Source organism: Lampetra fluviatilis, chromosome 18 (genome assembly GCF_964198595.1).
Source record: "Lampetra fluviatilis chromosome 18, kcLamFluv1.1, whole genome shotgun sequence".
In the NCBI taxonomy this organism is placed as follows: Eukaryota; Metazoa; Chordata; class Hyperoartia; order Petromyzontiformes; family Petromyzontidae; genus Lampetra; species Lampetra fluviatilis.
In genome coordinates, this window is record NC_136292.1 from 10,838,505 (window position 1) to 10,952,648 (window position 114,144).

Below are 114,144 nucleotides of genomic sequence, written 5' to 3' on the forward strand. Positions count from 1 at the left end.
TACGCCCTTGTAAGGGCGAGGTCCGAGGAAGCCAGTGGTCTAGACCCGCACCTTGGCTGGGTCGGGTCAGATAGCCTCCCCTAGGGTAACCATAGCCGGAGGACCTGGGAACGGAGACGAGGCTAGGCACGCTACGTAGATAGGCAAAGCACAAAGACCTCGGGGAGTAGGCTAGGGTAACTGTATAAGAAGTGTCAGGAAGCACGTGGTGTGTGGAAATAAAGACGTACCCTCTACAAGTGTCTCTAGAACCCATGACAACTGCATGGTCCAGAGTGGACATGGCCACAACTGCACTGCGGCTTGCGCCTTGAACATCACATTCGTGGGGGCTGACAATCGTTCGAGTCGTCTTCGAGGAATCACGTCAAAGTCAGGGTCTCGAACCACGTGCTCATTCACGGACTTTCACTTTTACGGACCTCTAGAACAATCTGCAAACGATTTTGAACATTTTTTTGTTCTTACAATCCAACTTGGGAGGTTATATTGCAATTTGGAATGAAATAAGAAACTTGTGCTCCGGGGGCAATCCCACAAGATCCTCCCACTTGGCAAAATCACCTCCGCTTTTGATGTCGACCATCAAATGATAATAATGTTCACGACTCCGAGATCGACATCACCATCGACACACAATAACCCAACCTCCTCGCTGTCCACTTTCTTTCTGCCCTGATGTGGTATCATCTTGGATTGGATGTTATATTCGTGAGGTTTTTTTTGGATTAGATCGCGTAAATATGTCGTTAAACCCGCCACATTTAACCAAAAAACCCTCTATTATGGATATTGGTCGCGAAAGCCTACGACGTGTTAAACTGGGTCTTATAATATTCTTTGGGTCTTTCTGTAAAGTCACGTAGGTAAGAACAATAAAATAATACAATGAAAATAAAGTGAATAAAAAATAATAAGAAAATATCACGACGTTTCGATCACTTTATTATTTTTATTTTATTGTTCTATCTACGTGACTTTACCAAAAGACCCAAAGAATATAAATAATATACGTAGTTTTAGTTTTTATACATCGTCATTAATGCAAATCGCATCTCACAATTGCTGATAATTCACAAGCTGGAAGACAGCCGAGCAGTGAGGCAGCGCCAACAATTGTCTAAGCTCTGCACTCCTCTATATATTAGGATGTTTTCTGCAAATTATTGCTTAAGTGGAAGCCAGAGCACCCAGAGAAAATCCACGCACACGAGCAAAGCTATCCAATACAGAAGGTATTGGATAGCAGATAGTTAAGTCTTCATAATGAAGGTTTTTGGGTTAATCGCGATTGTGTCGTAACCCTCCACCACCCGACACAGCAAGTAAGGGTTGTCATGTAAACAACGCACCAATTAGTTACTTCAGCCCACCGGTGTGTTGGAGAGTAATTCCACAACAGTCCAGGGGTCCATATTCTTTGGTTCTTTCTGTAAAGTCACGTAGATAGAAAAATAGTAAAAATGAAAGTGAATAAAAAAGTTTTAATGAAAAAACTAAAAAACTATTGTACACTGTAGCCTGGTTCTTAATCGGAGTGTACTGCCAGTCTATAATGTAGAATGCAGCCTGGTTTTTAAGCTGGTGTGCGTATTTGCAGTCTATGATGTAGACTGTAGCAATGGTTATTAAACTGAGTGAGCGTACTGGCAGTCTATAATGTAGACTGTAGTGTGGTTATTAACCTGAGTGAGCGTACTGGCAGTCTATCATGCAGGCTTATTCTTGAAAAAATAATAACCACGTCGGCTCGTATTCACATTGCGGCTCTTGAAAGTTTTTTTCAAACCAAATTTGAAAAAAATGGCTCGTTATTTTGGTTGCCGACCCCAGGTGTGAGCAGTATTTTTGCTGTATTGTAGAGCCTTCTCCTGGCAAGCGAGGGTATGGCACCTCGACACCTCGGGGGGTTTCACAACATCCGTGCGATCCGCCAACCCTCGCCTCCATAGTGCTGGATAACAGGCGAGCGTCCTGTTACCAAAACAGAAGTACCCGTACTCCTCATTGGCAAGTCCATTCTCGGCAAACTCCGTGCACCCTGTGAAAGCTTGAAGTGTTATTGCTCCTCTCTTCACATTTCTCAATTCAACAGGTGCTCATGCCTCCTTCTACACAACATCTCCCAAACCCAGTGGCCCGGACGTTCATCAATGTCTTAATTGCATCACTATTCAACAAACTGCAAAAGCTCTCCTCTACAGCACGATCCAAAATGCAACTTCTAGTCCATGCCTGTGCATTATACATCACCCGAATACAATACTCTGAACCCTCTCTTGGCTCCCGATCCAATTACGTACCATATTTAAGATAATCGATAGATTCACACCCTGCTCATCTCACTCTACTCCCCTCCACACACTCGTCTCAATTAACTACGGTTGTAAATGGCTTCGCTCATTCTCCTCTGCTGCCCCCATGGTCTGAAAGGTCCCTTTCTCCGAGGCACCCGTGCTCTTGACTCTCTCTCCGTAACTGTTCAAGGCTCCATATCTTCATTTTCCTCTCTGCCGGTATAAAACAAACGTGCTGTATAGAAACACGCCCATATTCGATACAGCGTTTTGATATTTGGTCGCGTTGACACGCTATATAATTCCAACTCTATTGAATTGTACCACTTCTTTGGGAGACATGTAACTTACAAAGTACTCAATGATAGTGAATGGTAATTGCCGCGAGAGTTCAATTAAAGTGAACAAATTGGTTAACTCCCAAAATTTGTGTTCGTCTTTCCAATGATGTCATGTGTTTGGTTGGTTAGTTGGTGCATCCCACAAACCAAAAAAAGGCACAACGAGCAATCGCATCCATCAAGAATTAAATCTTATTTCATAGTACAGCATAAATAAAAAAGTCATTTTTATTACAAAAACATGTCTTCTCATAAATACTGGTCTCAGTAAAAATGTGTACAAAACATGTTTGATCTGCCCAGAGAAGTGAACGGTCACAAGTAATGTTACAAACATATAGATTAACCCTCTGTAGAACTATAATGAGACGCTTCGCATATGAACAATTTAAAACACAGACACAACAAAAGGCCTCAAAAATGAAAGCTATCACCAGGCAGACCTGCTATGTACAAGCAGGCTCTAAGTCAACCTAGTTATGTACAGCATTGCCACAGGCTTGACAGTTCAGACGCAACGACACACACTTTTAGCTGATGGCTTAAAACACGCACGAAAAGCGCGCTTTTTTATTTTTCTTTTCTATTTTTCTATTTTCCTGCCGCCCCTCGGACGTTCAACGGAAAATGGGCTCAGTAGCCAGCATTTTAAGAGAACGGTGAAACAAACATTTTTTTTTAGTGTTTCGTAGCTACGACAATCAAGTACAATCTAACCGGAGAAAATAAAGAGTTTACACAGCGCTTGCCTGTACACGCTCGTCAAGTAGGCCAGAAAAACCGTACCGTCTCAATGAACCTACACCTCAACGCCTCAAGTCGCGTCACTTCCACGAGGTCATCCGCTGTCGTCGCTAACCATCACCATCATCATGGGTGCAAGATTTAGAACACAAGTACAGTTAATGTCACTCTTTAAGCCCACCCCATTGCTTGTTTGTTCATTTGTGTTTTCAGCAATGTTTCAGCTTACTCTTTTATGTTAATTTATCGATGAGGACTGTGGTTGGGTGGTGGGATAAGCACTAGGCTCCTGTGAGAACGACTATATTTATGAATGATCTGTGAATTGAAGCAGGTGTAATGATGAGAACAGCTGATATTACTGCACATTAGTATCAAACTCTGGCAAATTAAATTAAGGTAACAAAAAAAGCATTGCTAAAAAAACATCGGGTAAAACGAAACAAAAACATTCAAAGACAAAAAGATACAAATATGGCACAATTCAGCCAAAATAAAAGTGAATGCTCACAATGTGCATTGGGGGCCAGTTAAACCAGATTCATAAATGAAGCCATTCGGTGAGATTCTCCCGAGACAATAGTGAAGATGCCCAAGAGACTGGAGTGAGGGGCACAACCATAGCCCCATAAAGTCGGCTCTATGTAGATTCCACAGAATGCAGCACATTCTGGAAACTACAACCAAATGCACGGCTTCTCAAGACAATCCAATTAAGCAATTTTACGTAAAACAATTACAATGTTTGCAATCGATCAATGCTAATGATAGTTGACCACAACTTGAATCCTTAAACGTATTTGAATCTTATTTCTTTAAAAATATATATACACATCAGGACGTTAAATGTTATAATCCGATTTGGCATTCACTATGGCGGAATAACGGTTAGTGACTGAATTTTTTTTGCGAACCTAAGTTATTTTAAACAAGAGCAAAAGTGGTCACGCAAATATATTACCATATACATCTTTTTTGGGGGGCTAAAAATAACTAAATATGAGGACTATGTCCCAACAGCCCCTTCCGTTCCCTTGAACATCCAGTTTTCATAATTCTATGACCAACAAAAATGGCTTTTCACGTTAATTGTATATCGACCAAATTTACGTGAGAATGAGTCTCCCACCATCACTTGTGCTTCTGCACTGAGGTTGTCTCGAAAAAGGAACTGGTCAAAACACCGATTGGTGGCGTAGGCAGTCTTAACTCTCGGATAAAGGTTATACATAACTGAGCTTTCAATATCATTGTCTGAAGGCCAGGCAGCCAAAACATTGATGTGTTTTTCCTCCCAGTTGCAAATGTTTTATTATTTTAACTAACCCGTTATTCATTGTACAAGTTCAATGAAGCCACTTGACAATATAAGCTTTAACTCTCGTGGAAACAGCAGCTACACAGACTAAAAGTGGATTATTTAATGTTACGTCAGCTGTAGTGAGAAGCTAATCCTATTAATTTTTACAGGTGTAATGAGCACAATTCAACAGTGATGTGCAACCCCAATATTTCAGGGTTACAGTGGTGGCTTCTTGATTGAATTAACTGTTAACGTGCACAAGAGATAATGGAGTCTAGGTGAAAAATCAAACGATGAGACATCGGGGGCTACGACTGTTTACCTTAGTCACACCTTGCCACAGCCACAGTCATAGCGTTTCCTGTTCTGAGGCATGAAGTAGGATAATTTTGGTCACAATTCAATCCAACAATTTTGATAGGTAAAGTCCATTTTTTTACATTCATCCATTAAAGAATACATTTCTGTTCTTTGCTCCGAAGGGTAGGGATTAGAGATTGAAGAGTTACATATATATTTGAGATTAGGACTTGGGATTTGTGGTTTAGATTACATCAGATGCAGGCTTCTTCTAAAGGGACCAAAATTATTACAATGCATGCCTATATTTCTGCAATTTGGAGTTGAGGATTGGTGGATCACATAGAATTGTAAGATTCTTAATCCTGCTGTGCTAAAAGGCCATAAGATGGCAGTTAAACTAGATTTTGTTAACCATCTGTAAGATACTTTGCTTTCTCCTCGTATTTGATTAATTTCTCTGGGAACTCCAGTTTCCTTACACATTCAAAATACTCAAAAAAATTGAACTGGCCAAATAGCCCAATGTAGAAACCTATTGTGGGGGGGGGGACTAACTTAAAATTCAGTGAGGAATTTCTTGAAATAATATTACTTAACATAGCTTCCAATTATCCAACCTCCCATTGTGGCAGCAATACATAGATTTCCTATATATTCTGCATATACAGCTGATATAACTAAACAGGACAATTCAGGATGTCACAATAACAAAGGCCCAAATGTATGAATTTGCTACGGGGGAGAGGGGGGTAAGCAAGGCTGTGATGGGCATGCAGCACAGGATTAAACAAATGCTGGCCTCAGTTTGCAAGCCAAGTTTATGAAGACGACTTCATGACCATCAATTTCCCATTTACAGAACATCTCGGCACTGGAGGACGCCACGCTGTAACAAATGTGGTTAAACAGACCATTGGTGAGTTGTCCTTTGACGTCTTTTTCACATTACACTTTTGCTTATTCAACGTCTCTTAATAGCTTCTGTAAATATTGAGATTATTTAGCATGAAATTGATATATAAATTTGAACTGTAATCGTCAATTAACTTTTTCTGTGGCATCACCGCCGAGGTTTGCCAAAATCTGCCAAAATCCTTGCAAGTGTCAACAAATATTTTAACTTATGCATTTTTTTAAAGCAAGACACAGTTAATTGGCAAATATTATTAATCTGTCATACAATATAGTATATTTAATTGTTGCTTGTTTTATGCAGCTTCTAAAAAAGTGTTTATGTAAACTTTTCCACCAACACAAGACACTACCAGGTAAATATATTTTCAGCTGCAGACATTTCACTTCAGGAAAACCTTCAAGTTATTCTTCAACAGCCACTAACGTAGGCTTTCGAGCCCAAATTGTAAATGACGGAGACAAGAGGCGCCCAAACTTTTTGAGGATGACGATTGATAGGGGTAGGGACTTACATCGGTCATCTTCGAGTCACTCACTCGACAACCTACACCAAAGCATACACCGATCCGATACTGTCCATAAGTTACGCTAACAGCGACACTTTCGTTACACTCCACGCTCATTCACAATCAATGCTCTTGGCAATACTTCATAGCTCCTACATTTCTAAGTTGCTTTAAAGAAGCACATTTGAGGGAGCTGATCATTTGAAACCATTTCACCAATATATTTCTCTGATGATGTGGAATCCCCGACAGTCCAAGAAAGTGAAGTACCCATGTGGAGCCGTGCAAAAACAACCACCAGAAACAGATACACATACACTCAAGAGCACAGTGAAGAGATACCCAGTGGGGCAGGCGCATAACAAAATACAAACATTTTCTCGTAAATTTTGGCCAATACACATTGCTTCAGATCTGCTTCAAAAGCACGAGCAGATGTTGTATACGAGATATTATGGTCAATGCACTGGCAAATTTTCCGTTCAAAGCCAGTTCTCGTCTGGGAAGACGGTATTTTCTGCCCCGTGCTTTATTGTCCACAAGCATGCGAGGGCTACCACCCAAGATCGTCCAGCGCGTTCAGCAACGGTTGGAGCACATTGCAAATAAAACAAGATGCAGGCGGTACTGGAACCCCCCCCACTGGCGAGTGATGAACAAAAAACCCAACCCTACGTGGACGTCCATGAGGAAAGTGTTCGGCTCCACCACGCGGTCAGCAAACAGAAATGTAATTTTAAAACGAATGTCTAGCTTTTGGTATTATACCTGATTACTGCATTACATTGTAAGTAACAATGTAAGATTACACTGTATTTATACATTAATCTTATTCATAACCATTTTAGCCATATGTATACTCTGGTAGTGCCTCAACAACACTTAAATTGTAAGATACTATAAGTTAATTCGAAAGAAACAATTTTATTTGTACGTGTCATTGCTAAATGATACGTACAATTAACCAAAATAGAGCATCACCTAGTTGCTTGTGGTCGTAATAATCTCACACAGGTGCCATATAAAAGGCTTTTTGGGGGGTTGGAGTCAAAGCTACCACCTTAAAATATCTGCACTAGGTCATTAATTTGCAAAAGGTGTTTCGTCTGGTTTACAATCTCATTAACCTCCATCTTATCTGCACAATTGCACTTATAACAAGTGCATTTAATTTTCATGAATCGAAAAAATCCATGCTTACCAAGGTGAACATAAGCTATTTCCATAAATTCTTACATGCCCAGTCTGTCCCTTCAGCAAAGGAAATTAAACCATACATGCTATCTGGTGCTCTTGAACAATTATGCCTGCTTAAATTAAAACCTCTCAATTTTTACAGTGACACATGTTTATACGAATCAACTGCACACTCCATGGCCTCCTCAACAAAATGCTGCAGGCATCTGAGAAACTACAGATCACATAGTAAATCTTCAAATCTAGAATTAGATCACATACTAGTGTTAGAATTACTTGATGCTCCTCAGATAAGTGCACAGGCACGCAAGAGTGTATCACACGTGAGAGTAAGCTGCAGAATTATTCACCTACTGGTATTGTAGCAAAACGATTACCTTTTAAGCTACTAAAATTTGCCTTTTTCTATATTAATACGCATGTTTCTACATTTTAGTTTTTAAACTTGTTTGGTTTGTTGGTGGTAAATGGGACACTTTTTAACCTGGGAGAGTGTATTAGTGAATTTAGAAATTGTGATGTCATGGTACTTTTACACACCATGTGGTTGGAAAAAAAAATCAGTACATTCTGAAGAGCCATATTATAGATTACGTAAGTTATCACATGGTACTCTATGGTTTTCGGTAAATTCACGTAGAAAGAAAATAAATGAAATAGAATACGACGTTTCGATTGCAACACAAGCAGTCATCATCAGGTAGAACTAAATTTGAGAGAGAGACAAAACACAGACACGGAGACACACAAGCAAAGAGAGACAACACAGAGACTCTGAGAGACACATAACATAGACTGTCTGTGTGTCTCCGTGTCTGTGTTTTGTCTCTCTCTCAAATTTAGTTGTACCTGATGACGCGACTGCTTGTGTTGCAATCGAAACGTCATATTATATTATTTAATTTATTTTCCTTCTACGTGACTTTACCGAAAGGACCAAAGAGTAATTCCTGCAGTCACAAAAGCTTCAAATAAAGTTTTTATCACATGGTACTTTTACAAACACCATGTGGTTGGAAAAAAGTCAGTACATTCTGAAGAGCCATATTATAGATTACGTTAAATGTCATTTCTATTTCTGTAAAAGGAAGCTTGTGCACACAATACTGTGTAAGGCACAAATGTGTGCGCACACAGGAATAAATGTTAATTTGCTTAAACCAAATGTCTTGCCAATGCGTTTAGTTTTGTGGTCAAGATGTGTAATGTTCCAGGAAGCCTAGAGATTGTATGCATCACATGGGCAAAAAATGCTAGCAGGCAAAAAAATCGCAACAGAGGCTAATTCACAACCTTCTCGTAATCTCTCATCAAATGGGATGTTTACATTGTTTCATAACCGGACCTGCTTTTGTTACATAAATATTTTTGCATGATGTTTTAAACATGGGAATTTGGAATGTGCAATGAGAAATAAGAACATTGAAAACACGCAAAAAACAGACAATTCCTAATTATATTGGCATCATGGAAATGTACTACGTGCCAAACCCGTGCCGCCACCTTGGCATGATTTGCTGTGAATAAAACTGAAAAATAAATGCAACTTTATTAAGAAATAAAACTTACAGCTTTTATGATACTTGACATTCATAAGAAAATGTATGGATAAGCTGACTTAAGGTCAGATCTGTTTTCTTTAAAAGACACTTTCCTATTGCCTAGACTCCCATAGTTTATAAACATCCAAATGAGCACTCATGCACACTCACGTACCATTGCGCACACAAAAGAAGTAGAGTAAAAGTGGCTCATGGCAAATCGTCTGCTCAAGTTCTACTCTATTTATCTTGCAACCGCATTACACGTTACAACAAATCATCATTGGGCACCACGACAAGTAACTCAACGACCTCGCGACGCTGCTGCACCTCCCGCCTTCCCATCTCTCGGTTGACCATTGCAAGGGCCCAGCCCCTCACCACCACCACCTCCCGAAGAAAAACTCGCAGGCTGGTTTTTACGTGATTGCGAAGAGAGAACGAGACCGACGGACACGAGTGTTGAAATTTGACCACGTGTGCCACCCCCTACTGCCTGTATGCCGCGCATTCCGCCCTATTTCTCGACGGGCTCTGCGGCACCGGGCGGACGGCGGTGGCTGCACAAAACATTTCTCACCAACCTCGGTTGGTGGGATTCGTCAGCTGTCCAGAATGCTGTTAACAGCCTCTTCCAGTGCCGAGTCCAAGGGTCCACCGGGTGCGGGGCCTGGCGAGAATTGTGGGAAGTCCACGGGGAAAGGTTTGTGGGGCAGCCCGTGCGGCGGTTTGGGCACGATGGCTGGCAGTGGCCGTAAGTGCGGGGGCGGCCTGGGCACACCACCCCCGCCGCTTACGCCACCACCAACACTGGTGGGCCCACCTCCGCCTCGGTCCTGTGGCCTCTGCAGGTCGAGGATGCTGTTGATTGCACTCTGCAGGTGCTCTGTCAGTCCATCGTCCTGCGAGCTGTCGCTCGAAAAGCTGGCGTCGCCATCGTCCTCGTCGCCCAGGCTAGGTGCAACGGCCGCCACGGCCGCCATCTTCACGGCCTCGTCCGCCACTTTAAGGCGGAGGCGTGCTGGCAACTCCCATGGGAGCTGCAGCACTGTGCGCTCCAAAGAGCGTTCAGGTACCGTGTCCGGCTTGGGTTTGGCCACCGCGGGCGGCGTGTGGTCAGTGTTCATGCCATTGCCGGGCTTGAATGTCAGCATACTGCTTGCACTGCTGCCACTTCCGAGGGTTGGTTTGGAGGTGTCGACGGTCGCTGGCAAAGCGTGAAACACTCCGACGGGTTTGACGATGGCCAGGCCGTCCTTGGCGCCGCCCATAGCAGAGTTGAAGGCGCCAGCAGGCAGACTGGCAATGCTACCCTTGGCCGTCTCGGAGGAGGAAGTGAACGTTGAGTTAATGACGCCTCCCCTCTGCCCGCTCGCCACCTTCAGCAGCGTGTCGGTCTGGCCAAGGCGGCCGCGCCCCTCCTCGGACGGCAACGACAGGCGAGCCAGCTTATGCCCGCTTGCGCCCCTCGCCCCTAGCCGTACCTCAGGCAACAACAGTGGGGAGAGGTCTGCCGAGCCGTTAACCTGCCCACTACTTGCTATGGGCAGAATCGGTTCGGACGGCCTCTTTGCGGGTGGTGTTGGTTGAAGAGAGGGCAGGGCTGGGGCTGCCATCGACTGCTGTTGTTGTGGCGGCGGCGGAGGCAGTGGTGGTTGTGCCGTGGCTGTTGTCTCTGTTTTTATTGCGGTGTTTTTGATCACCACCCCATATCCGTCGCCTTGTTTTATCTTCAGCTTGAGGCCGCCGCTACTGCTGGCTACGTACGTCCGGTTGGCTGCTGGCACGGATGTGGAGGCTCGATCGGCTGCACCGGCGACAGCCCGATCAGGCGAGCCCACCATGCGCTCTTGCTTGATGACAATGCGAATGGGTGTCACTTGAGTGGAGCTTCGCTCCGTAACAGCACTCGCTGAGGTGACGGCGCTGGCCACGCTGGGGGCCTGCGCCGGGGCCTGCGCCGGGGCCTGCGACGGGGCTTGCGACGGGGTTGATGGGGTTGATGGGGTCGTCGTCGTCGTCGTGGTCGAACTCGTCGCGCGTGAGAGAGAGGCCAGGTATGCAGCTGTGGAGACAACAGTTCGACGTGTCCAAATAATCAGCGAGGAGTCTTGTACAGACTTACATGGAGGATTTGAACAAGCATACATACAACTAACATTCAAAATATACACACCGATATATACATAACATTCAAACCACCATACTAAACACACACCACACAAAATTTACAATACATGTAGAGACTAAAAAAACCTCTGTTCCCAACATGAAAATCTTACCAAAAACTTTCCAAATCCCGTTTGGCTACCATGATGCAAACACGATCTGGGCTATATGTACGTACGTATGTAGAACTTCTTTCGCACCGTACATAGACAACCACGCTAATCGGAGGTGCGGGAAGCTATCCCTCCTCTCCTCTACTACCGTACATACCAGGGTTATCCAGGGCCAGCCGCTTGTCGCTCATGAGCTCGGCCTTCTCCTCCTGGATGAACATTCGGTCCATCATGACCATCTCTGCAGACGGGCTCTCTCTCTGTCAGGGCAACACAAGAACTCGATGAGACGCGATGCATTCTATAGCATGCTAAAATGTGAACAACCGTTGTACCGAGGGGCAGCTTCCTCAGTGTATTCTACTCTACTAGTGAGGAAAACACAGAGAGGCAAAGTTACTTCAAAATATTTTTTTTTCACGCACGCATTCTTTTGCAAGGAAATTGTTGGCAACTGTCGACAAGCCAAGATTACAAAGCGAGTATTAAGTTTGTAAAATAATAATTTGCTTGCAGTTCTTTTTTTTCCGAATTGGGATGTAGGCCATGGCACCAGCATGCAATTCATTATTAATTCATAAATGACGTAAAAAAAAATCTTGGCAAAGCATTAAAGCATTCTAAACCATGGATGTAGTGCAGAAGCTCAAAGGAAAGTAAGACAAACAGGATGATAACCAACCACCAACCTAGCCGACACCAAATACGATTGTGCGAGACAGGATTTTCAATATTTTTGCTATCTGCAGCATGCTTTAATATAGGTTTTGTGTGTAGACACTTCCAGCGATGTACTGCAATGTGATGACTAACACATTCCTCCTGCGGAGGGAGCTGGTAGGAATGTTGGGTTGCTCGGTCAATGGTCAGGGTCACCGGCGGCGTGGTGTATTCCGCAAATATGCCCGACTGTGAGGGCGGGCACAAGCCGGCGTGAGTAGGTTAAACGTTGAGTTTTATAAGGGCACCACGGGGTGACCAGCCCTTCCCCACCCAGCCCCTCCCCACTCTCCCCTCCCCACCCAGCCCCACCATCCCACCCAGCCCCTCCCCACCCTCCCCTCCCCACCCAGCCCCTCCCTGCACGACGGACACAATAATCCCCTGTGGGTTGGTGTAACCAGGAGGTTCCTACCAGTATTATCATTAATGCAAGACTAGTGGACAACTAGAGTGGTGCCATCATGCCAATATGTCATGCACAGATGCAGGATTTTTCCACCGAAACTCTTCTGTGTAAATTTCACAACCATTCACCGAAGAGCCTGCAAACCCCTAATTAAGAAGCCCTCATTTGAGAAACAGATCCTAGCTACACACTGGGTCCTTGTTAATCCCAAAGCTTTCTTACCCGTGCTTCCTCGAACAGCAGCAGCCGGTACTTGTTGAGCATGGTCTGTGTACGATGCAGCAGTTCAGTGGAGACCGTCTCAAATTCCTCGTCCACTGCGGTTCGAACATTGACAGTCAATAATTACACAAAGCAAAATTAAATGTACAAACATGAACACAAATATCCCCGTTGTCAGCTTGATGGACTACTGAAGGCGGTTTTGTGAGAAATTATTTAGGTTAACAAGGCACAAGAGGGGATTCCAAATATTAAATATTCTTGGCAATCTGTCTCCCCAATACTTATGTTGATCATATCCTTTAAGGCCAAATAAACCGAAGGCAAGAACAGACGAGGTTCTGATACCACTTACCACCCAATATTTTGTGACCGAGAGATGAATTAAGATTCAAAGTACAATGCGTGAAGCACAGCAAGACCAAGTCCCCACTACCCTTCAGCTGTGTGTGTGTTAGTATAACCTACCCATAAATACACAGACCACGCCCGTGTACAGCCTATACAGACTATTTAGGAAGGTGCTGTTCGTGAAGACAGCACACAAGGGTATCGTGTAACCAGCACCATATCTAGCCGCCTTTGTCTCGTCAGTGCCAATGCAATAGACAAATATCTCCCGTACAGGCATATCAGACAGTTAGGGCAAGTGCTGTTTGCGACATGGTACACCAGGGGTGGGTGGCCAGCACCACGGCCTCAAAGGTATTCCTTTAAGGCTGATTCGATCTAGGGGAGGCCCAGGACCGATTCAGACAATCGTCACTGGTGTTGGCCTTGAATGGGAATCGAACTCGGGTCGCCAGGTTTATAGCGCAGCGCGCTAACCGCTACACTACCGCTCCCCAGTGCCAATGCGCACACACACACACAAAACTCGTGCCTCACCTTTGCTGAACTCATGCATGGAGGGCATGGTGCCACGGTACAGGTGGTAGGGCAGCAGGCGGCGCACGGCGTCGTGGTACGAGCCGAATGGCCGCCGGTACTCGGGTTGCAGCACAGCCTCCTGGTCTTTACGCAGCTGCTCCAGGAAGCTGTGGGAAAGCGTGCCCAGCAATGTCAGTCAACGAGCCGTGAAGAGACAGAGAGCCAGGAAAACGTTACAACGTTGTGCCACCTGCTTTCCCATCTCTTCTTGATTTACTCTCCTTCCTGTGCCCTCTGCTCCGGCAATATTTTTTTGTTATAGTGGGGCCAGACCAGATATATCACTTGTCGTTACCACCTGAGGTAGTAACATTTTATTCGGTACTAAACTCTCTTTATACGGCCAATAAAAGTAGTTCGAAGATAACCTTTTCAAAATAGTGGGTTATATAAAGCACATTTATAGATCACAAAAACATTGTCCAGCAATAATCAATTTCTGTTGTGACATCAAATAAAATTATCCATACACTGTTAAACGTTAGAACTGTCGACTCCCTTAAGTTCAAATCCAAAATGTAGTCTTTATTTTCGTCTACAATTATGACTTTGTGTCTCTGTGGTACATTTCGCTATTTAGTTTCATACTTTTTTTGTTCTCTAAAAAAATCAAAGAAAAAAAACACTCCTCTTTCTTTGTCACTCCCTCCCTCGTAATTAAGTCTTTCCCCCAAGTATTGTTACCCCATAATATTTAGATGCTTCAACAAGCAAAATTGTATAATATTCTAGATTTGAAGTTTTCGTTACTGCAAGGATTCATACTCTGGTTTTTTCGGTAAAGTCACGTAGGTAAAAAATGTAAATACATTAAATTAAATCACGACGTTTCGGAAGCAACAAAAGCAACCGTCATCAGGTGTTGACTGCTCCAGCAAAATGACTGAGGCGTCTGAAGAGAGTTATTACGAGACAACGTGTTTATATAGGGTGTTAGGGGGGCCTGTGGCAAGCACCAAAGCAGTGTGGACGTGCACGGGATTAGTATGAGTTAAGCCGATAGATAACCATCTGTATTCTCTTTGTGATGTATAACATTCTGCCGTATAAGTGCAAGACGTGTATATTGACGTGGCGTATATTGAGCCTGAAAGTGAATACGTACAGGCTCTCTTTGGTGAGCTGCACAGGGGCTGTCCGCTTCACTCCTCCCATGTGACCCTCCTGCCGCAGACAGACACGATTCATTACATGACGATGACAACCAACAAGTGGGTCTCAACCGATCGAGCTACAAACGACCTTCTTATTTACAACTAGCAGATCTTTCCAAGGTGGAGGGAAATGGAGCACAATGCGCAAGTCCACCGACTGCTTTAAAGGTGTTCCAGGATTCATGAGCTGTGCAAAGGGTGGCAGAAGCACTGAACGGAGCCACACCTTGCTCAACATGTGGATCTGTATGTGTCCCTTCCTCAGCCCTAGGGGCAGCCGGGCAATAGTGCCAGATTTCACCTGTCCATCGTGTCAACACCAGAGTCAGCTTTCACAAGTGGCCTGGCCAGATCTCACACCCAAGTTGAAATGCTCAGCTGGGAATATGCCCAACAAACGTGAGCAATTTGTAGTTTATTGGAAGGATACTACTTCTTGAGTAACAGAATAATGCAACATAGCATATTGCATAATCATAAGTGTAGCAGTAAAATCGAGAAGAAACAGTAACTCAAGGTGTTTAATGTAATTCAGGTGTTGATTTTGTGCAATACGTATTGCAATGCAGTTTGTAATAAATTACAACAAAGCACTTAAACCATGCACTCTAACAGTGAAGTGCACCACATTAGATAGCAACAATAACATTTTGCTTTTGGCGTTTAGTTTGCCGTCCTTCACCCGCACCGCTGATTAGCACAGTTGGCTACTTACGGTGCGAAAGAAATACAACGTACATACATTTTATTCTGGATACTGAATTTCACAAAGCATGGTGCCATGTTGGCCCATTCTGGCAAATCAAATATACACTCAAGTTAGGAAGCCACTGGAGCGATGCACTTTTAAATCTAAATTGAAAACTAATTTCTTTACAACTATTTGTTGTGTTTAGTTTGTCGTTCTTCCCCCGCACCTCCGATTATCACGTTTGGCTACATACAGTGCGAAAGGACAACATTTATATATAACAAATACACTTTTAGGTCAAAAACAAGGGTCCTAATTAATTGTATCGGCAAAAAACAGTTTCTACAAATGGCAAAATGCTAAACTATGCTGCTCTTTAACAAAATGGCAGTACATAAAATAAAGTGATCTAAAATCATGGGTGGATAGAACACGTGCATTTTTTTAAACTCTCAAACATACGAGGCCGAAAAGTAGGGCAGCTGATAGCAATAAAGTCAGTTACTCTCTATATGCATGGATTTTATCTGGGTACCACCTAAGCTCTCCCACAAGCAAAATACTTTTTGAAAGAAAATTACAGGATCCTTATAGAAATCTCCGGACTAAGTCATTGCTATAAAGACAGATGAATGAATGACATTACATCAACGAGTAATTATTGTGCAAAAAAAAATAAGAAAAGTTAAATCCCTTATGCAAATACGCTACTTTACCATTAAGTACTGATCACAGGTGCTTTGTCTGAGCACAAGTTGAATGCAGCTAAGTATGGCTCACATCCTGAGATGTCTGCTGTGGAGCCAGAGGCTTGAGCAGCATGGGCTGGCCCTTTCCCGACTGGCTCGTCCCCAAAGTCCCCAGCAGCATCGTTTTGCCATCCATGGACATCTGGCCAGGCTGGGTTGCTGTACACAAGGCAACGCACAGCACCATCACGCTGCTGTATCACATTCAATGACTGAAACATCATGTTTAAAACATGCAAGTACACATTCTGAAGCAGTGGTTCTTTCGGCACTTGGGTTACATTAGGAAAAAAAGTATTCGTATTGTTTGAAGGCACACAGCTGAAGCTGTAGGGTATTTTCCAGTGTGCCAGAGTATGCAAGACAAATTGTTTGTTTGCTTAGTAGAGCACTCTTTCGTCTAATATGGTCAGATTGCTTTTCTTATCCGATTCCATTCTCTCACACTGGATGATTCACTGCTCAATGAGCTGTGAATTTAAGTGTATTTGTCGGATTAAATTATACCAGTAACACACATGGAATACATTTTCAGGTAAAAAAAAAAACACGTAAAAATTATAATTCCTTCCCCCCTCCACCACATGAGTATCTTACCCATGATAACAGTTTTGCCGATTTGTGTTCCCTGCTGCATCTCTGGCCTGACAGCCAGCCCAGGCGCAGTGGGGGCCTGTGCGATCGCCTGCATCTGACCACCCGACATGATGGTAGGCGCCTGCTGATGCTGATGTGCCATTGGGCTGCTGAGGATGATAGTCTGTTGGTGGGGCTGTGCGTTGGTCTGGGCAGCCATGCCTGGGTTCATCATCCCCGGCGTAGGCTGCAGCAGGGCCTGTTGCCGCCCCTGAAGAATTATCTTTTGTTGTTCCTGGAGTATCAGAGGGGAGGGGAAGATTAGGTGGAAAGATGTCTCATTATGCTGCTACAGGAGGGGTGACATGAAAGTGGATTTGTGAAATCTCCAAGGGATTCACAAACATACTTGGGCAAAACTGCATAAATAACAAATTTAGTTTTTCTTAAACCTGGTTTGTGTAGGTGCCCAATAGCAGTTCCTCAAAGTCTTGAACACCATCCCGTAACCAGCATGCCATAGTAACCAAACAAAATGTTCTCATCGTTCCAAAAGATGGCCCTTTCTGGGCCCTGTGCTCTACTATAATGGGGTCCCCCCAGCATCACATCTATTCATGTTACCCACTAGTCAAGAGCACCTCAGTATTTTATGTACTCGAGATTTTTTGTGACAGAACAATTGCTGCCTCAGAGGTTGTCACGTAAAATAACCCCATCGGGAAAGGTAGTTCCCCCCAAGAGCACCACCACAGCTCCCTTGAAGTAACTACATTCCTTGGGCCCAGGACACAAGCAGCGTGAAGAAACCACCACCATGCCCTAGTATGATAAAGTACCGAGAAACTCAGGGCTGCGGGTGACGTGCATAGACATGATGCCAGGGCCCCAGTGTGGTAGAGTAAAGGGCCTCGAAGTAAATTTCTTGGTGCTCTCGTTTTAATTCAAATGCTCTATGGTGTGCTGGTTACGGCATGGTATTCAAGACTGTGAGAAACATGCCGACAGCCATCGTAAGAAAAGCAATGGTTGCGCCACAATCTTGTGAAAAGCATTGCAAAAATAACTTTTAACTACATAGCTTAAATAAAAAAAATACTTTTAATGCCGACGTAAATATATATAAACCACAAGGCCACATAACACAAAAGCATGACCCCATAAGTGGACAGTGTGAATCAATGGCAAGAGCCAGGATTTTCAGGTAGGGGGAGTAACCCCTCCAGCAATGAAAAATGATAGGAGTTGTTAGTAAGGACTTGTCCCTTGCTTTTTATTCGACGCGTGTGCTGCGATGGCGCAGCCATCGATCGAGGGTCGAATTCGAACCACGTTGTGTGATCAGCATCGCGCTCGCTGAAGGTGAATACCTTCAGGGAAGTCGTTTACTGTATACGCAACTGCGCAAAATTCTGTGAGTCACTTAAAACTGCTTTGCCATTACTTATTGCCATTTATGAACTCAGGACTATTGTCCTATCATCTCATAGAGTCCCTGGCACATGATAATATGCTACACAGTGGCAGTGGGGGTCGCAAAATGCGGATTAATTACTAATAAACCCCAATGATCATTGGGGGGGCACGTGTCACCCCCCCCCCCATTGTCTCCGGCAGTGGTGTGAATGCAGTCCTACTAAGGTTAGGCACACTAGACCAAATCAATGCAGTCGGAAAAACTCCCAAATTTTCAAGCTTTATATAATTTTTCCACATTTAATTCCTTGATACATTCACTTGTCACACAATAACATAATGGACACTAATCAAGAGAGCAACATTCGGGAATACAAAGTAGTATACATTTTCAACTGGAAGCAGCTTTATGTAATTTTAAGGCCACCTTCCAGCTTTAAAGCCACATTTTTGTATATTCCCGAAATGATATTATTTTCCAAGACAAGTATTGTTTAACATCTATGCTTCAGTTGCAGGCAGGAAGTAGCCTCAATCCCAATCAGCCCAATACTATATAGACTATCTCCTATTAGCCAATGGGTAGCTTCCTGCAAGCTCTCGTCTCATTACTGTGCATAACCAGAAAAAAACCGTGCTACAAGCCACTTAAATGTGGACCTCGTGCCTCCAAGTGATGCCACATACTGACCTGCTGAATGTGCTGCATGAGCATCTTCTGCTGTTGGTTCGGGTTGGGCACGCCACTCAAGTTCTTCAGCTGCAGTATCAAGTTTTGCAGTCTCTGCTGCTGCTCTGGCGTCAACCTTAGCTGCAGCGTGGCTTGCGCCTGCGGCGGATGACTTATCACCTGCTGCTGTGCTATTACGTGCTGCTGGCCCATCACATGCGATTGTCCCAAGATTTGTTGCTGCTGCTGCTGCACCTGTTGTTGCTGTCCCAACACTTGAGATTGACTCAGAACCTGCTGCTGTTGGGCCATCACCTGAGATTGCTGTCCCATCACTTGCTGCTGCTGTTGTTGTTGCACCATCAACTGAGGCTGCCCACCAGCCACTTGTGCCACCATCGTGTGTGATTGTACCATCATGTGCTGCTGCTGTTGCTGCTGCTGTTGCAACTGCAGCTGCTGGGCAATGGCAGCTTGAGCGTGCAGGCTCTGCTCGGTGGCCGACTGGAGGCCTGGCTGGCACAACACTCCCTGCGACGGCGGCTGGCCTCCCATCATTGGGGCGGCAGAAGCTGGGCCCATCATGGCCTGCGTCACCACGGCCTGGGGCTGGCAGAGTGTCTGGCCGGAGACCGGTTGCGGTGGTGCCAGAGGTTGCCCCCCCTGTTGAGGTAGAGATGAACCCTGCGATGTCACAATCACCGGCTTCTGCTGGCTGGTCACAGTCTGTGGAAACGCATCGAAATGAAAACGCAATGTGACCACCTCGTTATGTATGCACGAGCGAGTAAATTGTTCTAACTAATATAAGCGTATTGACACACATGGTCTTGGTAAAACCCAGAATAACCATCCCAAAGTGAACTGACAAGTTTGGTTGACCTTGAGACTTTTGAGGAACAAAAATCTCAGTAAACACAGATTTGACCAATTTCAGATATGACAAGAAAGCTCTTTGTGACCACTTATGACACAATTTTAAAAGACAATGATACCGAAAAACAAACCTCATATTTTAGAAATAAGTACATAGGACGTTTTCCCAGCACTGTCTCACAAGTTTTAAGCTTCGTTTATACCAAAATCCTTTAAAACTACACTCACATGCTCAAGGATGGTGCTAGTAATATCACCGGAATTATGTTTTATTAACATGCGTGGGAGTTACGTTAGTGACATCAGCACTGCCACGATGACACTCATAATGATGATATTAAGGTTGGTTGTTCAACAACAAATATCCATGCTGCATTCATCGTTGCATTGTGTGTAGGTCGACTTCAGGGCTATTTTTACACAATAAAAAAGGGCAACAATATATAAAATAGATTTTTGTTTGGGATAGTGTAAGTTAACCCACACATGCATCAATTTTTATATGATCGCTTTTATCCAGTTGCAGATAAAATGGAGAAAGGGAAGGGAGGGTGAGCCCACATATATCAGCTCATCCCCCTTCGCAAACAATGTTAGACCAATCCAGGCAAGTGAAAATAGTTTTTCTAATCTGAGGCAGCCATCTGCATGTTCTGTACATCATGATGCTGTCCCTCCCCCTCCAGTTGCTCCTGTACCTCTCTGTGTCTCGAAAACCTCCTGCACCCACTTCCAGGTATAGAACCTTTTGCAATTCCATTAGTGAATGTGGAATAAGAGACAGAACTCATCCAAGACTACAGCAAGGGCCTCCCAAACAAGAGGACCTGAACCCAGCTTCTCTCGAGTATGCTGGTCACCCTTCAGGCAGTCTCAAATAACATTATGCGCCCCCTCCTACCTTTATTTCAGCCCTGCACAGTGGAAGGGACGTGGAGGGAGCAGGTCACACCTATATTCAGTCTGTGAAGTGGGAATCACTCTTGGAAGGACACTCTCGTCTCATGAATTGAGATTATTTTATTTTATTGTGCTTCTATAAATTTCCACAAGGCACTTTATTGAGCTATCATTTGTGGCCAGGTCACTTCTGAATTAATACCTCAGCAGGCTTTGCCTGGTCGAATGGGGATGGTTTAGTTTCATGTGAATGTTTTTGGGTGATTTGTTTACCTTACTTGTACTTTGTACAACTATCGTGTTATTGTATTGTGTTGTTGTAACATTCTTATCAGCCACCACCGGACATCTGTGAAAAAGAGCGTTATAGCTCATCGGATTCCTCCAGTTTAAATTAATATTTTGATTCTGTCCCTACCCGCCAGGTCTGTCCCAGAAAGGTTTGCTCCTCACGACAGCATTGCCTGCTCAAGAAAGGCTGTTCGATGCTCGTGGATCCTTGCCCTCTAAAGCAGCTGTCCCCAACCTTTTTGGCACCAGGGACCGGTTTCGTGGAAGACAATTTTTTCACAGACCGGGGGGGGGGGGGGGGAGTTCATCATTGGGTCTTTTCCCCTTTTCAAATAAGTAACTCCAGCAACGTTTGTTTTTACTCATCTTGGCTAGGGGTTAGCTTGCGGGCTTACCAAAACTGTGACAACTGCGGAAGTGCGGGAAAGAGGCGTGGACGGAAGTGGTAAATAAAATAATGGGCGGGCCACGTGCGGACTAACCACTCACCTCCTGCTGTGCGGCCCGATTCCTAACAGGCCGGTACCGGTCCGCGGCCCGGTGGTTGGGGATCCCTGCTCTAAAGGGCCAACATGGGGCTACCAAGAGGTGCCTGCCAGTTCACACTTATCTTAGGCTTCTTTTGGAGTAATCACCTGATACTTTACAGTCTCTATGGCTCCATATTTTAATTAAATATTCAAAACGTAACAGAATAACCTCATGAGCTGTACTCTTTTGAAACAAACATGAAAGGGCTTCAGATCCTGTATAAATGCTAAGAGGGGCTACTATACCAAATTCAGACTCATTCATGCACAGGTCGGGCTAAAAATAAGCGCAGTTTTGAGTTCAGGTGCCACTGCTGTCATGTACACGACACAGAACTCATTCATAACGACAATTCCCACAAGTATTTAGCAACACCTTACTCATATTTAATTAAAGCCAACATACATTTTCCACATTAAAATGGTAACCACATTAAAACCACACAAGCCCCTGAAAAAAGGGGACCCTAAAGTGTATCACCTTCAGACAGAACAATTCATGATGTCAATACCCACCAAGATTTGAGTTTGCAAGAATGCTTTCCTGCATACGTGTAGGATGATCCCTTACCTGTTCGTATCGATGCTGGACAGAGTCTGGGCTTGGAGCCGGGGGAACGGACCCAGCTAAGGAGCCGCCCTGAGGGGTCATCCTCTCCTGTGCTGGAGTCATTCGATCCGACACAGGAGTAATCCGGCCCGAGCTCTGGGACATCCCCACCGGGGACATGGAGACTTGCCTCAAGCCCACCGATGCCACCGGTGTTAGTCCTGGATGCTGTTGCTGAGATAACGATGCAGGCGATCCCAACATCCCGTCACTGCCAACAGGTCCAGTTGTAGCCATAGAAACAGGAGCCTGATTAGCTATGGGCACTGACAGTTGCTGCTGCTGTGGCGAAACCAATGCTTGCGTTTGTGACGACGCTACAGTGGGCACGGTTATTTGGGGGCCTCCAGTGGCAAGGTTGCCACCGCCCAGCAAAGTCAGCTGCCCAGGCACGCTCGTACACCCACCACCGATGCCCGAAACCACCGTTTGCTGCGCTGAAAACGTAGGCAGTGTGGCGAACTGGGACACAGCACCCACCATGCCAGGCTGATGAGCGGGGATCTGGAAGGCCACCTGGCCATGCTGCAGCTGTATCGAGCTGGTAGCCAGCAACTGCGCCGCCCCCTGCTGCGTCAAGATGTGCCCACCAAGCACCTGACCAAGACCGCCGTGCGCCGAGATGAGTTGCCCGGCCGCCATCGGTGCCCCCGACAGCGCTGCTGGGTTGGAGAGTAACTGCGAAACGGTGGGGTTGCCGAGTAACTGGCTCACAGTGGTCTGGCTGAGCAGCTGGTTCATGGCTTGCGTGTTGAACAGCTGCCCGTTAACACCAAGTGTCTGCCCCGCAGCTGACACGGGCATGAGGAATTGGCCCTGGGTACCACCAGGCTGCTGGATGACAAAACTGCCTGCCTGGTTCACAATCTGAAGACTAATGGGGGGACGGATGGCTGATGCTTGCTGCTGCTGCTGTTGCTGCTGCTGCTGTTGTTGCTGTTGAGTGGTACTCTGGTGATTTTGCAGCACAGTACTCTGCCCGGCCTTTGTTTGCAAGAACTGCTGCTGTTGTTGTTGATGTTGATGCTGCTGTTGTTGCTGCTGCTGAACAGTCACATCCTTCTGACCCTTGCCGGGCATCTGTAGCGCAGGGCTGCCTGGCACCGGTGGTCTCTTGGGACTGATCTGCACCAGCTTTGGTTGGATGGTGACGGGGCCCGGCTTGGGCTGGATGGGCGTCTGCGGCCTTTGCAAAACCACAGCCTGGGGTGCCGCAGAAGTGGGCACCACCGCGACGTGCCCGCCGAATGCTGGGCGCACAGCCCCCGCAGCCGCCGCCGTGGCAGCAGCCTGGTGGCCACCGGGGGCGCCCACCGGGCCGGGGCTGGTTCCAAACAACGCTGGGCTGCCATTCACGGTGGGGATCTGCACCGACAGGCCCTTCTGAATCACCAGGCCCCCCTGCACACAGGATACACGGAGACAAAGGTCCCTCTTTTGGCATGCAGAGAAACCATAAGGGTGAGCGCATAATCACCTCTTGAAACCAACATGGTAAATGAGGTGGTTGAACCTGGAACCCCACTTGGCTGCCTTCAACCAGTACGTTTGAGGCAAGGGTCAGTGGCTCAACATTTAGTGATACTCCCAGACGTGATGACCTGCGACATAGCCAAACTGAAATTCAGAAGCCAGGTTCAAGAACCTGTCTGTGTTTGGACTATTAGAGTGTTATCCCATACTTAGGTTTTTTTCCGCTGAACACTATTTTTCTCCAACATTCAAAACTCTGCTTAACAGGAATTCGCCAAACATTCAAATAAAGAAAGATTAGTCTTGAGATTAAGGCTTTCCTGAATTTAAATATAGTTGCATATGTAATCAGTATTATTCGGCATCTGAAGCAGAGATGGATTATAAGATGAGTCACCTATGGGAGGCCCAAGCTAAGTCATGAGGTCACACAGAAATTATATATTTTCATTTGCTTCATCGCATAAGGGGTATTTCTCTCATATGCCCGGTTATAAAGGTGTTAATCATTAATCACATAGCAATAAAACAAAAAAATGTGAAATGCTCATGCCAAAATTGAGTAGAAACGTAATTTAACATTAGGCAAGTCCACATCATTAGCAACCCCCCCCCATGTAAAAAACACAGGATATATCATGGGCATAAGAGTACAGTATCTCATAATAGTGGAATGAGAGCTACATGTAAATGCATTGTCTTGAGTGGGGCATTATTTTATAATTGGCAAAAACCAGGACTATTCATGTCTAGGGAAGACTTAAAGATGTCCAAAGACAAAAGCCCCTAAATTATGAAAATCCTGTGAAAACCAGGACAGGTGGAAACCCTAAGCACTGGCGAGTTTGTGTCTGTGACTGAAGAGCAAAGCTCCGCCTGACAAGCCGATGTCAATGCAATAACACAGCAAGAAGGGCAGGTTCGCAAACTCATTTTATGAACCGATATCGTCCAGCCAGCTCACAGCCAAACGAGTTCATGAGTTTCCCAAATCGACACGATTCATGAACCAGTGACTCCAAATCGCGAATCCGATTAACACGTACGGTGCGATAGAAGTTCAACATACATACATACAGGCATGTGCTACGACGAACAGATTCTAGTGGGAAATTCCTACCCACCCCCCTCCAAATTCTTTGACAGGGAGACCCACCTGTTGCTGTGCTTGCTGGGGGCTGGCACAGGGTGGCGGTACAGGTGGGACAGCCGCTTGGCCCAGCGCCACCACAGAGGGACCCAGCACCTGGATGGGCGCAGCGGGCGAGGCACCAGCCTGCAGGGCCACATTGCCTATGCCCAGCTGATGGATGAACTGAGGTACACCACCTGGAAAAGGCAGGGTCAGACAAGGCAATGTACAGGTGAAGCACAGGCAGACAAGTAGCAGAAATACGCAGAAACAAGTGAACAGGTGAAAGCTGTGACGATGTATAGATGAATGCACAGGAGACTCCAAATGAGTCATCACATTGTCCATGATTCATCACATTGTCAATGTTCCATGAAGATCACTGTATGGATGAATTATATTAGAAGCGTTTTCTTTGAACATTCATCAATAATATTTTGTCTCAATTAATTAAGTGTTCTTGCTTGAGTTTCATAATTGACAGATTTAAGGTAACCCCACAGGACAAAGAAAAATAGATATTAATAATAGATAAAACATTCACTTAAACAACAAATAATTAAATTGTGTAATGCCAGTGTTAAAATAATGAAATAACCCTGAACACTGACTGTTGGGACACCCTGTATCTTGTGTCCTTGAAATGTGGGCAAATATCATGGGGTGGGGGGATGCTTTTGGCTAGGACAACTAAAAATGTCAGAAAAAATTCAAGCATTTTGAAAACTGCACTCGCAAAGCTCAACAGTGGAAAGCAATGTCGACTTGCTATTTGCATCTCCACGCTGCGCAACAATGTTGCTTTGTAAGCCAGTCCCAGTTTAGTAGCGTACTACATATCAACTACTGTTGATCAGATATCGATTGCACCTTCGAGAATTGGATTATGATTTTTAGCAGTTGATGGTTTTTCACCTTTATCGCCTTTTTTATATTTCTGTTGTATAAAAAAAACACACGCAATATAAGCTCCAAATGGAGCTTCAACGAGTCTCATGGAAATAACGTTTGATTTTGTATAGAAAACGGATCACCTGGGAAGCCCCCCCCACCACCGCTGAGTTAGCCTGATATTTTGAGGACACACTTAGTTTATCACTGGAGAAGTAAACCAATTCTAACTGCTCTTCTTTTATAGCTAAAAGTAACTATCAACACATATTTATTTCCCCACGTGTCATTTTACAGCAAAAGTTGGCGGTGCATCTTGTAAATTCGGCGAGTGTGTGACCAGATTTGTATAACTTTATTGACACCATGGACAAGTTTTACTCTCCGGAGAAATGTATAAATAATACGAGGAATTCAGTAGGGTAATTGTGTTGCACCTGTGAACGCGCCGGGCTGGGGTTGTTGCTGCTGCACCAGGCTGATGGTCGCCTGCTGTCCGAGCCCGCCCAGGTCAACAGCTGCACCCGGAGCAAAGATCTGAGCGCCGTCAGCAGGAGGGTGCGCCGTGGCAACAAACGGCTGCACGGGTGGCACGGCAGCAGCGGCGGCAGCGGCTGCGGGCGTGTGTGGTGCCATCCCTGCTGGGTCCCCGCCGCCGGCCACAACCCCATCGCCCTGGCTCTCCAACGAAGCGGACGGCGCCAGCGTTGCTTCCTGAGCGGGGCAGGAAAGCAAAGTTTTAACTCAAAAGCACAACGACTTGGAAATGTGGCTGGCTTTGAAGGGCGCGTATTTTTTCAGGCATGTCAAGCAAATGAACTGCAGTCGTGTAAATGCTGCAAACTCAAAGAGAATGGCGAGTGGGTGTGAAGGGTATTGAAACAGTGAGTCATATTTTAGGCAATTTGCAGGTTATTTTTCTGATAAAAAATAATGCCTTGGTACTGACACTTCAGAAACACATTGTATCCTCTTTTTATTTTTTATTTTATCTTCTGGACATTTAGTACGATCCTTTCAAGATTTTTGTGTTTAATTTGTTGTCCTTCCCCCCGCACCTCCGATTAGCATGGATGGCGACGTACGGTGCGAAAGAAGTTCAACATACATACATTAAAAGGCTGATGGTTTAGTCCCAGATAGAATTTTCCTCAGACGTTTGTTCTTATGGAGGCTACAAAATTAGTATCACCTTGTGGGAAAGTCACCAGTAGTTATCCTATGGAAAGGCTCTTCCCTACCATATATGGACTCTCCACCACCATCTCAGAAACACCAAGAGAAGCAAGCACTACCCACTGCTTGTGTGAGCAAGGGGAGATGGATTATTTATTTGTAGCGTAATGGGCTGCTGAATGATATGTAACACCTCAGCAGGCCTATTACATTAATTGCAGTGGGAGTTAATCCATTTCCCTTAACTCGTGTTTCCACTGAAAACTTAACTTTTAAATGTTACTCAAAATGACGTGTATATACGTCACAGAAAATTAAATGAGCATAATTGTGAGAATTTTTTTCAGTTATCAAAGGGTGGTATATTTAACGATGTGCATGTTTATGTTGCACCAAGGCCAGTGATGTGTAACGTTGTCAATTTAGACCCAACCAGCGACCCATGAGCCCTTTCCAACAAAGAGCTGTCGTAAGTGGTAATGGATATCTGTATGGCCACACTATGAATTATTCAAAAAGGAAGCCATCCAAGCCTGTTTATTAAATATATGCCCCTTTGGGCATATGTTGCTGAAACAGAAATAGCAAAAAATACTGCACATGCAATAAAGGCACAAATAAATTTCAACACGGCAGAATCCCAGATGTGATAAAAGCATGCGACCAAGTAAGGTCTGTGTAATACAAATGCTTTACATGCGTGTTAAAATGTTTATATATATTTAGAGGCATGTAACGATTCATTCAGAAGACCAGGAAAGATATTTACTGGCCATAATTGTGAATAAACATGTCCCAAAGAAATATTTTGTTTATGTCAAAAGATTCACCAGTAGACTTTCACATATTGGCCAATGAAATTCCACAACTTAGCCAGATACAATGTAATTTTCAAAACAGTGTGGGTTCATCGTGTCCAAATGCGATCATACCACCGTCTTGTCAGCCAAGCTGTCAAAAGAAAATGGCGTCTGCAGCATGATATAGACAATAAACACTGCATGGGCTTCATAAATAGCGAGACAGCCCGAGTTGATTACAGATTATCATTTGTTAACTATCAGCGCAAGTAAATATGTGTGGCTTTGTAGCAAGCCCAAAGTAGTTGTCCCATGAAGAGACCAGCCCCTGCCACGAAAATGTGCAATTTCTACACCTGGTTCAAGGCAGCCTAAGGGTATGAGTACAACTCCCCACTACTCATCTGAGCAGCAAGAAGCTTTCATTTTTTTACTATTCTTTATTAGTAACTCGTAAATTTTTATAATAATTTCAAGACAGGTGCATGCAAATATAGGTTTCTCTCTACAAGAATGAACCAACTTTAAGGTGAACTATAAGGATATGATTCGCTCATGAAAATGCTTATGCGGAGGATACAGACTTCAATGAAGAGCTGCAACTATTGACTACCTAATTCATTATTCTATTATAGCTCAAAACATTCGGGCACAAGATGGATATCATTTGCATAATAAACATGTTTCACACACAAGGCTCAAAATGGGTTTTTAGCATAGAGTTTAATGAAAATTTGTACCACTGGTAATTTTACCAACTGACACATTAACTACGAGTACATTACCCGAAATGTTGTTGACCTTGTAAAATACCGAAAGATTGTTGAAATAATGCACTCTGAAACTAACAACAATTTTCTACCTTTTGTTCGAGTTGATAGGTCGGTTACAACTATTTCTTTAAGGCTGATGTAAATTGGCTATTAGAAGCACAATACAACAGAACCAGACCCAAGGTCAATGTGGGCAAGCCTTGACAGTGCCACCGTTGTCACTATCGTGTCACGCTGGCCATGCACTGTGCTGACATTTCCACGTCGGGGAGACGATTTCCAGCGTCTTCCAGTTTAAAATGGGTGCCGATCAATAGATGTTTTTTTATTCATTTCAGCACCAATTCAATTATATTGAAGAATGGATTATTTCCAATTCATGCGGGATTTGCTTCATGGAAACCTTTGCAGATACTACAAGAGTCGACATGCATCACAAGGCCAAACAACAAATATAAATTTGTTAATTAATTTGGAAATTTCATCAGAATTCATCAAATCGTTACATTTTTAGTGAAGTGGGACAGTCAACCAAAGTACAAAGTCCGTTCACATCAACACAACCAAACTGGCGAGCCACACAGTGCAAGAGTCGGCACGCTTGTGTGCACCTGCAGCGTCTGCTGGGTGATGTTGGCCTCCTGCAGGGATTGCTGCAGGATGTCGCACGGCTGGCCGGACGTGTGCTGCGCCAGCGGCACGGAGCTGGGGTCAAAGTCGTCATCGGAATCCTCGAGGAAGCGCAGGGTGCTGGCGAAGGGGTCCTCTCCCCCGCCTCCCGCCGCCTCCCCCAGCCCATTGTTCACGTGGTTCCCAGGGGAGCCCGACGTCTATGTTTGACGAAACAGAAAAAGAGAGAAAAAAACATCACGGTAGAGTCTGTGTATATGGTGCGCAGCCGCAGAGGTGAGTGGAGGATACTGGTTTGATCTACGGTCAGCGATGGTTTTTTGTACGTAGTCACTTTAACCTCTCTCGCAGTGGCCACATTTGCTAGACATTACACAACAACAGCAGTGATATCGCACCTCTAATAAGCACGGTTGGGTATGTACGGTGTGACAGAAGTTCAACATGCATACGTATATTTCATCTGGTAGTCACACCCATATTTTCAACAAGATGTGAGGGAGGTTCTTTCAGTTTCTTTAGTTACAGTATATGAATTTTACAATATTTCAATTGTTACCATTGTGGTAAACGTCTTCCCATTGCGAATGTTTTCTATGTTCCTTGCTGCTGGAGCACTGCTAATGACTACAAGCACCACATTTGCATTTTTTGTCTCGATTGAAGGCATATACCTAAATTTGAAAATACCCAAGACAATGAGCGTGGGATTCTATAAAAAAAAATCAAGTTGATCCGAAAAGCCGCCAGAATCGATGTAAAGGAAGGCACAACAAACACCTCCATAGAATAAAGCACCTCAACCTATAAATTACGGTTTAGACAGACACTGCCCCTATCACTCAGTCCCATAATTGCGACAACAAGACTTTAACTCAATGAGCACTAAGAGAATCATTCGGCTAAAATGAAAAAGGTACAAAAAACTAACTATTTGAATAGTACAGCGTACACTGAGCAACGCATCTCCTTGATGGGGCCGCATTAGCTTTGTGAGGCGAGGAACAAGACTGCGTGAAACGCGATGCTAACAGCCTGCAAAATGTATAAATGCACAAGCGCAAGTGTTTGTGTCATTTAAACGGTCGTCAGGTCAGAATAGGAAAAATCATTAATGGGGTTACAGGGGACAAAAGCGCTCTCCGCGCGCGCGCGAGGCAATCCACCTAATGTGCTAAATGGAGTAAACGAGGCCGGGCGCACTCACGAGTTCGGCGAAAAGACCGGCCCCGTCGCCCCCTAGCAGATCATCATGGTCCAGCTCCTGCCGAAACACAGCAGCAATGTTGTCCGTTACACACGCCGCTTACTCCGCTCTACCGTACGTGCGTAACGTCGCGGGGCGCGCGGTGCCACCCATTGTGCTGTGGCGTTGTCTGTCAAATGAGCACACGCTGGGATGCAGAGTGAACTGTCAATACTAAAGGCATTGCCCATTAAGGTCGTTTTAGACAAGTGTATTCGGAAACAAAGCACTACCTGTTGCAGCAGCAGAGCAGCAGTAGATTGCTGTAGAGTTGTAATGCTACATAAATTCCTAGGCTACCAGTACGCACACTTATAAAGCGAATGTAAGAATTGGTTATTTCCAAATCATGTCGATAATATTTATACCACTATAGGTACATACTGTTCTATATATGACATCCACAAGGGGGTTAAAATCATTTTATTTATGAGAAACGAATCTCGTCCACAAATCGCAAAATCCAGAATGGAAAAAATTGTCAATTTATTTAACTGCGGCATTGCTTGTTACACAAAAGTACACAAAGGGACACAACACTACCTGCTACAACTTGACAATTCTCATGAATGTAGGGTGGAGCAATGATTAGCGCCCTACGCAAATGAACAAACGACCCGAGCTTGATTCTCGGCCACAGCTAACATCATTGGCTAATAATATCTGAACTAGTCCTGCCGCCCACCCCCCAAAGAAACCTTCGGGACTACACGTGGTACAGCCTGTCCAGCGGAAACTCTTTCTACAAATAATGTAACGAGGTGGCCTTATAGGTGGCTGTCACAGGATGCATTCTCATTGATAGGTTGTCCATCATTCTCCAGAGGGAACTTCTATTCTACGTGGGAAGATAGATACAATCCCATACCTTTACAAAAATTGGGTGGCATACATCCTCAAAGGTAAAAAGGCAGACTTTAAAAGAACATGGGACCCATTCTTAAATAACCATTTTAAGCACCCCTCACGTCTGAGCCCATCGGGCCCAGGGTCACTAGGACAGGTACCTTGTTAATTGTGAGATCCCCCTCAACCACCACCCGAGCCAACATGCTCAGCTCCTTGCCTTCCCATATTAGCTACTCCTCACACCGCTCCAACACCCCTTTTTCCCCACCCATGTTTATTTTGAGAAAAGAACGGCCAACCCTGTCAAATCCCAACAATGAGGCTTTGTTAATAAGGATGCGTACGACCTGTAACGCCGGACAATGTGTTTATTACTTGAATGTACCATGCATCGTAAATGTAAATAAAGGAAATCTTCAAAAAAACATAACTTGGGTATTTTCCCCACCTTTTGGAATGGAGACATTAAAAAAATCTAACAAATGGGTATTTGCTGACACTTGAATCAAAGTGTGGTTTATAATATGCACATTAACACTCATACTTTCATATACGGAGTTAATATCCCATTTGAGGTCAACAGAACATATGTCCTAGCCAAATATAACCACATCTGCGATTTGCATGACGCAATTTATAGCCGAGTCAATCATATATCAAACGTCAAAAGAACAAGTGAAATACACGTGCGAGATCATGGGATTGCGATTTCCATTGTAAACTGCTTCGCTATGACTTCAACTGCTTCCAGTTGGATCCCCCACTCATGGGTGGTGGGTAGTTCTCCATATTCTCACCAGACAGCTAGCTTCAAATTAAAAAATCAAAGTCAATTCTGCTAAGTTCATGCAAATGTCACACCAACGCCAGTGCACAGGCGAATGCAAATTGCAATGAACGTGACAAATGTAGAAAATTGTTTGGAAATGTGGTTATCAAGCTGACGACTACAGAAACTAGGCTTTACAGTATCAACTTGACTGTGTTTGCCATTTCCCCAGATTCCATGATTCACTACACTGCCAAGCGCACTACACTCCTGTTTAAGGTGTAAGAAGTGCAGAGTTGGCGATCCTTTAACAGGGCAATGCGAGTTAAAGACGCTCCTGCTGAGCAAAGTACTGAAACTCACCGGGTGTTCAGAGCCGTGCAAAAAGTCATTCAGGGCCTGTGGATCCCTGCAAGAGAAATCAAAGGAACAAAAATTAATCAGGTAAGGTGAAATGTGCTGGTACCAAAGTTTAAGTGGAAAAAAAAGTAAAGTGTAAGTAATGTCCATAGGCCTCAGTTATGTGTTGTCACTGAACATCCTCAGTGGCTTTTGGCTAACCATCGAACAAAGACAGTCACTGCATCGCATGCTTTCAGATGCGCTTCTGCGGCCATCTGGAACGCACTTCCTTCTGATATTAGAAAGCCACTGGAGATATGCACTTTTAAACCATCCTGTTTGAAAACTAATTTCTTTAGAACTGATTTTTATGTTTAGTTTGTTGTCCTTCCCCCGCACGTTCAATTAGCACAGTTGACTACGTACGGTGCAAACAAGTTCAACATATATCCATATGAGTGACATGTAAAACAACATAGCATTTTTATATGCACAATTTTGTAGGTGGTTGCGTATATGGTAGAAGTAGCAGATAAAGCCTAGCAATGTATTACTTCTGTCAAACTACAAAAAAACTGCAATGTGAAACCTGCCTTGTTTACAAATCTATAACCATAGGAACACAGTGCAATCTAAACTGCACTTTGACATTGTTGGATGTTGTCACACTAGTTACATGCAGAGATGGGTACCACGTAAAGGCTTTAGAACATTTGTAATGGAGAAAGTGACACACTGGGAAAACTGCATGCTGTTGTATCAAAACACATTTCCAAAGAGATATCACCACATGCACTATATTAGCAATCAACTTTAACAAGTCATGACTTCGGATTAGTAACGATACAATTAGCACTCAGTGTCGATTGCAGTGATGTATTACACTAAAAAAAGTTTGAACAGAAAGAGGATTTTTTTTCTCTAAATGATGGCGAATAAAATGGTAGAAATGGCCAACAAGATGGTGGAAACAATACTCTTACTTAGGTTATGCAATGTTCAAAATCTGGGGCGATCTCCTAGCCACCAGGAACGTTTGAGCCTGATCATTAGGTTACGTCTCTTTGATCTATCCAGGCAAAACGAGATTTAAATTTGTAACTCGACTTCAGGCCTGGACTACGATTTATACTTGAAAACTATTTTTATTTCAATTAGCAGGTCGTGTTTAATTATTTTATCACACACAACAGCTGTTGTCACCGGCCAATGAAAAAAAATATTCCTTTGTGTTAATATAATTATACATATGGGATACTGTAAAGAAAAAAATATGCCAATGTGCAGTTTTAGACCAAACACTATCAAATACGAGTTGAAAAACAGACCCAATATGTTATATATGTTATATGCATACATGAATGCAATGTTCCATTCAGATATTTTATTTCATACAGTACATGAAAATACAAGGCTTCCAGACTGAAACAATACATTACAGTAATCATCTACCAAGCATAACTTTGACGGTAAATCATTGTGCACATTAATAAGGTGTTTTGTGTTGTTATATGACGAAATGCTATGATAACATTTTCACGAGCCGTCTAGTTTCAAGCTGTATGGTTAATTTATAAAATACGGGCAGACTTGTATCGTGTACTGTATGTGACCCGGAAGCAATAGGCACAGTAGTGAGCAGACTCCACTCTAAACACAATGTCCAATGTTAGAACTTCTGGCTGTGCCAAATAATCAGTGACGAAGTGACATCAGAACCAGTCCTGGGCCTTCCCTAGGTTGACTCGGCCTCAAATGATTAGCTGGTGCGGTGTATAAACATTAGTACTGGGGAGACAAAGGGGGTACTTTTGTTATTGGCCACACCACCCCCTCTATACCCTATGCCAGTCTTAATAGGTAATCACTAACAGCATTTACCCCAACACAAGAGACCCTAAATGCAGACATTATTATGAAATGATGAACAATATTGATTGTGTGTCAATCAGGAAAAAAATATTTTAAATAAAAAGCTGTAAATCCAGGCTGGGGAAGTCCAGATAAAAAAGCACATGTTAAAGTTCCACTCTGCCTTGTTAGAATGCCGTATACGTAGCTTGTAATGGGGGTTCTTACAAGGGCCATTATAGCACTGCACTGTATGTACCATGAGGACCGTTTAAGCCAGGCAAGAGCTTTCTTGTGCCCTCTAAACACTGCACGACACATTCCTCGCGTAACCAAAATCCAGGCACCGGGCCACAAACAGAACCGAATGTATCCAGATTTGAAAAAAAATTGAAATAAAAAAAACAGGAAGTGGGAGGGAGTGTGGGGCGGCAGAAAAGAGGTAAAAATCAGCCGAGGCCAACGCAAACGCAGCCTGGGTGCGGATCTGGCTTGGCAAGCCTCCAGGCCTCGCCGTGGACTGTACGCCTCGATGACGTCACACCACCTCATGTCACTGCGCACACTGCAGCCCCACACGGCACCGCCATTCGCAGCAGCAGCATGAATAAAAAGAATCCTCGGCCAAACGCACTTTGCCTCATTCGGGTCAAGCGAATTAATGCTCACCGAGCCCACAACTCTTCCATCCCCTCCCCCCCCGCGACGTCGCCGCCACCTCGGCACACACCACCCCCCGCGCCTACGCCAAGCCCGCGTCGTGACGCTGGGGGTCATCATTGTGCGAGGTTCGAGAGGGTCCAACCGCGGTGGGAATAAGAGGCACGGGGTCTGGACGTTGCCGACTGACATTTTCTCACTCCGCACTGGAAGAGGCAAAATGCGTTTCTTTTCCCCGTAACCACTCGCTCAACACCTCCCCCCCACCCCCCACGTTAAACCTCAAGCGGTTAAAGTTCATAAATAAATCCCCCCCCCCCCCCCATGTGCTGTGCCGAGTAGACAACAATGTATACGGATGTTTGCGCGTGAGCAGCAATAAAAAAAACAAGAGCTTACAAATGGCCAAACAAGAGGGTCAAGGCAAGCTCAAGTTACGGTACAGTACTTAAAAAAAACCCGAAAAGACGGCCGATGCAGCTGCCTCGCACGCTGCATGTCGCAATACATCACGCAAAGTGCGCAACCCCGTAACACTAAACATAGGCACAGTCGCAGAGTCGTTTTATTTCTGGTTACTTACCCGATCACGTCGAGCAGACACCGCCCATCGTCATCATCCATGACAACTGCGAAAGGGAAGAGGGAGGGGTCAGGTGGAGACGTCACAATCCGTGCGGGTGGGAGGGGGATGGGGAGAGGGTAAAGGAGGTGGGGTGGGTGACTGGTTCGGTATGGTGGTGATGGTGGAGTGGGGGGGGTCGTGGGGGATGGGCTTAGAGGGGAGGGAGGGGGAACAACGAGGAGGGGGAGGGGTGGAGGGCGGTCGCTGCGTGATCGTGACTTGGCCTGAGCCACAGCACGGCGTGGGACGACACAGCGAGCAAGCCCCGAAGCTTGCGCCGAATAAAAATCCTGCGGCGGCCATTAACCCGTTTGCTTGCAAGGGGGGTCCTCTCTCTTTGACAAAGTCGGTCGTGGGAATTTTTTTTGACTCGTTTTGCGTGCAAAGATGAAGATTGCTACGAACGCTCACAATTTTTCCGTTCACTTTTAGCGACGGCTTAAAGGTCCGCTGGAGTGAATGAGCTTACTGTACTGTTGTTAAATGCATTGGCATGGGTTAGAGTAAAAAAAAGCGATATGGCCCAATAGAAAAATGGCAAAACTTCTAAAGTCCAGTCGGGAAAAAAATCTCTGATTTTAAAATCATCAAGCTCTTACCCTGCAAAACAAGACCTCGCTGTTTCATTAACAACTCATGTTCATGATAACTCAAATAAAAAATCTAATGAAATGCCATTGTCAGTCCAAAAATGTCAATATTTTGCCACACAGCTGAAAACTCACTTGGCAATGTACATTTACATTACTGTATTATTTATACACTCAGGCATTAATACAAAATATCACTTTCATGACAAAATTATGACTTGTTTGACTACCATCTTTTAATTTTAAAAGACGTGTTCATGAACAGACAAGGGATTTTTTTAAATTGTCTTTCTAAAATCAACCGATAACAAAGCTAACTTTCCGTGACGTATGAGCAGAATAGCCAGACTTTACAAAAATGCAGTTTATCCAGTTAATAGACTGCATTCCTAGTTCTAGATTTGAAGCTTTCGTGACTGCAGAATATGCATTCCTAGTTTTGTTAAGTCTTAGACCTTGCTCATTCATGAAAATTTAAGGCTCAAAATCAGGATATATGACAGGATCAACAATGTGGCTTTTGCATGTTTAGCATGCCCAACAATGTTTTACAGTTACCATATCCCAAGCCAACATCATGTTAGGGGCCTCATCCATTACATTGGTGCTACAGCCAGGATACAAGTTCCAGTTTGGTGAAGCTCACTTGGCGTATAGATGCACCAAGAGAGAGAATGTAACACTCCAAATACACTTGTGAATTCTGTGGCTCATTCACTACCTGCCAACGCTTACATTGTGACTTTGTAACCATTACAATTCAATTGTGCTTGGTGCTTATAAAGCATGAAGAAACAACACAAAACTGTCAAGGGCCTCAAAGTTGAGTAAAAAAAAAGGATCACACACACCACGTATATTTAGCAAGTGCATGTTGAAAGTAAGTCAACAGATCGTGCAATATTTAAAGGATGCTACCAGAGAAATAGGTGATGAGGTACATTAACATGCGCACAACAATAAACTGTCCTAATGGGAGAGACAAACAGCTTGTCTAGCTTTAGACAAAAAAGCTGATTGCATAATGGTTTCGACAAACAATTTTCATGAAGTGCATCAAAGGGCCAATGAAAACTCTATAGCGGAACATGAGACGGCATGCATATCCAAGAAATATTGCCCAACACATTTTAAGAATTGTCCATGCTCGTTAAGCTACCCATATTGCCAAGGCCAGCGAAAAGGCGTATTGAAAAATGTCAAGCAGATGAGAGAGGTTTCAGTCTTCACGTTGCCACTCTGTCTTAATTAACCTATTACTCATTTTGCCTGAGACACTACTCTCTCAATCTAGGACTGTCACATCTCACGAAAGTGTTAGTCATAATATCTTACTTTCAAACACTACTGCACAGAAAATCGAAAATTGCTCAAACTTGAGCAGTTTTGTAAAATTACTGGTTCTAGATATGTCCACAGATTACATTTCTTGCCATGCCCTCAATAGACTACCAAACCTCTAAATATCTGCAAATTATATTAAACACAAACGTTAATATTGTGAAATTCTATTTACTATTGGGGCTTTAGCATCCATGTATGGCTTGCAATTTCAAACAACTAGAAAATTGTTTCTTTTCAAAATGTGCAGTGTACGCAAATTATGTCTCGTCGAGTTTCCCAAAAATCCATCAATGTCTACCATAAGCCATATGGAATGCATTACACGTTAACATGTTGCGGGTGTGATGTTTTAAAACCCAATTTCGAAAATGCACACCATTTAAGATATCATACCCACAGGGATGCCAACTTTTTTTTAATATAGGCTGAGGGGCAGCAGCATTCAGTACCTCCATAAAAAAAATCCTGCCCATGGGAATCCATCAATTAAAAACAACTTTTAACAAAGATAAAGGTTGATTTGAATTCAGCAAGCTTTTCACTTACAAGGCTTAATTACTGTTGCTATTCCAACATGAGACGTAATTAGATGTGGAGTACTTTTATGGATTTGATGAGGTATTGGTCTTTATGCATAATTTTATCATGCTTGCTGAATAAACACAATTTAATCTTGACAATGTTATATTTTTAAATCCATCTGTAGATCCAAATTGAAAGTTTCTCTCAAAACACATTAAGTTGCTCATGAAAATAATGGGAAATAAGTTGGTCAAAATGTTCTTCGGAAAATACACAAGATGTAAACAAGTCTATCCTGTTCCGAGGTTGGTTGTTTTCCCTCTATCTATAACAGTTTTTCATGTCATTCAGTCATATGCAATTAGAAGTAGACTTTTGTTGAAAAGTGCATTATGCTTGAGAGGCCTGTATTACAAGGAAAAATATTAACTGGGCCAATATTAGGCAAATTGCTTGATATACTAAAAGTGGCAATCTTAGCCCTCACAATGGCACCAAAAGGAACTGCTGCTAGTTGCCAAATTAATAGATGACTTCAATAATAATTAGACATCTAAAGAACGTGCTGTCTTTCAAAACACCTCTCAACTCTCCAGTACCGCAATGTACATTTAAAATATAGTCACCATCACCTAGCCTTTATTTATAACCATACATTTAAACAGAGGATATTTAATAATAAACAGCAATAGTTTTCATTGTGTTATTTGTCAGAGTATTCATATCATGGTTATTGAGCAAAAGACCCAAAGGCCCTAAATGCCAAACAGCCAAGAACATCCCTATTGATTCATAATTACTGCGTTAGGCCACAAGCTGATGTGGCCAGATTTGTGCCAAAAGACCCTTCACCACCCGACATAGCGAAAAACATTAATTTGTCAGATGTATAAGCAATTAAAGTGCCAATTATTATTGTTTCGGTTCACCGGTTTAGAAATTAGATATGACCTTGAGCTTGAAACTATGCCAAGCATTTGGAAAAATCCATCAAGGACAGCATAAAATCCAGTCAGAATAATCGTGTCACCTGACCCACCTTCTTAATTAATATGCCAAATGGTGACAACTTTACAATGTACTTTTAAGAGCCAATTTGCATCGTTGAGTATACTTTAAATTTAATGTGTAGCAAAATAAATGTTTCAAGCTTGATAAGAGGAGTTCATGTTTTCAAAAAAAGAGCTTCCAGGGTTTAAATTTTGAAAACCACACTCGTGGTGCTCAAGACATCACAGGTATTAAATAGGGAACTGACTACCTGACCCTGCAGATGGGGGAGAAAAAAAAGAAGTCTCTGGAACTACTGTTTCTGCTTATTCGTATCCCATCATAGATCAAGTGGTTTTCGTTAAAATCTCATCTTCCTGAGATTTCAGTTTATAAAATATTTAGACACTTCTTTGATTTTTGTGTAGGATTCAGGGCATTAGCTTATAGGTTATGGTTAGGATTTAGAGTTAGCAGTCATCGTTCGGTTTACGGGGTTAGGGTTGATAAAAAAAAAGGTTATTGCTTTGGGGTTAAGAGGTTCGGGAAAATGGTTAGGACAGCAGTTCTCAACCCACGCATCATGCCCACCCAGGACACAAACGTCTCTCAGGAAAGGGGTGAGCATACTGCAGAGTGGATGCCGTGCGAGAGAATATAATAATCAAGGGCACGGCGTAGCCTTCTTTAGGTTAATGGTGTGTCACGAGATTACAGCTACACTAGATCAAAAGTGAGCAGCATGTGGAGTTTATCAGAGGGACATCTCAACACTTGTAGTTCTGTATACAGCCTGCGTCACTATTGTAATATAATGTATGGACTTTAAGAATAATACCTACAGTATAAGTTTTCATATATGATAGTTGGCTCTTGGTAAATACTGCCTCAAAGCAATAAATGGCAGAGGTGCCTCGTTCCAAAAGTTAACTTCTTTAAAAAAATTGTTTGGTATCTTAAGCTAGTATAGTGGACATAAAGGGATGTTAATATTGAACGATAATAATAAAAAAGTGGGGTTGAGTAGGTCACATTGCCAGCAATCGAGACAAATTTTAGAGTTGTAGCCAGAGGAAGAAAAACTCAAATAATGTCCACTGTAGTTTGATCAATATGCTCGTGAAACATATGCAAGTCATAAAGCGGCTTGGAGGTCAGGTGGCAAGGTTGTTGCCATACCGAAAAGTTTGACAACCACTGGGTTAGGGTGTTTAAGGTTATGGTTTGAGGTTTAGGATTAGAGGCAAAGGTTTAGAGGTTAGGATTATGTAAAATATTACGCAATAATTATTTTCTTGCCACAAATTTATGCGGACTGTAATCTCAGCTTTAAAATAAAAAAGATGAAGTTATTTTGCTATTAAAATCAAGTATATTCATGAGTTAGAAAGCTAAAGAACAAAGTCGTATTCTTACACATTTAAGAGAAAGTGCTTCATAAGTGAGCTTTCTAAAATGAACATGATAAGAACTGTATGGCCTTGTCAAAAAAATTCTAGTAGCATAAGCTCAGCACTGAAAATGACCCAATGAAAACTATCTCTGCAGCAAGTGCACTGCAGTGTGCCATTCAGCCACCAAATTACCATTTTTAAAGAACATTCACCGACAACTTTTTCGTTAGTGAAACACAGGTCACACTTGGGAAGCCAGTGCTATAAATTTCAGTTTGTAACCCGGACCACATTCACACAATGTTTTAAAAATGCAACTTTGTGCGCCCATCAAGGTGGATAGCTCACACAGCGGGATAATGACCTCATTATGAGTGTTGAGCAAGCTCCCTTGAGATCATGGGTTTGAAACCAAGGCATCAAAATTTTATGAATCCACGTTACCACGTATGTTGTGTAGTTTTAATCAGCTCACCTATAACTGGCCTAACCAATTTTTACTTAAATTAAGATAAATACAATACTAAATACTGTATACACGATAGAATGAGATATGCTAATACGCATTTGCTATCTTGTGGTTGTTGAGGGCCTAACACAAATACTTTATTAGGTTTTGTATGGTCACTTCTCAATGACAATGGGAGCTTTGTGGACTTAAAATGTTTTATTGGTGGTTAAATAAAACAAAAATTAGATACATTTTTCTACATCAGGATTGGGAAACCCATTGCTGAGGGGCAAATATGGCAGGTAACACAATTACACACCTTGATATCCAAAAACAACAGTCGCCATTAGTGAGTGTGCTAAAATTAGAAGCACATTAGCAGGCTGAAAATATCCACGAGTCCAGTACCTGAAATGTGCTGCTAAAATGCTTGCAGTGCCAGATACGTAGGGTATTCCATCGTGCATCGTGGTATGTCGCAAGTGGCAGCAGGAAGCCGTGGGCCATTCTACATCTAAAATGGGCTCATACCACATACAGTAATGTGAATACTGTACATGCACCTAGCAGCACACTCTTTCCAAAGGAGTCATACTTTACAAAAAGTTGGACATGACCTTAAAATTAAAGAAAACTGCCGGATGATTTTTCCACTATGCAATATATGCTTATGTGGAAGTCTGAGGAATCCATAGGTCCTCTCCTATCAGAGCATCTACTAACAGGTGAAATTGCAACCAAACTCCAAACATTCCCATCCCGAGAACCATACTGTTAAAACCGGCTACAATTTCACGTATCCTCATATCATGCATAAATGTAAAAATCAGGCCTATCCATTTTGGCAGATTGAAGAGCCAATAACCACAATCACAAAATTCACTCTGTTGCACCAAAACATTTTGACTATATTGGATATGACCAAAATAACTAACACTTAACAGGATTTCTTCAGCAAATGTTAGGGTGCTTTAATGCAGGTCTGGACCCTCAGTACAGTCGCTGCATTTTATGTTCAACGTTCCATTCCTAACAACTTGAAAGTCACCTACATTTTTTTAAACATTGATGCGTTTCACATAAATTCATGCACCACACACAAAATAAATGGGATTTCCCCTTAACACATTTGCAAAATATTGTTTGGCCATGAGCTCACAGCACCAAAGAAACATCCTGCATGAAATGGACAGCGTTATCTCCCTAAAAGGAAAGATCCCCTCGCTGTTGAATGGCTTTAATCACACGCAAAGTCAAACAGAACAACACAAGGCTTTAATAAGAGTTAAGAGGAACGCAGACAAAGGCCCTCTCGATATTCACTGCCACAGCAGCCAAAGATGGCCTCCACCCACAACCGCATTCGCTGCTTAACAACCAAAAACTTAGACGCATTTACAAGCGCAACTTTATCGTTTCAAAACATTAAACAAGTCAACTCTTCCTCTCTTATCTTTATTTAAAACCATGGGACGGACCCGACTGTTTAGGTATTTCTTCACAAGCACGCACCAAAAAAACGCGTTTTTAGCTCAATAACGTTGGACTTGAGAGCTTGCGGCAGCTCGGTTACATAACGCGCCTTAAATGCGATTACAGCTCACGAGACGTTACGGCTCGTGTCATCGTGGTAACGAATTGTTAAAAGGTGAATGTTTACGTGTCGTGTTTCACGTCTTGTGCGTTTGTCGCCTGCCTCGTCGTTCGCAGCCGACATTTAATGGAGGCGATCACGACCACGACGATCACGACGCGTTGTGGACGCGACCTTTGTTGGTTCTGCTAAACACGAAACGATTTATAAAACTACATTCTCGTACGTTTGTCACGGCTAATGACGTGCATCAAAAGCCTTTTGTCGATTTAAACAAACAAGGAAACGAACCCGAGCAGTCGGCGAGACTCCATAAGACAAGGAGGCCCTCGTTGCGTTTTTAAAACGATTTTTTTTAAACACCGTGAAAATTACACAAAACGTACACTTTTGCTCAACATCACACACTAACACACACGTCATGTAAAAACATTTAAACAGCGTTGAAGAAAAATTCACGTTACAATTCGCCTCGTAGGCGACGCTTTATTTAATTAACTCCACGATAATTCTTAACGTGTATATACGGTGAGAGGGGGGGGGTCGTTTAAAGTGTGTTCTGCGTGGGAAGCCTTCCCTTTAAGTTTATTTTTATTTGCCGTCATCTGCCCGCCCCTCTCGCTACCTCGTCTACACCACACCGCTATTATAATTATTTTAAACAGAAGCCGTCTATGGGGCTCTCTTCACGACCACCACCACCGCCTCCTCCCCCCCACACCAACCACACCACGGCCAGCAGCCTCCCCCATCGTTTATATAATTATATTATTTTTTGTTGTTGTTAAAACGCCGCTTCTCTTCGTCAGTCCTCATCGTTCCTCTCCTCCTCCTCCCGCCGCTTCTCCCTCGTACGTGTGCAACACATAAGAGAGAGAGAGAACCCAGCCCTTTTTTTCCCCTCCTCCTCCTCCTTGAAAATTTTATCACAAAATTATAATCGGGCCGCTGTGAGGGACTCACCGTCGTCATGTAGTTCGCGTGCCTCGTCCAAGGGGTTTCCTCGCCATCGCGGCAGGGGCCGAGGGGCGGGGCCTCCTCGTCTTTCTCACCCCCCCCCACACCGCCCTCGCACCCACCCTTCTCCCTCCCCCCCTCCCCTCGTCCTCCTCCTCCTCCTCTCTCGCTCGCTTTGGCCACGCGCGCGCCGCCGCAACCGTCGTCGTCGCCGCTCTCAGATTTTTCGCCCCCCCCCCGCTGTGCTCCCACCTCCACCCCTACCCCCTCCTCCACCCCTCCCCCCTCAGCAACCACCCTCCTCTACCCCTCCCCTCTTCCACCCCTCCCCCTTCAGCAACCACCCTCTTCCCCCTCCTCAGCAACCACCCTCTTCCCCCTCCTCACCAACCACCCTCCCCCTTCTCACCAACCACCCCTCCCCCCTCACCCTCCCCCCTTCTCACCAACCACCCTCCCCCTTGCGCGCCGTAGCGGTCCGCCCGCTTACTGTCGTATGGGGGAGGGGGTGGTGCGAGGGGAGGGGGTGATGGGGGAGGGGCTTCTTCTGGTGAGCCGCGTCACGTCACGCGCGTCGCTCGCTCAGCGACGTTGCGGTGCAACAAACCGTCGGGTCTCGTGCGCAACAAAATCCCGCCAAAAATAAACCGCCACCCCCCCCTCCAACACCCCTCCACTCACCCCGGTGCCCCCTTGTACACACCCCGCCCCCACCCCTCGAATCGCCGACATCTACCACAGCCCCGCCCACTAACCCCACGCCCCGCCCACTAACCCCACACGCCCCGCCCCTCTGCTACAGCCCCGCCCCTCTTGACCCCCCCCCCCGACCCCATTAATTGAACCCAAAACCCTGGAAAGCAACGCGGTCGACGGGGACTGCCGGTACAACAGTCAACCACTCGATAAACACCGATCAATCGATTACATTGATTATTAAGCGAGCGGTATGCACGGACCCGTGAGTATTGGTAATCGATTATTTTACATTAATTATAGACCACGTGTGAAACAAGTCGAGGTGCTGCTCAATCGCTCAAACATAGCCCTGAGACAATGGTGGGAATTCCACGTTACCGTCGGGAGCGAGTCGATCCAAAGCACAACCACGAAGGAAAACAAGAAACTATGGAAATGAGACAGTCATAATCAAGGATAAAATCATCTAAAATACAGAACTAACTCGCGCATGTACCCAACTCTTTCTGGCCCATCTTGCTCTGCTGTATTAAAAATATATTTTCGTGTTTCGTTTACGATAGTCAAATACCTCGTTTTATGTGCACCATTGCTTCAGGACTCTCAATACACACTGACATTGGCCATGGAATAATAGATACAAAACTAATCAGAGCCCTTCCTCTCCAAACTCAAACTTGCATAATCATTCAGATTCCCATTCATCCATCCAATACCTCCGATTAGCACAGTCGGCTACGTACGGTGCAGAAGAAATTCATATCACTAGTTGATAGTTAAGTAAATACTGTCCATAATAAATTAGACATACTTTTTGATTTAAAGCTTTCGTGACTGCAGGGATTTATATTCTTGGTTCTTACGGTAAAGTCACGTAGAAGGGAAATAATAAAATAATATAAATATATATTATATAACCAAGAATATAGATATTATACTTTGATGGGTTTGCAGATCTAAAAAATATATACTGTACCTCACCACCCACAAACTGCTTCATTGCACAAAGCACACGGCAGTAATATATATTGAATGCTAAATTAATGCGGCTCTATTGCACGTTGTTTACGCATTAGTTATAACTATTACACAGCTATATACATTGTAAATGGCATACATGTTGACAATTGTCATGTATACAGTACTTACAATACATAACAGTACATTAAAAATAGCGATTTAACAGCCATTGTTCAATGATCGCGTAACATTATGAACCACAGTAAACACACAGCACATTACATAACGCATACATGATATACAGTGTAGACATTTAAGGTCCCAGGTAGGGTTGTCACTATATCATTCGTAAAGAAGCTGTTGATGATATTTTAGTATGGATCAGCAAATGTTAATACAGTATCCTGGAATTACCCCCGCCCTCACCCCCGTATGTAGAGAACCCCCAGTTTTAAAACACAAATACATTATTCATCATCATGAAAAGCCACATGTCTAAAAAGCCCAAGCGAATACGAAACATCCACTGCGCCATCGGCATGCCGTCAATACAATCCACACGATACCTTGCGTGCCACCTCCTTCCTCCTACACGTGCGCCGCCGTCTCCAACTCTTTACTTTACCATTTGCACTGCGTGACACATTTAGCACCATCTTGGTTTACACGGAATGTTTTGAACGAAGCCCTCTTCCATACCGCATTCGCCATTCTTAGCCACGGCCTGAAAGCTCGTTACGTTAATACTGTGCCACAGTATATATATTTTTAAACACACACACATACACACACGCGTGTTCCAGTTATATTTCACTGCGACATTAACGAAAATTTCGGCGCTCTTTAAATCGATGACTTTGTTATTATTGATACACGTGACAACCGTGGAACGCACTTCCGGGAACGCTTCCTCGTGTTCGTGGGCATCTTTCCCGCCACTTTCCCCCCCTCCGTCCGTCTCGATCGCACACTGCGCAACACACGGGGAGGGGGGGGACACAACACGTGCGCCTGAGCTCTATTAGGAGAGGGGTCAGCGAGAGGGGACGCGACACCCATCCGGCTTTCCCCCCCCTCCACCACCGTCTCCCACGCACTTTAATAATAAATAAAATAATAATCGTTCACGCAGGCGGGCGCGACGGGCACCCCGCCAGGCTAGTGGGGTCCTTCAAGATTAACCCCCCCCCACCCCGTTAAAGCCCCCACGTCACCGCACGCTATTGGCTGATTTAAGCCCCGCCCCCTCTTATCAAGCCCCGCCTACCAACCCCTCGCCACCTCGTCTAGTCCACGCCCCCCCTCGTTTCCCCCCCCCCTCCACGCCACTGCCGTGCAAACCGGGGCGTTGCTACGGGTGACGTCACCGTACAACCTCACGGCTCGTGCTAATTGGGCGTCGCCCGCTATGACGTGTATCGGTGACGTCACCCTAACGACTCTCCAGCCTGATGGGTGGTGTTGGAAGGGTGACGTCATGCCCGGCGGCGGCACCGCGAGGTGGGGGGGCGATTGAGTACCTCGCCGGCGTGACGTCATGTGGGCGGGGCTACGTTGGGGGGGCGGGGCTACTGGGCGTGGCTACACGGCGGGGGGCTGCCCAGCACGTGGTGTTTTGTGCACAAGGCGTGGGCACTGTCATCCTCTTCATTAGCGGAGTTGTTTGGTGGCCGTGAGATGCTCCTTGTGATGTTGCCGCTGCTGTAAGTCGCGTTTATAGGCGTGTTCCTCCCCGCTGCATGCATTCTTCTACTCGTCGTTATTTCCCTCGCCAAGGACGGCTCAGGTTGTATCTTCTACAGAGAGGCTACTGCGCTGGTACACGCTGGACGATCCTGCTTTGTCGGGTTCGAGGTTGAATCGTGGCTTCAGTGGTGGTGGCGTCGGTCATGGATTTAAAGGCTCCACCACCTTGGTGTCCTCGGGAGGCGCGCGTTGGGTTGGCTGCTGCTGCTGAGCCCATGGAGCCAAAGGATGTTACCACTGCTGTTGCCTTAGTGGCACAAAGTACTGATTGAAGCAGTCGCCTACTACAAAGAACAGAGTTGTTAGTGCTGTTCAAGACTGCGTCTCCTACCCCCGTCGGCGAACTGACCCAGGCGTGGAGAGAAAGGCAATGTGGATGTGAACTTGAAATTGCGACAGGGATTTACTGGCGAAACCAACTGGACCGCGACGAGGACTCGTAAGGCTTTGAAAGGCTGAACTTGTTTTGTGATGAGAGTCTTGTTTTTAGTGTCCGGTGCGACAGTGTTTACTCGTGGTGGTCACGAATAAAAGCGTTCGCCTTGCTTGCTGTGATGTGCCGCTTCGATGGCCCTGCTGCCTGAGGATTGTTAGGGGGTGTGTGTGTGCGCGCACACGGGTTTAAAGGTTTAAATTTAACATTCTGTTAAGTCAATCATCTTCCACGACCGTCATCCCCCTGCGGTCGCTATTCAGAGCCGCACCCGTCCTGTGCAGGCAGCCAAAGGCGTTAACAGTGGCGGGTGACGATGCCCAGTTTGTGTTTGAGCATAGGAAGTTGAATTTTAACGCCCGGTTACTCAGACACGTCCAACGCAGCCAGGCAGGGCGAAGCTAATTTACTTACCGATGGATCGACAAACCTCAAAGGATTTGTCCTATAAGACGTCCCTCAAAGTAAACACGTTTTACATAGGCGACGTTCCGGGCAATGGCCCTTCTTCCAGAGCAGAAAGGGACATTGCCCAACACGGAATAAGTATTGACGAATGATAACTTTGTTTTCTCATTGTGCTTCTGCACCACTGCTAATGTAGCGTCACAAAACGAGGTTTGTTTAACAGGTAAAAATAAGATGTTCACTTTAAAAACAATCTAGGTCAAGTAACTAAATTTAGACAGTACCCAGGAGAACACGTTTGTTAATTAAATACGATAATCACTCTTAATGCGTTTAACACGTAGGCTTTCGCGACCAATAACACTGGTCAACAAACAAAAAAAATGCTTTTCTGGCCTGGACTTTTGCAGCTGTTTTAGACTAATTTCAGGGTGCGGATTCCAAATCTGATCTCAGATTTGCTTTATCACATCTCATTTTTATGCTATCGGCATACCCCATTTTCATTGATTTTACCCAAAATTAACTGTCACTTATGATTGCAAGTTGTTGCGAGTCAGTGACTGCTTCAGTGTTAAAATATGGTGCTGTATTTTTAGGATAGTGTGTTTATAATATAATTTTATGTAGATATCCACATTTATTTAATATTTTTCTTCTGCAGTTTTTATTGAAAATGCAATATTTGATATCTCAAAAACCTGATGCGATAGACAAAAACTGATGGAATCGGCACCCCATAATTACCTTAAAACCGTTGGAATACCTTATGCCAGAAAAAGTGTGTTGACCAGTGTTATCATAAAGTTGTTTAGGTTCGATCGCATTAACTCTAAATGTCGTTAAACCCGCTACCACCCGACACAGCCAATTAGTAAGGTTTGTTCACGTAAATAAAGCGTGCCAATTAGTTACTACTTCAGCACATCTGCGTGTTGGAGAGTAGACCCACACGATTTTACTGCCAGCACTGCCCCTGGCTTTATAAATTTGTACTCAAAGTGTAAATGTTGTGGGTTTACTCTCCAACACACCGGTGTGCTGAAGTAATACATTTGAACGTTCTGTTTACGTGACGCCTTTTTATATTTACGTGACCTCACCAAAAACAAACCCCTTTATTATGGACATCGAATTATATAACGAACATGATAATGTATAGCGCATTAACAGCTGGGGTGGGGGGTAGTTGACGAGATTCGAACAAATTACCTGAAATTCTGAGGGAAAAAAATTGCGTGAAAAGAAGCGAACCAACACACAGGATACACAGAACTCTGAAAATATTCGGAGGAAAATGAGAAATCGCAATAACCACCGAAGTCGCCATAAGAAATGGGAATATTAAAATAACTCTTCGACATTCTTTTCGACATTCGTCCATGACACTGTGGCTTTAAAAATAACCAACAATAGGCGACGTTTCAGGCAATGTCCCTTGTGCTATGAAGGGCCACTGGCCCAAACGTCGCACGTATATTTGTTTATTTTAAGGCCGCAGTGTTATTGAAGGATGTTGTAGAGTTGGTAAATTGTGCTTGTGCGCCACTGCCAACGCAACTGCAGCATCACCGAATAACGTTTAACATGGAACGTATAATACGCAGGTTTATGGCCAATTATCACGCGATTGAGATAGAACGGTCAAATCAGTTGTGGAATTTTATGCATATCTCACAATTTTTTTTATATATTCTAAGAATCGAACCGTTTCTCAGATGAAGTTCCTGCTGTCACTTGCAGCCAGCACTGCCATTGACCAGATGGTACAAATCTGTACATCATAACAAACAATAGGAACCGGTTGTGAAATGTGAACGTTGAGATTAAATAGCTCGATCGTGAAATTATGCCTCAATTATTCTTTCATTCAAAAACGAGTAATACAACCGACTTAAACAATTGCAGACCTATTCCCCTTTTTATCGCATTTCCTGCAGAGTACTTTATAAATTGTCCTTGAGATTATAGCCGAATGTCTAAATGCCAGCGAATCACATGAGCAAGCTCGGTTTTACGAAATGTTTCTGTACCATGGATCATATGCATATGGAGTGACATCGCTGGATACCACAATGTTGTGGGTGTAGTACCGGCCCTAGAGGGGCACGGTGTGTGCTAAATAATAGCGCTGGATGGCACCACGATTGAAGTGCAGTAACGACCCTACAGGACAGAGTGTGTGGGTGCCGACCGAAGGATAGGGTTGTGTGAGGCCATGGCACTCTGGTTGACCCGGGAGGACACGTGACTGATTAAGTTGACAGGGGCCCCAAGAGGGGGCTAGGGGGGGGTCACGTGATTGGGACCCAGATCCTTCCCGAGGATTCTGGAAGGTGGGCGTGGCCAAGGGCGGAGCCGGCCACGCCCACAGAGAATATAAGCCGGTTCCCGAGAGGGACCAGGGTTGTTGTTCATCCTGGAAGAAACCCTTCGTCTACGTTCTCCGTTCAACGAGTCTCCAACACGTGGACCCGGGCCGAAGTCGTTGGCCCCGGTCCGTAGTAAGTTACGTTGTGACTAGTGTAGTTAGCCGGGTGGTCACCACCTTAGGTTGTTATTCTGTTAAGGGGAAGTTACCCCGTGTGTTGGAACTGAATAAATGTGTTGCCTCCAAAGTCTATGTCTGCGACTCGGTTGAACCCATTACACATTTATCTTCTATCTATCCCAGTGTTCTTCATTGCAAGGCCCGCGGGTCACTGCCGGCCCCTCGTGATCTTTAGTGGGGCCCCTGGTGGTCTTTAGTGCGGCCCCTGACGTGCGGCCCCCTGACAATACACAACATGTGAAAACACCCCCCCATCATCGCGCTGTCAAACCCAACAATGGTTTAAAATGTGTGGCGGCCCTCACACACTCATGTCTTACTGGCGAAAGTGCCCCCCCTCTGAAAATTAGTGAAGAACGCTGCTCATTATATCATTATTATGTTCTGTGGTGTGCCGGCATTTTTTCCTAGCATTGTGATTGGCTGGAGGTTACACTCGTTGCCCCCCCCCCCACCTCTTCACGTTAAGACATCATAAGGGGTGGGGGGGGCAATGGAAAGGGGGTCCGGTGCACGGGCGCGGTGCAACAGGTACATTTGTGAAAGAAAGTTTCATAGCTCAACGGATTCCTCCAGTCTCAAGATTCTGATATCAAAATGAGCTCAAACCTCCCATCAGTCACGTGACTTCTGTGTGGCCGCTCCCACTGTGAAAACAGACACTCCTCCTTGCAAGAGCATCGATGCCCTTATGCAGGAAATGTTTGAAATTTTTAATTAAAAAACATTGTCAAGTGAAGCTCAAGATAAATGAGTACAAGTGTCACGTGGATTTGACCCAGCCCTATTGGACATCTGTGAAAAAGAGCTTCATAGCTCATCAGATTCCTCCAGCGTAAATACAAATGTTGATTATGATTTGAAGACACCTTTCTTCATAACCCATCAGTGTATATCTAGTGCAGTAATCGAAGGCGTATCGGGATCAGGGTGCTGCTGTGGCAACATGTTAACTACCGAGCCTGGTATATAAGAGGGCATGGGTTCGATTCCGACCCTAAGGGCCTGTATATTTGGAGTTCGCATGATCTCTCCAGGTCTTCTAGTTTTTACCCTCCACTTTTAAAAACATGCGTTTACAGTGTTTGGTTGCTATTAATTCCCACGTGAGAAGCCACTTCGTGGAGAAATTATTTGTGGTCAAGTCGCTTCTGGAAAAGAGCATAGTTAAGTGGGCCTTACTTGGGGAAAAATGAAAGAAGCAGATGAGAGGACGTCGCTTTAGGAAATCTAATCTTCATAATTAAATGCAAACATCGCCTAAAAAAGTGTCCAGTTGATGTCATAAATAAACGTGGATATAAAAAAATGCAATAAAAAAGTTAAATGCACAAAGAAGCATGGAGAGATGCATTCTTGGGACTACACTGAGAGAGGAAGAGGAACACGTGATGAGAGAACATGTGCAATTTAGACGCATTGACTGCTAAGAAAGGCAAAGTTATTTGGGCAGGACGCTTCACGAGATGAGATTTTGGCCAGTGGTTGCGAGACACGAGAGAGTGGGAGAAGGGAACACGCCCAAGGGCATCCACCAGATATCGAGCGATTAAATCAGCTTGAGTACAGGAGCCAGATGGATTTTTGCATGGGGAGGCCTCATACAATAGTGGATAAATCATAGCTGATGGTAACAGGCGCCAAAAAATCGTATGGAAAAGCAGAAACGCGGTGAGCCAGTTCTAAATCAACCCCATAAACTCTACGGTCCTCACATTAATTGCTATCAGCGAATAAATGTGCACCTCCGTTTAACGCGGTTGGCTTCGTGCAGTGCTAAATAAGTTCAACATATACACCAGGGGCGGTTTTTTCATTAGGGCGATTGGGCGACGCACCACCAATGTCATTCAACCACAGAGTCACGCTAGCCGTCACTGTGCCTCTGGATATAGTCCAATCAGCGTCATGTCACGTTCTGTGGAGTACCGCCTCTTTTTGGGCGATTTCACTCCGGCTGAGAATCGCCCCGAGTGGCCCCATAGACTTACATTCAAAGATGTTTTTTTTCGAACGGGGGCGCTGCAATGCATTCTCTATGGCTTCCGGGAGGGCTCGCCCTAACGTGCTTACGTCATCATACGTAAGCACGTTTCATCCAACAATATAATTTGTCGCCACCTAGTGGAATCTTTAATAAAAGAAACTTGAGTGGATTGTATATTAATAGTGAGTATAGAAACAAACAAGATGTATTGTAAGAGTCACTTTATTTTTCATTAATATTAAGAAGTGAAGTTGCCTTTACATGCTTAAGCTGTTAATTTATCCATTGCATGGGTGGACCTTATCCTTATCAATCATCCAGACATTTGCCCCCCCTAAGAGATTTTGCAGGAGCCGCCACTGATATACACCAATGTGGGAGGAAATCTAGAGAAAACCCAAACGGTGTGAAGTTGTAACACTATCTCTTACAGATGGAACAGGTGGGGTCCACATTTTACTGTACCGCATTATCCTGGCAAGCCAGGGTAAAGGGACCTTGACGCCCACGAGATGGGAGCTTCACAACACGTGTGTGATCGACCAATTCGCCTCCGCAGTGCTCAATGTACAGGCCATGTGCATAGCCACCCCATGAATAGTTATAAGACATGACTGACATGATGGCACACATCTTAATGCAATCACGTCTCATAACTTATTCATTATGGCAGTCAGGAATTGGTTTTAAAGCCAATTTTACTTTCAAGAATTTTTTTTTTGCAGTGTGCATGCAGAAAAAAAGCTAAAACGCAAAAAAAAACCTCAATATAATATCCGCTATACCGTCTCAATTGTGCTTCGCTGTATGATGCACCTTAAGGGAATGCGATACTTAAATGCATAATTTAACGCAGTAAAATACAATTGTATGTATCCGATGCAGGATCTACGATTTTCCTGTACTTTTTTTCCACGATGATACAATACTAATATGTAATGCACATGTCCAAGCCTTTGTCAAGCCACTACTGACTGAGGGCCTCCCCACACCGTGTGGGTCGTTGGGGTTATTAGACCACACTGCACGGCAACGTTGCATCTATACTCTGACACTATTTCAAACAAGACCTGTAATGTTGGTTCAAATGCATTTTTATTTCATTTTCAAACAAGCAGACGGGTATGAATATTTACAGCTTCAATTGATAAAACGGCTCTCACGGACAAACTGCTTGACCACATCCTCGAATCGTTCATTCACGCGAGCACAGCGGTGTCACCTCTTAACCATACCGAATCCCAATCAGGTTTTTCTCTTTATTTGCCAAGGACACGCTGCTCCTGACCAGCTGCAATTATTCTTACACTGGCTTGTTTATCGGTTGGATTGCCATCTAACCTATAAAACACCTTGTTGCTTTGTAACACGGGAACGCGGGGAGCATTGGTCGATGAAGCCGTGTGTGGCCGATAAGACTAACTGAAGTCAAAACCAATCCCGGGTAGCTTTGTTGATAAAGTTGCTCCTGGAAAACATGAATGTTCAAGCCTACAGGGCCAAGGTTTTCAATGCCCCATCAGCAATTTCACAATAACCTGCTTCTCTCATTGTACAGTAGAAAGCGTACATATACCCTAGAGGTGAGGCTTGTTGACCTGTCAGCTTCTGAAGGCACACTCACAATGACCATGCTGTTTGCCTGACTGCGCATTGCTGGGTGTATGAACACGCAACCTGGATTCTAAAGAACAGCTTCTGGGCCCAAGAAAGCGGGCACTCGGTCACACTCGAGCGAGTGCCACTCACGCCTCATCGATATTGTGTTGCTGAGGCTCAGAGGCAGTGGAGCCGTGCAGCAACGGACGATTGCCACACGAGAAGCCGGACTTTTGTTTCTGAAGGGTCGGCAGGTTGTTGACTGCCGTTGAGCTGTTGGCATACCCATTTATACAACTTCATTATTCCGACACTGTGCTTCTCCACCGCGCCTCCTTCCCCAATTGCATTTCAATTGTGCTGCACGCCGAGAGCTGTCCACTTGGAACTCTTACGGCGAGTCACGTCGGAGAACGCCTTGTGTGTCGCTGAACTACTTCTGAAAACCCTTCGGTCGACTTCTATGCACACGCTATACGTCCCTAAAAAGAGTGCTCGTATCAAGGCAATGGCATTTGATGTTATTTAACTCTCGAAGCTGCTGTAATCCGAAGAAAAAAACTAATCATTAGGTTATTTTGTGCATTCAATGGCGACTAGCACCATGCCCATACACTCGATACACTTGAGAACACGGTTATCATCACACAAGTGACTGCCTGGATTTGAATCAACGATCGAGGCAGTACTGGTTAAGTGTTCTCAAAATCGCATTAGCCCACTGAACTATCTGACCACCTCATCGTTTCTAAGAAAAAATATTTCGTAACAAACGTTCCACACTGTAGAATGCCACGCACGGCAGGTGGTGTGGGTGTAGATTACTATGAGATCTAATGAATTTCCATCATTAGGGGCAATCGGGACAGTTCAACCGTAATATATTACTGCCCGCACAAATTGTGCTTGGTCTGCTGCATTGGGAACAACACTCCTCACAAACTAGAGCCCATCGTATAACAAGTTAGGAAAAAAATCATGCATACGCATGGATTATGTACTACACTTTCTAACATGCGTTTCATCTCAGAAATATTTAATTAACAGTACGAAAGCCAATGGTTAGCTGTCAGGGTAAAATATGTTGACATAGTTCCAACAAGTCAGATTAAAATACATTTGCATCTGAATAAGTTTGTGTCTCCAAGTTTTAAGCAACAAATTTTGACCAATACGGTAAGTCCAGTCTTTAATAAGTCTCTAAGAACAACACACGTTTAAAATGTACGTGTTCAAATTGGATCTTTACTAGAGTCATAGTGACCCTCTGTTATGGATGGCTGGACAGTGGACAGATAATGCATAAACTCTTTCAATCTTAGTTGGAGAGCAGTCAAGAGGAATGAGCACAGCCTGAATGCTTGTATAATGAACCCAATGTCTTCTCCTGCCAATGATAATCCTTCTTATCAACTGACAAACACACATTCAGGCCCAGGTTCAGACGACAGTACCTGGCCAACCGGGCATTTCCCAATAAGCCAGTCCCAGAGTTGGGCCATCACACACTTGACCGAAACTTAAACCTCAATTTCATAATAAGTTCTGTGCCAACTAGCTCAGTGGCCAGCACAATGATCGTTAGGTTTAACACGGCTACAGCAAATGAAGCCAACAATATCTTTACCTGAAAACTGCAACTTAATCGCAACCTCCACAGAAAGATGTTTGGGTTGAACCATTCGCGTGGTCAACAAATGGAGGGCACTTGCTACTTTAATGACGACGGTGTAACGCGTGTTCACCCAAGGGCAACGAGCCGGAAATGAAATTGACGTGTGGCACCAGTCATTTTCATAAAGACTGTTTTTACATAATCTGTTTTCATGCGAGTGTATGACACTCAATAAGCAGACCGGCTTTCCCAACTTGTAACGTCAGTGTCGGGTGGTGTAATCACAAGTGTATGACACTCACAATGCGACCAGCACTCCCAGCTTGGAAATGCCGATAGATTGATATAAGCATTACGCATACGAGGCTCGATAAGGGTTTTTTTCCCCCAGCTTGTTAATGCCCGTGGAATAGGTGAACGTGTAGCATGCATGATGACTGAAACTCATTGAATGTAATGGCTTGGCCAGCTTGCTGTGTTGAATCTGGGACTATGGTAAATGCAGGTGTTAAAGGCTCTATAGACCAATCGGCTTGCATGGATTGTTTTGATGAGTTTCCAGGATCATTAGACATCCTCGGAGGTGGCTACGTTTTTAAAACAAAATCTACTTTTATTGTGGAGCACAGACGTGGCACTGAGTAGCCAGGCACGCCATAGCTTTTCCTAACTTTCCAAGCATGCTTTTGTTATCGTGATGGTATATTGTATTAAAAAAAGAGTCGCGTGGATTTCTAATGGCCTTCATTGCCACCTGTTGACAGAATGATTAAGTCACTTCTTGGGCCGTTCCAGGATATTGAGAAACTTCCCCCGTGTCATCTCTCGCGCTGCTCGCACAAACACACAAAAAGACACAAAAGAAATACCCACGTTTAGCCTTCGCAGGCTGCTGGAGCGGGTGCTGTTAATGATCATCACAGACACTTAAGCATTATTGCAGGCACAAGCTCACCAGATCTGTCAATTGTCAGACACACAGCCGGCTCAGCGGTTTTTTTTTGCTGCGCTTTGAGATGGGCTTTAACAACAACAGATCGATCTCAGTAATCTCCCAACGCAGTGCCACGTAGGGTCAATGGACATTAGTGATTGCTTTGCTTTGTTCATCAGGGCTCAGTTGGTCTCCATCCACAGCTCCCTCAACTCCTTACCTGCATCTATCAGCCCCATTCAACCTCGACAGTTAACCCCACTGACCAAAAAGGAGACGAAAGAGTTGTGCTCACTTATCTGAACACAGGAAAATCACAATATTTCCATTGGCCCCGTGACATAAACAACCAACTGTGGCCCCCAAAGTAGGTTTGTGTAAGAACTACTTTTTCCCCCCTCTACATTTAAGAGATATACAGAGGTGAGATATTTTCTGTATTTTTTTTATCCATGTGTGAGATCAAGCTACTGAAACGAATCCTGTTATCCTGTATTGATGATAACTTTGGCGAGTTTTGGCAATAATAAGCAGCAATAAAATATAACACCGTAAAATGTTGATATGTCATTATCTTTATGTATTTGTTTCTTCCAACAGTCAGCAAGCTGGCGCTGGACATTGTATAACTATGCCATACATATATCAGCAAATCTCTTTGAGTTACAGGACTCATTTTGAGGAGCCATCCCTGCTTGGGATAATGTAATCATTTTCCTGTTTGCATTTTTTGCTTGAGAAGATATTGGAATGCCTGGAGAAAAGCCACAGTTACAATGGAAGAACACTAACACTCCACATCCAGACCAGACATCTACCTAAAAAACTAAAACTACTATTTTTATTTTACCAGGTAATGCCCACTGAGCTAAATCGTTCTTTTTCAGAAGCAATCTGGCCACAAATGATAGCCCAATGAAGTGGCTTATTGTATGGAAATTCATAGCAGCCAAATACTCTAAAAGTATGTTTCTAAATGTGGAGGGGAAAACCAGAGGACCCGGAGAAATATTCACACTACCACGGGGAGAACTCCAGATATACAGGCGTCAGCATCGGGATCAAACCCACAACCTCCTTACTCACAACCTCCTGTATACCAGGCGAGGTGGGTAAGATCTTTGCACTGTGCTGCCCCTGCTGTGCTCCCTCATTTAAGCACCAACCTTTTGGCTTTTACAAAAAAATATAACATTATTCGTTGGCAGTGGTGCACATGCACAAATAGCAATAACTCAACACATTCTTCAATACCCCTGCCCTAAAAGGAAAACATAATCAGTAACATTTTGGGGAATGACCCTTATTCATTGCCCAGAATGTTTAGGGCAGTCACACTGACAAAGGTGTTTAGTTTTTGTTGGCTTGTAGGCTGCAAGTCTCATGCGCGAGGACGTTCCATTTGTAAATGATCCACCACCCCAACCTGTTGTGACTTTCTAACCCGCCCCTACTGGAGACACTGTAATACATCACCACCACCACCACACCTGCTGAGAATGTTAAGCACATACCACCTCCTTCAATCTCTATACTAAAGGATGTTTACTCCTTTATGTTGTTGGGAAGGCCTTGGTCACTGTATCAGTAGTATCAGTAGTTCCGTACACTAACCACGACACTGCCGCCTCCTGGCTATGATGCACAACATCACACGGCAAGTAATTATCATGCCATTTAACCATGAAAGGCTCACAGTCTTTCAAGGCTTTTTCAAGGGAGTCATGCATTAGGATGTTTGGCAAATGTCCTGCTTGTGTGAGAAAAGTGAAGTACCCAGAGAAAACCCACCCAGTACACAAGGTTTTAACACAAGAGAGGTCTGTGTAGGCAACACTAAAACTAAACTATAACCTATTTTTTATTTTACCAGGTAAGGCCCATTGAGCTAGATAGCTATTTTTTCAGAAGCGACCTGGCGATAAATGATGGCTAAAGGAAGTGGCTTACCACGTGGAAATTTATTGCAGCCAAATACTCTACACACGTTTCTAAATGTGGAGGGAAAACCGGAGGACCTGGAGAAAAATCCACGCGACCACGGGGAGAACATGCAAACTCCAAAAATATACAGCAGGCGTCAGGGTCGGGATCGAACCCCTGACCTCCTGTATACCAGGTGAGGTGGTTAACATCTCGCCACCACGGTGCCCCTACTTCGTGCACTCACGCCTTTAAGCCACCTTGCAGCCTAGCAAGTTTGGGATTTTTGCCTCGAAAGCATTTGATTACAAGCGTGTGCCACTCTATGAACAAGGCCTGAGCCTCCCCTAGCTTGACTTGGCCTAAAATAGGTAACTGGGGCTCTAGTAGTGTGGTTAAGAACATGAGAAATAACAGAGATAAAGGTAGCTGGACATGCAGTGGCTACTGTATCACGTTCCTCTACATTGTCATTCCAATCTCAACACATGCTTGCCAATCAAGGGGTAAGAGTGCCTTGATTAAATGCGTTATTCACACTCATGATGACATGGGTAGAATCACGAGTGTAAGAACTGTTACGATAGTTTTTTTTTTAATTAGTTCATGAAAACTTTGCAGCCTGTTTATGATACTTGTGCCAAACGCATTCATAAATGAAATCGTGACCTCAAACAGCAAGGTTTTAATCGTGGAAGGAGTAAATTGTTAAGCCCCTTACGTGCCTCATGGATTGGTTGGGTAAAAGGCTGTTAGTGAGCATCTGTTCAGGCTGGCATGGCGCCCAAGGTAGCGTGCCCAGCACCACACTGCCTGTTTCACCAGTCATGATGTTTACACACAGCACCAAGTAACTAATTGAAGGCTCAGCTGATCTAGAAGAGGCTCAGGAATGGTTCAGATATACATCGCCGACGTTGGCTCCGAGAGCCTCTGTGGTTCTTTGGGTAAAGTCAAGTAGAAAATTAAATCAAATAATAACAGAATAAGACGTATCGGTTGCAACACAAGCAACCATCATCAGGTAAGAATGAATGATAAAACACAGACACGGAAACAACACAGGCAGACACACATGCAGAGATAGACACACACAAAGACAACACACCAAGACAAACACTTCTTAATTTGACTAAATTTGCTTTCTCAAACTTTCGATTTTCTTGCTCTAAACCAGCGGTCGGGAACCTATGGCTCGCGAGCCATATATGGCTCTTCTGGTGACGGCATATGGCTCCCAGACAATTTTGAGTTGAAAAAAAAATAAAAAAATCAGTTTGGAACTGATTTTTAAATACTTGTGATATTGCTTAATAATACTGTGTCATTTTAAAGTAAACAGAAGTTAGTTTTGAAGATAAATTTCACGGGTCACGGGGCCTCAACGCCTGCATGAAGCTCAACCTCATCACGTATGAACCAGACTACAAGGCCATCAGCAAAACCATGCAACACCAAAAGTCGCATTAAAAGTAAGACATATTTAATTTATTATACGTTAAAAATACTATATGGCTCTCAATGCAATATATTTAGAAATATTTGGCTTTTATGGCTCTCCCAGTCAAAAAGGTTCCCGACCCCTGCTCTAAACCATTCTCTCCTCCAGCCACTGTGGTCCGGAATTCCACCCTGCTCCACTCATTTATCCTCCGCAGTCCTCTCTCTGCCCCGGCCCCTCCCCCCCTCTCTCTATTTAAGGCCTCGGCACAGAGTCGGTGTCCTTCTGTTTGGCTCCGAGAGGTTAAATGCAGCGCTTACACTCGTCGAGGCCCAGCTGGTAGGCCAGGTTCTGCAGACCTCGCACCTTCTCCATGAGGTTGGCCATGGTGAGACTCCCAAACTCTGCAGACATAAACAGGGCCACACAGGTGAGCAGCTGCCAGCAGCTGCCCGGTAGCACGGGGCTCAAGGCGACAGGTTGCCGAAGAGGTAATTATAAAAATACTTTTGGTTTATATAGCGTCATTCATGCGAATAGCGTCTCATAACGCCGTACGTTAATTATATGCAAGGACCACAATCGCATTTGCAGCCACTACCAAGGAAATTAAAAACCCTACTAGCAAACAAAATAAAAAATGAATAAACAAATTAAGAAATGGCGCAAAAACAAAAAAGCACAAACAACTAATAAAGTAATTACAACTAAAAAAGTAATTACAACAAAGAAGTGCGCAGAGAACGTTGACTCGTGGGAGCGTACGTGAGACAGCGCAAAGCAACCGTCTAAAATCCTTCCGCTTGTTCCTTCCTTGAGATGCGGGCATTCAGCTGCTCCACCAAGGCTAAGCTATAGTGTTAGAGTACAGGTGATGGTGGTCGAGGCGTTTGAAATAATTTAGCCAGTTACTAAAATAGATTTTACGTGGTTATGATTCAGAGGAATTGGTAAAGTCACGTAGGTAGAAAAAAACAAAAGAAAACACGACGTTTCGGTCGCAACACAACACAAGCGTTCGCCTTCAGGTGAGAAAATTATCTGCTGTTGTGGCTTTATATAGGCACAGGAGGGGGGGAAGGGGGGGGAGTTTTGTCGAGTCGTGGCTGCAGGAGTTCACGGGGGAGAGGGTTTGTATCGTGCAGGGACGGGTGGGGGCTGGCACAGGGAGGAGAGGGTTTGTGGCGTGCAGGGACGAGAAATTAGCATGTCAATGAGCTTGAATAAGTAACCGAAAACCAAGACGACATGGGTGGGTGAGTGTTGGTTCTGCCGTTTTTCAAATCCGCTATATGTTCGCGAACCCGGTCTGAGACATGTCCAACACCTTGGTGGTGGCAGATTATTGTTTCAACGCTGTGGGCACACGTGACATTGTTTTCTCCGAGACCAAGGTCCTCTGCAAACCCTTGGGCTACCATCAGAGATTTGTTCATGGAGCCATCCAGATATACAAACACAGACAAAACTTTAATCGAGAAGATGGATTCAGATTGAGCAATCATTGTAAGGACATGATAAACCACGTCAAGTTTTAACTGCTATGATTTTCACTCACCCACCCGTGTCGTTTTGGTTTCCGGTTACTAATTCAAGCTCATTGACATGCTAATTTCTCCAGCCCCACCCGTCCCTGCACGATACAAACCCTCCTCCCCTCTCCCCCGTGAACTCCTGCAGCCAAGACTCGACAAAACTCCTCCCCCCCCTTCCCCCCCCTCCCGTGCCAATATAAAGCCACAGCAGCAGATAATTTTCTCACTTTAAGACGGACGCTTGTGTTGCGACCAAAACGTCGTGTTTTCTTTTGTTATTATTTCAATCTATGTGACTTTACCGAAAGAACCAGACAGTATCCGTTAATTTCCCTGAATCCTCTATTTAATAATGCTACACAATTATAAGAAAACATTCCATTTAAAATGTAAATGCTATATTCCTCGGAGCACCACTTACTTCTAGATTTGAAGCTTTCGTGACTGCAATGATTCATATTCTCAGGTTTTTTCGGTAAAGTCACGTAGGTAAAACATTAAAAGTAATGAAAGTAAAATAAAATAAAACAAAATTATTTTTGTTTTGTTTTATTTTACTTTCATTACTTTTAATGTTTTACCTACGTGACTTTACCGAAAAAACCTGAGAATAAGCACCACTTACCTCCCGCATTCTGGGTTTATAGTTTAACAAATCAACAGAATCTTGAAGCATTTAAAAAAAGACTTAGTCCCTAATGTCTGTGTTTGTAGAAACCACATTTCTGCTCTCAACAAACACGCAAGTCAGTAAATTTGCACATTTGAAGATTTTTTTCGCCCATTTCCAAATATCAACAGAAACAGCCCATCCAACAACAAATAAAAAAAACCTCTACATTTCTGGCCTCTATGTGCTGTTATTGTGCCGTGTGATGGTTACCTATGATATAATCTTTCCTTTTAAAGCCACAGTTTTATTAACAAATGTGTTGCATTCTTTTTATCTGTGCTTGTACACCACTTACCAATGCACGAGTATCTCTAAATAATTTGCTTAGCGCATGAAACAGGCCCTTAACACAAATTTAAATGAGCAATATTGGTTCAGGCAAAGGGTGGCATTATTATGGAGGGGCACGGCTCGTAATTTATGAAATACCGCAGTGATCGATGACTGGCTGTTATTCATGACCAATAGTCCTTGTTAGCTGCGGGCTGTGGACATTAAGACGCACGGCACGAAAACTAACGCGCATTGCAATCCCAGGTCACCTTGCAGCATGTCCAGGTCGTCCTTCTCGAGGTCAGCCATCCATTTCGGAGGGGAACTTGCGATGGGCTGCACTCGTCCACGTAAGCATGCACACACATCCAACAAGAGGCACTTTTGCCGATCACGCAGGCCTGATCGCAAACCCCACAAAATTTGTTTTCTAAACTTAGATCTTTTAGAAATTCCTTCCACGATTTTGTGTTTAGTTTGCTGTCCTTCCCCCGCATCTCCGATTAGCATGGTTGGCTACATACGGTGCGAAAGGTCAACATACACACATACGCCGCACACAGCTTGGCCGGCCAATGTGTGCCGCTCGTCAACCCAACCACGTCTTCCTATAATACACGCAGTTCTCACTTACGGTCTTCTGCCAGACAAAAGGCAATGTAGGCAATTCTGAAATTAAATGTTTACAAACTTCCACGTGTTGTCAAATGCATTTCAAATTGTAGGTGTTTTTTTAATCTGTGGATTGAAACTCAAATGTCACCACTCAGAACAAGCATCTCCAATGGCAGCGCTGAGCCAGAGGAGTAAACTCCACATTTCATTGGAAGGGATCAGCTTATCCATGGGACAACCATTGTGATCTTTCCACCGAGGCAATAACTTCATCAGCCTCAGACTGATGAGAGTCCGAGCCAACCCTTGACCGAGATTTGAACTCCTTACCTCGTTTTTAAGTGAACATCTTTAACCACAGCGCCGCCTGGCTGAATGATGCAGTTGTAACTCAGGAAAACTATAACTGCTCTGAATAAGGACCATCACCTAACATGTGAAATTAACACATACGTAGTAAATGTTTATGATGTAATGATGATGGTGCCGAGGTGTTATTTCTTTTTCCTTTACTGAGAACTCATACTTACGCTTTTAAACGAAGCCGCAAACTCCGCCACACCAGGAACTAAAGGGTTAGGTACACACGCACAGCCACGCACGTACATGAGCACACACACAACCACGTATGAATGCAACACCAAGACAAAGATCCCCCCTATAGCCTTTAACAAAATGGTGGGCAAGTGCTGTTAGCGAGCAACTATTAAGGCAGGCATGGGACACGATGGGGTGAGTGGCCAGCACCACGCACGGCCACATCTGTCTCCCCAATGCTGATGCTTACACACCGCAGCAGGTTCTCATTTCAGGCTGAGTTGATCTCAGGGAGACTCAGGACCGGTTAATATATTCGTCACTGATATTGGTTGTGAGCAGGAATCGAACTCGGGTCACCAGATTCTTAGTGCAGCACGCTAACCAAGACACGACCGCTCCACACAATATGAATGCAACACCACACACACAATTGGGATCTACGGATGAAGTGTGCATTACAAATACCAATTGTTATTACAAGAGGACACATGAGCAGAAGCACAAACACACGTACACCATTCAATACAAGCACACAAAACGCATGCACAGAAGCAGCCACATGAGCACACAAGGGGACAAACGCGCACGTGCACACACACACGTACGCATATACATATATGCACGCTCAAACATCAACACACACATCCAAGTATACATAAACTAGTACAAAGACCCTCTGTAAAGCCTTAACAGACTGTTGGGGCAAGTACTGTTAGCGAGCACCTATGAAGGCTACCGGCACACAAGGAGGTGGGTGGCTAACATCACGCCCAGCCGCCTTTGTCTCCCTCATGGCGATGTTTACACACTGTATTAGGTACTCATTTGAGGCTGAGTCGACCTAGGGAATGCCCAGGACCAGTTTAGATAATCTTTACTGGTGTTGACCGTGAGCGGGAATCTAACTCGGGTCACCGGGTTCGTAGTGCAGTGCACGGACCGCTACACTACCGCTCCCCACAAGTATACATACATAAGCACACGTAAATGTCGACATAATTATATGCACACAAAAGCACACGTACAACAAAATTACAGATGAACGGAAACACATACGCACACAGAAAACACAAGCAAGTACACAGAGTGGCAGTGTGATTGCACACTTGCTCATTGCACAATCCCCCTCCCCAGCAGTTGTAAACTGCACAGACGTCCGAGAACCATGGCAACTGTGGCGTCCAAGTGTGAATGTGGAAACCTCCACAACACAAGCGGCACCACTTCACAGCTGTCAAGCCATACGGTTTAGCGGTATTCTTGTACAAAAAAATTGAGTTTTCAGGTCAATACAGCGTACAGCTATTTAAATGCGGGCAATTTTTTTGTCTATTTGTTTGTGTTTCTCCCTTGTGATTGGGCTTTGTAGGATGAATGTTGAGATTTATAAGGGTACGGGGTGACCAATAAGGTCTGAATTGGTCTGTAATAAGGTAGGGCACTGATAAGGAGTTGACAGGTATGCCACTTCTTTAGTTCTCTTGAGAGCTTGGCACGTGCGCGTCTTTGTGTTTGCCTTACTCTGCTCTGGCCACAGCTCTGGAGATGACCTGTCCAGCTTCTCGAAACTCAACAGCGATTGTTCCATGTCTGCGAAGACACACACACATGCGACACACGAAACATGAAAAGCAACATACTGTATCAATGTGCCCAAACAATAACGTTTTTAATCAGTGCGTATTATCTGCTTTGATATACGGACCACATCCGTGGATATGAAATAGGAAAACGCAGAAATGCTTGTGCAAAGATATAACGGAGAGGAACCTGCTTGGAATTACACGAAGACAGAGAAACATGTATTAGAGAATATAAACTTGTGAAAGACGTAACGTTGACCGTCAAGAAAACAATCGGAATATGCATTTATAAGGGAAGAATCCGATGAGCTATAAAGCTCTTTTTCACAGATGAGCTTGGGCAGGATATGAGACTTGAAGGGTCGGTGGGGTGGTCGAAACTAAACAACGGAGTTGCAGCCAAGGCAGAGAATGCACTTTGAGGGAACATACACCGCAGAGACAGAGCGATGAAATCAACTCGTGTGCAGGTGCTTGATGGATTAAACTTCGCAGGCCCGTGAGAGATGGTGACGGCCTGGGCAGGCTTTCATCCAACAGTGGACTGACCATGGCTGGCTGATGATTTTTAAAGTTGGAGACTTACATTTGTCTCAAATGAAGTCACGTGAGCACATTATATAATAATTGCCAAGCGTGGTCATTGAAATACATTCCAGTAATGTGGTGGCTTGGGAGGTAGAATTGGTGGATGATGCAGAGAAGCAGCGTGCACTAGACTAAAAATAGAAATGACTCGTGTAGAATTCAATATGCCAGGTACGTTTATCAAGTGGGCCAGGTATGTTCATTTGCGAAATGCAGTTTTAATGTTGTGTTGAACTTCTTTCGCACCGTACGTCGCCAACCGTCTTAATCGGAGGTGTGAGGGGATGGATAACAAGACTAAACACAAAAAGCAGCCTTAAAGCAATGAGTTTTCAATCGAGATTACTTAAAGATGCATAACTCCCAGTGGTTTCCTAATATGCGAAGAGCGTTCCAGACGGCCGCAGGAGCACATCCCATAGCGCCTTTGTCCGATGGCTTTCCCCTTTTTTCTGGCAACAAAACTGAAACCTTTTTACAAGGATTCATGTCTGCATTAACCACAATACTTGCAGTCGAAATGCAAACAAAACACACTATGATAATAGATGCATTGTCCTTGAAACTGATTGGTTTCTCGCAGAGAAAGCCAAAAACAAAAGCCCTCTTGGAGGGGTCGATCCGAGGCCTTTCCTCGAGCCGGCAGGCAAATTGCGGAGCGCCTCTCCCCTTCAACTCACCACGGCAAAATTGCGCAAAAACTAAAAAAAAATTCTAGATTTGAAGCTTTCGTGACTGCAAGGATTCATACTCTTAGGTTTTTTCGGCAAAGTCACGTAGGTAAAAATAAATAAAAAATAATAGAAAAGAAATTAGAAATAAAATAATTGTATTTCTATTACTTTTATTATTTATTTTTATTACTTAATTTTACCTACGTGACTTTACCGAAAAAACTAAAAAAAAAGTTTGCGCGAAACCTGGCTGGCGTCAGAACAAACACGGCAAGCAGCGCGATGTTCACCGCAGGGGAGAAATCGATCCGTATTGGAACCACAGCACCGCGAGTCGAGTCTGACCCGAGGGGTCACGGGGTCACTGACCGCTCGGTCGCAAATCCGTGAGACGGCGGCACGCCGTGCGTGACAGAGTTACCTCGAAACCAAAGCCGTCCGCTTCACTAATTAAGCCATCATTGGGTCGTCAATTGCAGCTTGTTGTTGGCGCACAAAGTCCCGCGCCCCCTGCCTTGAACCGACACGCCGCCGTTCAGAATTAAACAACACAAAACAAAACCGGCGCTTATAGTTCGGCCGCCGCCACTGGTGGCGTGGTAAACGCGCGGTCGTGGACGATCGAGAGAGCGAGCGAAGGAGCGAGGGAGCGATCGAGGCACCGCGGCGGGGCCGAGGCCGCCTCGCAGCGGCGCCGGCGCCAATTTGGAATTTACCCGCACTCGAGGCCGCCATCTTGAACAGCGGAGCCACGTGACGCGACGGCGAAGACACGCCCACTCAATACCTATCCAGTGTGGGGTTTACAACAACCCTACTGCCTATCGGATGTAAGGTTTGCAATAATCCCACTGCCTATCCAGTGTGGGGTTTACAATAATCCTGCCGCCTATCCAGTGTGGGGTTTACAATAGCCTCCCACTGCCTATCGGGTGTAAGGTTTGCAATAATCCCACTGCCTATCCAGTGTGGGGTTTACAATAATCCTGCCGCCTATCCAGTGTGGGGTTTACAATAGCCTCCCACTGCCTATCGGGTGTAAGGTTTGCAATAATCCCACTGCCTATCCAGTGTGGGGTTTACAATAATCCTGCCGCCTATCCATTGTGGGGTTTACAATAGCCTCCCACTGCCTATCGGGTGTAAGGTTTGCAATAATCCCACTGCCTATCCAGTGTGGGGTTTACAATAATCCTGCCGCCTATCCAGTGTGGGGTTTACAATAGCCTCACACTGCCTATCCAGTGTGGGGTTTGCAATAATCCCACTGCCTATCCAGTGTGGGGTTTACAATAATCCTACCACCTATCCAGTGTGGGGTTTACAATAGCCTCACACTACCTATCCAGTGTGGGGTTTACAATAGTCCCCACTGCCTATCCAGTGTGGGGTTTGCAATAGCCCCACTGATTATGTAATACAGGCGTGTCTCGCTTAACGAGCGAGATACGTTCCGCGAAAATTTCTCGGGAAGCAAAACCATGTTAAACGATCACCGTTTTTTTTTTCCACTGACTCCCACGTTAGAAACTCAGTTATGTTTCAGCCACAAAATGTTCAACTTTTGAAAAACTTGATTAACGTGAGAAAAAAATGTTAAAATAAAGAAAACATAAAATGTAATACCACACGAAGAATCATATCGCTTCCAAGTGCCTGGCATTTGTTGTTTGAAGGGTATTGGATGTTATTGGGTGGAGGGAGCAGCAGGGGCCGTGCAGGACCGCTGGTTCAAATATCACTCAACACTGATGTTAGCCCTGGCTCTGAATCAAACCAGGGTTGCTGGATTCATAGCCACGACGCGGAGATGCGAGATGGAGCGTGACTTGGATATCTGTTAAAAATAACTTCATAGATAATCGAATTCCTACAGTCTAAAGATTCCGTTTCTATATCCCTGTCCTCACACAGCACAGCACAGCTGGTAAACAAGAAGCCGTGGGCCGCCGTGCGCCCCCTGCTGCCACGGAACGCATATTGGTCGATCGGGTTCCGCTCGCTAAACGAACATTTTGCTCGGTTTGCGTACAAATGGGTCTAAATTCAAATAGCTCGTTATTGCGAATTGTCATAAAAATAATGCTCGTTAAGCAAGACGTGCCTGTATCCCTATGGCCTATGCATTGTAGGGTTTATAATATCCCTATTATCTATGCAGTGTAGGGTGCACAATGCCCATATTTCCTATAACGTATAGGGTTTGCAATGGTCCTGTGTTATCTATGCGGTGGAGGTCAAGATGTAATTCAGTTGTCAAAGGTGTTGACGCCCCCACACCTCGCCAGTGTTCCACCCTCGGCGAGATCCCACAGCTGCTGCACAGTGGACACACAGCGACCTCCAAGATCTGCCCGAACACAATTGTCCCTCCGAGGTCGTCCTCTTGGTTGCCGGGCTTGTGCAGACAACCACTCCAGTGACTGGTAACAGATCCTCCTCCGTCATGCAAACGTCACACCTAGCGCCACCGTTTTACTGGTAGGAACCTCCTGGTTACACCAGCCCACAGGGGATTATTGTATCCGTCCATCCGTCGTGCTGGGAGGGGCTTGGTGGGGAAGGTGGGGCTGGGTGGGGAGGGTGGGGCTGGGTGGGGAGGGTGGGGTTGGGTGGGGAGGGGCTGGTCACCCCGTGGTGCCCTTATAAAACTCAACGTTTAACCTACTCACGCCGGCTTGTGCCCACCCTCACAGTCGGGCATATTTGCGGAATACACCACGCCGCTGTTGACCCTGGCCATTGAGCCGAGCAACCCAACGTTCCTACCAGCTCCCTCCGCAGGAATGTGTTTGCCTCTCCTCAGCATAGGAGACTACCTCGCATGGTATACACGAGGTCGTCGGTTCGATCCCGACCCCTATATATTTGGAGTTTGTATGTTGTCCCCGTGGTCGCGTGGATTTTTCTCTGGCTCCTTTCTCCGGTTTTCCCTCCACAATTAGAACATGCGTTTATAGCATTTGGCTGCTATACATTTCCACATACAGTAAGCCACTTCGTTGGGATAACGTGGCCAGGTCACTTCTGAAAAAGAGCTGTTTAGATCTACAGACCCACCTGCCATGTTCCCTTCAGGACTTCTGCTCTGCTCATTCTCTCTTGCTGTAACTTTCCTAGCATCTGTCTCAAGACACCTGTGCTCAAATTCCAGCAACTTACCTTCGAACCGATTGGTTAGCAACCAGCTCTGTTCCACACAGTAATGCAGAGGGCATTCATGCCTTAAATACCCTCCTCTTGATGTCCCTATTAAACCAAAACACACAACCAAAACTCAACAGTAACAAAAAACACATGCATATGCATGGAATCTGCAACGTTTTCAAAACGCGTTTGTCCTTCGGAGCATATAACCAACAATATCACTGCACAGCAGGTGAACTCTATTAGTGCTGGTTTCTGTCACCAAGTCTTGGCGAACCTTTTGATCAATAGTAATTTTTTTATAGAGTTAAGCATATAATAGCAAAACAACTTCATACATACTAACGTTTAGTTATCATTTATCGTTCAAAGCATTACCAATGCTCCACTGTTGCAGTCAGTCATGGAAAAAACAGAGCTTACGCATAAACGATTTCAACCTTTAATTCCATCTGTTGACACTGAGAAAAGATTCCTGCACAGATGTACATATGCCACGACAGTTGAGTGTACACGCATACATCGGGGTGTCCCTCAATGCACAAGGACAGGAGAGCGAGTGCTAATGCCCCACTTAAATTTGTGGCATTCAACGTATTCCATCCATTTTTTATCCAATCAGAGAGAAGGGGGGGGGGGAAGACACACTTATTCTCAGAAGAAATTAAATAAAACTCATTTCTCTTCAATCTTTTGGATACAATTATTAATTCTAAATAATTTCAGGTTGACATTCTACAAAATGTCGAGCCAAAAACAAGACCACCTCTGCCAGTGCTGTCAATGCCACCACCGCACATCACAGTTGCTTCTTCCCTTCATCTAGAAACCACAGCTGTTGTTCTTTAAGGGAGGCGATGAGTCTCTGATTTTACCGCTTCCCCCCATTGGTCGGTTTCCTTTGGGTGCCACTACAATTAAATTTCACAAATATTTCTGCGAGGCTCAATAAGGGGGTGTGCGCGCATTCAACAGAGCTCCAAAGTGCTTTTCTATTGAACGACCTGTTAGCCCACAGCGCATCACAACGGGAAGCTAACGGTCTGAGGAGCTGCAAGGCTAAGCATAAGGGTCGGCATGTCAAAATCCAGCCAATCGGAGGCACCGTACGTACCTTCCTTCCAACGAACACAACGTGTGCGCTCATTGGAGGAGCAGGTGCGTGACGTCACTTGTCATTGTGAGGTGCTCGCCGTCCTAACGCACCGTTCAATAAGCACGAACTACCAACTTCCATCACGTGGCATTACGGAAAAGCTCTCGACCATTTGAATGCACCCCAGGATACATGGCGAGTTGGTAGCCCCCGCCTGCTTTTACATAACCACCCCTACTCAACCACTGGCCCTGCCCACAGAGTGTGGATTTGCTCTTCATAACACTGTCCATCTACTCTTCTGCCAACCATGCCCACTACTCGGGCGTTGTCCTTGTAAGTCAAGGAGGAGGCCAGAAAATATTAAACTGGGAATGAATCCCGATTTCCAGAAATTCTTCGGGACAACAAGGACCAGCTCTTCTGCAACTGGGACTTGTCCTGAAAAGCTACCAATTTGGAATGTTCGATAGCTTCACACTCCTGATGCCTGTCTTGGTAACCTGCCTTCCTCCATCCTGTACGTGTCCCACCCATCACAACCATCTCTTGAACATTACATCTACAATGCCTTCCTGGCACATTCTGGTATATCTAAAGAGGGTAAACATAAATCTTGACTTAAAGCTTTCGTGATTGCAGGAATTCATATTCTTTGGGTCTTTCGGTAAAGTCACGTAGATAGGTTCAAAGATGACGAACGGTTGTGTTGCGATCGAAACGTCGTAGTTTTTGGTTATTTTTTGCTATTTAATTTGAACCTATCTACGTGACTTTACCGAAAGACCCAAAGAATAGGGTAAACATACTTTGTTAGTAACCTGTGCAGGGGTTCGTGGAGACAATTTCTGCATTGCTAAACAACAAATGTAAACGGACCCTGATGAAAATAACATTAAATAAACAGTGAGCCCGTAGTGACCACCCCACTTTTTTGACGAGTGTGGGCAGCAGCTCAAAACAGAGCTGAGCTGCTATGAGATGTCGCATGCAGTCTCAAGTGTGTCGAATCTCAAAAGTAATTTCTTCGGAAATCCCCATCTGAGACTCAATACTTGTATTCAAGCAGATGCTGCTTGATATGTATTTTTTACAAGTGAGAGTTAACCAGAGTACAGTACACCTGGAGAAAACTCCACGCATGGGGAGAGAGAACACTCAATTGTATACACAAATAGGACAGCAGCCTACTTGCTGCACTGCCTCCCGCTGGCCACCTATCCCCATAGCAGGGTTGTCCGATTGACGTGATTATATATCTCATCACGACCCACAAACCCTGCCTTTCCAGGCTGTTAGGACAACACTACACACATGAATAAGGCCAGCAAATCGGGGTGGGAAAGCAGAGAAAGTAACGGAGCATTTATTTAAACAATTTTTTTTGCAGTGTGCAGTGTTCACTCTGTGTAAATGCACGCATTAACCGCAGCTCACACAGTGTACTCATGACAGGCCACCTCTCCACGCTTCTGCCTCTGCGCCTGCTGCTGCTGTTGTGGTGTCAGTGGCGGAGAAGGATACCCAGCTCCATCCCCCGCGCTCTTTGCTGCCCCAGTACAGGGTGGGGACGATGCCGACGATGGAGGAGGGGGCGGCAGCGGTGGCGGTGGTGGCGGCGGCGGCGGGGACGAGGGAGGCGGCGATGTGGCCGTCGCGCTCGCTGGCGCGTTTTTCCGTCGTGACAGGACACCCTCGAATGGGACCTTCTTTCTGACACCGATGCCCGAATCACAGTCCTCCTCCTCACCTCTCTTCTTCCCGTCAGGCGACTTCAGGGGACTCCCCTCGCCGGCGTGCCGCTGCTTGCCCTCGTCGGTGGCCGCCCCTCTTGGCGCCGAGCCTAACCCCCCGACGTCCGGCGCGGTCGTTCCGGCTCGCGCACCGCCAGGGGTGGCGGCAGCGGCAGCGCATGCCGCGCGGCCCTCCTGCGCCGTCGGTCCCCCGAGGCCACCCGGCCGCTGCGGTAGCCTCGCATCGTGGCCGCCGTCATAGTAACACCTTGCCGCGGCAGAGCCCGGCGTCGCGCCGGAGGTGCCAGAGAGCGCCAGGCGCTTGGTCTGCTTGGCCCTGCCGTCGCTACCGTCCGGGGCAGGGAGCGCCGCCGAGCCGTGCCGTCCACCGCCGCCGGCACCATTGACATCGCTCGGCGAGAACTCCCTACTGCCGGCAACGTCTTGCGCGAGCCGCAGCCTCGGCCCACCGACTCCACCCTCGGCGCCAAACCTCACCATCATGCCCCCACCACCGCCGTCGCGGTGAGGGTGCTGGTTCTGTTGCTGCTGTTGCTGCTGCGGCAGCTGCTGCTGGTGCTGCTGCAGCGTGTGGCGTAGAGGTAGGTGCTGCTCTCCGCTGACCGGGCGGCTCGGGCAGTCGGCGGTGGAGAAGTCGCGAGTGCTGTGGAAGCTCTCAGTGCGTCTGGCACGGGTCGTGAGTGGACTGTCGCGCGTGGCGCGTAGGCTGCCGTACGGGCTGCAGTCGGCCGTGCTCCACAGGCGGTCGCTGTAGAAGCGGTCGCGGAACGCGTCGCTGGGTTGCAGCTGGAGGCTGCAGTGACACGAGGGAGGGGGGAGTGAGAGGTCACCTTGAATTTACCGCAAAACGTCATCTACCGGCGTGCGTCTATACCGATGGCAAATCTGAGTATTTACATTTGTGTTGTAAAATCATAAATATGCTACATTGTGTCAAATTAGAAACATAGTTTTTATAGGTTGAAATAGTATCCTCGAGTGACAGATATTGTTTGTGGGCCGTTTGTAAGTAGGCCACTGATAGCACGGTGGTGAGATATTAACGAACTCGCCTGATACACAGGGGGTCGTGGGTTCGATCCCGACCCAGACCCCGATGCCTGAACATTTGGAGTTTGTGTGTCTCTCTCCCCATGCTCGCGTGGATTTTTCTCCGGGTCCTCCAGTTTTTCCCTCCATATTTCGAAACATGCAATTCGAGCATTCGGTTGCTATAAATTTCTGCACAATAAGCCACTTCATTGAGCAATTATTTGTGGCCAGATCGCTTCTGATAAAGAGCTATATAGCTCAGTGGGCTTTATCTGGTAAAATAAAAAATAGTTTATAGTTTTAGCATATGGCCCTACATACATACATACCACTTTACACGCAATTCACTTGACATCACATCTCATCCCAAAACTTTTGAAAGGGCACCGGACAGTGACAGCTATCCCTCTGCAGCCACAATGTGACGCAAAACACCTGACCTCCAAGCGGGCAATAGTCTGCCTGTCTGTGGAGGTGATTTTTACGTGTAATCCCAATTGAGTAATTTGCGGGGAACTTATAGAAAACGGCATCGTTGGACCGTGATGCCAGCACACAATGGCCTGCTCATTTCGATTGGCACGGTGAAGTTCAACGTAGATACGTATGTAGTGAGTCCAACTGAGTCGCAGACGTTATCTTAGGAGCAACACTATTTATTTATATTCTTGGTTCTTTCGGTAAAGTCACGTAGAAGGGAAATAATAAAATAATAAAAATATAACATAATATAATACAATTCTCACGACGTTTCGGCCACAACGCAGCAGCTGTCCTCAGGTGAAGAACAGGGCTGTCGGAAAGACAACGTCCTAATGAACACCGCCAAGCTTGGCAGCGTATTTTAAGCTGGGTGGGAGGAGGAGAGCACCTTGACAAGGTCAGCTGCTTGCGTTGTGGCCGAAACGTCGTGAGAATTATATTTTATTATGTTTTATTATTTTATTATTTCCCTTCTACGTGACTTTACTGACAGAACCAAGAATATGAATCCCTGCAGTCACGAAAGCTTTAAATCGAAACAATTTATTTACACAACGGTACGTAACGTAACACAATCTACACTCGGGACTCGGATGCCCATCCAACCACGCTACGGCAGAACTAGACACGGTTCGCTATCCCGGCCCGGACCACGAGCTGCTGGGTCCCGGACCACGTGGCTAGAGGCTTCTTCTCCCCGACGTGGATCTTCGTAACACCGGCACACGAAGAACCCCGAGCTCCTCACGGGGCCCTCGTGATATGCCCCGGGCTGGGGCTGGCTCCGCCCTTCGCCCCGCCCACCTTCCAGGTCTCTCGAGCTCCTTCTCGAAGGTTGCCGAGAGCTCTTTTGGACTACGTGACCGCCCCGCGGCCCCCGTCCACCAGTGGCCCCCCTCCAATATCATCCGGTCACGTGTCAGCAGGTCAACCTGCGTAACGTGCCCCAAGGTCACCCCGGCTGGCTGACGCTCCCTCTCGCTCCCTCACCGCACACTGCTCGCGGTGCCTCCGCGCTAACCAGCGCTCACCCAGCCCCACTAGGGCTGCTACTACACCCCGTAACCCGGGCTGTCCATAATGACACATTATCCGCCGTGGCTTCGTAAGCCCCGGCACCATACAGTGACAGCCACAGTCACTACATGTACACAGATTTAAAATAACGTCTGGGGATCTTTTAACATCCACTGCAAAGCAGACGATGCACACATTATGGTCATTACATCCGCAGTAAAAACCTGTCGGTTTCAAATTCCGAACCAACGCAACGAGCGACAAATGCACTACCGCTGGGCAACGCCACCACCCCAAGTAGCGGCGCATGAGGCAGCCCTGATAGAAAGTGGGAAGTGGGCAGGAGACGGGAAGGGGGGGGCGGTGGGGGCGCAACGACGAAATGGTAGCGGCTGCGGTGCGAGCACCTTGACGTAGAGGCGCGCAGGCGGGTGGGCTGCACGAGCGAGGACGCGGGGCTCACGTTGGGGGTGGCGCAGCGCGACGCACTCAGGTCGCACTGGTCAAGCAGCCGCAGCAGCTCCACTTCGGAGGGGCTGCCAACCTCTGTTGTGAAAGCACAGCCCACGCACGGGTCAACTCAACTCGCGCGACTTCCTTCGAGCGGTATCTCCTCCCCTCTCTCGACGACAACTGAGAATCATCATCTCATCAGGCGACAGCCAGAGTTGTGGAGAAATCCTCCTGTTTCGGTCTTAAATAGAGGGATAAATGGTACGGCCGGCATAGCGCGGCACTCACCGTCATGCTCCTCGGTGCGGCTGGCCACCTCCATGGCAGTGGTGAGGTCCCACATCTGGATGCTGCCGTTGGCGTGGCCCGTGAAGAGGTAGCGGCGTGGGCGCGAGCCCATGCGGCTTGAGCCCTCGCACTCGTGCACAGTGAAGCACGTTATGGTGGTGGCGTCCACCGAGCGGATCTCGCAGATCCTGGGGGGCGAGCGGGGCCACGGGGCAAGGGTCAGGAGGGTAACAACAGGGGCAACTGGCCAGCGTGGAAATGGGGGGAGGAGGTCGCGTGGTGCTGTGTCTCGTGTGTGTTGGGGAGGAATGGAGAGATGCTAGGGCACCGAGACAGCACCACTGGGGATTGCTGAGGTTGTTTTTTTATTTTATTGCACGACATTAGCTTGAAATTCTTCTGTTTAAGCGAATGTTGTGTAGAGGCTGGTCTAAGAGTCTCACCGCCGCCCCGTGGAGGAGAGGCGCACAAGCAGCTGGTCCGTGACGGGCACCACCTTCTGGATGAACACCTGCTGGTCGTCACGCTCGCCGTAGGGGCCTGCCCGCCGTGGCACAATAAAGAGGTCAGCAAATGACGATTTGGCCTCGCAGGGCCTCATCTGGCCACCCTGCTCTATAATGTTCACGAGGATTCCAGTCTCTCGTTACACCCTTGTGAATCACACGGGCCGCGTTGTGACGACGTGTGTGCGTGTGTTTGCGTGTCTGTGTGGGGAACGGCACTGCGCTTTGAACCCAGCGATCCAAATTCGATTCCTGCTCAAAGCCAACCTCGGTGACGAATATCTGAACTAGTCCTGGGTCTCTGCTAGGTCGACTCAGCCTGAAATGAGTTACTTGAAGGTAGTGTGCAGAGCACACTACTTTCTTGTGCACCGTGCCGGCCTGAACAGATGCTCGCCAACAGCCTCTACCCAACCAGCCCATCAGGCATGTAGGCGCTTAACAATTTACTACCTACACGGGTAACACCTTGATGTTTAGGGTCATGATTTAAGAAATACATTTGTTTGTTTTTCATTGTTGCACATATACTATACACAGAGGCTGCAGAGTTTTCATGAACTAATTCCGAAAAAGCTATAGAAACATTTCTGACACGTGCGAGTATCTGGTGCAGTGTGTAAACATCAGCATTTGGGAGACAAAGGCGGCTGGGTGGGGTGCTGCCCACACAATCTCCTCATGTGCCGTGCCAGCCTTCATAGGTGCTCCCGAACAGCACTAGCCCGTAATTCTGTTATAGGCTACACGGGGTCTCTGTCTTTATTGTTGTGAATGGGGTGGGTCGAGCCATCTCACCGATGTCGTTGCCGGCGCCGTAGCAGAGGCTACTGCTCCCTCCCTCCTCGAGCGCAAGGATCTTGAAGGACGCAAGCGGCGTGGATCCGGGCTGCGTGGAGATCATACCTCGGAACCGTGTCACAGTCCACGTGCGGACGTGGTTGTTGTCGGCGCAGACTGCGGGGGAAGAGTCATCGGTGACAGACGGTGAGGGTTATGGGTGAAAGATTGAGGAAGTCCTGGGAGTGTGATCGTGAGGGTCATTGGTTTAGAGATTGTGAGGGTCATAGGTTAGAGATCATTAGGATCGTGAGGGTTATTGTAAGAGACCATGAGGGTCATAGGTTCGAGATGATCACGATCATGGGTGAGATCTCGTGAGGATCATGGGTGAGAGATCATGAGGGTCACGGGTGAGAGATCGTGAGGATCGTGGGTGAGAGATCATGAGGGTCACGGGTGAGAGATCGTGAGGGTCACGGGTGAGAGATCGTGAGGGTCACGGGTGAGAGATCGTGAGGGTCACGGGTGAGAGATCGTGAGGATCACAGGTGAGAGATCGTGAGGATCACGGGTGAGAGATCGTGAGGATCACGGGTGAGAGATCGTGAGGATCACGGGTGAGAGATCGTGAGGATCGTGGGTGAGAGATCATGAGGGTCACGGGTGAGGGATAATGAGAGTCGTGGTTAAGTGGTCAGCATGGGCCGAGAAGCGCGGCGGCGTACCCGACACGAGGTGCTTCTCGGAGAGCATGGTCTTGATGATGGGGCTGCGGTGCACCGTGAACGTCTGAAAGAGCTGTGGGCCCGAGCCCACGGTCTCCGGGTGCTGTACGATGACGCGCACGGCGCCCGAGCTCGTCCCGTACGAGATCTCGATCCAGTTCCCGCTCACGCCTACGGTATGGGGGTCAGCAGGGGCGGTGGGATGGTGCAGAGTGGTTGGGAAGGGTGATCAAATTCGGGTAAAAGCAGGTTACTACGTAAAAAGATGACATGGTCATCGTGGCAAATGTCACAAAAAGCCAAAACACCCTGCCTACGCTTCCCTTTCTTCTACTCAAATTCAAAGTTAATTCCTGCTCAATGAGCATTGAGGGAGTGCGAATCTCCCATTTACAGCCCTGAGCCATTGGTGGAAATTACATTCTAGATTTGAAGCTTTCGTGACTGCAAGGATTCATACTCTTAGGTTTTTTCGGTAAAGTCACGTAGGTAAAAAATCAAATTAAATCACGACGTTTCGGAGGCAACACAAGTCTCCGTCATTAGGTAGGACCGTCACAGCTAGAAGGCCAGCGTCTCGAGAAGCTGTGACTTCTTATCTCGTTGTCTGTACAGATAGGTGAAATTCCTCCCCGTAGAGGGTATTAATTCTAGATTTGAAGCTTTCGTGACTGCATGGATTCATACTCTTAGGTGTTTTCGGTAAAGTCACGTAGGTAAAAAACAAAATTCCATCCCCAGGACAACGACTTTTTACTTCCCTAGAAAGTGATACTCATCATTTGATAAACCCTTAAAGAATGAAGGGCTGAGTCAACCTCCAACCAGGATTTGAAATTGCAACCTTCCAAATGTGAGCCGCTCAGTCTACCGATGAGCCTTCTTGCTAGATCCTACAAATTCAAAACTGGTCCTTAAAGATGTTGTTTAAAGTATTCCATAATTTGACTTTGAATTTTCTTTCCTTAGTAGAAAGCCCCTGGGATGCCACTCTAATGCCTGTCTTGGTACATGCCCACCCCCTTTCTACACACACTCAACCCATCACAACCTGTTTTGAAAACGATCCTTAAATTTGCAGACATTGGTGACCCCGATTTGTATCCCATGACCTGAGTATCCCATGTGCTCCACGTGTCCCATTTCCGTTTGTTCCATGCCCATGTCTCCCTATCTGATCCATGCACCCCTCCCCCGCTCCGATGTGATCCATTCTTTCCACGTGCTCTGAATGTCCCATTCTATTCTCAGGGGAGGTCTGTGCTCCCCGCTTGTCCCAGGCTGCCCGGTGGGGGCGTCTCACTCGTTTTCGGGGTGAGGTAGACGCTGAGCGCGGTGATGGCGTCGTTGGACGGGTCGTGGTAGAGCTCCGTTACCAGAAGGTCGTTGTCCTTCATGCGCAGCGGGAACTTCTGCATATCTGCAGGCAAAACGAGAATGAACGCTAAGGACGGTTTTTGAATACGCAGACCCGCCAACTTAACAGGGTCGCTGCGGAGAGTGCTAACAGGGCTCCAGTGCAGCCCCGCGTGGCTGCCAGGGCTCTGACCGATATAGTAGATGGAGCCATTGTTGCAGCCGAGCAGGAGGAAGGAGCCGGCGGTGTCGTGGCTCGTCACGGGAACCACGTCCTGCACCTACAAAGCAGCAACGATGAGCAGGGGCCAATGAGGATCGGCCCCCCAACCAGGGAGGTTATTAGGAACAGCCGAACAAGGCGTGAATAACAGCAAAATAAGGGTGGTTAAAGAACAGATGAACTGGAGGACAATACAGATTAGCAGACCAGGGATGGTCGATGCTGCAAAGTAATGTTACACGAGTCCGACATCAACTTATGAAACGAGGAAGAAAATAAAGCGTACGCGCGAATTCTCGAACAAGGGCCCCAAGTAAGCAGTCATGCGTGCACACATTTACGGGATGTCACGGGCGCCACGTGATATCACAACATCCGCAGGCATGACGTACCATGTCATGTGGCCCGGTAGCAAGCGCCAGAATTCGTCACGTGGCCCCGCCGGAAAAATATCGGTGAAGAACCCTGGCCATGTGAGGTGTGAAACCCGAGCCGCCCCTTTACCTGCCAGTGTTGCGTGACGGCGTTCCACACGCCCACCTTCCCCGTGTGGCTGGTGGCCACCAGCTGATTGCCGATGAAGAAGAGAGCGTCCACAGACACGCCGAGGCTGAACACTCCTGCAACAGCAACACAAACACCATGCTCCACTGGGCACGGGGCAGCCGGGGGAGGAGAACAAGGTCAGGGATAAACTGAGAGGAGTTCATGTAAAGCAGAAGTGGGGAAGCTTTTACTTACCGGCTTTCGAATACCTTTGGTGGGCCCCGCATTAACACGCACCTCAGCGTAATCCAATAATAAGGTGAAACATAATCAGAGTCCACCTTGCCAGGTAACTGAGCTTGCCAAAATTATAAACACAAGCATAAAATATTCCCCTCTAGTACCCAATTAGTGTAGCTAGGATACTTGCAGTGATAAAAATTGCAAGTTGTTTTCGAAGTGGTAGGCCTCGCGTAGCTGCAGGGCCGAGTGTAAGGACACCGTGGGCTGGATGTGGCCCACAGGCCGTAAGGTTCCCCACCTCTGATGTAAGATCAGAGGTGGCTGAGAATGGTCGTGCAAAGTCAGAAGATATGCAAGGTCAGGGGAAGGTCAGGCATGATAACGCAGTTTGAGAAGATATAGTAAAGGTCATTTGAAGTTGTAAAGTCAGGTGATGTCACGCAAAGTGGGGCGTGGTCAGGAAAAGTCAGCAAAGGTCTTGGTGATTGTCATTGAAAGTTGAAGGTCAAGGAAATACAATGGTGTCAGAAAATGGCCATGTCCTCTAATTGATCACGCAAAGTTAATGAAGATCAGGTAAGGTGATATAAGGTCAGTGAAGGTAAATTATTCATCATCGATTTTTTTTTTGGTGAGAGCACAATGATCTGGCCAAATCTGTCGTGAATACCCACCCAACATAGCCAAATTAATAAAATTATGACGCGTACGAGCAATTAACATGCCAGTTCTCACAATCAAATTTGGCAATTAAACACGACGTTTTGCTCGAGACTACGTCAAGCATAATTAAGCCAACATCTAGGAAGTCAGAAGAAGAATTCAGTGCAGTCAAAACTGCCCAACTTCCTGGAGTTTTATCCTGACCAAATCAACTATAAATAACATGGGGCGCGAAAACCTACACGCTAAGTTACGATATAGGATGGTCAAAGAAGGAAAGTGTTTATGTATGTTGAACTTCTTTCACACTGTACGTAGCCAACTGTGCTAATCAGAGGTTGCGGGTGAAGGCCACCAAACTAAACACAAAAAGCAGTTGTAAAGAAATTAGTTTTAAATCTAGATTATTTAATCTAGCTCCGGTGGCTTCCTAATTTCGGAAAGAAGATCGTTCTGGGAAGGTCAGGGAAGGTCGGTGGGGGGGGGCGGGGAGGGGCGGGGCGGAGAGGGTCGACGCCACGATCTCGGGCCCTCGCGCACCGATCTCGTTGCCGCTGCTGCCGTCCTGGATGCTCCACAGCACGATCTTGTGCCCTCCGGCCACGGCCACCATCTTGTCCTTGTCGCCGAGCGGGGCGCCCACCACCTGTGGGCACGGGCGCAGGGAGCATCTCACCGGGCCGGCACCGCGGCACGCGCTCACGCCGGACCACCGACTCGGCACGCCGTGTCTCACCCCCGCGCCCTCCGCCCTCACCCCCTCCCCACGACCACCACAACGATCGAGCGAGTCACCGTCACGATTTCGGGTTGCGACTCGCACAACGAACAATCGTTTTTGGTCTCACCATTATTGTATCGTCTCTCGTTTGCTACATCTCATTGGTACAATTTTGTTTTCTCCATTCATCTAAATGTAACGTTAACGTATCAATTACACACCACTTTAATGAAATATGAAGAATTCACGATCATGTGCACAATTCGGTGGGTGTTTTGTTCAATCGAGGAACTGATTTCATGTGAACAATCGACGACACTAAATGAAACTAAATCACATCTGTAACGCAGCTGGCTATTTGCTTACGTCTAACACTGCATTGAATTGTGGGATTTTTTTTTTTGGTGCATGAGACCATCAACTCGATACACTTGGAAACCCAGTTACATCATTGATGGGTGGCTGCGCAAATTCACACCTACGCTCAGGATTATTGCCAGCTTAGTTCTGACAAGGAATTACCCCCGTTGTGGGCAACAGAGGGCAATGCTGCAAAATCAATCGTTGTACTGTACTTCATGCTCCACGACTATGCTTCCTGCCTTCATCAACCCGCACGGCATTGGGAAGCGCTCACCCAAGAGTGGACTGGCAAAGGACTACAAAGTAAAGTCACTTGATTTTCATTACACACCAATACAAATTGACAATTCCTTCAGTGACATTATTGTGTTTTAGTGATCACACCGAAAAAAAATTAACTCAACCAGCCCAGCCATTGTCATGGGATGCATCATTAGATTACACTATATAAACACAATTTTTGTTCCTGGGTAGTAAGTGTTATTTCGTAATTGCTTATGCCTAAAAAGTATAGAAAATGACTATTATTCCCCACAAACTTTGCTTTTGTGACCAGGACAGTGATATTTATAAATGTACCTATTTTCAATGAGAAAACGGGTGAATTTGTGTCTTTTCGTTCACATAAAGTCAGAAGAAAACAACATGTAATCAAAATTTGCATGTATTTATAAAGTAATACAAAAAATACTACCAAAGATTTAGAAGCGAGTAGTTTTTCGAAATTTACGATTATACTGTAAATCACTTTCACGAATCAGCTCCCAAATGTAGTCTCCCATCATGTTCTCGTTATACTATCCTTGGTAGCGGCTTTCAAAGTCCAGTATATCCTGGTGGAAGCGCTTGCCTTGCTCCTCCAAATACGCTCCCATGTTCTCCTTGAATTGATCAAGATTAGCATCAAGGATATGGACTTTGAGGTCAATCCTACAGCCCATTGTGCCGTAGTTCTTCACCAGTCTCAACCATCTCCACATAGTTTTCGACCTTGTGATTGCCCAGGAAGCCACGATATCACTGCGACAAAGCTGTTCTAAGCCGCTTTCGTCTTACTAGTGAGTTTCATGGGGAATTCATTGCACTCGAGGATCTTCTTTATCTGTGGTCCGATGAAGACACCGGCTTTGACCTTTGCCTCAGACAGCTTAGGAAAGAAGTCTTGAAGGTACTTGAAGGCTGCCGACTCCCTATCTACAGCTCTGACAAATTGTTTCATAAGGCCAAATTTGATGTGCAGTGGTGGCATCAGCACCTTCCGGGGGTCCACCAGTGGCAGAAGCAGAGCCCATCTTGACGGCTGAAGAAGCTGCAAAAAGGTTGGTGACGCTTCCTCTGATCTGCGACTTGCACACTTTTATCCAACAAGTTCCACTGCTTGGGTCTAGACGTCAAAAGCTCGGCATTGGACTTGGTGAGACCAAGATCTCTGATCAAGTCGTTGAGGTCTTTTTGGTTGGGGTAGTATGGATTTCCCTCCTCAGCTCCACCTCTGAAATTGTCATCTGGATCTACGTCTTCCTCGCTCTCTGACTTGCTGCTCTCTTATAAAGACCGCTGCTCTCTCTCCGGAGGAGTGGGTACGGGGAGCTCATGGCAGTGTGGCACCGGGCGATGGATGAAGGAAGGTCCGGATACGTGATAGCAGGTGCATTGTTGCCAGTCTGACGTTTGGAAGGGTCCACCAAGCAGTTGCTTGAGTGGTCAGTGGGTTCCCACCAAATTCTTGGGATAACAAACTTCATGGCTATCTTTTCCCCTCTGTACCATCCTACAAAAATACATTTATTTCACCCATGACTAATGTGGAAGAGATTCTAGCAAAAAATTTCATATATGATATATTCTTTCAATAACATTGAAAATCGTAAAACATTAAATTCCGAGCAACAATTGTCCATCTTACCTTCCAGAGTTTTTTTGCATTGCTTGCAGGTGAAATGAGGTGCCCAGGGTTTGTCTTGATCCCTGACAGGCATGCCGAAATATGCCTTGTAGGCATCGCACATCTTAGCAGATGCTTCCAGAGTACTTCTCAGAAAAATGCAGTTATGTATCCACTTAGGCAGCTGGAACTAAACGTCGTGCTCTGCACAAGCCATGCTGCTGCTTGCTGCTCACGACATGCATCCTGTGCGTAGGCGGAGTTGAGCGAGCCAGCGCTTCGTTTGTCCGGGAGAGCCTCACTGGATGCAAGCGGAGTGTAACGCGCGCTCACCTTGGCATTGAGGGCGACGCGCTCCACCGTCCACTCCAGATAGGGGCTGCTGAACACCTGCTGCCAGCCCGATGACTCCTTCACTCTGCGCAAAACAACGCGGTACCCCCAGGGATAATGATGAGAATAATCATGTACATATGTTGAGCTTCTTCCGCACCGTACATAGCCATGCGGGGAAGAATAACAAACTAAACACGAAAAACAGAAATTAGTTTTCAATCTATATTTACAAGTGCATAGCTCCAGTGGCATCCTGATATCGGAAGGAAGAGCGTTTCGGACGGCCACAGAAGCGCATCTGAAAGCGCGCGATGCAGTAACCGCCTTTATTTGACGTCTAGCCAAAAGCCGCTGCGAGGATGACCGGAGTTCATGTGATAATTGAATACATTTTGTAATTTTCGCCGTTCTAATTGCGCTATGTTTCACAAGCAGTTGTAGTATTATTCAGTTGGGTTCAATGAAGCTATGCATAATCCCGTTTGAGTGATTTGAGAGTAACTTTCCAAACTTGACAATTCTGCGACACGACACCGGCGAACAGTGAATGGAATAATCGTTTCCAATAGCGTCACGGGATCATTGTCTATACTGTATTATGTTGAACTTCTTTCGCACCATACGTAGCCAACCATGCTAATCAGAGGTCTGCTGTACCACGAAGCAGACGGCGCGTCTATTAAGGTCAATACGCCCACGTCACTTCCTGATCGCACAGATATTTTTGACCGCCAAATTTGACAGCAGTAAGGCTGAGCATGATACAATAGGATAAAACCATGCATATGCATCGATTCTGTAGCGATGTCCAATGCCCTCAGAAGTATTTCATTGGTGATAATGACATTACATTTGAAGCCGTGCAAGATGACATTGCATGGACCGAGTGACGTCATTTGGGAGGCGAGGAACGTGCACCACGAGTTGTCATCCCCTTGGCTGAAAAGACTTATCAGTTTATCGCTGGATATTCATGGCCTAGTTTTTGGCAACCCTGTTATCAATTTGGCCGAATTTCTACAATCTAAAGTAAAACTGTATTTATATTGGATCACCTATACAAAACCTAAACAAATGTGATCCAAAGTTACAGACAGACATATAGAGTGAATGCAATAATGTCTTTGCCCTTCGTTATAAAGCATTAGAAATGTGCTTTATTGCGAATAAACATAAATGAGTGCATACAAACTAATTGACTGCATACCTGTAAACCCATTATCAGCACCCTACCTTATTACAGACCAATTCAGACCTTATTGGTCATCCCCGTGCCCTCATAAATCTCAACATTCATCCGACAAAGTCCCATCACAAGGGAGAAAAACAAACAAATAGACAAAAACATTTTGTCCGTATTGAAACGGCTGTACGCTGTATGGACCTGAAAACTCAATTTTCCTGAAGAATATGGGTACACCGTATGGGTTGACAGGTATGTGACTGAAAACAACTGAATACATAGAGGACTGCAGAGCTTGGACAATTGTTGGTAGCGCCGGCTCACCGTCTGGCTGCCTTCTAGCTCATATCTGCAGTTTCTCAGCGACTTTGAGATACAATTTTACTGAACGACGATGCTAAATAAAACCAAAACTTTATTATTCTTATTTGTCCAGGAAAGCCTCACTAAGTCTTAAGACTTTTTTTTCATGAGGACCATGAACCGTTATGTTGAGCCATGTGCGTGAAAACCAAAGTACGAAGCAAATGAGGAGAGAACACTAAAAAGCAACACACAGGTAGATTCAAATCCAAGCGGCCGACTCGCGGAGTTTCATATCACTTTAATGTTATCACAAAATATATTCTATCACGGCCACGTGAAGAAACATCATCTGAAACTCATCCATCTCTAAGCCATCGTAGCATCCCACTACATTTGGGAAAAGCTCTATAAGATACAACTTGAGTATAACCCAATTCCATAAGCTTCTCCTACTCAATACTAGATGGACCTCCTCCGTTACATTGTAAAGACGTGTTAAAAACACGCCAATAATCTGATGTTTGGAACATTTCACCCCTTAAAATGCTGAGATATGTTTGGTTTTGATGCTGTTGCTGAGCACAGGCCCAATGGCCCAAAATGTCGAATGGCCAGCAATGAACAGCACCGTCAAAGATTGAATAGATAGAGTTGACACGTTTCGCGAATTGAGCGAGGTTATTCGGAAAGCTTGGAGGGGAAAAATAGAAGATGGGAGGGAATTCCAAAGTCGAGCGGTGCGAGGGATGCAGAGAGAGAAGGGAGGTACCAAATTGGTGGAACAATAACAAAAAACAGGATTATTAATAATATATATAAAATATAAACCACTCATGATTTCTATGAGGAGTTATTGGTATAAGGCTGTAAGTAACCATCAACTCTCTGGACTTAGAACCCAGCATAATTCGGGATATGAGAGCTGCAAGGCGCCAGGAGGTGGCAGTATCGAAATGCAACTCCCGCCTTTTCGGAGAACAGACTATATGTGTCTTCCTTTAAAGGCCATTGACGAATGTGCCGAGTTTTTTTTGTTACTTGTGCACCACTGCCAAAACGCAGCAGCAACTGCATCACCAACTACGTCGTATAATAGATAGGGTCGTTCAAATACAACACACTCCCTTTAAAGAGAGCAATTTCAAATTTGTCTGGAAAGTTTGACAATGCAAAAAAAAACAAATTAACGATGGCGCACGAAACCCGCGGCTACAGGTGTAGGAAAAAAGCACAGCTGCTGTGGGTTTGATACTTCCTGCTGTGTGCCCGCCTTTGCCAGCTTACAAGGAAGGAAAAATATACAATAGGTGATTGGCCCTTCTTCGTTGCACATAAATGGTGACAAAGTGAAAAATAAATTTTAATGTGATTGTTATTCATGTGCTATGGACAAGAGCCATTGCTTGAAATGTCACCTCTATTGTATATATTTTTTTAAGTCTTGGGTTTTTTTTTTACCTCATAACATTACTGCTTAGTATGTGCAGTTCTCACTCTAACCCGCATGCCGTGACAAGCAGTACAACACGTGATGACCTTAAAGACGCAGTACCACCTCCTACGCCCTGTACCAAAAGGCTCAGCAGCCACACGCAAGTGACGTCGTCATTAAGCAGGGCTAAGGAGGGGTGATTGAAAGTCAAACGACTGACTTTCAATCTTGATTTGAAGCTTTCGTGACTGCAGGAATCCATACTCTTTGGTTCTTTCGGTAAAGTCACGTAGGTATAAAATAAAATAAATCACGACGTTTCGGGCGCAACACAAGCGTCTGTCATCAGGTGGGAAAGTATAGTCTGTTGCTGAGGCAGACTGTTTAAAAAAATTGAAATGGGTGCAGCTCAAGGGTCATAAAGATGTGGCTGGGGCTAGTGATGTTCATGTGAGAAATTAGCATGTAACTGTAAGGTAGAAGAGCGGCCTCCTAAACTGACTTTCAATTTCGATTTAAAGCTTTCGTGACTGCAGGGATTCATCTCCTTGGTTCTTTCGGTAAAGTCACGTAGAAGGGAAGTAATAAAATAATAAAAATAAAACATAATAAAACAATTCTCACGACGTTTCGGCTACAACGCAAGCAGCCGTCTTCAGGTGAAGAATGAGACACTGCCAAGCTAGGAGCTTATATATAAGCTGAGTTGGAGGTGGAAGAAGAAGAGAGCCTTAACAAAAGAATGTGCATATCAAGAGGAATCTAGCATATTCATGGAAAATGCGTAGGAGGTGGGCGGGGGGGGTTTCAAAGTCATATTATGCCCATGCATTATGCAGGATCAGCAGCACCAAAGGGAGGGGGGGGTTAATGCTACCCCCCCCTCCCTTTGGTGCTGCTGATCCTGCATAATACATGGGCATAATATGACTTTGAAACCCCCCCCGCCCACCTCCTACGCATTTTCCATGAATATGCTAAATTCCTCTTTATATGCACATTCTTTTGTTAAGGCTCTCTTCTTCTTCCACCTCCAACTCAGCTTATATATAAGCTCCTAGCTTGGCAGTGTCTCATTCTTCACCTGAAGACGGCTGCTTGCGTTGTAGCCGAAACGTCGTGAGAATTGTTTTATTATGTTTTATTTTTATTATTTTATTACTTCCCTTCTACGTGACTTTACCGAAAGAACCAAGAAGATATACGGCTCTTTTTCAGTAGTGACGACCTCGCTATCACAAATGATAGTCCAACGAAGTGGCTTATCACGTGCAAATTTATAGCAGCCAAATACTCTAAACGCATGTTAATTCTAAATGTGGAGGGAAAAATCGCAGGACCAGGAGAAAAATCCACGCGACCATGGAAGAGACACAGGCGTCAGGGTTGGGATCATAACATGATGCCGACAGCACAATCGGAATGTTTGTTCGTTTCTAGCCTTCCTCAATTTCATAATTCACCATTAGATGCAGTTCTTGCGAGATGCCTCATACCGGGCCCTCTCCAAGCAACTCGCGTCATCAATCCCAGGCCTTCTGGGGCAGCCTCGGCCAAATAAATATAACCCTAATCGTTACTATATTTCTACAAACAGAACGCAACCTATTTCTGTTTGATGAAGCAATTAGAACATCGGTTCGCAACCCAGGCACTGGGATCGCTGCGTATCCGCAAATCATTGTAATCAAATCATTGACTGTGCAAGCACGCGTGCATCCACGCGTATGCCCGGTGACTGCACTTACAAATATGGCAGCTCCGCCACTTCAAGCGTGACCTGAAAAGGCATTTGACGTTGCACCACGCGACGAGAAAGGCACTACCGGACATTTCAGAGTTGCTCTCGGTCTGATTTTCCGTTTTTGTTTTTTTTTTAAACAAAAATATTGACATTGCGTTCCGTGGACCCACCTGTAGCAGACAACGGCATGTGCGTACGCCACCGCGATCCAGTTGTGGTGGCCGCACACAATGAGGACCCTGCGTGGATCCAGCAGCGAGCTCACTGTTTGCACGATGCACGAGGGGGGGGGGGTGGAGACAGGGGGGACGCACGATGCACGCCGGTCTTAGTCAAGTCTTCAGTTTAAACCTAGCGGTCCCCCCCCCCCCCGCTGCGCTACAGATGCGCGTTGCCATGACCGAGACCCTCCACCGACGATGTAAATCTGGCCAAGTCATTACACTCCCCCAAAACTAAATAAAAATCTATTAGGAATCGTAGCACTGGCTGCGAAAACCTATGAGTTAAGATGACAACTGCAAAGATATTTTTGAAAAGCGGGCGACGTGATTATCATGGATCTATATATCGTACGACAGCATCACGGTATCGCCATGTCGCGGCGACCCACGTGACCGCTCCGGGCTCATCGTCTCACCGGCCGCCTCGCACGCGTCCATGCCCGCGGCGCCAGGGGGCGACGTCCGCTGGGCCACCGCGCCTGCGGGCGGCGCCCGGGTGGAGCAGTGATCCCAGGTTCTGGTGGGTGCCGGCATCCCCAGCGCAGGCATGGACGTCTCCCGCGACAGGCTGCTCGCGCAGTGACTGGGGAAGACTGCGCAAGGCGGGGGAAGGAAATTATGAGCGCGGTGGCCAGGAGATGTTAACTCCCGCCACCTGGTATGCAGGAGATCGTAGGTTCGATCCCGACCCTGACGCCTGCTGTATATTTGGCGTTTGCTTGTCTCTCTCTCATCATCATCACGGTGGCTAGGAGATGTTAACTACCTCGCCTGGTATGCAGGAGATCGTGGGTTCGATCCCGACCCTGACGCCTGCTGTATATTTGGAGTTTGCGTGTCTCTCTCTCATCATCATCACGGTGGCTAGGAAATGTTAACTACCTCGCCTGATATGCAGGAGATCGTGGGTTCGATCCCGACCCTGACGCGTGCTGCTGTATATTTGGAGTTTGCGTGTTCTCCCCGTGGTTGTGTGGATTTTTCTCCGGATCCCCCGGTTTTTCCCTCCACATTTAGAATCAACATGAGTTTAGAGTTTTTGGCTGCTATAAATTTCCACATGATAGGCCACTTCGTTGAGCTATCATTTGTGAACCAGGTCACTTCTCTAAAAGAGTGATATAGCTCAGTGGGCCTTACCTGGTAAAATAAAAAATATTTTTGTTCATTATCACAATCATCATCATCACCCTCCCCCTGGGTTGCTGCTGTTACCGGCATCCTTACCACTGTCACTGTGATACTGTCAGCGTAGTGAGTGTGACCGTCATTTTAATTTAATTTGAATTTAATTGTGAACTTGTAACGTGTGCAATTTTCACTCACTCTTGGAGAGAGAGAGTGATCAGAGGCGCGGGAAACCCACAGTCACCCGCACTGACCGGCTCGGTGAAGTGTGGTCAAACCATCCTCACGACCCGCACGGCATGGGGGAAACCCTAATCCAGCAGTGAATTGACAAAAGTTCTGTACGTGTGCACGTAAAATTGAAAGGAAAGAGCATTCAAGAAGAAAATAATCCATGACAGAAGATCAAAATATTACACTGGAAGAGGGAAAACCATACAGGAGACCTGCTGGGAGCGCAAGCCGGTGTGTGGGGCATGTCAGGCGAGCGTGCTGGGTGAATGCGTCAGGTGAACGTGTTAGGTGAGCGTGCTGCGGGAGTCACGTGCGTGTGCTAGGTGAGCATGTTGGGTGAACGTGCTCGGTGAGTGTGTCAGGTGAGTGCGTCGGGTGAGCGTACTGGGTGAGCGTGCCGGGTGAGCGTGCCGGGTGAGCGTGCCGGGTGAGGGTGCCGGGTGAGCGTGCCGGGTGAGCGTGCCGGGTGAGCGTGCCGGGTGAGCGTGTCGGGTGAGCGTGCCGGTTGAGCGTGCCGGGTGAGCGTGCCGGGTGAGCGTGCCGGGTGAGCGTGCCGGGTGAGCGTGCCGGGTGAGCGTGCCGGGTGAGCGTGCCGGGTGAGGGTGCCGGGTGAGGGTGCCGGGTGAGCGTGCCGGGTGAGCGTGCCGGGTGAGCGTGCCGGGTGAGCGTGCCGGGTGAGCGTGCCGGGTGAGGGTGCCGGGTGAGCGTGCCGGGTGAGCGTGCCGGGTGAGCGTGCCGGGTGAGCGTGCCGGGTGAGCGTGCTGGGTGAGCGTGCCGGGTGAGCGTGCCGGGTGAGCGTGCCGGGTGAGGGTGCCGGGTGAGCGTGCTGGGTGAGCGTGCTGGGTGAGCATGCTGGGTGAGCGTGCTGGGTGAGCGTGTGGAGCACCCTGCGCGCTCACCGGGCGTGGGGAGGTAGCCGTGGAAGAGGACGTTCCCACAGGATGACCTCTCCAGCTCCTCGCACAGCTGCAGCCTCCGCACTGTACAGGCATCACACCACAGCAACTCACAAACATCCGCCGTGTTGCCCATACAGGACTGCCGGGGCAAGCGCCGTTAGCGAGCGCCTATTAAGTCGATACGTCGCACAAGGAGGGGGAGGTGAGGGGGTGGTGGCCAGCACCACGCACGGCTGCCATTGCTTTTTGTGTTTAGTTTGTTGTCTTTTCCACGCAACTCCAATTAGCACGGTTGGCTACGTACAGTGTGAAAGAAGTTCAACATACATATGTAGTGGGTACGAACAGAGACTCAGGCTTCTACTGGAGGCAACACGTGTATTTAACATTGGCACGCTAACACAAAGGGGTAACTGCCCCTTTACCAGATAACACGCTGTGGTGGTGGTGGACCACCAGGCTCTCTACGCTGATCACTGTAGCTATAGCGGACTCGACACTAGCTCGGGTCCGAGTCCCCGTGTTGTAGAGCGTGGAGCGTGGACGACGTCTTCTTGAGGATCCCATAACAACCAACCCCAGTCCCACTCCGGGACCCGGCTTATATTGCCGTGGCGGGGCTCGCCCCGCCCCTGGCCACGCTCCCCTTCTGGATTCCTCGAGGAGGATCTCCAACTGGACACGTGGTGGGTCCCGGGGTGGACACCTCCGGTCACGTGTCCTCCGGTGGCAACCAGAGTGCCATGGCCCCTTGGAACCCCGTTCCGAGGCTGGCACCCGCCACACTCTATCCTGTATGGGCTGACACCCCGTGCTGCGTACAGCCATCCATAGCTGTCAGGCAGCGCTCCCTGAGCCCCGCTAGGGCCGCTACTGCATCCACCTTCAGTGGTGTCTGCGACGCCAATGCATCGCGCGCCGTGTCTCTCCCAGGCCAACTTCATATAGTGACATCCAACGATGTCGCGACACATACATAATCTCCCCATTGCTATGGTTTACACACTGCAACTTGGTACTCATTTATGGCTGAGCCAATCTACGGGAGGTCCAGAACCTGTTCAGATTTTTCTCACCACCTGCGGTAGCCATGGCCGGAATTGAACTCGGGTGGAAAGCGTTCATAGCGCATTGCGCTATATCCATTGCCCCACCGTTCCCCACAAATGCATGGCGCAACCTTGCCAGCACAAACGGCCTAGCCAGCTAAACCCCCCCTCAGATTCTCAGAGCTCAGTGGATATGGAAGAGCAATGCAAGCGAGCAGACGGAATGTCACCAACTTCATGACTTATGGTTAACAGGCACGCTGGCGTCCTTCCGCTTGAGATACATCACCCAGACAGACTGCACTCGAGAAGCCAAACCCGCAGTTTCTGAATGCCCTGGACAACCAAGAAACCTTTGCCTCAAGTCTCTGGGCTACAGGCGTGCGCATTGGCACCACACTCGCCAACTACTGGACATCTGTGCAAAAAAGAGCTTTATAGCCCCTCGGATTTCTCCAGGGTAAATAAATATTCTGATTATTATTCTGAACATTTATTCATTCGACCAAAAGTGGAAGTGTCAATATTGATGTTTTTGTCCTTGTTTTGTTGTTGCCGTGCTCACGCACCACGGATCTCTCTTCTAAAATAGCCGGGCAACTGGATAAACGGGATCATCCGTGGAACCAAAAGTTTTAACTTAAGTAGGCGTGTACCAAATTGATCACCAGTATATGACTGTCGTAGTCACTATCATGCGTTGCAAAAGAAGTATACGTAATTTTAATTTTACACGAATTTTTTAAAATGTTATGTTTCGGTTTATGGTTTGAACAAATGAGACACACTAGAAAGAGACGGTGGAAACGAGAGAGACAGAACAAAGAATAGACAGCAGATGACACAGACAGAACAACCAGGGTAGGTTGGACAAATAGGGACAGACAGAATAATAAACACACAGACGACAATACAATGGGGGAAAAAAAGAGATGGACAGAGCCGCCGGGATGGCACAAACAATAGACAAAAAATTTTATTCAGACAAACAATGGCTACAAATGGTGACAATTTGTCAAATAGTGGAGGGAGGGCAACTGTGGTAAACCATCACATGTCCAGCATCAAAGCCAGGGTAGGGCGAAGAATGACTAATCTCGAGCCCACGTCAGGGTAGATCAACGGTTGAGAGTTGAACGAACAGAGACATAGAGACAAACACACAAGACATGGAAGTACAGAGATACAGACAAAATATCCCCTGTATAGCCTTTAATAGACGGTTGTGGAAATTGTTGTAAGCGAACACCGATGAAGGCTGGCAGTGCACACGAGGTGGTGGTGTGGTAAGAAACATGCCCAGCCGTCTTTGTCTCCCTCAGTGGTGATGTTTATCCACCGCACCAGGTACTCATTGAAGGCCCAGCCGATCTAAGAGAGGTTCGAATATTCGCCACTGTTATTGGTCGCGATCGAGAATTGAAGTGGAGTTGGCAGGTTCGTACTGCGATGCGCTAACCACTACACTACCGCTCCCCACACAGAGACACATTCATAGACACGAGAGACCGGGACGCAAACAATGAATGCAATGACGGGTTACACACGGGGTCTTACCCAGTGGGGTGATGCCGTAAAATTCTGCCTCGTGCCTCAAAACGCTGATGCCAACGCCCCTGCAGGACGACAAACAACACATCCGTGGGCAAAGCGGTTGGTTGGTGTGACAAACGGGTATGAATGATCTCCCTCTCACCGGAATTTACGAGAGTTATTTTGGAAAAGACCTGTCATGTGAGGTCAGATTTAAAGCAATGGCGTGCCAATGCTCAATAAAATACTTTGTATGATAATCATGAGTGCATTTTGTATATTTACGCAATTCTTACAGCACAATGTTATTCCAAAGGTGCTATGCTTCAAACGCGGGTATCGTCTGGCAGGTTTAAAAAAGTAATTAGTGAGTCTCTTGTTTTACTTTATTCAAGCTATCGTGTTTTTGTATTGTGTGTTGTAACGTTTTGACCTGCCCCTACTGTACATCTATGAAAAATAGCTTTAGAGCTTGTCGAATTCCTCCCATAGAAATAATTATTGTGATGTCTGATGCTCACCTGATGTCTGACACCCAACCACCTCTATCGGTGCTCCTCAGTGGTAGAAATTCCAAGATACGATATTTCTCGAGCCCAGACGAAAACAGGCTAAGTTGACCCCTGAACCTAGCGGTCGCACGAGTCACGTGAACCCATTACACTTTAGAACTCGGTTTAATCGTATCCGGCTGAAATCTGGATTGGAACCCAGATTCTCAAGTGTGCCAGCTCGTTGCTCGAACACGGCCATTATGAGCCTTCCGAGCCGTCCCGTCATCTTAACCCTTTCACATTCTGACGACGTACGTGTACATCCTCAATTTTTCTTACGATTCCGTGCCAATGACGTACACATACGTACGTACGTCATCGGAAAGGAAAAAACACTAAATTAAAGTTACTTTATCGGTATCGAGGCTACCCTAAAGCCATGCGGGAGGGCGTGTGGCACAGTTTGGCGCCAGCTATCATCGAGTGCTGTCGTGTCGCTACAGTTCTCTGTGATGAGTACATTGTCTTTAAAAACAATGCTAAACTCGCTTTGCGCGTTCAGCAATTCAGCGGTAAACGGGACACCCACCCTGTTGCTTGCAGACATCTCGGAACGGGAAACGGGTTAAATGCTCTCGCTCGATGTCAACTGAAAGTGTTCAACTCACCTCAGGTCCAGCTCCTTGGTGCGCAGGAAGTTGAGGATTGGCACAAAAGCCATGGGGTCTCGATCAATGAAGATCTGGGCACGAGGAGACGGAACACAACGCAGTGAGGTCAGCTTCTCCAGCCCATAATTTTCCTGTTTTTTTCAAGTACTGCCATTTCAATGTGACCGTTCCATTTTTAAATCCTTTATATTAAGTTCACTTGCTTGCTTGCTTGCGCGCTTACGACCGTGCAAATCTTTCGGTCGTTTTTTAACCCACTTCCCGTGATCCAATCGAGCTGACATTTTGCACACAGACTCGTTGTGCGTGACAATTTATTTTCGTGAAAAATTTTTTCCTAAATTTTCCACTTTTTAGGAAAAATACAATTTCATATTTAATTTAAAATACCAATGTGATAAAAATGATACTCTTACTCAAGAAAAACAGAAATGAATAATAAAATAAAACCGATGCCACGCATATAAAGGATTTATAGTGAAAAACTGTGTTTTGACGGGTTAATTTTTTGTGAATAAGTTTGATCATTTTTTTTTTATCTTTATTCTCCAGCTTACATGATCTCATGAATGCATATAGGTGTCCCCAGCACGGTTACGCATGAATCCGCTGTTGCCCTGCTTGGACACTTTGTGCTGTGTGGCCATACCCCGAGAGCTTATAACACTCCCCGCATTGTAGTCTTTCAGCCGAGAAGCTAGGCTGTGAGCTCCTTGCGCCCATTCTCAAAAAAACACAAAAATGGCTGTTACAACTTGCAGATCTCTGCCAAGAGCACCCCAGTAAAAACGAAGGGCACAAGAAAGTTACAGGGCATGTAGCACCCTCTACCTATTAGAATGGAATGGCACAGGGAAGATGCTCAGGACGTGAAGCTATGCTCCCTCCAGAATGTTGACGCAACCTTTGGAAGGAAGCTAGGATCGAGGAGTAACCTATGCACCACCCTATCCTGCCCAAAAAATATGGCAGGGGCAAAGAGAAATGTAGAGGTCAGGGTCTCTGGCACACAGGCTCCACCGAGAAAGCAGGAACGAATGAATGGGTTCCATATTTAACCTGGAGAATACAACTGCCTCTACTGAAGCCACCATGTGGCAGAGCGCCCTCAAACACCAACTTGGTCCAAGTCCCACACGGATGTTGGAGTAACCGAACAGACTCCAAGAGACTGGTCCTCTTAACCGTACCAGTTGCCAGATCTGCTAGAAGGAAAGAAGCCACACCTTTTAAAGTTGATTTTGAGGAAGTAGGGCTATTGTATCACGAAAAGTCTTGGTAAATGAGACTTGGCAAGGCTTCCGAGATAAAAACACCTATCTATATATATTCTGCAATGGCCCACTCTTTGCTCGGTATAAATGACACATGAGACAGACAGGTAAACTGGACGTGAATTGACAACTTATGACTTCTGGATTGTGCAAAAAATACCAGTTTGTGAACAAACTACTTCTCAATGAGATAGTCTTCTTCTTTCGCATGGCTGCTGATGTAGACGCAGAGCAACAACTGCAATTTCACATTCAGGTGATAATAAGATAATGAAAACATGTAATTGTGTGAACCTGTCTTCCAGAAGAGGATTAAACAGTGACCTCGAGTGCACACCAATTTGCATAAGTGGAAAACATGTTGCCTAAAATGACGAAATTATGGGAGAGGGAGGGGACAGCGGGGAGAGGAGATGGGGGGGGGAGATAGGAAGAGGTGTATGGGGGGCAGGGACGGCTCCCCGCCAGGCCGTGGACTTCCTGACCGTTGTTAATATTTCACGATGGAGGACGACGGGGTGTGAACACTTACAGCTCCGGTTTCATCCCTCAGCGTTGAGATTCTTCCACTTAGAAGGCTGTAAGGGCAATTGTCGGGGGTGGGGGGGTGAGAACACAGAAAGTCAAACAAGACCATGTCCTGTCACCACAACCAATATCACTGCCACCATCATCGTCGTGACACAGCAAGCACGGTGCTACTTTGCAACGACTTTGAGGTTTTACTTTAGACATCGTCCTCGTGAAAAGACACCGCAGGGCGGAATGACCACAATGAGAATGAGAGGACTTGTGTAAGTGTAGCAGCAGCACAATGAGAACGAGGGGAAAGCCTCAATGACGCCAGAAGTAACGGCTCTATAACACGGGGAAGGGAAAGCAGTGCTACCACAGTACATACTACTAGTGCTGGTATTTTGAGCCAAGTATCGCACGTCAATAGATAATGCAGATTAATAGACCTCCCAGTAATTTCTCCTGTCCCAGATAAACGAACCAGGGTATAAAATTGGATGGATCCAGAATTTTAATTGGTTATGGTCATGATTTATGGATTGAATAATCCATGTAATCATTACTTTTGGTTAATGTTCAGTTACAGAATTATATATTACATTTATCTTCGATATATATGAAAGTCAAAATTTGTCCGTGGTTTTGTGGCGGGGTTTGTGTGGGTTTGTTTGTGTTTGTGTGTTCGCGCGCTTGCCAAGGATTTAACTCTCCAACCGTGGCGTTTACACTAAATAAAAATAGCCATGTAGCACGCCATAAGCCCTGCCGTGAGCTAGCGCTATTCCTTTTTCACATCTGTCAACTTTTAATTAGTTTAATTAGCGATTTAGTGCGATTTTTGTGTGCTTTCTATTTATTTATTTATGACGCGTGCATGACCATACCAACTCACACGCCTTTGGTAGGGGGGACGGCCCATGCCAAGTCATATGTCTTCGGTGCAAGTGAGGGGGACATTTTCTTTCATGTTAAAACTACTATAAAAATACACTAAACGCTGAGGTAATTTCTTCACTGTGTGATGTCCCCCCCACCCCGATGCGTGCAGTTACTACTATACAGTCGGTAGATGCTACCACTATAGGCCGTAGGTATTACTGCAGAGCGGCCGGGGAGATCGTGGCTGGGGGGGGCGTCAGGGGTAGCAGCCCAGCCTGCCAAGGTGCCACCTCGGCCGGCTGGACAATCTAGGCGAGGCTGGAGGCTCTGCACGGGACTAGGCCTCATCACGCCACTGTCAGGTGAGTACTTTGTGCTATAGAGTCGATAAATACTGCTATAGAGTCAGAATGTACTACTGTAGTGATAGCAGGTACCACCACAGTCGGTATGCACTGCTGTTAGATTTTTAAGAGTTATTTTGAAATATTTTTTTGGCCCGGGCAACGCCGGGTACTTCCCGCTAGTTTTATATTTTAAAAAACTATCATACTACCATGAATGCTATGGATTCACATCACTGTAGATTCCAAATATTAATTATGCAATAGGTTAACATAAAAATATTTACATGTGATGCAATCCTAAGCAAGAATCGTGAGAATTCATTACATCGTGGGAGGGGTGAATGGTTACATCCATATGTAAGTATTCATGTTAAACTTCTTTCACACTTTATGTAGCGAACCGTGCTAATTAGAGGTGCGGGGGAAGGACAATAAACTAAACACACAAAAAAGCAGTTCTCAGGAAATAAGTTTTCAATCTAGATTTAATAGTGCATAGCTCAAGTGGCTTCCTAATATCAGAAGGAAGAGCATTCCAGACGGCCGCAGAAGCGTATGTGAAAGTGCACAATGTAATAACTGTATAGAAATCATGCAGCCACAAGGCCTCATCCAGGAGTCGGCACCTGGAGAAGAAGGAGTCAGGGACCCAGGTGAGCGTCTGTCTGGAAGTGCTGAACCTGCAAAATAAGAACAGATGGTGAGCAACACAATTGTTTCAACATGCACCTGTCATCAACATCATTGTCTATCAGGGTGTTATGACCATTGCAAGTAGTCAACCGCTCAGAATCCGCATTATAATGCTGTGTGTCCCGCGTTGTGTGAAAAGTGTTCCAAATGGAAGAACCTCGTTCGAGAGAAAATGCATTGTGTGAACACGCGTTAAGCGAGGACGTACCGTGTTTTATTTTATTCCATAATACACTGTGCACTATAAAGACTGTAGCCAGAGTCGAGGGGGCTGAATATGGAAGAGCTGCATGAATGCAGTTAATTTTACAAGTTTTGTCGTTCTCGTTGCGAATATATTTTGTGATTGTGTGGGTGCCTTACTGTCCATCTGTAAACCATAGCAAGATTTTATTCTTTGGTTATTTCGGTAAAGTCACGTATAAAGATAAAATAATAAATTAAATAATAGCATACGACGTTTCGATTGCAACACAAGCAATCATCATCAGGTTATTTAATTTAGTGTGTTCTTTCTCCCTCTCTCCTAATGTTCAAGCCTGCGTACTTTACTACGCGTTCTTCGTACTCATTGACATGTTATTTTTTTCTCTAACCCCTCCCTCTCTCTGCCTCCGCCCCCCTCTGTCTATTTAAGGCCACGCCACAGAGACGATCTCCCTCTCTGTGCCTGTGTTACTCTCTCTATGTATCTTGGTGATATCTGTCTGCTTATATGTCTGTCTATAGTTTTCTGGTTAGATTTTTTGTTGCTATTTCATTTATACCTGATGATGATTGCTTGTGTTGCAATCGAAACGTCGTATGCTATTATTTAATTTATTATTTTATCATAGCAAGATGCCCATGCTTATAAATACCAGAAAGAATTCAGCTGTACCTTAAGACATCTTCAGAAGTGTCCATCTTAAGTGAGTGTATTCACCACATTGCATTGATCAGCATGGTGAAGTATAATAATTTTCCCGCTCCAACACGTGCGGTGTGGGAAGGCCCTCGGCTAGCAGTAGATTGACAAAAGGGCTGTTACGTGCACATGCACATCCCCTCTGACGCAGTGAAACACCACTACCCCTGCCCACAAGGTCGCCTTTATCTCACAAAATCCGAAGGTCACTGAAGGTACGACCTGGCCAGCACATGTACCCTCCAGCACAGCGCCCACCACCCACCTGGTGCCCCCCACATTGAGCTGAATGATGTCTCCTGACCCGGGAGCAGCAGCCGCCATGGCTGGAGTCACTTGCTTTAGTGTGGCTCAACGAGTCTCGAGGCAAGCACCGCAATCCTGTGGGCAATTGGAGATTGTTACAGCATCACTTGCCATCATCAAAATTATTACCCTGTACTATGAAAAAGGGATATTGCCTGAGTCACCGACTATACTCTATATTAACCCATTGGTAATACACTGGTGCATGGTATAAAAAATCCCAGTAAAAATATCTTGCGGGGTGCATCAAAATCAGTTTTCATGATGTCGAAGCAGTCGGAAGACGATTGTCAGCTCAAATTTAGATTTTAGACGATTTTATGAGGACCGGTGTGTTATGCTCCACCAGTGTACCGCCAATACCTCCATATGTTTTCATTGTAAGGCAGCGTTATTGATTAATGTGTTGAGTGTCTTCATAAAATATTACAGGAGGTTGTTTTAACTCCCAAAAGCTGATACGTGTGATCCCTGCAAGACCAGTAGTGTTTCAGCACATCGGTGTGCTGAAGCAGGAATACATGTAGCACATCTGTTCAGGTGACACTTTTTTTTGGCTGTCGGGTGGTGGAGGATTTACAACAAAAAATGTTTCCCACTACCCAACCCAAAAACTCAAATACGAATCATAATACTGGTCGTGAAAGCCTACATGTAAAATTAATATTTTGTAATGCAACACGAGGCAGAGGAATAACTCTCAGATGCTCATCTCCTGCTTACACCTCTGAGATAGTGATGGTACATACACATTCCTATGGCAAAGACCAGTCCAGTATATGGCAAACGATTATTTTAAACATTTAAAAGTTAAACTCAAAAGTCTGTATTTGCTCAAACAGGAGTGGTGCTTATCTTCACTGTTAGCTTTGAGCCAGAAGTGGAATTACCACTTTACTTTCAAGGAGATAAATGTGGACATAAGAAAGTGTGTAAAATATACAGTAATTGTCATTAAATTAATTACTAATATTGTGTAATATACATCTATTACAGTAAGGACTGTTTTGTATTGTATTGTCATTCAAGGCAATGAACAACTCAACCAGAATGCACCTATACTCATCATATCTCAGAAGCTATTGCAGGAGTGGGCCTGGATAATGCTTGGATAGGTGACCACCATGTACAAAACAGGTGTTATAGGCTGCTGCGGAGATAAAATTACTTTGTGATGCTGTGTTGGCTGTGGTGCACAAGCAAACTTAACAAAAAAAAACTCAATACAGTACATACGTCAAAAACAGTGGCCTTAAAAAGTAACAATATATAATAGGCGACCTTTCCGTCCTTCTACATCGAATGTGAGTAGTCACAGCGGAGATCCCATCAATGTGCCTCTTGTATTCACGCACCTAAAGACCGCACTTTCCAAAACATGCCGTCACACATTGAGTTTGCTGCATGGCAGCCAAACAGTGGCATTTCACCCCGACCCGAATTTAGCCAAATTGAGTGCAGGACCGAAATTAACCCAACAATGTCTTAACGTCACAGACGTAACCAAACTATTGCGAGGTTTAACAATACGTTTTCGATCATGAACCGAAGTTAAAATGCAATGGCTTTTTTTGTTTACAGTAGTTACCGGTGGTGAGCCCATCGACTTTCTACGCTTGAGATATCCCCCGTTCAACGCCACTCGCTAACCGGGTCTCAAACCGGTCATCAACGTTGCCGGCTCGGCCCTCCGACCTCCCCCCCCCCCCGCGCTCTCCCCGTGCTATCTGGACATCTCCACGAGATTGGCCGTAATCCCTGGATTATAAGACGCAATCTACTTCACTCACCTCCCACCCCGGTGGGATTACCACAAAAAGTTGGGATGCGTCTTATAATCCAGTGTGATCGAATGTGTGCACGACTGTTATAGACCGATGCAGCAACGCATTTGTGTGGCGTCTTACTGTTCCCGCAGCGTCGTTTAATCTTTGACATATGACTAAGCCTGTGGCCAACATCCCCCGTGCTGCTTATAATGTGACAGGTTACGTGGGCAAAAGAGGGTGGGCGGGCGGCAAGAGATCTCGGGCAAGGCCGCTCAGGCAAGAGCGGGGGGCCCGACTTGAGGCCTACTGAACCTGGACTCCTCTGCGATCGCCTGCCGCGTCTCACCCTCCCCGATCCCTCGAGCGACGGGGACCCCCGTCCCCTCGTCGGCGGCGAACCCCTCGGGGATCCCGGCAGCGGCGATGAGGAGGCTTCGCTGTGAAACAAGCGAGGCAGCCACCACCACCACGTCCCGTAGCCACCCCACCGCGTCTCGTTCACTCACATCGCGTCCGTGTGCGGGGAGGGGGGGGCTGTGGGGGGGAGGGAATCGATCCGAGCGATTTAGTGGAATGATCCACAACGAACCTGAGAATCGATCCATCGCAGAGAATCTAGTAATCGGCATTCCAGAATCGTTTCTTTTTTTGTTTCAATAATTTTATTTCTATTATTATTTCTATAATTTCTTTTATTTTTATTATTTATTTTATCCTACGTGACTTTACCGAAAAAAACCTAAGAGTATGAATCCTTGCAGTCACGAAAGCTTCAAAACTAGAATTCAATAACGAGTTCGTGTATCTGAGGATATGGAAAAATAGGAATGCATTTTACCCTTTATAACAACACAATAGGTGTTAAGATGTTCAAACGTCAAATAGAAACCTTTTGCAAGGACTTTTTAAATAATTTTATGCTGCCAAAAAGGTCCCAGATCTATAGCAATCGATTGAAATCTGTTGAGTGGATAGGGGGGCATAATTATGATGGACTTTTTTTTTTATTTATCCAGGAAATCCTCACGGAATCTTATGACTCATCTTTCAAGAGGTTCCTGTCAAGTTTTCCCAGTGGGGGGGGGGGGGGCGTAATATAGAACTATTTAACCACCTGTTTATGACTTATGATTCAGAGACGTGGTGGTTAAAGAAAATGTGTGAACATAAACTGAAAAGTGCGCAGAGAATCATGGAGAGATGCACAAAGTACCTGTTTCAGTTTCATTTATTTGGTATAGCCCTGTGAGCCATTCGGCTCTTGAATAGGGTGCAACCGCAACAAACAAAAAACAAAAACATGAAACAAAACATGAACAAGAAAACATCTTTAAGTGACTATGTGACTATGTGCAAACAGAAAATCCAGGAAAAGACAGCAAATTTTTCCACAAAAAGCACCGTACACCAACGCTGTGTGCAAAAATCCCGATGGAAAGAGGAACATGTGGATTAGGAAAACATACGTGGGTTAGAAACATCGTTTTGATCTTTATGCGGCAGTGGATGGTACACAATGATGAATGTATGGCGAGACGCATGCTTGGAATTACACTGAGATACACAGAATGAAAAATATGTGGATTGGAGAACATAGGGAGGTCAACCTTTTAACTAATTTCTTTAGAACTGCATTTTTGTCTTGAGTTTGTTCTTCCCCCGCAACCGATTAGCATGGTCAGCTACGTAAGGTGGGAAAGAAGTTCAACATGATACCAATAATAATTCAAATGTTTCATGCGCATTCTATCCTAGGATCCCATTGCGCAATGCATGGAAAGCAGGAAACAAAAACCGAACCAGGTCAACCGACCAAACTAAAGAGGGAAGGCCACTTTAAAGATATGGGGTTTTTAAAGCAGACTTAAATATATCGACCGACTCTGATGATGATGATGATGTTTGGAAAGCCAAATGGAGTTTACACGAAGTCACACTTCATGAGAGGCTTGATGAAGCAGCTATGCAGTTGCTAATTTGCTCACGACACAGCTGACGAAAAGGCCTCCCCTAGAGGTTCTGGAGGGTACAGCATTTGTTCTACTATTCCATGCTGTCCAGAAACGTGTTGGAACTCTCCAGTGTTGCCGCTTGTTCGAAGTGGAGAGACCAAGTACTACGAAAGCACTTGCAAATGGCAACATCACCCCTCGGCACTTTCCTGTTTTACGCCAGCCAGTCCAGGCCTCCCAGCATACTGGAGCTGGCTTCTCATTATTGCTGGGAACGTCGAATTGAATCCAGGCCCGTTTTTCCCTTGTGGCGGCTGCGGCAAGAACGTAAATGCAAATTTTATCCAATGCAGCGGTTGTAAAGCTTGGTACCACGAACGCTGCACTACTTTAGCCCGCATCCCCAGTTCAAATTCCGGTTGGTTCTGCAAATATTGTACATCATCCACTCCAACAACTCCACCTTGCACAACCACACTAACACCACCACCTCATCCATCGCAACCACCGTTTCAACCACAACAAAACGTCCACAACAAAAAACGACCTAAAAATCCTTCAAATTAACATCAACGGCATCAACAACAAACCTCTTGAACTAAGCACCTTTCTACAACAAAACTCCATTAATATAGCTGCCAGTGGCGGCTCCTGCAAAATCTCTTAGGGGGGGCAAATGTCTGGATGATTTATAAGGATAAGGTCCACCCATGCAAAGGATAAATTAACAGCTTAAGCATGTAAAGGCAACTTCACTTCTTTAATATTAATGAAAAATAAAGTGACTCTTACAATACATCTTGTTTGTTTCTATACTCACTATTAATACAATCCACTCAAGTTTATTTTATTAAAGATTCCACTAGGTGGCGACAAATAATATTGTTGGATGCAACGTGCTTACGTATGATGACGTAAGCACATTAGTGCGAGCCCTCCCGGAAGCCATAGAGAATGCATTGCAGCGCCCCCCGTTCGAAAAAAAACATCTTTGAATGTAAGTCTATGGGACCACTCTGGGCGATTCTCAGCCGGAGTGAAATCGCCCAAAAAGAGGCGGTACTCCACAGAACGTGACATGACGCTGATTGGACTATATCCAGAGGCACAGTGACGGCTAGCATGACTCTGTGGTTGAATGACATTGGTGGTGCGTCGCCCAATCGCCCTAATGAAGAAACCGCCCCTGATAGCTGCCATCCAAGGAACAAAATTAAAATCAACTCCTCGACCGCCCAACTTTCAAAATTTCACTTTCCTCCGTCGAGACTGACCAACAGCTGGTGGCGGTTTAGCTTTTCTCATCCATAACAGCATTCAATTTGAAGGAATTAAAATCCCATTGCCTCCTTCTGATATCACCAAAGACGTCTTAAGCGGCCATATCAAATCTCATCTAGGCCCACTCACTATAATCAACGTCTACATCCCACCGACCAGTTTTTGCCCTCGCAACTATCAGTTCAATATAAATAAACTTTTACCAAACAACGACTCAATTGTTATTGGAGATTTCAACGCCCACAACAAACTTTGTCACTCTTCCCTTTCAGATGCATGTGGCAACCTCATTGCTGATATCTTGAACGGCTCCCCCTATGGGGTACTCAATGAAAAGATGCAAACCAGAGTTCCGTCATCTGGCACTTCATCCTCACCAGATATCTCAATAGCGTCAGGAAACCTCCTTTCATGAATCGACTGGCAAGTCTTTACGGCCCTTGGATCCGACCACCTACCAATTGTGTTGACCGTCAATGCCGCCAAGCCTTCACAAACTACTAAAAACCGCTTGTATTACAACTTTTAAAAAGCCAACTGGCCACTTTTTTCTTCAGAATCAGAAGCATTATTTGCCGACAACATCAACCATATCCACATCCACACATAACTCTGAAAAGATATTCAGAAACATCATCGCAACTACCACCAAGCACACCATCCCGACGGGTTGCTACAAGTGTAATACCGTTGAGGACTCTTGGACACCCGGGGTTGAGGCATACGTATTTATTCTGCAACAGTTGTCACAACCGCGGACATACAATACTGGAGGGGGTATCGGCCCCCTCACCCGGCTAGCTGGGAATACACTGCTAGCTATCTCTGACCTACCTCCTAGTCCTCCACTAACGGGCTAGGGGAGGCTGTCTGGCCCGACACTGGTAAGTCGGGCTACGGTACCCGGAGTCCCAGAGCACTAGCTCTGGTTCTCGGGACCACGCCGCTGGCTCGGTCCTGCGCGGCCCTGACAAGGGCGGCGTCCCAGGGGAGTCCAGGGCTCTAGCTAGACGATCTTCGGTCTTCACTGGTTTAGCTTTAACATTCTGCCCCGAGCCCTCTGACACATCCCCCTTTATACTCAACCCCCGCTGAGGGGTGGGGCCCCGGGCTGCCTGGTGCGGACGTCGTTGAGAGCACCCCCCCCCGTGCACTCACGTAGCCCCGCCCACTGTGTTTGTTTCCCATAAGCTGCCATGCATAACGGCTCTCTCTCTAACACCCCTACACAAGGACCACCTTCCCTGCCTCCCTAAAGAAGCCTCAACTCGAATAAACCTACAAAATACTATGCCGACTGAAAATCCTACATCGCCACAAATCCCAGCCTTTAATATTGAATTCACAAAGCTAATCAATAAAGCCAAAACAGAACGCTGGCACGAGTTTGTTGGATCTTTTGACCATCGCCAAAACTCATCAAAACTTTGGAAGACCATCAAAGACTCAGAAGGACACTCCAAACCGTCACCCAATTGTGCAATCAATTTCAACAACGAATCCATCATAAACAACAATAACATCACCAACCACTTTAACAAACTTTTCTCATCAGTCATCCCACACTCTTTCAATAAATTCGCCCGTCAAAAAATCTGTCAAATCAAAGAACTACCTCTACACGGCATCCCCCAAATTACCCTTGAAGATGTGAAACTAGCTATCAAAAAAGCCAACAATCATTCCGCACTTGGCCCGGAAGGCATAGCTATGCCCCATCTCAAACACCTCGGCCCCATAGGCATAACGTTTCTTGCCTCCACCATTAACGCCTCACTACAGTGCAACCTCATTCCGGCCATCTGGAAATCATCGACAATCATCCCACTTCCAAAACCCGGCAAAGACCTCAATCAAGCAACGTCCTACAGGCCGATCTCCCTACTTTGCCCATCAATCAATATTTTAGAGGCCCTCATCCTTCCAATCATCACCACCAACTTACCTCCATCATCTCACCAACATGGCTTTCGCCCTGCACACTCAACAACAACAGCTCTTCTCAACCTAACCACCCAAATTGCAAACGGATTAAATGAGAAAAAGCCCTCATCTCGCACTATTGTCGCCTCCCTCGACCTTACAAAGGCTTTCGACACCGTTAACCACCTCACGCTCATCAACATCATCCAGGGTTCTACGCTACCATCAGGCCTTGTTTGCTGGCTTGCAAAATACCTAAGGGGCCGCCAATCACGCACTCTCTTTCGTAATATTCAATCCTCCTCACGAAACATTCATGCAGGAGTACGCCAAGGTTCCATAATATTCCCAGCGCTGTTCAATGCCTACCTCCACGATCTACCAACTCCTCCAAAAGGAGTATAAGTAGTCAGCTATGCCGACGACATCACAGTTTACAATTCTAATCAAAATATACCCAAAATGGAAAACTCCATCAACTCCTATCTAAAACGGCTCAGCACTTTCCTAGCCAGTAGATCGCTTCAACTCTCAACATCCAAATCAACAGTCACCCTTTTCACACCTGATCCTCATCAAGCAAACTTACATCCCAACGTCATAATAAACAACCAGCGCCTCCCACTAGCAAAAACCCCAAAAATTCTAGGTGTAACCTTTGACATCATGTTTAGCTTTGCTCAACACGGCAGAAACATCCATGCAAAAGTTAACAAATGAAATAACATCTTACGAGCTTTAGCCGGTACATCTTGGGGTCAACAAAAGGAGACTTTACTCCTAACCTACAAATCCATTGGACGTCCCATTATCAATTATGCCAGTCCCATTTGGTGCCCAAACCTCTCCTCGACAGGTTACCAAACGCTCCAAACCTTCCAAAACCGGGCACTTCGCCTAGCTACAGGATGCCACCTCATGGCGCCCATTGACCATTTCCACCAAGAAACCAAAGTTCTTCCGATTCAAGAACACTGCAAGCTTCTCATCGATCAATATCTGGCTTCATGCCACTCGACAACGCATCCTTGCACAACGCTACTCAAAGCCCCTGCACCTGCTAGGAAAATGAAATACACCTTGCTTTCCTTCACCTCTGCCAACGTGCAATCTACTTTAAATGCTCTTCCACCAAATAGCACCACCAAATCAATTTTGAACCACTTGCATTCCGCTGCCACCTTGCACTGCCTGAACGCCTACAAGCCCAATGTCGTGCTAGGGGGTTGGCCCCCACCCATAGCGGACGACGACAAATCCCTGACCCATTTTCTCAGTTGCCCAAAACGCGGACCAAAAATGTAATCGATTGATCTCTGGCTAAACCCTTCCAAAGTGGCGACACAATGCCACCTATAAACAGAAAGTGTTGGAAGACATGGGAGTACAACAATGGGGCTGTATTTTCAGCGAATTTATTTTGGGATATCCTCCACAAAGACGCTCATTATATTGTTTAGGCTTTCGTGTCACACTCCATGGGAGAATGTTAAGAGAAGTAAATGGGCTGAAGCACGACATATGGCAAGAAGGGATGATGGCCGATGGTTCACTGAGGATGGGGACTATATATTTGTAGGCATTTAATACAACATTTAAAGTAATGTATATATATATTTTTCTAGATTTGAAGCTTTCGTGACTGCAAGGAATCATATTCTTAGGTTTTTTCGGTAAAGTCACGCAGGCAAAACATCAAAATCAATGAAAATAAAATAAAACAAAAATCACGACGTTTCGGAGGCAACACAAGTCTCCGTCATCAGGTGGGACCGTCACAGCCGAATTAGCTGCATCAAGTGAGGCAATGATTCAAGAAGTAATCCCTTATAAGCAAGTTGAAGGGGGGAGGAGAGGGGGGGGGGAGCTCATCAGAATGTGGTAGCCAATGAAAAAACAATGGACTACGGCTTGGACGAGGTTGCTGCTGTACACGCCAACACAATGGACAGAGAGGGGGGAGGGGAGGTCTGATACACATGATAGACAAAAGAACGAAAATGCCCATGTTTATACCAATGCTGGCTGAACAATGAAGAGAGCACTGCCAAAAAATAACTGAGGATGTTAACACTCGGTAAAGTAAAGTAAAATAGTGCCTGTCAGATAAGATCGTCCAAAAAAGTGTAATTAAGTCTTTTTTGCGTGGTTGATAACATCTTTCCAATGATTACTAAGTTTGTACCCATCATCACGGTTGAAATTATGTCTGTGTTTGTATATTTGTATGGCTTCGTGTACAAACCTTTGATGGTAGCCGGGAGGTTTGCAGAGAACCTTGGTCTCGGAAAAGACAATTTCATGAGAGCCCACCGAGTTGTAGCAATGATCGGCAACGGCAGAAGAATCAGTTCTGCCGTGTTTCAGATCTGACTTGTGCTCGCGGACACGATTAGAAACATGACGTTTCGTTTCTCCAATGTAGCAATCACCACAAATGCAACTCAATTTGTAGACTCCAGGATACTGTAAGTCAGGAACGACATCCTTCACAGATGGAATCAGATCACGGATTTTATGTACTGTACTGAATCGGACTTGGATCTTATGTTTGTTTAGAATTTTGGAGATCTTTTTGGTCACGCCTGCTATGTATGGTAACGTGATGGTTTTGGTCGGAGTTTCAAGTGGCTGTTTCTGTGTGGTGGGAGAGACAGCTTGGCGGATAGTACGGTCAGAGTATCCGTTCATCCTGAGGGCCCGATGTACATGTCTTAATTCACCGGTCAGGTGGTGTTTGTCAGAAATGCCATGGGCTCTGTGGTATAGCGTTTTGATGAGAGAAAACCAAAATAGGGTGTACATATGTTTTCCTTTGGTTCAAGTTGCAGTATAACCATGAATTAGATTGTATTTGTGCTAAATGTCAGATTTCCATCCTTTCTAGAATATCCTTAGCATTTACATCAATCACTCACAATCTTCTATATGTTCGAAATAAGGATGAGACATTTTTGGAACGACTGGCCGCTTGGTAAGTTCCTGTTTAGATTATTGCAGAGCTGCTGCTGCTGCTGCTGTAATATCAATGACAGCTGGCCCATGCTGACAACTGATCTATTGGACCACAAGGTTGCGGAACAGCTTAAGTACATGCATGTCCTGTGCCCATACCGTACATATTTTTTTTCTTCTACAGCCTCAGACCAATGTGTAAATCTTGCCCAACTGTGTATGTATCTACGTTGAACTTCTCTGTGTGTGTAAATATGGGGTGTGCAGCGATTAACATACTGTGCTACGAAGTCAATGACCCAAGTTCGATTCCCGCTCACGGCCAACACCAGTGACGATTATCTGAATTGGTTATGGGCCTCCCATAGGTCGACTCAGCCTCAAATGAGCGCCTAATGCGGTGTGTAAACATCGCCACTGGGGAGAAAAAGGCGGCCGGGCGTGATGCTGGCCACCCACTCCATCGTGTGCTGTGCCGGCCTTCATAGGTATTAGCTAACAGCACTTGCCCCAACAGTCTGTTTAGGCTACACAGGGCATCTTTGTCTTTGTGATGGACCGTACTGTTAACTTGGTGACCTGGTATAGGTGGTATGTTGGAAGTTAGTTTGCTCTTGACATCCCCTAGTTGACTCAGCCTGAGTTAATTATCTGAATCTGGTGTAGAAGCAGCCTCACTGGACAGACAAAAGGTAGCCAGGCTAGTTAACAAAAAAAGCAGACGGAAACGTGGAAAAAAAATCTCTCAGCATTCGTGCACGATGCAAAAAAACCACCAGCAGCTCCTGACGAAGATGTCACCATCAAAATAAATTAGTGACAGCAAGGCGAGTGCTGGCCACGCCGATCGGTCCCAAGTTGGTGTATCAGGGCCCCCAGATTTTTTTAGGACGTATTGGCAAGTGGTGGTGGTGAGTGAAGAATTATAAGGTACGGTTTATACATCTCATCCAATCTACAGTGGTGATTTTTTTTGTTAACACGCATATATTGTGGGATTCCACGAAACTCGCTGGGTTGCGAGGCAGTACAGAAAGCGGGTCCATGAACACACATTGGCAGACCTTGAAGATCCCCTTGTTTGCGTGGTGGGTTTTCTCTGGGTACCTCAAGGGATTGGTCAAAATCCCAATTAAGGCCCCCTTCTAAAGTGTCAACTTTTAATTGGTGATGCTGCAATTGGCAGTGGTGCACAAACCCAAATAAAAAAATAACGCATTCATCAATAACACTGACATCATAGGATATATATAATAGGTGGCATATCTGTCAATGGGTTTTCATAATCACAAAACGTGTTTCTCCACGACCTTTTATTGTCGAGTTCTGGGCACAAAACAAAAAAATGCGCTTATATGGACTACAATATTCGAGCACTCGGAACGCTAACGCGCTTATGTGCACTACAGAATCAAATACGGCTCTGATGGCCGCCGGGACAAACCGCCAGCCTAGCAACAGACGTCCCTAGCAACGTCGCCTTAGCAACGTCGTCGCAAACAACGGCTGCCCCTAGCAACCTCGTCCCTAGCAACGTCGTCGCCAGCAACGGCTGTCCATAGCAACGTCGTCCCTAGCAACGTCGTCCCCAGTAACGGCTGTCCATAGCAACGTCGTCCCTAGCAACGTCGTCCCTAGCAACGGCTGTCTATAGCAACGTCGTCCCTAGCAACGTCGTCGCCAGCAACGGCTGTCCATAGCAACGTTGTCCCTAGCAACGTCGTCGCCAGCAACGGCTGTCCCTAGCAACGTCGTCCCTAGCAACGTCGTCCCCAGCAACGGCTGTCCATAGCAACATCGTCCCTAGCAACGGATGTCCCTAGCAACGTCGTCCCCAACAATGGCTGTCCCTAGCAACATCGTCCCTAGCAACGAGTGTCCCTGCAGGAAGTCATTGAAGAGCGTCAGGGAGCCGGGTGATTGATTGGGGCGCAGCGGTATGGAGATGTTAACTCCCTCGCTTGGTACGCAGGAGGTCCGAGGGTTCGATCCCGACCCCTGACACCTGTACATTTGAGTTTGTGTGTCTCTCTCCCCGTAGTCGTGTGGATTTTTCTCTGGGTCCTCCGGTTTTTCCCTCCACATTAAGAAACAACGCGCGTTTAAAGTATTTGGCTGCTATACATTTCCACATGATGACCCACTTCGTTGAGCTATACAGAAAAAAGAGCTATATAGCTCAGTGGGCCTTACCTGGTAAAATAAAAAATAGTTAATAGTTTAATTTGATGATGAAAATTAATGAGAAGATTGAGTGGTTTAATGAGGTAAGAATGAAAATTGTAGGAATGAGTGATTGCATGAGGAATTAATTAAATACATTTTAAAAAATTTGATTTAAAGCTTTCGTGACTGCAGAGATTCATATTCTTGGTTCTTTCGGTAAAGTCACGTAGAAGAGAAATAATAAAATAATAAAAATATAAAAAAATTTACATTCTCACGATGTTTCGGCTGTGGATTTCACACCTGATGATGACTGCTTGTGTTGCAGTCGAAACGTCGTGAGAATTTTGATTGTTTAATATTTATTATTATTTTTTTATTTCTCTTCTACATGACTTTACCGAAAGAACCAAGAATAATTAAATACATTTTAAGTCGAAAGCATTCAAAATGTCTCCCTCAATGGATCAGCGTTCATGTCGTGAGTACCCAGGTCCGCCTGGGGAGACGAATGATCCTCCAAGCCAAGGCCGGAGCCATGGAGTCAACATTGGGGGGGGGGGGGGGGGCAAATCTTCCAGGGGGTCTGGGGTCCCCCCCCCCCCAAAAAAAATCTAAATTAGAAAACGAATTTCCTGCCATTTCCTGCGTAAAATATTAAAACATTCACTAACACATGGGATGGAGTTGTTATTTATTTTTTACAATAATGTCTAATAGTGTATTGTATTACATTGCAGTTTATTTGTTATTTTTTACCTTTTCTTGTTTCATTGTATGTAATGGCAGAGATATAAAGTACAACCATAACCACAATCATATGAACAGAAATCTATGCATTGTTATATGAAGACAAGTCCAGATGTTGTGGCCAAGGTTTAGCAAATTGTTGTTTTTATTTACATAGTATCGCAATTATTATTTTTAAAACATTTTATAGCAATATATTGGGGGGAACATTTTGAGCATATTTGATTATTGGGGCCTTGCTACAAGCAGACTAAATTCTAAAAAAAGTTTCGTGAGAAGAGTCTCAACGAATCCTCGTCAAGGTCCCAAAGCCGAGAAGAAACCGCCTCAAGGTTACATTGCAGGCGGACCAGCCCCTCCGAATCCTCCAACTCAATGTCGAAGACCTGTCGGCAGCCAAGCGCAGCCTCATTGAAGTCCTTGCTGTCCAACACACTGCCGGTATCGTTTGCCTGCAAGAAACCCACATTGGAATGGAAGAGGCCAGCAGCTACTCCATCAAAGGCGACGACTTCCTGTGCTATCCCCGACACCGTCCAAGGAAACCACCTGGCAACAACCACCTTCACAGACAGACACCGTGGCATTTGGTGGTGCACTTTTAAGCTATTACGTGAAGTGTCGAAGGCTCGCTAACAGGAGGTCTCGGGACAGACCCAGGTGCCATGGGTTGGCTGATTGAGATGGCCGGTACATGCACCACCAGCTGTACCCCCCACTCTGCCAACTTGCTGTATTTTAGCCGCCCGGTGCTCCGCTCGTTGTTGTGAGTGTCGTTCCTCTGCCCTCCGTTGTTGCTGGAGGGTGACTGCATCCAACAGCAGCGTCCATCACGAGCCTCTTTCACAGAGGCCGATCTTGACACCGCTGGTACCAGTCATCGGCAAGTCCACTCAGATCCACATCCTCCCGTGCTGTTGTGGAGTGACTCATGCAGCCAGTTATGGCTACAGGGTTTGGTGGTACATGTTGTTTATGTCGTTTATGGTGAAATTTCGGTCACAGTTCCTATGATCACTGTTACATTGCGTATGGCTTTATTTTGGTTATATCGAAAATGTTTTTTTGCTTTGGCCATGTTTGTTTGTTGTAGTACGGAGTTAGAATGATGGTAAAAAATTAAAATTAATAAAAGTAAAATAAAATAAAAATCACGACGTTTCGGAGGCAACGTAAGCCTCCGTCTTCAGGTGGAACCGTCACAGCACGATAGCTGTATCAAGTAAGAGAAATTCCAAGAAAACAGTCCTTGTATATATACTGGTTGAGGGTGGGAGGAGCCAAGGTAGGCCCTGGATATTATTATTGTGAGGCTGAAGCACGCTGTTAGGAATGAGCCTTTGTTGTGTAGACTGGTTGAAAAGAGTTGTTAAGGTGAGGCTGATGTAAAGGTGCGTGTAAATGTCACTGAGCCTTTTGTTATGTAGAGGTGGTGAGGCTGAAACCGCTGCCAGGAATGAGTCTTTGTTGTGTAGACTGGTTGAACTGGGAGGTTCTAAGAGTTGTTAAGGTGCCGCTGATGTAAAGGTGCGGCTGCTGTGAATGGGACTGAGCCTTTGTTATGTAGATGAAACAGCACTTTTTGCTACGTTGCTGGGATTAATTCTAGATTTGCCAAATATGTGTGGTAAAACTTAAAGTAGGAAAACCACTGTGTGAAAAAATAAGAAGAAACTATACGGTAACTGAAAAATAGTGCCTGTCAAATAAGATGGTCCAAATATGTGTAGTTAAATCTTTTTTGCATGGTTAATAACATCTTTCCAATGATTACTAAGTTTGTACCCATCATCACGGTTGAAATTATGTCTGTGTTTGTATATTTGGATGGCTTCGTGTACAAACCTTTGATGGTAGCCAGGAGGTTTGCAGAGCACCTTGGTCTCGGAAAAGACAATTTCATGAGAGCCCACAGCGTTGTAGCAATGATCGGCAACGGCGGAAGAATCAGTTTTGCCGT

At 45.7% G+C, this 114,144-nt stretch overlaps 3 protein-coding genes across 12 annotated transcripts; all 3 read right to left on the reverse strand.

Moving 5' to 3' along the window:
- Window positions 1-2,809: 2,809 nt before the first annotated feature.
- Window positions 2,810-45,854, reverse strand: BICRA (BRD4 interacting chromatin remodeling complex associated protein). 7 transcript variants are annotated; one of them, XM_078864593.1, is made up of 17 exons: window positions 45,787-45,846; window positions 35,349-35,394; window positions 32,276-32,321; window positions 30,256-30,312; window positions 29,030-29,248; window positions 27,778-27,816; window positions 26,107-26,383; window positions 24,803-24,975; window positions 22,135-23,574; window positions 18,988-19,692; window positions 16,902-17,175; window positions 16,336-16,463; window positions 14,816-14,874; window positions 13,669-13,817; window positions 12,781-12,875; window positions 11,587-11,689; window positions 2,810-11,212 (listed from the first exon to the last, which is right to left on the reverse strand). In XM_078864593.1, exons 2-17 carry the CDS (start codon window positions 35,387-35,389, stop codon window positions 9,750-9,752), a joined length of 5,268 nt encoding a protein of 1,755 aa, XP_078720719.1. In that variant the 5' UTR covers window positions 35,390-35,394; window positions 45,787-45,846; the 3' UTR covers window positions 2,810-9,749. The 7 variants fall into 7 exon arrangements, with proteins under 7 accessions (XP_078720719.1, XP_078720713.1, XP_078720712.1 ...); XM_078864587.1 differs by lacking the exon at window positions 45,787-45,846 and adding an exon at window positions 45,458-45,764; XM_078864586.1 differs by lacking the exon at window positions 45,787-45,846 and adding an exon at window positions 43,239-43,313.
- A 6,731-nt stretch (window positions 45,855-52,585) lies between these two features.
- LIN52 (lin-52 DREAM MuvB core complex component) lies at window positions 52,586-66,780 on the reverse strand. 2 transcript variants are annotated; one of them, XM_078864604.1, is made up of 6 exons: window positions 66,431-66,535; window positions 64,686-64,754; window positions 63,155-63,192; window positions 62,279-62,345; window positions 59,849-59,932; window positions 52,586-56,060 (listed from the first exon to the last, which is right to left on the reverse strand). In XM_078864604.1, exons 2-6 carry the CDS (start codon window positions 64,750-64,752, stop codon window positions 56,005-56,007), a joined length of 312 nt encoding a protein of 103 aa, XP_078720730.1. In that variant the 5' UTR covers window positions 64,753-64,754; window positions 66,431-66,535; the 3' UTR covers window positions 52,586-56,004. The 2 variants fall into 2 exon arrangements, with proteins under 2 accessions (XP_078720730.1, XP_078720729.1); XM_078864603.1 differs by lacking the exon at window positions 66,431-66,535 and adding an exon at window positions 66,726-66,780 and having other exon boundaries at window positions 52,587-56,060.
- Window positions 66,781-69,586: 2,806 nt separating this feature from the next.
- Window positions 69,587-101,686, reverse strand: LOC144937226 (BTB/POZ domain-containing protein KCTD3-like). 3 transcript variants are annotated; one of them, XM_078864601.1, is made up of 20 exons: window positions 101,504-101,686; window positions 99,348-99,463; window positions 98,109-98,162; window positions 96,273-96,318; window positions 94,464-94,537; window positions 93,326-93,384; window positions 90,720-90,800; window positions 88,875-89,051; window positions 88,405-88,498; window positions 83,567-83,651; window positions 80,805-80,910; window positions 79,377-79,492; window positions 78,843-78,930; window positions 78,597-78,713; window positions 77,294-77,464; window positions 76,584-76,742; window positions 75,723-75,819; window positions 75,280-75,467; window positions 74,946-75,084; window positions 69,587-72,799 (listed from the first exon to the last, which is right to left on the reverse strand). In XM_078864601.1, the coding sequence occupies exons 2-20, from the start codon at window positions 99,404-99,406 to the stop codon at window positions 71,686-71,688; spliced, it is 3,024 nt and encodes a 1,007-aa protein (XP_078720727.1). In that variant the 5' UTR covers window positions 99,407-99,463; window positions 101,504-101,686; the 3' UTR covers window positions 69,587-71,685. The 3 variants fall into 3 exon arrangements, with proteins under 3 accessions (XP_078720727.1, XP_078720725.1, XP_078720726.1); XM_078864599.1 differs by having other exon boundaries at window positions 79,377-79,522; XM_078864600.1 differs by having other exon boundaries at window positions 79,377-79,522; window positions 101,470-101,686.
- Between the last annotated feature and the right edge of the window lie 12,458 nt (window positions 101,687-114,144).

Coding starts and splice junctions, on each gene's coding strand:
- BICRA (XM_078864593.1), bottom strand. CDS start 35,389: ATGGATGATGACGATGGGCGGTGTCTGCTCGACGTGATCGG. Junction 24,976..26,106: donor CCAGCCCGGCGCGTTCACAG/GTGCAACACAAT, acceptor TGCCTTTTCCAG/GTGGTGTACCTCAGTTCATC. Junction 11,213..11,586: donor GCTGGCCCTGGATAACCCTG/GTATGTACGGTA, acceptor TTGTCTCCACAG/CTGCATACCTGGCCTCTCTC.
- LIN52 (XM_078864603.1), bottom strand. Junction 63,193..64,685: donor AGAGCTGTGGCCAGAGCAGA/GTAAGGCAAACA, acceptor CTAACCCTTTAG/TTCCTGGTGTGGCGGAGTTT. Junction 62,346..63,154: donor TTGCGGCTTCGTTTAAAAGC/GTAAGTATGAGT, acceptor GGACGAGTGCAG/CCCATCGCAAGTTCCCCTCC.
- LOC144937226 (XM_078864599.1), bottom strand. CDS start 99,406: ATGGCGGCTGCTGCTCCCGGGTCAGGAGACATCATTCAGCTCAATGTG. Junction 83,652..88,404: donor CATGCCGTTGTCTGCTACAG/GTGGGTCCACGG, acceptor TGTTTTGCGCAG/AGTGAAGGAGTCATCGGGCT. Junction 72,800..74,945: donor CTGCGCGCCTCTACGTCAAG/GTGCTCGCACCG, acceptor GTGTCACTGCAG/CCTCCAGCTGCAACCCAGCG.